The sequence below is a fragment of the Haemaphysalis longicornis genome, unplaced genomic scaffold (genome assembly GCF_048455015.1).
Source record: "Haemaphysalis longicornis isolate Haplotype H1 unplaced genomic scaffold, Haemaphysalis longicornis Haplotype H1 scaffold_8, whole genome shotgun sequence".
Classification (NCBI taxonomy): domain Eukaryota; kingdom Metazoa; phylum Arthropoda; class Arachnida; order Ixodida; family Ixodidae; genus Haemaphysalis; species Haemaphysalis longicornis.
The window spans coordinates 110,193,856-110,325,274 of record NW_027526445.1 but is presented as its reverse complement, the minus strand read 5'-3'; the positions used below and the strand labels follow the sequence as shown (position 1 = coordinate 110,325,274).

The following is a 131,419-nucleotide window of genomic DNA, read 5'->3' as shown; positions in this document are numbered from 1 at the left end:
GTTATTGGGGTAATAAATTTGGGTGAGCTTGTCCTACTTATTCAAACAGCTTTGGTTTCTAGTGTTTTGCGCTCCAAATTTCCGTATTCGAATCTTCGTGTGCTGCTAGCTAGCAAGTAACAAAAGAGCAAGTTGGCGCGCCGATGGAGACAGAGCTCTTCATTCGCCCAACGTATTCCGCTAACCCTGCAAGTACTATATAAGCCGAAGCATCAATAATATTTCACTTTGGTACCCGTTTCTCTTCCGTTTCTACAGCATATTTTATGGCAACGGTCTGATTAGCTTTGCACCATGTCCCCCATGTGAGCAGTCATAGTGGCTTTTACCCATCCGCCAGCCGCTTCTGGCTACTGATGAACCAGAGTCACTGTTATTAATTTGTACTCCCTCCTTCTAGTCACTGAACAGAAACCGTTCGGCAATTCGGTAAAATCAAGACACAGTGATCACTTGTCGATGGGGAACGCCCCCAGGGAGTAGTAATCTACAGGATGGGAGCAGTCTGTCTTCATTTTCGCCCAAACGGTCAAACCGCTTGCGCACACTGACTGGCACGAATCACTATCAATGAGTAACAGTGACTAGGGGTATTTATTCAGTTGGCGAAAGCAGGTTTGCGGGTTGGGCCATGATGCAACACTGAGACTGTTTCCGTATTTACTGGGACAATCCCAACCTTTAACGCTTACATGCAATATATATGTATATATTTATAAATACATACACAGCGACTTTCAATAAATAGAACAATCTTAATTAAATTTTACGTGTAATTGCATGTGTTGTGCTGGTTCAGGCAATGCTACATGCAATTTTTTGAAAAAAACTGCTGCAAATTTGACGCTGACTGCCATATTTTTAGGTGACCAAAGGACATTTCTATCAACAATTGTTGTTGAAGCCAAAACTTTTCATCGCTGAAGTTACAATATTGATTGTGCTAAGGTATATGTCCAAAATCATTTCTTCATTAGTTCATGCATGAATGAAATGAGTAATGTGTGCGGTAGACAAAGGGGTGAACGAAATGTCACAATTTTTGATAAATGGAGAGTTCCAACTTTGCAGCGTCGGTGAGGGATACGGTGGCAGCGGAAAGGCAGTTCCACTCTGCTTGTTATGGGGATGAAGGAATCATTGTAGTCGTTCGTTCGGCAAACTGGAACATCTACTGTAAATAGCTGATTCAAACAAGGGTGAAATGTAGCAGGGCGAAGAGAGAAGCTCTTCTTTGAAAGATAAATTACAATGATAAATTTTATGAAAAAATGTTTGTAATCCACCCTGTGAAAGTGGTTGAAAAGCGAAGCTGTTAACTACACCCACAACTATTATCCGTGCGACGTCACTGGAATTCAGACACGTGGCTGTACAAAGATTGAAGCCAGAGATAAGTGAAATGCACTGAACCACATCCTTTATTAATTCAAAGATCAATTCTTAGCTAAGGTGAAATTGACTGATTGATTGATATTGATTGATTGATTTGTTAGATTGATAGATTGATTGATTGATTGATTGATTGATTGATGGATGGATGGATGGATGGATGGATGGATGGATGGATTGATTGCAGGGTTAACGCGCCGACACAACGCAAGCGATGAGGGGCGCCGTTACGAAGGGCTCTGGATTAACTATTACCACCCGGGGATGTTTAACGTACGTGAAAATCCCGTGCACACACGCGTTTTTGCTTTTTCCCTCCATCATAAAAGCGGCCGCCGCGGCCAGGAATCGAACCTGCGTCCTTGCCAAGGTTAACTGAATGCAATATTCATTTACGGTGGTTGGTTGAGTTGTATTGGTGAAGCAAATGAGTGCAAACTCTTTTTTATAAAATAAAGGAAGCTCAAACCCGGCGTTAAAAAATTCGACTTTTCCTCTCAACTTCCGCCGCCGAAGGAGGCGACAAGATCGGCGGAAGAGACGGAGAAAATTGAGAAGCCATGCGTTGGCGTGAGCTTCCTTTAATTTTTATAACTTTTCGCGCATGTGCAAAGCGCGAACGTGACCGCTACACGTGCCGTGGGGGGAGCGCACAGGAGCGCCAGAGGTCGCGCGACGCTATCACGTGGAATTCAGCGAGAACGCATGGAGTAAACCCGCAGATGTGCACGGTGAGTGCCCCGCTTGTCCCCCCCGTCCTCGGGTGGGCTCGTAGCTCAATCGGTAAGACGAAGGCCTCTCGCTCCGTTTCTCTATTTGTTCCAAGTTCTATTCCTAGCGGTGCCAGTAACTTCTTGTATTTGTTCGCGAGAGTTTTCTCCTCACACCAACGATCGCCACAGAACGCTTGGGGGACTAGAGGTTAAAAGCTTCGCTTTATAAGAGAAAAGTGAGAGTATTTTCGACGGAACGATAAGTCGGTTAGGTTCAGGGTTCTTTTCATGGCCGTGACGCTGGAATAGCGCGAATAATTACAAAAAATGAAGCGGGTTGCGTAATTTCGAACAGCTTCAAGAGTGACAAAAAGCGTTACTCGACCGGGGTCCATGATGCCACATGCGTAGTCCACTTTAGAGCGTACGAACGTTTTGTAAAGGTTTAGGTTTATTGACAGGGGTACAGAAGAAAACTTCCGTCGCAAATAGCCGAGCATGCGGTTGGCATTATTAGTAACGTGTTCGACGTGTTTCAGCCAAGACAGGTGGTTATTAATGTTAAACCCAAGGTGCATATATTAGTGCACTGAGAATAAACCGGTGTCACTAAGAAGATACATGCCAGTGTTCGAATCTTAAGGATTTCTAGATACACGCATGCTTTTACATTTTGTGAATTTGAGTTTAATTGGTAAGTCATGACTCATGACACCAAATAGACACGTTGCCTAAGGTTATTCTGAAGTCCGATAAAATCAGTTGAGTATGTGATTTTAGAATACAGCACACAATCGTCAGCAAAGAATTAATGGTTGAAAAATTAATGGCAGAGGTACCGGAAGAAGCATTGTTCGCAGAGACATATTGCGACCTGTTAGAAAGAAAGGATTTAATCCAACCAAGAACATCAAGGGCAAGTTTCAACTGATTTATTTTAAGAAGTTCATGAGAAGCGGTATCGCACGACTAATTAAAATCCAGAAAAATGCATTCAGTGTCGTAACTTCCATCAGATTTGGCAAACACGTCGTTAGTGAAATATACTAGTTGGGTTTCAGATGAAAATGTTATCCTAGAGCCATGTTGGAAAGAATGCAACGAGAAATTTGTTTCAAGAAAGCCCATCACATGAGAGAAAATGTTGTGTTCCAGTAGCATACAGAAAATGCTTGTGAGGGATATGGGTCCATAATTATTTGCAAGGTGCCGGTTATCTCACTTATAGACGGGAACCACCGTTCCAGAATTCCAATTAGCGGGTAGCAATCAGCACTGTAATGACTTATGAAAAAGTAGAGCGAGGACTACGGATGTGCACACTTCTGTTAATTTCAGCATCTTAGAGGAAATTCCATCAGGGCCTGCCGAAGAAGGGATTTAGAAACTCTGATTTGCCTTGGTTAAGACCACTCAGTCTACAAAATTTGGTTCCAACCGGCATTGGGTACATGGGGATAAAATGAAGGGGTTGTTTTTTGAAATACTGAAAAAAAAATATATATATTGAACGGTGCGGCATTGATCCGGTAGTACAAGCAGGTCAGTACTTGTTAATTGAATAATCGATTTCAATTCGCTTTTGTTATGCTGCAAATTTGCGGAGATTTGTCTGAAGAAGTGCATGCAGTGTGAAATTTAAAAAATGTTGCTTTTGCGTTGCAAAAGCGCGGTTACATCTCTCGTTCATACTATAGTACGTGAACGAACGGCAGGGAAGGTTATAACATTTAGCGCTCCAGAACAGATGCTTTTTGTTTTGTTGCGGAGTCGGCGTAAGTGAAACTAAACCAAGGAGAGTGGGGATTAGTGCAAATTCTTCTGAGACCTCGAGCGTGGGCGTGCTTGCACGGTAAAATGTAGCAAGATGTGATCACTTAGTCCATTGAGATATGTGATCGAAGAAGCGAGATTAGGTGATGTCAGTACGATATCTAGAGTGTTAGAATAGGTTGAAGTTGACCGTGTGGGCTGAATAAAAAGCTGGGTGAGGTTGAAGTCGGTACACAAATTCAAAAGTTCTACAGTTTCTGGTAAGTTTTGGTTCATGCTAACAGAGTCAACATTCCATACAATACTTGTATAAGTGCAATCACCCTTAAGGATCAAGGGGGAGTGGGATTAGCGTACAATGAGCAGATTAAGAACATCATGGAGCTCAGAACAAAATGAGTGGAAGGAGCTGGGATCGATAACCTGCGCAAGAAATATAGTCGCGACCGGTAAATATTATTTTTACGCAAACAATTTCCAGGGATGACCTGAACGGCACGGCAGAGGAATTAAACGCTTCATTGACAGCAACGAGCCCGGCCTCCACCGGCAGAGACGTCGCGGTCTGAACGATATTTGTGTATGCCTTATATCAGTCAAATATTTCTCTAGTTTTTATTTTTGCCGAGAGCCACGTTATTGTTAAAACGATGATAACGGCAGAGCATGAACTGATGGCTGAAGGAAGTGTGGAAAGCTTATTCATGTCGTTTGGAATGTTGGTAAACAGAAACGATACATTACTTAGATGCGATTTGGGAAGAGGTTGCTGGGATGATTCCGGGGAGGGATTGCTAGCGGAAGCACGGTAACTATCAGAAGCCTGCGCACCATGAGGAGCGCGTGTCGACGGGAATCGTCAAGGGCGTGAACACTGTCGGTTGTTGGGCAGTATCCATACTGTTTCCTATTAATCACGACTTTTGTGTAGCACAGTGAAAAAGCTTGCCAACGGGCTTTTTCGAATTCAATATGCTTTTTTCTACAATGCCGAGTAGGTGGGTAGAAGTCCTCACATAAAGAAATATCTGCATTTGCAAGCTTGCGTTTAGTGCCACAATGTGCTACTTCGTCGTAAAGGACAAGAATTTAGATTCGGTGTTAGATTTATATGTAGCGATCACTGCATATAAAGGTGAGTGTCCTATTTCAACAAGTGATTCGTTTGTTTACTCGTCCCTACCGCCCATATAAAATAAATGAGCAGAGTAAAACAACTTTCAATGCATAACTGTATGAACCATACAACATTCCAATGTAAATGCAGGGATGCTGGATAAAACTCAGTGTGTGGCCTGTCGCGTGAAGCAAAATCCAGGAGTATTTTGACTACGCAGCTACAATAAAGCGAATAGCAATCTATGCCAGTGACAAATGGCCCACGTACTTCACTATGCCGATGCGGTGTGTGCCAATTCTGATAGCAGCCGAACATAACAAAAGGTACAAAAGTTAAAGGATCGGGACAGTAATTCGAGGACATGTGCGCGCTCTGCCATCAGACAAATATGATTTTGTAATCTCTAACTACAACGTAAGGTGGGATTAGGTGGCCCCGTGATGTGATTATTTTTTGATGCTAGTAGGTCAAATTGGCCGAACACCATCGTGTAAAAAATAGCCGGGGCAATCGCAAATTGGCGGTTATATTTAGTAGAAATGGTTAGTGTATATGATGATTTACATAAACCTTATGAATAAAAAGAAAAAAAGCGCATATTTAATGTGTTGTGATGACTGTGTGCACAATGGGGGTACTTGGAGGGGCTTTCTTCAGGGCAAGAAACATTTGTCAGCACGCTGCAAAGAACCGCATAGGCGACCTGACCGTGGTTGAAGTCCTTGTTAAAGTGGTTTTCATTTTTTCCATCGTATTGATAAGTTTATTCGGTATAGTATATAATTAAAGCACTGCCTAAACTAAGCCATATAAATAGAAAACAAACCTATAATTACACCCATATAACGAAACTTCTTCAATCTAAAGTAAATGTTGTGTACACACCTCGAGTAACACTCCTCTTTCTGATACGGGTGATGATGATGATGATGATGCCCTCAAAGATTTTTGCACGTACCCAGAAGAGGGGATTGGCCAGGGAGAAATCTGTTGAAATAAGTGAGGACCTGAAAATACTAATTTATTTTTGGAAAGAGGCCGTAAAAGGAAACTTCTTTATGACTAAAACCCGAATAACCCATTAATTAGCACCCTTCAGCACTTCAAACGACCTGAAGCAGAAAGAAAGTCTTGAATGCAATTCTATATATCCCTTTTTCCATACCCCAAATTTGTTGCGCCAGTAGACAACCAATAGACAATATATGTGGAATCGATAAAGTCAACCCCAAACGCTCAAATTGGTCCTTCAAAAGCAGTTGTTTAGCTGCTGAGAAACGGCCACCGTCGAGAAAAAAATCATTGATGCGTACGACAGGTTTTCTTTTTCTTTACTGTCAAAATGGCTCAGTTGTATTGAGTTTCGCGCTTTGGACCGCCCCAGCCAGCTCTCCTTAGTAGCGGTGCTGCTTAAGCGTAAGCTTCATCCATGCGTGGCGCCGCTCAAAACTCAGCGCAGCAAAGTGCAGAGGAGAAAATGGTTGGGCCAAGAAGTGTGAAAGGAAGTTGCGAATTGAGAAGGAGCCGACGAGCAGGTGCAGGGAGTGCGCGCCTCACGAAAAAAATTCACCCATCTTCATGAAGTGAACCATGACAAGTGGGCGAAGCACTGCGGATCTTTCTTATCGTAAATCACCCGTGAGAGTGCTTACTGCTGCTAAAACGATTCCCCATCCAATCCAATCCAATTCAGTTTAATCCAACCCAATCCAATTCATTTCAATCCAATGCAATGCTCGTGGCGCATGCGCAGCATGGCTCTCCAGGAACTCTCTCTCTCTCTCTAACCTTTTGTGAACCTTTTGTTTTGTTTTTGTTAACCTTTTGTGAACTTTTTATTCAGAGATGCTTCGATTTACACGGTGCTGTTCGTCTCTCTCTCTCTCTCTCTCTCTCTCTCTAACCTCTTGTGAACCATTTATTTTGTTCTTGTTAACCTTTTTTAACAATTTGTTCACAGATGTTTCGATTTACACGGTGCTATGCCGTGAGCAGCAATGAGCTTGAGTTTACAGGTACAGCAATGAGCTTGAGTTTACAGACCACGTGAGCGGTGGCGAAAATATCCCCTGCACCGTGTGGTTGCGCGGTGCCTGCTGTGAAGACCTGCTGTGAAGACCCGCGGTTAATTAGTATTGCATGCATGTCCCTATCAATCGCTTCTTCGCTACAGCCTCTTGCTTCGACCCATAATCGCCAAAAGAACCACGCCGGTGGGGGGGGGGGGGGCATGTGTGCCTTCCACCGTCCTATCTCTGCAAGCGATTTTTGTCTCCATCAATATATGTTGCGGACAAGGTAACAAAAAACTGTAAGCGCAAGACAAGCCCTATCGCGCTCTGTCCGACACCTTGCCTCCGATTACGCGAACATGCTGTTTCCACAGAGGGAGTGTTGACCAGCAGCCTGAAAATTTAGGTCATCGAGGTTCACCTGGCGCCTATTCATCGGAGCGTGAGGTATGGGAGATATACACATGGGCTACGCCTGCCGTGTACGCGGTCTCGGCAGCAGGAACCGCGGCAAGAATACGGCGCAGCTTTTAGTTTTGGTCCCTGCTCCCATGGCCCGGAAACGTAAGCACATAACTGTGCATCTTAGGCTCAGGGCTGCATGATAATCACTTGCGTCATGTGAACGCACCTCTAAGCGGTGCTGGTACAGTGACAACAACAAGCTCCGTTATATGAAAGAAATGCAGTGTTTGGCTTCTTCAGGAAACCCCTGGGCACATATAGAATCCTTTGAAAGGAAGGACGATGCTCTCTTCCTGTTTGAATATCACGAACACAGTAATCTGTGAAAACTTATAGGAAATAAAACAAGTTCTGCTTTTTACTATTTGGTGAAGGGGGCTGCGTCAACCCCGTCCTGCCTCCAGTTTTTCAGTCTTGCCACGTCCACCAGTCATGCTCCCAAGCAAGCCGTGGTCACAGACACATCGAAAGTGAAAATGACGAATTTGCCTAGGATCTGCCTTCTCTGAGCCACCAGCCGAGCAAAAACCTCTTCGTGTGCCCCTCCGACATGCGACAAGACATGAGTGTCATCCACTGTCGAGTGTCGACTGTTGAGTGTCGAGACTGTCCGAACTCACACTAGTGCCGAAGTATTTTGGCGCCACAACGCTTGATGCCCTCCAGCTTTGCGGTAGCCAAAATCTTACAAGTGCCTCTATATGTTGTGCGTGATCTACAGGTGCGGATATTCCTGGAATCCGTAAAAATCCCACTTGTCGTCTTCGGCCTTAAGACAACTTTCCGTATTTTACATTAGTGAAATGTACGGGAAAGCGTCCCATGTTTTCGCGGTGGAACTGCCTGGTATTTCGTATTGGTACTGCCTGGGAAGGAACTCATCCAACGCTTCAAGATTTCTCACGGGATGTCGTCTACCGCAGCAGAACTGGTCGGTTTACGCGAAGCACACCGCACCATTTTTTGTGAAAGGCCACAGCAGAGCAGTTGACTATCTTTTGCGATTCAAACCAGTGCTGGAGGTACTAAGGCCTAAAAGTAGTCATGCCGTATATGATCAGCGGACCCCTAATTCCGCCATTCTGTTTGGTGAGTTCAGTGAAAAGGGCCACACGGTGTTGCTTCAGTGGATGCCAAGTCCCTATGGCAGCGCTAGAAATTAATTTGGCCGATGCAGCACCACAGCAGGCACACGCGCATGGAACTCTTCTTGGCTGCTTCCATCACAAAGAAAGATACTGGCGCGATACTCTAGCGAGCACGTAAACAAGCTGCAGCCCTGCATTCGTCTGACACACAGAATTGACATGAACGGGTTAAAAAGCTCGATCTGGCTCATTTATGCTCCTCGGCTTTCCAGATGTCGACACCTTGCTACACAGGCTGCGCCTTGGAGTAGCATTTACCTGAAAGCGTCTCCACACAATCGGACGCGAGGACAGCCGGGACATCCCTCTATGCGGTTGTCCTGAGACTATCGAACATTTGCTTAGCGCTTGTTCAAAGTACTCGAGTGAGCGAAATAACCTTGAGGTAGCATTACAACGCTTGGGCACTCGCCCTCTGTCCGAACCAAGATTTTTGGCACGTGGACTGACTACAGGAAACAAAGCCCAGCCGTTAGAGCCCTGCTTATATTTTTGGTGACTCCTCCATGGGTTCTCGGCTCTAGGTTGCGACAAACTTTAACAGGCTGTGGAATAACACCGCAAAATTTTTTATGGACGATAATCATGAGATGAAAACTTGACCGTAATAATCTTATTCAGCGGTTCGTTGTATGTGACACGTTTATTGGTTTTACTACTTGTACACAGTTCAGATGATTATTTCATTGTCATTTCTCATACATTCCATATTCATTCTTTTTTCTTTTTGTCCCCAGTTGCCTCCCTCCAGTGCGAAGTAGCAGGCCCAAGATCAGTTTATCAGGGCGACCTGTTCTACTTTTCAACAAACATTTACTCTCCCTCTCTGGCTATATTTTTTCGTATCCGCGTTCTGAGCGAATGAGCGCTTTTACCCCGCAAGTGATGGTGTCGCAGCACAGAGAGCGCAGGACTTTATGTGCCATTGACAATGTTGACGTGGAGCGCTGGGTGAGTTTGCCCAATGGTGTGCGTGCACCCAAATGACAAGATCCCACCCTTATCCTTGACAATGTCCACAAAAGAGAACTTTATAGGTCGGACAACTGCAAGGCAAAGCGAGCTAACCTGTTTTGAAAGCCGCCTTGTCAGCAGCCCGCGACAAAAAGGCAGTGAGTCAGGAGTGCAATTGTAATCAGCGCGACATGTCAGTGTGCAGGCCGCCAAGCAAACTCAACTTCTTTCCGTGGCTTGAAATACTCGTCATTTCGAAGAGCGTCAGAAAACATTTCGGTTCGCTGAACTACTGAACAAAAACTGAGGCAGCCTTTATTTCCAAGCAACCATCGACACGCCGCCAACAAGGTCGTAAACACTGTTTTCTGCAATAGCGAAAATACAATCTTGGTTTAACGAGCAAAGTATCACCCACACAGGCAACGTGAAAAATGAGCAAGGTGGACAAATACAAAACTGTACAGAAGGCCGGATGCATGGACGAAAAATGCTCGCCTGTCTTTTGCGCTTAAGTCCAGGACAAGCTTGCTCCACGCAGGTGACACTACAACGCACACTGCACGGCGACAAGGAAAAGCCCTAAAATGACGCTCAAGATTAATATTTCTGGCAGCCTTTCTCCAAGTCCCACCATCCACATTCCCTCGACAAAGCCAATGCTTACAGGAAGCGAGCGTTGAGTTATGAATACGAGCCAATCCTTCTGTCCTGGTATCTCATCGGTTGTTTTGTTAAGATTCACCGACTTGCCTTTCTTCCAAAAGAATGCAGCAGCAACAAATCCTTCTTAACCACGTCTACAGAAATACGATGCTATGTGCTTTGACCCCAGGGCTCGATTTTAAGATGCTGGCCTCACTGTGGGCAACGAAGAAATTTGGGGTAATTGGTGATAGAACTTCGACGTGGTAAAATGAGGGAAAAGACGACGATACAAAAAGAACACTCACACTAGATAGGCGCTAGACATTAAGTGGGGCTTTATTGACGAAAAAAGAGAAACATTCTGATAATTGCGCGCAAACATGGGCGGATGGCGCACTTTTAGTTGCAATTTGATATTTATGTATGCTATTATATGTATTTTGCTCCTTTTCCAGAAATAAAGCCCCGGTTGACGTCTAGCACCCGTCCTGTGTAGGTGTTAGTTCTGGCATCTCTGTCTTTTTGGGCTGTTTACCACGTCAACGTCCATCTCTGGAGCTCATCTCCGGATTGTCGTCCTGGACTATTCGTACCTACGATGTCTTTGGTCAGCTTCTAGACCTACTCCAACTGTCCAGCATACAACATTGGCTGCTCCCAGACAAATGTGTTGGTATAGGAGTCACCAAACAGGCAGTTCATGGACTTTCAGGTTTCCATGCCATGGTTTATTGCCCAAGGTTTATGGTTCATAGCCTTTCTCGGCGTAGATGGGTGTTGAGCGGTTGGTAAAGGCACCGGCTTGGTATAAAACTGCTGCTGTCTGAGATTTGGATCTTTCGTGGCATTCGGAAGGCATTGGGAAAGGTAGTGCTTGCCCTTCCTGACCTGTGATTAAGAAATGATATGTAACATTGATCTAAACATAGAGCGCACGAGCTACAGCTGGAAACTTTTCCTGCTTTGTTTTTCTGGAAGCGCTGCGGGTGTAGAACACTAATCATGGGATACCAAGACGAACTCTGGCAACGGCCAGATGTCACTTTTTTTACTTCATTTCTTGGCGTCACGCAACAGTGTGAAAGTGATCTGGCATGAAGAGAGGGGGAGTAAATTAAAAAAATCTCATGAATGTATTTAGTTGTTTTTTTTACTGATACATGGTGTAATCTTAGCCAAAATCATCTTATTTATGCCAGAGGGTTTTGACAAGGGCCCTGGTCCCTTACGACGGTGAAATCTAATACGCTCATGGCTTTTAGATTGATGAACCTAGAATTTCTTACCTCCAAATTCTAATGTGTGGAATTCATTGTATTTTTATGGGGCCAAATGAAACAAGCAGTATCTCCCGCTACGGTGACACCATGGCTAAAATGTTGTAGTTGTCAGCTCAAGGACAGGGGTTCGATTTCGATCCCTGCCTAGGTGGCCGCTTTTCAGGCGGAAACGAACGCCAGAAACACCCCATGTCGATGTTCTGGCGCACATTAAGGATCTTCAGTTCAGCATAACAAATTGTGATCTTTCCAATACAGTGTGCTTCATGCAGTAGCGAAGTTCTTGCTTCGGTGTGTTAAACTCGCAAAAAAAAACAAAAAAAGAGAAACATGTAGTGGATCTTCTTGACACTGATGCCGTGGTTGGCGCTCTGGTGCTGAACTCCAAGCCAACAAGGGAGCAAAATATGCGGACAGCGAAGCAACCTGGACACCTGTGATGTCTAGCCATATGACAGCTGAGCGACGCACAAGCCCAACATGGTGGGTGGTATGAGCAGCGCTCCAAGTTTGCCCTCAGCTCGCCCAGGCATTATGCCAAGTTTGTCAGCAAGATGGTAGCGATGGTGAGCATGCAGGCCGGTACAGCTGTCCCAGCGCCACCTGAAAAGAAAGTTGTGGCATGAGCGGAAAGAAAGAAATATCTCAGGTTTTTCGTGAAAAAGATAGCAAGTTATAATGATTTCTTCCATGACAGCCTCTTTTCATGTTAAAGGTGCTGTTTCTTGCACATTTAGATTATATGCTTGTGTTTTCTCGCAGCAGCCAGACGAGAGACCACATTGAAGCCAGCAGCGTACCCGAGAATTAGGGACCGGGGCTAAGGAACAAAGAAATACGCTATTGCCATTTCTCTGGAAAACAGTGTGTAGACAACTGCAATGCCTTTCATACCAAAGTATTGTCCCGTCGCAGAAGCCGTTCACTCAATATATATGCTCTATGTATTTTCCCACAGGTGGCGGTGAAGCAAGGACGCATAGAACAAATTGTTCTTGTGATGTGCACACCAACGTTTAGGTTTGTAAGTGAAAGTATGGCGTGTTTTCATAGGATAAAGAGTACCCCTGTCGAGCACTCAGGATTGAATACCCTCCCCATGTTTGGAGTGCCGTCTGGTCAGCTACAGAACAACATGTTGGACACGTGTTACTCATAAGCACAAAGAAACACCAGATGGTGATGATGATGATGAATATAGGCCCTTCCTTTGTATCGGGACGTCATCGTCAACCACCGACTTGCCTGTTTTATTCCACTTATTTACCCTACCCTTAACTAACCGAGTGAAATCGCCTCCTCCTATTTTCCCTTGCCCTTTCTCCCCGGTTTTAGACTACCATCTCTCCCTCCCCACTATTCCTGCCCATGCACACCTGTTTTTCCCTTCCCCGCTGCTCTAAATTATCATTCGTTTGATTCGCGTACGTCCTTCTCTCTTTCCTAGTTATCTACCGCCATCCCTACTTCCGCCTCTTCACCACATCTATGGCAGTGATATTGATGATTGCCCTCACATCAAACCCCAAAGCCTCCGTCAACGTCGTTTCCCCATCGTCCCGCGGCGATCGTATGTCTTCTGTACAGTGTATTACGATAGGATTTATAGTTAGGCTGTATGAATATGCGCGAAGGCGAGCGCTGTCTGGTGGTGATTTAGGAAATCCAGCGCATGCGGTCAATACCACAGCAGTGGCTGCAAATTCGGAACGAGAAGCAAAGAAAGTGTTGCATTAAGAGAGACGCAAACACGATGTAGCAGTAAAGAAGTCTTTGATAAGTACCCCTAAAGGGACACGTTTGCTTTCAAAGAGAGTTGAGAGATCTAAGTGCATTGAGAAATATTTCGCTATAGCAAACACGTGCGTCTTCAGGTGCATTTCGCACAAGTTTGTATCAAAACTTCTGCAATATACGGCAGCGCAATTGCAAGCACTTTGGTTTTCATATATCAGCCGTTTCTGTTTGATTATGAGGTCTAACATGTCGACGCCAAAGGCAATGAGGCACGTCGAAGTGGTGGGCTCCGGATTATATTTGACCCCCTGGAAGTATTTAACGTGGGCTGAAATCTAGAATAGACCGGCGGTGTCACCTATCGCCTTCATCAGGAAAACGGACGCCCCGTCCAGGAATCGAGCGCTCGTCCTTGGGCTCAGCAGCACAACGCCACTGAGCTACCGCGGCGGATTCAGCCCATCTCAGCGTCCTCACGGCTGCCCCTATTTGCGTCAATACGTTTTAGCCATCAATGCGTTCTACGAAAGGAAGCACTTCCTTTGTACTATATAAAAGGCAAATGTAAAGTCAGTAACCAATCATTATCAACATCATGCCGTAACCCCTAGTTAATCCGTACAGGAGTAAAACGCAATTGCTAAATTAAATTAGCCAGTTACATGAAATGGCAACATATACGCAATTAAATTGCACTCAAACAACAGCTCTGTATAGGCAGGAATAAATCATCGTGTCGCGTTTCGATGCAAAATTTCCTGTATCCTGTACAAGCATAGTTGCACGCATTCAATTTCAAATGCTTATTCAGTAGACTTGAAGATACAGTCAAGCGCAAATGTCAATGTGGTGGGATTAAAGCAAGGAGCAAGAATAAGACAGCAGGAGAAACTAGGCTTCCTAGCGCGGCCTGATAATGCCACCAGCGCTCGTCGTACGTTACGCTAGCGGCATCTGCCGCGGATGAACAAACTGCGCGGCTACAGCGAACGGCAATTCACTGCGCAGGCCCGGGACAAATTGAGGCCGCTATCATTTAGTGCATAAGGGGCCGCTACCCTCTCCTTCACCATCGCAGCTACGAAGCTTTGCAGTCTGCCTTGGTTTTCATTGCGACATTATCTGGTCGCTCGCCCACGCTTAAGCCGCAATGGGCCGTTTCACCTCCTATTATTCTTGCTCTGTGGATTAAAGTAAGCCATTACTTATACGCATTACGTATTACGTAAGGCCATACGTATATGCGCGCGATCACAAAGAGAGACCTTCATAAAGCTCCCTGTTTGAGCAACCGGTTTAAGCTTGAGGTGAAGAGCAGTTTCTCCAGAACCAAAGCAGTGACTGTAAACATCTGCATCGGAGGCGCACATTTGAAATACAGAAGAAAAAATATAAGCTTACCATCCAAATACGTGCACAGGCATTGCTTGTCGCTCCGACAGTTTGTCGAGAGCATTTGTTTCCCAGGGTACGTCTTCTCACAGACAGATTTGCAATGGGCTTCGCTCGTACATTCTGGGTAAAAAAGGAACCAGAAAAAAACTTAAAATAGCCTCCGAGCTGAATGTCTGTGCCATGGAGGCAGAGGTTTATAAAGACACCGATACTGCGAATACCAATGGCGTTTGATCAACGCAGTATGTTCAATTGTAACCATAAAACTTTAGGAACAAGCAAAAGCGCAGCGAAGGCAAATGACGGCGAACGGATAGGACGGGCGCTAACTCACAACTGGATTATATTGGAAGAACGGCATGCATATATGCTTTCAGTGTAACCGCAAATGTTTACAAAAATTCAAACAGGCTTCAAGTGAAAGCACATATTAACACCTTAAGGAAAATTATCAAAACAGGCACACTTCTTTGTGTACATTGAGAGCGATGGCACACTCACGCAATCATCTCCTGTTTCTCCCTCTCCACACACACACCCATCCTTAAGTGATGCACAGCCGTCTTTTAGCCCGCGCGAATACCTCGAGTCTTTTCGCGCGCAGCGCAAGGTACATCCCTCCCCCCATCGTACACTCACAAGGCGGCAGTCCGTCCTCCTCCGACAGATTCAGACAAACACATTACCCACTGAACATCTCACACATCGCTTTCGAAATTTACCCGGCACTCCTACTTGCTCGTTCTGCGGAGGTTACCCAAACATATTCCACACAATATGGGCCTGTGATCGACATCCAAAGTTGACCCCCATCCCGAATCTAACTCTAGCATCCTGGGAGACAGGTCTGGCTGACCCCAGCGCTGCGAGACAGCTCCTGCTGAGGTCCAGAACCATGGCCACGGCTTCCCAAGACGGCGCCCTGGACTAACGGTGCTCAGGAAAATAAAGTTTACTTCCTTCCTTCCTTCTCTCTTTTCAACATGTTATTTCCGTAATATGAACCAACTCGCTCAAAGACATGTCTTGCCTTCGGAACAAGATTAACAATAATGCACATAAAAGTTCCGTACGCTGCCAAAACATGTTTTTCCGTCGTTCAAGATATGACGTGCACAACCCATTGATAGTAGCCGCAGCTATGCATCACAGCATAGCGCAAAAATACTTTCGAAATATTCTAGTAATATTGCAAGAATTACTGTCTTAAATATATTTGCACCCACCACGGTGGTTCAGTGGCCCAGGCGTTGCGCTGCTGAGTATGAGGTCGCGGGTTCGATTCCAGGCCGCGGCGGCCGCTTTTCCGATGGAGGCGAAAAACAGAAACACCCGTGTGTACGAGATTTCGGCGCACGTTAAAAATCCCCAGGGGGTCAAATTTAATCTGTAGCCCTCCACTACGGCCCCCTCATTACCTTAGTTTCGTGGGCGCGTTAAACCCTACAATCAATCAATCAATCAATCAATCAATCAATCAATCAATCAATCAATCAATCAATCTATCAATCAATCAATCAATCAATCAATCAATCAATCAATCAATCAATCAATCAATCAATCAATCAATCAATCAATCAATCCATCAATCAATCAATCAACTATATTTGCATATAATGACTAAGGAACAGTACTGGAAGGTCAGGGTAACCAGGGTACTGTCCAGTAGGCACCCTACACATGGGGATGGGGCATACAAGACTTGAAAGAGAAGGGAAGGGCAGCAGTGAATAATAAAAGAGGAGAATAGGGAGAAAATTAAAACAACACAAGGCGCGGTCACGGTAACTAGAAATACAGTACAAATCACGCACACGTGAATTGATTATGCACAGAAATAAGGCGATACACAGACAAAATTGGCAATCTTAGGACGGTTCACGGTAGTAATGTCCCTACAATCGTTGAGATATGCCTGTGTCCTTCAAAAAGCGAAGTAATGTTTTCATACGCTGTGCAAATATTAGAAGCTTAGAATACTGCTCGAATAGTGTTTGCCATTTGTGTCGATTTTCAGCGCACTTTCTCCACGATAAAATGTCGAATTGTTCAAATATTCAATATGTGCGGTACATACATTACGGCTTGCAAATTTACCAGGGAAGCTATTTTTGTATAATTTACATGCAGAAAAGAAGTGTATTGTCAATATTGTCACGGGAAAATATTAAAATACACTGCTTCTCTGCTTATCACGTAATAATTTATAATGGCATGAGTGTATAATAAGGAGTGATTGCTTGTTGGCACTGCTTGCGGTAAGGTACCGCTCATGTTACCCAGTGCCATACCTGCAACAGTGAATGAATGGCTGGAGGGATCTACACTCAGTCAAAAAATTGCGCGTATCTGGTCTTTTCGGTGCAAATGTTGACGAAGGACGATAGTGAACTGGTGCCCCTGGCAAGTAAATGCGTCCCTTCTGTTTCCTGATGACTTCTCATGCTGTTCTTCTATCGTCTCGTTCCTCCCAAGATAGCACGCTAGACATTTGCTCAAGTCACTTTAAATTTACCGCGTTCCACTGCTCCAAGTCGTGTACCGCAATGTCAGCGCTGCCGCACGGTGGAGACGAGTGTTAATCGAGGCACCGTACTACAACGGTTATAAAACCACGTTGGTCTACTCCACGAGTGTTCAAAGCGGAACGTGGAACCTATCCACTGTAGTGGATAGGTCCCACTATAGGTTCTACTACAGTGGAACCTTTCATTGCTATTACCGTTTTTTTTAATGCCGCCAGGTAGCGCGGGCAGCAGCAGGCGATGGTTTTCTGCAGTTGATGTAGTATTTCATTTGCTACCGCAAAAACCAAGCATCCGCGAATTTTTTAATAAAGGATCACTGCAAATATCAGTCATGTATTTATAGCCTGCCTTACATTTGCGTAATGCCCTGTTCTTGCTCAATAATATTGACAAGTATTAACATTTCACCAGACTTAGACGTTTAGATTTGGCTGTGGCTATATAAGACTATTGCGCAGTATCTGTTCCGCTTTGGCTGGGTGGCTGAATCGAGCCACAGACCGACAGACAGACAGACAGATAGACAGACAGACACACATACCAAAAATTCCGTGTTTAAGTAGCCTCAGAAAGGCTATCGCCTTTAATATATGTCCTGTATTCACAGCATGTCTAAGAACGTCCATTGCCGAGTGGCGATGCATGTCAAATTTTGTTGCAGTGCTCCGACATCTTGTCTTAACCTTTATTTATATTTATTTGGAACCTTTCCTTATCAAGCACATGTGCATGAACTATTTAATGCGTTTTTAACTCCACACTACTCAAGTTATTGGTTTAGGTATGTGTCGAAGGTGTATAGACACTCCATAAAAGGTACTGTTTAGGTTGACTTTTAATGTTTGGAGATATTGTTTAAATAGGAGCGTTAAGATTGACAAGGTAATGATGTGGTTATTGCATGCATTCATTTGGAAGTTCATTACATACAAGTTCATGACCCCGCCAGGTGCAGGTGTGACAGATGCATTGATTTGAAGCCCAACAAAAACACACGGACAAAGAACAGAGTAGACGAGACAGGTGCTAACTCGTCTACTCGGTAACTCCTGTCTCGTATACTCTGTTTTTAGTCAGTGTGTTTTTGTTGTGCTTCAGATCATGGCATCTATTCCCCAACTAGCCCAGCAAGAAGTTCTTCTCAGAAAGTGGGACAGCCATTGCATAGAAGTGAGGCATAAGATATGCCCCATAAAAAAAGGCTAAGCTCCACTTCTTATACAAAGCGCTTTCTGGAGAGTACAACACATAGGTGTGAACATCTATGTCAAAAGGTGAAATTGAAGCGTAGGGCAAAGAATGGAAACAGAGACTTACCTTCTCCATACTCGCAGAGACATTTGTGGTCGCTCCCACACTGCGTCGCCGAAAAGTTTTTTCCTGGATACCTCTGCTCACATAAAGATCTGCAGTCGGCTTCCCCTGTGCATGCTGAGACAATTGAAAGGAAGACGAAGCAACAAGATGTAGACTCCGAGGTGGATGTCTATGGCATGAAGCGAGGAGGTTACGCATACACAGATACTCCCACAGCCACTGGTGCACCGTCAAGGTAGTATCCATTAGGAGAGTGTTCAGTCATAAGTATAAAACCTTTAAGAAGCAATAAATATAAAATACAGCTTTATTTTGTTTAAAGCTGCATTCTAGCCGTGAAAGGCGTTTCTTGGGTGAAAAAATGCAAGATTTATTGTAAAACGTTGAAATGTCGCACAATGCCGTCGTGTCGTACTGTGGAGCAGCACTGAACATATCCTATAAATGTGTTAGCTTCACGCTGGCATCGCACCTATAGGGTAAAACGTAAGTAGAGGTCCTAATGTAACCGCCAAGTCATATTTCTAGGCGGTGGTTTATGTCCGAAGCCCCCAATCACACAGAGAAAATTCTGTAACGTCATAGAAGATTACTAGAAAGTGGCTGGAAATTCGGCGCTTCTTCATATGATTTTTTTTAAATATATCGGTTATTTGTCTGAGGTTTGCAATGAACTAGGTACTACTGTTATAGGGATGCAGTTGTCTTTGTTTTCAAACAAACTTGTATTTTGTTTCTGTCGCTTTTTAAAGAACAAGAAAACACAAAAATGGGGGTTGCCGTTTCGCACTCGACCAAAACGTGTCCAGTGTTGTCGTCCTACGCATGATGCGTAGAACGTATTAGTACTGACCACTATATGAGCTCTATGCGTCGTAACTGGCACGCAATCTTGTGGCCATCGGAAAAAGCGGGAACCAAGAAAAAGTTGCCACCGCCAATATGCATGTTTCGACACTGTATTTCATCGCTAATATTATTTTATTGTCATAATGAATCGCTGCATGGTCACAGTACTAGTAGGCAGTATATGCTATGCCCTCCCCGGCGAGACATTTCAGTTTTTCGTTTCACCCGTGCATTGTTGGGCAGTGGTAACAGTGGATCAGGATCGTGCGACAGAAAAAATTACACCATCTTCCCGTGGGGAACCCTGATGAGGATGCGAAGCATCGTGGCGGTTCCGTGTGGTTCCATTGTGTTGCCGTTATGTTGAGTGATCTGGTTTTTACTAGCGCCAGAGGGAATTCCGCGTCCGGGTCCACACCGGTGGCAAAGGCACGCAAGTGCTGTTGTGTGGTTCTCGAGGCGCCGAAACTCGTCCATCATGTTCTTGTCAATGTTGTCTCTGTGGTAGAATCGGTAGTCTCCATCAGCTTTCGTGAGGTAAAGGTTGTTGACATTGGTGCACCGGCTGAGAGCAATGTACACGCCCTTCTCTTCGCAGCTTTGTCTTCTCGTTCTGCTTCTTCTTCAGCGGTTCCCCTACGGGAAGATGACGACGGTGGTTGAACGCGAACCTATCTCGTGATGGATTCTTTGGTTGGCCAATCCCTAGGGGCATCCTGCCACAGTCAGCATCAGAGGCGCTGCGGACGGGGCTGGTTGAGCTGCAAGGCGCGTGGCGCTTCCCGCCACAGCTTTCCCACGGGAAATTCAGCATCCCCCTCTAAAGTTTTCAGTTCGTCGTTTCCGTTGACGTTCAGCTTTGCGTGCCTTCGTTGTATCAGTAGCTTCTTGACGTAGTTTGAATGAGTCAAGGACATCAGGCGCGTTCGTAGCACTTGCTCCTGTCCCGGATTTGTAGCGTAGTGGGAAGAGCACCGCGTACCTCCCGTTGCTGCTAGAGAGTCGTGGGATCGAACCCGGGCGCCGCTAACTATTTCTTTTTTTTATAGTGTAGTATCGCGGAGCTGTGGGTGTAAGGAGGAGAGTTGCGCATGCGCAGTGAGCGTGTGGACGGCGCCGCAATCAACGACGGAGAACCAGGCGAGCCTACGAAATGCTCCGCATTTAAAAAGAATTATGTCGGACCGCAGTCAAGTCTCCCAAGATACCCCCATTGACAGTGGATGTGTATTTTGTAGTTCTGTCTTCTGCGTTAAAATGTCGGTTTATTTAAAAGGAATGGGAATGTTTTAAGGGGCCATGAAGACAAAATACAAGTTTCGTTCATTAAAGAACTACTTTGCCTGGATAACTAAACTGTAAATTTTACCGCAGACTTCAAAGAAATATTGAAGAGATTTAAAAAAAAAACCTATCAAACATATCAGTGGCGACCCGAAAGCCGCTTTCCGGCGGAATCTTCATGATGCCACAAAAACAGATGTGTGCTATTGGCGGCCGCCGGCATAAATCACACGCAAGAAGCATGACTGGGTGATTTAAGTGGGAACCATAGTTAGTTCTGGTTGTATCTTTGGAATGCTAACGTGCAGTTAAGGTCCTGATAACTGCAGGACAGAGTTTTAGGCGTCAGTAAAGCACGTATGTAGGCGCCGAAAATAGGAAATCAAGAACAACATTTTAGGCCTCCATGACCATAATTTGCGGCAACATAAATTTTTACATTAATGGAAGTGATCTAAAGTAAAGCGTTGCGCGACCTGCATCTAGGACACGAGAATCACAAATGTTATTGTTTATGATGGCTCGAAGGCGACAGATGTTGAACATAGGCGTTTAGCTATCCCATAAAACTGCTGGGCTAATGACGGGTTCATTTTCACAATTCCACAAGCGCATTGCTAAAATTCATGTTCAAGATCTACTATCGCTTGACAGATGGACGCATATAATGGAACAGTGGTGACAAAGAACGCTTGCATTCTGGGAATGATGATTACAGAAGTACGAATTTATTGCTGCTTGACACAATTAAATCGTGACACAAAAAAACATAACACAAATAATAAACGCTTCAGACACGAGGACCTGTTCAGGAAGTAGTTTAATATTCCAGGGATAATGTATGTACAACAGTTACAATTTTCTCATATACAATTATGTTACCCGTATTGCACAGGCAAGATGCCGTAACACTGTCAAATACATTTCCAGACACTTGAGAATTTTGCAGAAAATGTTTACCAGCCAAACAGGTGTTGTATAGAAAAGTGTATGTTAAAGCTCGTGGACCATGTCAGCTTTAAGGCGTAAGAAGATGCATCTTCGCAGTGATATTCCGTCATTGGCTCAATGATATAGTCATGATCTGTCACTAAAGACGATTTCTATGCTTAACAGTTGGGTTGAAAATAGAGTTGGAATTACGTTGCCTCGCGGAACGAGGGATGCGACTGCACATGTTTGGATAAACCTATTTGGAGAGCACGCGGAACGTAGATTAAGCATTTCTGTAAAAATTGTGGAAACAGTAGCAAGCTACACTATTTTGGAAATACTGTTACCAAATTGTGCCCCATATCACCGAGAATAAGCACCCCATTTCATTCCTGCTGGCTATTGCTTTCCGGGAGTTGGATGAACTAAAGGACTAGGTTTACCTTTACGTCCTTTAATCAGAACAGTCAATGTTGTCCGGTGACATGAATAGCGATCTCAATCTGCACTCGAAAGCGAAACTTGAGGCTGAAATAGTGTGCATATAGGCGCCGATCTTGAAGATAGGCATTTAAAGGCGTTATGGACGAACTCCAAAATAGGCATTTATAGGCACTATAAAATCACCGTAAAAGACCTTTTTAACCTTTATTTGTGCTCATATATCAAAGTGGGGTGATAGGAGCGGAAGAAAAAGAAAATGGTGTTTGCATATTGCCTCGAACAATGCACTGTTTGTTTGTTTATGTTTTGTTTTTACTGCCCAGCCGCGCCCGGCTGTGTTATCTGCGTCCCAAGCGAAGCGCGTGTTCCATTCTTTATTTTTATGCCACATGGGTTATCTCATTCCGATACGGAGAGCGTTTCGCCCTAACGTCACTAGCCTAGAATAATATTTGATCTACAATGTTCTGGATGTAAATCGACAGTTCGACAAACACTCGCGCCGAAAGATAAAACCTTGCACAGTAGACGTCGTGGTATTCGACTCGCCGACACTCGCCTGCGCAAGTCACTTTGTTGACTGCTGCTTCGCCGCCTGTGTATTCTTTGAGTGGTTAGGGGAGCACAAGTTCGCTCCAATAAACTTGTTTTCCTTGAAGAGAACTGCATTGTCTTTGGCTGCGTGACAATATAATCCCGTTTCGACTGATCACTATATTTTTATTTTGGGTAATTATAAATTACTCGTGTACATATTACGTCGCTGTAGCAGAAAATATAAACGTCTCGCTATGTTTAGTGAGTTTTCTTGGTTAAAAAACATCTGTCGTTGCTGGAGTGTTGCTGAGTGAGCAACCACAACCAAATCTGCCAAACTAAACAGAGGTGCATATTCTGTTCATGGCTTTTTTATAGTCTATAATTTCCTGTAAAGAAACGTCCGTATAACTGGCAGAAAAAAATATACCACTGGTCATACTTTCGCTCCAAATTACGTCCGATACAAACGTATAAAATCTATTTAAATTAAGGAATAAATCCTCTTTTGTTGACGATGCCGCTAAGCGTAAGGCTGCGCGCACTTAGATTCTCTGAGGTGTAAATATTGTCATGCAGGCAATATGTGGACCCCAAAGAAAGGAAGGATCTAGTGGAACTGAAATTTATTGAAGCGAATTTGAACAAAAGAAAGAGAATGAAACATTTATTTCGCTTTGAACCCAGATAAGATGGCTGCCCAAGCGGCAGTGGCCGATTGTTAATGTTTGGAAGCCCCACCGGTTCATATTGGCTTCCAAGCTATCAGCCACCCATCGGTACATCAGCTGAAAGATTAATTGGGCGTGAAGTAAACGGTGACCGGTGTAGCATCACACAGAAATCTCATCGGAGGCCAAGCTTTGGCGAAGCGATAAAAGCGGTCAGAGTCAGAGGGTATTCCGTGAGCCTGACGTATATAAACACGTCGCTTGACGGGCGAGCAGGCAAAGCGAAGCAAAAAGTAATTACTAGAAGACCGCAGCACGGCGTAACAAAACAGGACCTGTTCAAACTAAAGTGCAGCGTAATAAAATAGCGTGGGAGATTGCGTTACGCGTTATGTAGGCATCGGTAATATGTGTGTGCTAATGCAACGGTGTTCGGCGGACGTTTTGCGATGTGCGCTTCCGCGCATCCTTCGTATGCGAATCTTCGGTGTGGATGGACGGCCGGACGGACGGACGGCCGGACGGTGTGGACGGACGGTTGCGTCTGTTTCTTGCCATTTAAACCGCCGTAATGGTCCTTTAGGCGCCTGTGTGTTTTGGCGTCGGTGACTCTATTTCAAGTATATCTGCCTGGTGGAATAGAATAGCGCCGTTTGCCTACTGCTGCCAACGGTTGAAACGTGTTTTCCGTTTCCTCTTTCAGAGCGCGGTACGTGATAGCTTGCACTCGTTTTCGCTTAAACTTGAACTTTGTTTAAGAGACAAAGCCGCTTTGGGGCTCCGGCTGTCAGCGTCTCTTGTTGTCATCGTCTGATGTAGTCACGGTACTAAAACACCGGGACACCTAGAACGTAACACACATTAAAAAAGGTGTACAATGAATAAAAAGGGTTCACTATAAACTAATATTATTTAGAGATTTATGAAACGCTCCCTGTCCGCTTCAGCACTCTTGAAGCACAAGGCGAAGCTGTTTGTAGGTGGGTTATAATCTGTGTTACATTCAAATACCCACCGGCTCTTGACGCTAGGCCTGATCGGGTCGGGTGTTCAGTCGAAGAATAAAACGGCATACTTCCCTGGTGCGGGACCTCGCTAATCACCGAAGACGAACCCCCAGGGAGATGCGCGGGCATTTTACTGCGCTCGCGTTGACCCCGGCCACTACACCGAACGGGCAGATGGGGCATCCAAATTGCTTAAACCAGTTTAAACGTAAACGAGGGCGTTACCGCCTCAGCAAGAGCGCGATTACTCCTCTCACCGGCGCTTCTCAAGCGCCCAATCAGCGCACACCGTGTGAAAAGTTAAATACTTACAATCTTTGAATACACTTCTACCCTGCATGCTTCGTACCTCCCCAGGTTTCACGTTAGTGGGGATGGACCGGGATTTTTTCAACAGTTGGTCCGCTTGAGTGCTGCACAGTGTTGTTGGTTCTTGTGAAGAATTAAGCTGTTAGATACACGTGCTTTTATTCGAGTGAGGCCAGTTCTAGATATTCTCTTTCCGCCTTTGTTTTTCCAAGCAAGCTGCCGTTCTCCCGCTGCAGGTTTAGAACGTGCAGCATGCGTTGAAGCAAGACTCGTGCGCACTGCGAGACGTATGGATGTATTAGGCTGGCGTCATTAACCGCTACCTACAAATGAAGCTTTCATTTCATTATTTTAGTTAGCTACGTAGGGGTATTGCCGAGCAACAAAGAAATAATGCTGCCGTTGGGCTTCGTCGGCTTCGTTCGCTTCTGGGGCTTCATACGAGGCCGAAAGGAGCTACCGCTACAGCAACACGGTAACCAGTTTAATATTCAACCCACTGAAGTAAGTTAGTAGCGTCGCTCATAACTGACACTTTATTTAGTTACCCATTAAAAATATAATGCATTAAAAGGTCATACAGGTCTCTCATCTACCTCCAGGCTGCCAGATGTCTTGCAAAAAAAACGTGTTAAAGTTCGCGCGTTTTCAATGCATTGTGCAGTGTGTTGCCTAGTAGTTCCTGGTTCCGTGTTGTTAGAAAACAAAACTTCCGCTAATACAACGTTGAAGGCACGACATTCCTGTTTGTTGCAATTACTTCCTTGTATGACTACAGTAGGCACAAGAAAATTACGCGGAACTGCTGGCGTATTGCTTTGTCTCTTGCACCTTTTTTAGAAGGATTGCAAGTTGGGCTAGTTGGAAAGACATTCGTGGATAAAACCAGCACAAACTTAAGCGAAGGCAAAGGAAGTGAAACACAAGGAAACCGCTTTTCTAGCAACTAAGGTTTGTTACCAAAAAAGGGAATATAAAGATTTAACACAAAACAATAGAAAACACAGAGCATAATCGACTTATGACTCCCCCGCTTCATCTTTCTGCCAAGCCTGTCATATACAGAACGCAACTTGTTGCGAGCTGTGATAGGCATTTGTATTTTATATTGCTGGCCCACTTTTTTTAGGCGGTGCGTGATGACGGCAACGGGATGACGGCAACGTTTTAAAGACGATAGTCTTTCCTGGGGTACTTAAGCGAAGAAATTTTGGTCTGTGTGTATGTCTGCCTGTCTGTCTGTCTGTCTGTCTGTGACTCGATTCAGGCAGCGGCCAAAGTAAAACCGAAACTGCGCACAGTTTTATATACCCACAACCAGATGTAAAGTCTAAGTCCGGTTTTAATGTTCATACCTGTCAACGTTGTTAAACCATATAAAAGGCAGAAAATCAATATATATAGGCAGAAAATCAAGTAATTTTATAAGTAATATTTGCACAGTTCCTTTATTAGAAAATTCACGGATGCTTGGTTTTTTAGTGCTACATCAACTGCAGAAAACTGTCGCCTGCTGTTGCCCGCGCGACCAGGCAGTTTTAAAAAAATCAAAGGGCAACAGCGACGGAAGATTCCACTAAGCAAATGCAATGTTCCGCTTGGAACGCTCGTGGAGTAGGGCAATGTGTTTCTATAAACGTTCGAGTCGGGTGCCTCGATTCACGTGAGAGAGAAAGAGAGAGAGAGAGAAAAATTTTAATGATACTGACGAGGTTTGTCCAGCAAAGAGCCTGACGTGCTAGGTCAGGTGAAAAATAAAGCGAGTGCGAAAAGATAAATAAAGAAAAGAAAAGAAAAGCAAGAAGGGAAGATAGAAAGAAGAAAAAATCATAAAAAGAAAAAAAGTACGGTGAGAATTAGAGTCGTAGGCAAGTTCAGTAGTTCGGTATAAAAGGAAGTGTTGAAGTATACTCGAGGAAATGTTCGCTTCAAGTTGAACACAGTTCTGAGACCCCGGAGTAGCCTCACGGGACGCGGCACATTCAGTTTTACTATAGCAGCCCTGCTGAAGACATACAAACGCGAAATGTTCACTTTGACATTTCGCAGAGGTTAAGAATGTAAAGATGAGAAACGCGGTTCTATATCACACGTATCACCAATGTTCACCACTGTTAAAGAGTGTTGACTAGACCCAAACTACGGAGGAAGCTGAGAAAGGCATTCGTCCCACGTGGGACCATTTTAGCACATGACCAGGCGCCAAACACATCATGCAGCGTAAGACGCTATGTGGGTAGTTTGCCCAAAGTCACTGCAAAGGAGAGTTTGGGTGTATCGTATCGTCTACACACACAGATGACATGGTGAACGTCTTCTGGACAGTGGCAGTCTTCACACAATGGTGAGCTGGACTGCTGAAGCTTAAAACGGAAAAGGCGTGTGTAGGCGACGTTCAAACGTATGCGGTGTATTACAGATGCGTCGTGCTTGTTGAGACAAGGCGGTAACTTGAAAGTACATTCTCGGTCAACGGAGTAGAGTGGTCCATAGCGCCGTAATGGAGCAGCCCATATGGAAAGCTGTACTTGCCGCGCAACACAAGACTTCAGTGCGGCCGCATCTTTCCTGGACAACGGTACAGCCGCAATAGGAACCTCGTGACTGTGAGCTTGGGAAGCCGTAGCTCTGCTGTTGAATTGCCTGATTCATCGCAACGAGCCGGAATCCACTGGAGTTCCATGAGGTGGTGAGCACTGACGGTTTGGTAGTCTGAAACGCGAATGTCTCAGTGTAGCTGTTGAATAGGAAAAGACTGAAGGCATTGAAGGGGCGCGCGGGAATCTGTAAAAATTGCCCGTTGACTGGCTGGCTGGGTGGTGATGCATTGAAGGGCCGCACGCATTGCGGCGAGCTCAGTCGCTGTAGATAATCTCCTGTGGCTGAGTTTTTTGGTGATCGTGGTTTGCAACGCCGGGATATAAACAGCAATCGTTGAGGAACCTTCGGTGACTGAGCCATCAGTATATATGTGGGTATGGCAGTTGTATTTGCTGTGTAGCAGTTGCAGAGTAAAAAACGTAAGAGCTGGAGCGGAAAAATCTGCTCTTCACCTGATTCCTGGAACGGTTGTGTGAATACTCATGGGTGGGAGCAACCATAGCGGGTACGAAGAGAGAGATGGGGCCTGGTATTGTTGCGGCAAGAGGTCGCCCAGATCTGGAGCATAGGACTCAGCCAATGGGTGGTTTGGTTGTCTTGTCACAAAACGTAAACCTGCATGAAGCAGTTCCTGTTTACGCAACGCCATCGGAATCAAACGTCGACATTCAATGATAGTCCACACAGTGGCTGTCGTTTTTGGGACGCCAATACACACACGCAGTATGCGCGCCTGCATGCTTTCTAAGGCCTTTAGATTTCCTGCTGAAAGGGGAAACAAGGCAGGAAGGCTGTAGCGTAGTAGACCTTCGCAGAGAGCGTCGTATAGACGAAGAAGCGAGTATACTGTGCAGCCGCCAGAGTTGCTAGAAAGCATTCGGAAGATGTTGAAAAATGATGTGAACTTTTCTTTCAAACTTCGAATGTGTGGTGTCCATATCAATAATCTGTCAAATGTAATGCCCAGAAATTTGTGATTTGCGACGTACGGTAATGGGATTCCCATTAAAGTGAGCTCATACCGTGTAACGCCTCGCTTAGTGAAGGCGATTGCCGCTGATTTTATAGCGAAGATTTCGAGTCCGCGCGCCGCAAGAAACGCTGAGATGGAATCTATTCCCCGCTGAAGCCTCACACGGAGTACACGCCGATTGCGCCCGGCGCACAATATGCAAATATCTGCGTATAGGGAAATCGCGACAGGCCGTGGCAAACACTTTTCGATTCCAATGAGGAAGATATTAAAAAAATCACGCCATATCCACGGAATGAATGATGATAAGTGGGGCGAAGCTCGAGAGGGGGAGATCATTGGTAACCGTAACTCTCCCGTGAAAGGTCGCCCATTACATCATTAAGAAAGACGTAAGACTGTGTGCGTACATTGTACAAATCAACTTTTATTTTCGGAGTCAATGCTCCCAGGCCCAGACCTGGTGAAAGACCCCGCGCCATCGAGGACTACCCCGCACCTCCACCACAATTTGTCACGTAGGATGGGACACAACGGTAAAGAAAGAACTTTTATTTAGGGCGAACTTGTGCCCGAACAAGACGAGAGGAAACGAGCAAAGGTCCTTGCGTCTCGTTCGATCTCCGAGAACGACTGCCTGCGTTCGTGGCGTGATCTCTTGCGTGATCTCCCCCTCGCAGTGCACGTGCGCTCGCGCCTCCGTTGGCGAACACAGACAAGCTCGCGCTCCCGGTGCCGAGTTTGCGCTGCCGGTTGCAGCCGGTTCTTGCGCGTGCAACGCGGCCCACTTTGCGACATCTCCGAAAGCATGCGGCGGTCACGTACCACGAGACACAAGGGATGGACATACCCATGGCTTTAGGAGCTTCGCCCCTAAAAGTGAAAAGTTCTGTACTCAATACTCCACCTTGCGGAATGCCACGAGTTACGCTGTGCTTCTGTGTGTCGCCGTCAGAGTTGGTCATAAACATGGCTCTGTCGCTGAGATAATTCGACAGCCAGTCATACATACGGCCTCAAATACCTAACAAATTCATTTGAAAGCGGATAGCGTCATCCATGACCGAGTCATACGCAGCCTTGACGTCCAAAAACACCGCTATGACGGTGTTACGCTGTGCTTTCTCGCGCTTGACACAATTTCAGGGGCGAGAACATTATAAATACTGCTCCTGCCGCTTCGGAACCCGGACATCTGTGGCGGGTAAACATTTGTGTTGGTGAGGTCCCAATTCCAATCAAACCAGCACCATAGGTCGGTACGACTTAAGGTCTGTTGGATCTTGGCCTGGTTTTAATATTGGCACAATGCAAGCAGTCTTCCAGGTGGGCTGAAGACGACCAGTCATCCAGGATTGGTTGAAAATGTCCAGGAGAAATCTCTTCTCGGCATCCCGTAGATGAGAGAGTGCACGTAGGTTATGCCATCTTAGCCAGGGGAAGAAGTCTTGTTAACCGATGATAAAGCCATGACGAGTTCCGACAGTGTGAATGGGTCATCAGTAAAGGGCTTTTTATCGGATGGGCGTCCAATATCCGGAGCGGAAGTATCGTAGGCGACGTTGATGCAGCCGCAATTTTTCTACAGAACATCTCTGCGACGCCTAAGATTGCGAACGTATGGCGGAATGAAATCGAAATAATGGGTGGAGACACGTCGGTGGTGAGCGAAGAGTTTTGACAAGGCTCCATATTCTGGTAAGCGGCTTCCTGGGGTCCAACTTTGAGCAGAGGGATGTCCACTCAAGCTTGGCCAATTTGCACATGTGGCGCTGGATACGCTTCTGCAGGCTTCTGGATGCTCGAATGTCCAAAGGTGCCTAAGTTTTGCGCGCTCTTCTTTCTGCTCGCCGGCGTATGGGCCGAAGCCTTTCAAACTCTGCGTCGGCGACATTGTATGACTTGGGTAATATTGAAGTCTTCGTGCTCGTTTTGCGCGTTCTAGCCATCGTGCTTACGAAGTCATCGTAGCACAACACTGAACCCAGGCCCTCTTGGATTGCTGTGGCGAAAACATCCCAGTTGGAGAATCGGACCTGATGTTTTAGATAACCTCCTCGAACACCATGGAGTGTTATCTAAGTAGAAAGGTGGTCGCTACCATGGGATTCAATGTCCACAAAACCAGCGTATTCTGGAAAGCAGCACGGAGGAAACTATAGTGATGTCGAAAACCCTTGAAACACCTTTGTCGAAAAACGTTGGTTCCCCGCTATTAAGTACAGCCATACCGTGCTAGAAAGCAATATCTAATAAGCGCTGTGCTTTGATCGCCGTTTTACGACTACCCTACGACGGGTTATGCTCATTGAAATCACCAGTGAATATATGCGGAGGTGGCGTAGCACGAAGGATACCCTCCAAACGGTCGCTATCTAATGCCTTTCGGGGTGGTATATAGGCGGCAATGACGGTGAAAGAGAGGCCTTCGATTTGCACAGTGGCTTCTACGTATTCGTTTGCCGCACTGGGCGTCACATTATGGTGTATCATGGTAAGGTCACTTCTCAGAGCTAGGAGTGCTCTGGTTGATGGCAAATCAGTTTTGGAGCCAAACACTGTGTACCCTGAAAGTCGTACGTCTTGAGATAGACGTGATTCCGAGATTGCTATAATAGGGAAGCGATGCTTGTCTACAAATCTGCGGAAATCTGGTAGACGTGAATGCAGGGCACCCGCGTTCTATTGAAAAAAACTCCCACCTCCCCTCGCGGGAACCCTTGTGTAGATGCGACGCATAGGGGGTTCACGTTGCAGCGTTGGACAGCGGAGGAACGGCGCTGGAACGATGGAGCGGAGCGGCGCAGGCACCGTGTTTTATAGCGCGCATAACGGTGAGGGGACGCGCCAGCGCCAGTGCGTCTGCCGCGGCTATGACGCAACACAATCCAACACAATCCACTTTAATCCAATCCAATCCAAATCCAATCCAACCCAATCCAAGCCAAGCCAAGCCAAGCCAATCGAATCCAATCCAATGCCCCTCGCGAGAGAGTGTTCGCTATCGGAGAGGAGAGGGGGTGAGCGGCGGAGAGCGCAGCTGGCGTGGCCAGGAGAATGGGGGAGGGGCGGACGCCGACGACGCCGGATGCAGGGACAAGGCGGTTGAATGAGATGCGGTCGCATCTAAAATTGTGGCTGTATTGCGAATTTGTTGCATTTTAAGAATACTTGCTGGAGTCGTAACCCCTACAGCCATTGACTGAGGAAGCGAACTGCAGATTCGATGAGTGTCATAAGTGCGGCAGCTTCTGGCGAAGAAAATGAAGCCAGGAATGTACGCATGGCCTCCGCAATAAATAGAATTATGGAGCTTAGTTTCCCAACAACTTGTTGATTGAAGGTTTCTGTGTGACTTTTAAGACTCGTACGAGCGGGCGATTTTGACGATTCACGTGCGTCTCCGCCGTACGGCAGGGCTGTCATCAAGGCACACGACTTGGATAAGTGGAAGTCGGTAAATGTAAATTAAGTTGAGCAAACCTCTAGCGTGTCGGAGGGCAAGACGGGAAAGGAACAGCATGAGAGGTTAGCGGGAAAGAGAAGGAAGGCATTTACGTGAAAGGGGCGCCAGTGGACTATCGCATTTCGACGACATTTGCAACGAAAAGAGAAGACACGCGGCCATTTTTTTAGCTTTTGTGTGTACTGTGTAACATCCCTACAGCCGGATTTTGTTTTTAAAAATTTCTAAAAAAAGTTCTTCCCATCTCCATGACAAGCGGTCCTGTGGAAATCCTGCCTGCCTTAACTTTTTACTGTTTATCTGTTTTACTGTTTTACTGTATTGAATCTGTTTATCACCAAGTATGAATTACGAAAATTGCGCAGAATAAACAAACAGAGGAAGAAAGACAGACAATGCGCAACTCACAACTATTTATTTGCAGGGAAAGAAGTAGCCTTATATAGGCTTCTACATGACATAAAAACACAAAAGCAGATAGTAAAATCGATGACAACACCACAATCCTCAGAGCCCGCCTACCGCTTGCTGTCTAAAAAACGAAATTCATTGCTAAAAACTGATAAGGACGGTTCACTGATGCACCCCTCGCGATTTTTTGAATGGAGTACGCTTCTGAAAGCTCACGCGCCACAGTGTCCCGGCTTCTGTTCATGATAATACTTTCTTTTGAGGCGCGGCGTACAACCACAATCACGGCAATGAATGGGCAAGTGTGATCCAGTGCCGTTCTTGATAGATAAATCGTGTTCCCTGAGGCGATAATTTATGCAACGTCCACTTTGCCCAATATATACCTTGTCACATGTGAGCGGTATCTGGTACACAGTGCCAACTTTCCATCCCACGTACTTCATGTCGTGCTTCTTACCGCATGGATCAGGCTTCTTTTTTCCGCTGATACGACTGCACAACCCACCCAGCTTGCATGGTGCAGAAAACACAATGGGCACCCGATATTTCGTAGCAACCCGCTTAAGGTTGTGAGCCACTTTATGGGAATATGGCACCACGTCAGGCCTTGTTTTATTTTCGACTATCACCTGAGGTTTGACCCGCTTACGCTTAAGTTTTTGAAGCAGCGCCTCCGATAGAGCCGACAGTAGCGAACGAGGGTACCCGGCATCCAATAGTCGAGAGACCTGGGCGGCAAAACTGGTTTGCATACGATGAGTACAAGACTATTGAATAGAGGACTCCAAGCACATGAAGGCAATCGCATGTTTTACAGTTTTTGAGTGAGCTGATTCAAATGGCAGGAGCCCTTTGGTCGCGCGGGGACAAAACATCCAACACACATGTTTTCTGCTACGCAGAAGTCAATGTCTAAAAACCTAAGCTTGTGTCCTTTTTGCATTTCGTGCGTAAACCTCAAGCTGCCGCCCAATGAATTAGCAATGAATTTAGTTTTTTAGACAGCAAGCGGTAGGCGGGCGCTGAGTATTGTGGTGTTGTCATCGATTTTACTATCTGCTTTTGTGTTTTTATGTCATGTATAAGCTTATATAAGGCTACTTCTTTCCCTGCAAATAAATAGTTGTGAGTTGGGCATTGTCTGTCTTTCTTCCTCTGTTTTTCTATTCAGCGCAATCTTCGTAATTCATAATGCACCAACTAGCCCAACAGCACATTTTACTGAAGTTGTCACGAAGTGTTGGCGTGACTTCGAAACCGCTGAACGAAAACACGATAAGGCAATGGCCTTCTTAATATGCTTAGTATAGACCGATGAGAAGGTCATCAAAGGCTTGACAGATGGTTGCGCATACGTCCAGAAAGCCTGCTCCTTTTCAAACCGACGATACAAATTCAGATAGATGTTGTCCTGTTTCATTGCCGTTCTGTTTCGTTCTGTTTCGTTGTTAACCTTCTGCGATTGTCACTGTGTGAAGCACATTTTCGGTGAAATTCTGGCATGTTTTCTCAAGAACGGGCCAAATAACTGCGGTCGTAAAAGGTTGTGTAGAAAAATAAATAACAGTAAGTGCAGCACGTTTCATGTTTGAGAGCGATTGTTAACAGGCTAAAAGTTTGCGCTGAATATTTTCACAGGTACATGTGTTCACGAGGGTGCTAGGTATTGTATTTAGCAATCAGCGTGCATTTAGCATTGCAATTAAGATTTGTACGTTTTACAGGCGCTGCAACGTAAACGTCTTTCCCCTGGACAAGTGGAGGATGCAGCAGATAGACTGTTCTACAATAGTGCTGTTGAACTACATACGGTGCTCATGGCAGGCTGGCATATTACCGAGCAGACGGGTCTTGTTTACATTTCCATTATGATCGGCGTTCGTGAACATATATTTTAACATTGATTGGTGGTTAATGGAACGTTTTCTATTTTTTGTACTATGTTGCTTGGTTTTTGCGTTGATTAAAGTTGTTATTCTCTGTTTCTTACTTTCTCTTATGTTGCAGTTTCTACTGAACAAAATTGTTTTCGATTCATAACATTTTCAGCTGTGCACCTGTGGTGAATAAATCTGTGATATGTTCATAATAAACGTGTAAGGAAAGTGAACTGGTGTGTTATCGTGCTCCTTCAACGCCTTCACCTCAAATCATTGAATTTTTTGTTGAGGAACTTGTTGGTCCATACAAAATCATGATGGTCAGCGCCTATTCGATGAGCTGCCTTGCAGCCTGAAATATGTTTTACGCATGTCATTGACAGAAAATATTTAATACGTACACATCAAATAATTTTATTTATAAAGGCATGTATAAAACTTAAGCCCGGCTACGAGGAAACACATAGAATAAGCATTGGCCATGAGAACTGGGCAGACAGCCAGAAATATGCACGAAAATAGCATTTTATCCATGCATGGCCATTACCATGCCAACATGCTTTGACAAGCATTGTCCAATATTGGCGTTCCAGAGTTTGGGCCCTTGTTGGCTTGTCACCTTTGCCAAACACCAGCCAATAATGGCGGCTCAGGCATTGCCAAGCACGGACACATTGGCCACTGTTGATTTTTTATGCTTGGGCTTAGCAATTTTTACTGCTTGGTAGGGCGCGTACAAGTGTTGGTTACGGAAAAAATAAGTACAAGCGAAATGGAATGCATGGTTTTGCGGAAATGTAATGTTCGTAACCGACGCCCGCAGAAAACCTCCCGTCAAAGCAAGCAATCCCCTAACAACTGACCGCTCATGGGACGTGGGGCAGCTTCCAAAGGCCTTTCGCAATTACTGCCAACCCCTTGGTCACAGTGGCATGCGTAGAGCAAAGAAAAAAAGCAAAAGAAGTATGTACTTACGATTGGAATAAAAGCAGATGCACGTGTTGTTCGGCATACATTCCCACGATTCAATACTGTTTCCTTGGTTCTCCATCCCACACCTCGCTTGGCAGTTCGACTGCGTACATACTGAGTAAATTGAAAGAAGCAGAAAATAAGAAATGTCCCACTCTGCCCTAGCAGAACTAAACAGCAATAGACCACAGCTTACGTCAACACCCATTGTGTGACAACCACGGGTGTGACAGTTTAACACAAACTGTAAAGCTGTTCAGCAAAACGCCCAAATCCTTAAAGGGACACTGAAGTGAATTTGTCAAGCTCCCGTTTCTGCTTGCGTTGCGTAGACTGGCTCAAATTGACACACTTTTCATCATTTATCCGGTTGATAAGTCGGTAATTATTTTATATAGCGCGAAAGAAGAAAAACTACCATGCGCGGTCTGAGGCGGCCTCAGCAACTAAAGGCTGCGACGACGGGAGGAGATGCACCGTGATTGGACAATGTCCAAGATTAGCATTCAAACAAGTTTCGGTTTCACTTCTGTAAAACAACACGCTTGACATCCCATTGCATTGTTTGATGGCAATTCTCTCAATATCTCAGTAATCGTCGTACCACGGTTATGCCGTGTTGTCGGCTGTAAAATGCCTAAGATAAGCCTCCCATGACGGCTTGGAATCCTAGCTATCACTAGCCGAGGCCTACGCAGTGGATGAACGCCCTCCGCCTCACCGCAGACGCTCAAATATAATGCGCTTTCCCCCCATATTTGAAGCTTGCCTCACTCATGCCTGTATCGTAAAAAGCGTGTTCGCACCAGGCCAAGAGTCTGTTGATTCTGGCCTTTGTCCACTGCCCGCAAGCAGTCGGTGCGTATGGCAACAGCACGCCAACGAGAACTGGCTAGCGCGTTAGTGTCAGCCTGCGCGCGTTCTGCGAACTAATTCGTGGATCAGCGAACGTTACGGCCCAAAAATGGTGAACTCAGTATAGAAAACATCGGTCGAAAACGAAAAAGTTAACTTACAAAAACAAAAATGTACCCCCGGGGATTCCAACTTCTGACTTGAAAAATAACATGCCTAGCAATCCACAATACTCGGCCACGGGCGAGCACTGACGCTGTTGGTTATATAGGATATATATTCTATAACCAGTTTACACTTTTATTTAGTTTTAGCATTTCAAGCAGCTTAGGTGACTATTTCTTGTATAGCGCTCGTGCAGTAAGCATCCCCCAAACTTCCACAATATCTCACGTCTAGCAATTGCATTTCTTAGACGGAAAAGCGTTCGCAGATGTGTGGTCGTGCTGCTGACCGCTGTGCTTGCTCACCCAGCGCAAAAAAAGGACTTCCTGCTCCCTAGTATTGCGCTGTACGGTAAAAGTTTCAGTTCATTTTATTTCCTTGGTACCTACTTCACTGACTTCTGCCTTCAAGTGGCCTTAGATTTTCCTACTAGCGTACCAGTCAGCGAAGTGTCGCATGTGCGCTTGTGTGAAGCGACCCGGACTCGGAGCTTGATACAATGTACAAACTAACATAGTAAACAAAGGCACATTCTTCCATTCACAAACGTGTGGTGGCTCAGTTTCAACTGAGCGAACGAATTGCGACGACTCGTCGGCGGCCGGCGGAGTCAGAGTGAGGCGGCCGCTGGGCCGACTGACTCTGTCGGAAGGTCGGCGAGCCGTGCAGTAGCGCAGTCAAGCCAAGTCATTTCCTCCTGACGTCACACGAAAACGCCAAAGAAATGGGCGAGGATGCAGAGAGGAGGACAGGACTTTTAATTGATTTTTCTACTAAACAAATCCGCGTAAACGCACTCAGAGTGGTCTAAACATGGTCTATGGATACCGGACAACAATTTGCGCTAGTAAACCCGCAATCTTTACTAATCCCTTCAGTGTCCCTTTAACTAAAGAAAATGAAAGACGTGGGAAACACCCGTCCTCCCTCATCCCGAGCGCATTAGTACTGTCGTGCTTAGAATGGCGTACCGAACGCGTGAAAACTAACTCCATTACATAAGTAGTGTATGAGTGAAGCCTGAAGATTATAGTGATTATTATGTATGTACAGTTAAACCTGAATATAACGAAGTCGACAAAAATTCGTATTTTTTTCTTACACGCAGGTTTTTGTTACATGCAGGTCTCGAGTTAGGGCTCGCGTGAATGAAACAGGTACGAAACCAAAATGCTAGGAATAAGTGATTTCACACGGATTTATTTCACAATAAAAAAATTGCGTGATTTAAAGTCTGCTGCTATCGCAGGAACTTGGCTCTACACGGCGCTCCACAGAAGCAAGAGAACTTACTCCCGTATTTACAAATGTAACTTTGTTATACGTTTTGCCTTTCGACACCTTTGGTGCCAAATACGTTTCAAGAACCAACCCTATGCTGAAAGCGCGCCTTTTCGCGAACGTGATGCTCTTTTTGTACTCAAAATTGTCGAGAGGGTACTTGCTCGGATACTGTACTTGGCAGCCATGTTCTTCGTCGTCGCCAGCGGAGACGACGTTGAAAATTTTTAAAAATTGCGAGCTTGTCTTGAAAAGCAAAACTTTCCATTTTCTTGCATGAGAACTTGTAACTGACGAACTAACTGCACAGATAGGAGTGGAGAAGCGCGACTACACCCCGAAGGCTGGCCTATCACCTAACCGACCTCGTACTCACACGAGGAAAAGCATCATACTTACCGGTGCGCGCGAAATTAGCTGTATTAATTAATTCCTCGAGCCGATTTTTGAGAAAAGGGGAAAGAAGCAATGACTGATCAGCGTAGCGAATGCTTTACATCCGCGATAACCGTCGCAACGCCTTCGTTCCACAAAGGTCGCGAACACATGTTTCAATCGGGCTGGCGATGGGAATTTGAAAATTTCGTTAAATCCCGAACTTCGTTACAAAGAGGTTTGCTACATACACGTTTAACTGTATATCATCGGCCTCTTTAGGGCCACCTTAGGACGAAGAGCTCTCCCGGACAGTTCTCACTGCTCCTATTCTGCAGGGTCCGGGTAGATTCTTTTCCGCAAAATTTTCTGATTTCACCCCTCCGTGCAGTCACTGCTCCAACATTTAGTTCCACACCTCGGTAGCATTTGGCCACTACCCTGATCGTCCACCCAATTCTCCGCATTTCCACCCCCATGTCCACCCAGTTCCTCCCTTTCCCCTATCTCTTGTCTTGCTCTTCTTTCTCCTTTTCCGATTCTCCATCCCACCCGCTATGGTACTTTCTCCTCCCCCTAACTTCTGTTTCCCGATCGTATGTTAGTCATCACGCATAAATAACTTCACTCTCCCATCAGTTGATTGACACCCACCCGACTGTTATTTATGGGGTGCATACTTTGTCGCAGTGCATCACTCTGCAGTAACGGCGACCGGTAAGCCATCGATGGTGAATTATCACACACGTATCACCCTGATGAGTGTAAAACTGATTGGTCATTGCCGATGGGTAACAGGTGACCACCAGCTGCTATTGAGACGTGAGTTCATGACCAAGTTTTTGAAAGGGGCCATGAAGAGAAAATACAACCTGGTTCAGTTCGAAAGAACTAGCCTTTGGTAACTTACTCAGCTCAACGCCATCCACGAACTCTTTCAGGCGAAAAATGGCCGGAAATATCGAGAAATTCAAACTTCGCGCTACATTGACAGAATATAGGCATCAGTGACGTAGTAAAGACCAGCACTGGAAGCAATCAGTGTGTTATATTGCATGTTTCCGTACAACTGACGCAATCAAACGAACCAAAGGGCTCCACTACAATTGCCAGTCAAGTTTCATAGCAGCGGCTTTAGTCGGCGGCTGGCGATCGCACAAACGGGATTCTGAGACAACATAAAGATGTACCTTGAAAGACACTAGGGACTCGCCATTGCTCAGTCTTTTTCATTTAATATCTTAATATCTCCTTTCTTCCACTGAAGTTTGCGATAAAATTAGCGTCATTGTTATCGGTACAAAGGAGCGTTTTTGATCAACCAAACTTTTATTTTTACCTGACGGCCGCTTGATGATGGAGGAGAAGAAAATTGTACAATTGTAATCTGGGAAGAGCAGTCTTTTAATGAACCATACTTGTATGTTGTCTTCATGGGCACTTGCAGAACGCGGAGGAGATGACATGAGGGTAGCGGCAGTACACAATGCTACAAGTTTTTACGTAGGCTCAGTTTGCCCTACACCTGTGCTTGTAGCCAGGCGTACAGTAATATGAGCGCGTGAAGTTCAGACTTACGATCGGACACCCCGCAGTGACAGGAGCTGCTGACACATTGTGGCTGGACGAAGATGTCTGTGTTGGCCCAGGGGCGACACGCGTCTTCACAATCTGCCGCGTTACTGCACGTTGCTGCACAGCGAGGGAGGCGAAAAATAGAGGATCAGCATTAGGAATTCGAATTTGGGCACAGAATTATCGATAGAAGAAGATAAATAAAATTCGTCGGGGCCCGTTATTCTGCTTGGATGCTTTGATGGCCAAATCCTGGAGATAGGTATTAACAGCTCTTTACTGCTACAATCTACTGGCATCTATTACTTCGCTTTCCTTTCTTTGTCTTTTTGGCGTAAATTACTTCGAACTGGATTTTCTGCTGCACTGTGTACGCGTCTCTTTCATCGCTTTTGTTTCTTCGTCTTAAGGCGAGAATGGCGTCAGAAAGGCCTCTGCAGCACAGAACAGGTAAAATCAGAATTCTCCGCTGCTAGTGTGCACCTGTTCTGCTCATGTGAAGTAACGTTCACGTATGATGCCTCGCGCACTAACTTACAACGTTCCCAAATCAAAATGTTGTGAATTTTGTGGAGCCGGAGCATTGCCCCTTAAGGGTCCAGATTGCTGGCCAATCCTTCAATTGTGTATAGCGCCAAAAAAGGGAACAACAAATTTTGTTCTATGCTGGAACCACGTATACAGGGTGGTGCGACGATAACTGGAACGCTTTAAAAATTGTTCGTTAACAAACCGCCGCTCTATTCGCGCGCAAAATATACACGAAGGTCGCATTTTGAGGTTTATTTTGTACGACACCAGGAACAACGACGGTACTTACCTGGCTATTGCGAAAGTAAATAAAAACGATTTTCGCCTGCAGGAAAATGGCGGCCGATTTGGACGTGGGATCAAGCGCAAATTTATCTTGGAATGACGGTGCCACCTGGGGTATTCGGAGCAAAACGCACGTTTGGGATTTACGGTAGGAAGGAGCCAAATGGTGTAGCAGACGATCAGAAAATGTGAAAGCGGGTTTTCTGATCGTCTGCTAACTCGCTTGGCTCCTTCCTATGTGCATTTTCTAATCGTCTGCTGCACCATTTGGCTCCTTCCCACCGTGAATCCCAAACGTGCGTTTCCGCTCTGAATACCGCAGGTGGTGCCGTCGTTTCAAGATCAACTTGCGCTGGCTGGCGCGTCCAAAACAGCTGCCATTTTCCCAAAGGCGAAAATCGTTATTTATTTATTTATTTTCAGGATGAACAGGGAAGTACCGTCATTGTTCCCGGTGCGAAACAAAAAAAAACACAAAATGCGACCTTCGTGTGAAGTTTTAGCGCGAAAACAGCGGCGTTTCGCTCAGGAAAAAGTTTTAAAGTGTTCCAATTATCGTCGCACCACCCTGTATATACGACACTTGGTAGAGGGCCAGGCTGGTACTCCGCAAAATAGAGTTGGAATTCTTTTTGGACCCCACATGTCATTTTAAGTATTCTTTACAGCGCCGGAAACTCTCTGGACGGGACAGCTGCAACAAGTACACCAATGCTGATTTTTTGCAGATTCGGTTTCTTGTAATATTTTCGCATTAGTAAAGTTGCAGACCAGAATTTGCTGATCTTAGGAACCCATTACAGCTATCAACTCTCGGGAAATGCTAAAACAGTTCATGTCCCTGACATGTTTCAAATAAACTCAATTTCGGGAAGAATATCCCCTTAAATGTAGACTTTAAATTCCCTAAGGCTAACACTTACATAATTTATTTTAAACTTTCTTCCACCACGGTGTGAGATAAACACCCTAAGTCGGCCTTGTCACCGACTGCCCATGGTGCAGTACAGCTCTGCCTGTTCTACAAAGGCAGTTATTCCTTGCATTTATTTTATTTGTTTCTCAAGGGGCAGTAGGCTTTATTTAAGGTGGAGTGCAAATAATTTGTGGAAACAATGAATGAGCACAAGAGAAATGCAACTGTGCGTCAAGAAAATAACAATGGCTCACATGCATCGGTGAACACAATTAAAAAAAAGGGAAATAAGAGAACAGAAATACCGCATACACAGGTAAACAGAAACAAAGGAGCTGGAAAAACGAGTGATAGATAAGACCAATTACAGAGGTTCAAACTAGCACGCCCATGAATCAGCATTGATGTCAGTTGTTGTGATAATTGGCGTTCAGTTTTTTATCTCGAAAAGATGTGCGGTCAGTGAATGATACTATATTATCGGTTAGCGAATTCAAAGGGGCTATATTGCATCGGGGGAAAATGCACTTGAAAATGCTGATGTTCGACCGGGAATGGTTGCTATTGGGTGGGTGTGATTTAGTCACTCTGATGTACGGCGGGGTCGTTTTAATAATTTTTTGCTTGACTTCGGGTGATGAAAGAGATATAAACGGGCGATATGACGGCACGATTCGACGGAAGGGAAAGTAAGAGTTTTTGATCTGGGAATCGGGTACCGGAGGAGTATTGGTAGGTGAGAAAGGCCGCCGCACGCTTTTGTATGGCTTCCAAGTTAGTGGTCAAATATTCTTTTGATGAATGCAAGATTGATGAAACGTATTTAGGTTTTTGTAAGAATAATTTTGGAGAAGCAAATTGTATTTTTCTGTGGCCGTATATTTCAGGTTGAGCCGGAGGTACCAACAAGACCTCGGTGTTTCGGAACAGGTAGTGTCAATATGTAGTACCCGTGAGAATAATGGTTTCATATGTGAACGCCTAAGTGTTCATACGGTGTCACGCGGCTTCTGGGAACATAATTATTAATGTACGTGTGGTGGGTGATGGTGCGTTTACGAGAAAATGCGATTAGTTTGCATTTCAATAAGGTAAGGGGCATAAGGCATTTATTCCACCATATTGCGATTGTGTAAAGTTAATTTTGTAGGGTGCTGCTATCGTAGGAGTATACTTATATAAGTGTACTTACTGGAGGTCATGTGGCACACAACTGCACCATCTTCACATTCCGCTTTCCGATTTCTTGAGCTTTTGATGTACTTGCAGTACTCATTTGCAACGTCGGATGTGCAGGAGAGGGCACTCCTAAGCCAGTTAGGGGTAAACGGAGGAATACCTTAAAAGCCGCCAAAGTTAAACAACGTGAGGTAACGTATATTGTGCGATATTCCCGTGGTACTCTTTTGTGTGCTTAATGCGTACAAGGAAGAGTGTGGGCTTAATGCGTACAGTGAGAGTGTATGTATCTAAATCACTGGTGCAGTGGCCCAAAAACTGCGGATTTCCGAATCAAGGGGTTCCATCAGATCATACAAGGACATGGAAGTAGCTTTGTGTCGTTGGAGGACGCGGGAGGTGATGTTTTTAACTCCAATGGTGCAAGCTCGGGTCTCAGTTAGGCAGCCTAAAGGAAAAGCTGAACCATATAGTAAACCAGATTACGCAGCGCTTCAAACTATCTAGGCAACTAAAGGCGCCTTTCGTTCAGTAAGGTTCCAAGTTTCAGCTCCAAATGTCATCGCCGGTAGTATGCACTGGTTGTATATTTTTTTTTGGAGCGATTAAGAGATAGATGTGGGTTACTTTGCATTCTTTGGAAGAGGTTGCGGATTTTTCCCCAGCCCATACCTATTCTGCTCCGGATTTCTCTCTCGTTGCTAGGGTCAGCACTAACCATCTGTCCGTGGTAGTAATATAACGTTTCGTTTTCTAAGCTGAATAGTGCGCTTTCGGCATACATATTTGTTATTACTTTAGTTTTATTTATATTTATTTTTACCCCACGGCCGTACTTTTTGATTGTAGTTCGTCAAGCATTTTTGCAGGTGTTCTGCAGTCTTACTCAGCAAGACTATATCATCTGCAAACCTCGAATGACTCAAGTATTGTACGTTTATTCTTAATCCTGTGTTCGCCCTCTCGAGCTTTCTCAACACCCCCTTCAGACATGCTGTGTGCAGTTTTGTCGAACTGATATCTCCCTGTCGTACTCCCTTTCAGATTGGGAACTTATCGCTTTGCTTATGAAGTGTTATCTTTCCAGTGCATACCTTATATACGCCGCCCAGATTGTTTATGTTGATCTCTTTTATTCCCTGGTTTTTAAAATATTTTAGCACGGATGTGGCGTGTAAATGCCATGTAAATGGGTTCAGTTTATTCTGCGTATTTTTTTATCCCTTAATTGACGACATGGTGTGATCCATGGTTAAGTGCCCTTTCCTAAACCCAGCCCGCTCTCTTGGTGGTTGGGAATCCAGGCTGTCACCTATGTGGCAAACTATAACTTTTGTAAACAGCTTGTGAACAACTGAGAGTAGGCTGATGGATTTGTAATTATTAAGGTCCTTGCTTCCTCCCTTTTTATGAATGAGCATTATGTTGGCGTTTTTCCGGGGCTAAGAAAAATTTTGAGTATTTATGCTTTCCGAAAATAGCACAACAAGCTTTTAAAGTACAATATACACTCCCTCGTCCGGAAGATACACGGTTACGCCGTCGTCACCAGCTGCTTTTCCTCTTTTAATTCTCTTGAAATCCTTTTCTACTTCCTCTTTATTTACTAGTCGGACTCCGCGAGTTAACCTTGTACTTTCAGTAGTTTCTTCTAGTCTGACGTCGCTGGCATACGGTCTGGTGTAGAATGGTTGCGCTGCAATTATTATATTGTCCATGTTGCGCGTAATGTTGCCCTGATCGTCTCTGAGTGCGTACATTCTGCTTTTGGCAATCGCTAGCTTCCTCTTAGTTGTTTTCAAGCTTGCTTCTCTCGATCACTGCCTTTTTGTATGCACGAATGTCGTTTGTTAACATAGATGAGCTCAACTGACAATGGAAAAAATAATGATACGAGTTACACTTACAGAGAGGAAGCGAGCTTCCTGGATCAGGGAAAAAACTCGAGTAGAAAATAGAATAGTGCAAGTAAAGAAAAAACAAAGGGCTAGGACTCGCCATGTAGTGAGAAAAACCGACAATCGGTGGTCAATTAGAGCAACAGAGTGGATGCCAAGAGAGGGGACTAGAAGAAGGGTAAGGCCCATAACACGATGGAGGGAAGAAATATGAAAATACTGTGGCCAACACTGTACTAGAGCGGCGCTACGCAATAACGGATGGCTGTCAGTGGCAGAGGCCTTCACCCTGCTGTGGGCATAAGCAGGCAGTTGATGGTGATAATGATGAAAGGGCTCCAATGTAAACTCTGCAGCAAAGCTGGCCGGAATTGAAAGGAAGTTTCCGAGTGGCGTACAAATTGTGGGCGCTTCGATGTCAACACCAAAGGCGCTCCTAACTCCGAATAGGGAACGGAACAGAGGGCACATCAGTGCTGTTGCATAGTGAAAAGAATAAAAAATGGTTAGAAGAAAACCAAGTATTAGAGAGATTGCCGGCAAAGTCAGCATGTGAAACCTGGTCGCTAAAATACCTCGACATCAAAATGTCTAGTGTGTAACTCCAACGTGCACACAGCCAAAGCAGTGTTGCTAGAGAAAGTGGGTGCAATGTAGTGAATTGAAGTTAACAGAGTGCTTCTGACAATAGTGGGGTACCATGATGGGGAGCCCAGCGACCGGTGCGGCACACCACGAAGCAGAGAAGCCTGTATTACGATACTAGGACTACATAACGTTCTGAAAGGACACAGGAGCATTACCAAAGGACATATGAGCGGACAGTGTTAACCTACTATTTCCCCACGGGCTGAATTTTCACCTCGGAAAGGATGGCTTTTATTTTGGTAAATATACTACAGTATGAAGAAAAAAGCCATGAACCCTTGTGTATAGGCGAGAAAGTTTTTGCATGCCGATTTTGGGAATAACAAATGGCTGGAAAGATCAGTTGTTCAATAACGGGTTACTGTTCTCCCGGCTCACTTTGACCCGGAAGAGGTGAGGAAAGCCTCCAGGGAAGTAATCCCGGCCGTTTACCTCAGATGCACGCGTAAGTATAAAAATGCTTACCGTTTAACTTCAGTGCAGTGGGCCGTCAAAGTGAGGTAGACCAAGCCAAAAATAGAGATGGTGAGTACATGAAGCATGGTTGTCTCCAGTTGCCGTCGTCGTTTCTTTCTTCAACTGGACAGTTGGGAGAAATTCAAACATTTTTGAGCAAAACTCTTACTGCAGATTTTTCTCAGTTGCCTGGCCTAGTTTAAATGTGTCTTACAGCATACTTGGAGGGAGAAAAGCGGACACTGCCGCAAAAACACGAGTGTGCATATGGTTTGTCTTGCTGTTATAGTAATGTTTACTCGGGAACGCAGCTCTCAACCTACGTTATGGACAGTAACCTGACCATAAAGCCAGAGCCTACAGAAGTCAGCACGCCAAAAATTCAGGACATGCACAGCACGTGGTCAGGTAGCACTGAATTAAATCCCAAAATTAATCACCATCGCTTTGCTCGCGGTGCGATCTGCGACTGCTGGCATACAACATGCCGGCCATACCAAAACGTAACGACGGTTACCCGCCAGTTTCTATGTTATTGATTAGTCCGCAATCGGCTTTACCTATGCGTCAACGCAAGGTCGGTAAAACACTTGCCTATAATACAGGTTTCGTACATTGGGCCTCATCCTGCCTGGCCCGAGTGGGATTTCGCATAATACTCAGGGTTCCCCTACAGGAAGATGGTGTATTTTTTTTCTTCACCCACTCGTACTCACTCGTTGTCACGCTTACCCCTCGCCGTCACCACTCGCATTCTCTCGCACGCACCAGTATCGTCACCATTCACACACGAGTGTGCGCAGCCGTCCCTGCATGAGTCATGGCACGGAAAAGTATTAGTGCGTTACGGCGTCAGAAGTGCATCCAAGCCTGCCGGGAAAATCCCCTTCGCTCAGCGTTGGCGAGAGCCACAGTTCGTTCTTTGCTCACTTTGTGTTTCTTCGTTGTGAAGTGAAGTGAAATTTATCGCTGCTGAGACGTAGCGCGCAAAGACCGCAGTGCTGTACGACCCCAAACAATGCTCCCGTGGTCTGCGTTCGCCATCCCACGAGCCTGTTGCTATGATGACGACAAACGCTACTTTGCCAGGCTTAAGAGCTGAAAAATCGTCCTTCTATCTCAAAAACGAAGGCCGTTTTTCGATTGAAACTTGGGTGAGGGTTAGAATGGGAAAATTGAAGGCGAAATCACCAGCTTAGAACATGACATCGCACCGAGGAATTAGCGACGAAGCTGTTTTTGCTTCGAAGCGGAAGGGCAGGGTGACGCCATGTTAGTCAAATCAAACCGGATACAGCAAAGGATGATGGGAGAGAGTGCTGGGCTCAGTGGGCTCAAGTCATGGCGGGACTCGGCTTCACAAATTTGACGTCAGGGCCTCTCGTAACCTTTCCTTTCCTCCACGGGTACAGGCATTGCCGCCAACTGCGCCCCTATTTAATTGACCGAATGCTAGCGACACTACAGCACAGCCCGAAAGCAATTCAAACGCATTTCTCTGCACCACAAAGGTACCGTTAGCCAACCCGAGCGCATAAAATATTATCGGCCAACGCTACTCCAAGCCTCCACGCGTTACCTAATATATACGCTTGGGCCATCATAACTCATCCAGAAATCACCACGCTTTATCCAATATCGTAGCGCCCGCACTAGTTGTTCCTTTCTAGAAAAGGTGCTGTGTTCGATGCGGCATCCCATCTGTGCGGCACCGGGTGCACGCACTGGGGAAGGCCTCCGAAAACACCTCTACCCGGCCTCATCACACGAAAACACTCACCCCTGGAGTTTTGCTGTCGCTCGTCCCTGGTCGCTTCGCAGCCGTTATCGTCTACTCCAGGTCTCCGGCCAAAACACGAGAAACAATTGTCGCTGGTAGCGCTAGTAGCCGACAGCAGCGTTATCCGGCTACGGCTCGACCGCGCTTCCCGAACAAACAGTGCACCACTATTCAGGACGTTATTTCCGCAACGGAGACCGAAATGACGGCCGTCGGCGGCAGCAGCAGCACATCGTCGTCGCGGCGGCACCAACGCGCACATAAATTCCGTATTCCATGCACATACAACAACCACGAGGCGCGGTTGTCGTCCGAAGCCTTCGCAGGCAGCAACAAGCCCGGGGGGCTCTTTTCTGGCCTCCCAACCTTCGACACCGCCGCCAGCTTCCGTATGCAAGGTCACGGCCGCTGGATGAAAGCGCACGTGAGTGCGCCTTTCATTTACCCATGGAGGAAAGAAAAGTTTAGGAGGGAGCATCACGTGACTATCGCGAAACCTAATCGTAAATAATAAAAAGGAAAAACTGATGGGAGATGCCCCACCTCACGTGATAGGCAAGCGGTAGTTCTCTGCGCCTCACGCGGCCGCCCGCCTGCCCGCGCTATGCTGCGTCGTTCCGTTTGGTTGCCGGGCCGTCCGGGTATTCGGGTTTCGGCGACGAGTCCCCGTCCGGGCGTTGCGCGCAGCGCTGCCTGCAACCCTAACCGCGCAGCGGGCTAATCGTGCAGGCAAAGTGTTCGGACGGGAGAGCCAGACAACATCTTTATTTATTGAGCTCTGGGATCCCTCGAAGTGCGCCGCAGTCAAAAGTGTTCCGCCGCAAGTGTTCCACTGCGTGTTCCGCCGCAGTGCAAACGTGGAAATGTCAGAGTACGACATCAGTGCCTCACATTTTATTTCACAAAACACACCTCACTTCCTTGGTTCTGGTCATTTTATCTTTTCACCGCCCAAGCGTAACTTACGTTCGTTACACATATACCTATCGCACGGATTGAGCAGTACTCGGACAACCAGCCCGCGTTCTGCGTGTGACGCCAGGCGGAAAATGATTTTTAAATGCGAATGCATTTCTTAGTCGGGGGCTGTCGTGCTCCGTTGGCCAGCGTCCGCGCGCAGGTGTTATCTCTCCGCGCCCTAGCAACAACTGTGGCTCGCCTAGCAACCAGAGCAGGTGGTAGCTCGGGCGGGAGTAGCGGAGGGCAAGGGGAGAGGAGGAGCGCGCTCGGCGTGTGAGGGCGCTCGCATCACGGAGCTCGGGCGGAGAGAGAGAGAGCTCGCGCGCGGGCTGGCGTGTTTATATAAATGCAGTGGAGCGCGCGCGTCTTTCCGTGACTGACTGGCGCCTTGATAGCGATGGAAGTCGGTGAAGTCGAATCCCTCGCGGCAACGAGCGCACTCATCGGTGCACCCAATGCATTCGCATTTCCGCACGATCCCTTTCGGGGAGGTGGGGGGATTTTTTTCTTCCCGCGCCCGCACCCAACATCAGTGGTTCTGCACCTTTTGTTTTCTAATGCACTTAAGGAGACAGCAACGCAAAACAGACGTCGTAACGACAATTGTGGCACGTACAACGTGCCACCATGCCGGAGCAGCGATAAGGCGAATGTATGCAAATGCGCACGCGAGCGAAACCAAACCTTTTCGCACCACGTCTCAGCTGATGGGACACTCGTTAAAGCGCTATGATGTAAAGGCAAGGTGGCGCGATAACTCCCAGCAAAATTCGCAACGCATTCGTCAAAGCACACCTGGCAAACACCACGCACCCGTAGGCCACTCCGTGCTTCTGAATGTTTACAGAGGCGCATTCCAGCAAATCCGGTCGTGGTTCCAGCGGTAAGCGTCAAATTCGGCTCGCAGCTCGTGAAGGTGCTCCCTGAGCGTGGGATCTACGTATCGTGTCGCTTTGAATAGCGACAGTACTTCCACGATACGAGGGTGGGAGCGCAACGCTGGCGAAAAATCTCGTACGGCGCCTTCGGCAACGCCACTCGCCTCCACCTCTACCAGCAGCCAGCCGGAGACACTAAATGCTACCGCGGGCCTGAGAGTGGTGCATCTTCCATAATGAATTGCGCGGGAGGAGCCCGAGGAAACGAGAATGCGGCGTCAGAGGAGGTTGGCTTGCCAAAGCTGGGCCGCCTGACGTCATGCTCCCTCCTAACATTTATCTTCCTCCATGCATTTACCGGCCATACACAAAACTTCGCTGCACAGAGCACCCACGTGACATGTGTGATGTCACTGCACGCGTTATTTTTTTGAGCGCCTGCTAAAACGCGCTTACCGTTCGGGCTCTGTGGCCTCAATTTAGAGTACTGAACACTATCGGTGACAGTTTGGGTTCGAGCCTTAGCAGGTCTATCTACCAGTATTTTTTTCTTTCATTACCTAATTTTTTAGAAACTTAATTTTCTTTTCTAAACTGTGGCAAGATGTTCGTATTCGCATGCTCTATGCTAGCAATTTCTTTTTTAGTTGCCACGCCGAGTGCCAAATAATATTTGTTCGTGCGCACACAACTTGTAAACAATATTTTGTTCTAGTTCGCACGCGCAGTACGTTAGAAATGTTACCGCTTTCGGCACTCATCCAGCTGTTTTGCCCGTGGAGACAATGTTTAATGGGTGTTGCTTCAAAGTGAAAACTATTTGTAGTTTAATCTCTGGGCCGTGACGATGCGTAAAACTTGCTGTGTGTGTGAGTGTGTGCGTGTGCGCATTAAATATACTGATAACGAAGGTGGCCCATTGGCGATACAGGAGCGGAGAGCGTAATTTAGAGTACATACATACGTTCAAGACAGTGCTGGGGATGCTTTGTGGGGTGTGATTAGTCTGGATTTTATGCGTTACCAATTTTCGCCTCGGTTTCGGTCTATCAGAGGCCTCCTTTAGTCTATGGGCGCTAACATTGTAGAAGAAGTATATATTAGAAAAAACGTTTATTAAAATGACCAGCGTATTTAGCACTTCGTATTGATCATGTCCTGAGGTCTGGCCGACCTTTAGTGTAAAAGCGAAACCTGTAGGTGCCCCATATCCAACGCAAAATGCAACCGTAGTCGTAGACGTTAGTAGACGTTAGCGGGAGCAGGATGGTATCAAAATGACCGCCGCTGTAAAGAAAAAATAAATTATGTTCGTGCGGCATTTTACCCCGGTAGCCACAGCAGCAGCCAAGTGTTGTAATGACAGCAAGAAACAGCTTTTTTATTACTTTATTTACATAAAGACAAGTCACGTCAATGGCATATACAACAGGGTCGTCCCAGCTACGGCAGACGGAAAAACATAAAGTAAACATGAAACGTACATAGGCCTTCTACCACTGGTAACCTTTTCCAATCAGGTTTTTACAATTTATAGACTTCAGAGAGCAAGCTGATACGCTGTCCGAAGTATTCGCTCAGAGTAAGGGCATCAGGGTGAGCGTGGCGCACCGGTATCCTCGACCTGCAAATAGAATGTAGTCCTAGAGCCCCGATTAGAACATAGAGAACACTGCCGCCGCTAGGTACAAAAACATATCACATGATTTGCTGTGAAACGGGCAGATCTTCCGAAAAGGTCCTCTGAAACACATGCCCCCAAAAAGATGGCCTCCCAATACTCCTTGAAAGCATGCACAAGAGTATCCGGTTTTTGGCAAAAGCTGCACGTTGTAGGAACCGCGAGAAACAGCCATTTCTCCGGCATGCACGCCTTAACAGGCCGTGTACCGGAGTGTAGTTTTTAAAAAATTGGCGCAGCTTCTACTAGTAGTGCAAGGCTACTGAAAGAGCAGAGTTGACGGCAATTCTCCTTTCATTGGAGACCCGGATGTCGAATCATCAACCGTAGCAGCAGCCCACTAGGTCCCCTGCAGGACGAAGACATCTCCCGTCGACCTCCAACCACTCCTGCATGAGCCGCTTGAGTCCATTCTTTGCCTAAGAGTTTCCTTATTTTGTCCTTCCATGTAATAATTGGCATCCTCCTTTATGGGTGAAGCACCTTAGGGGCTCAGACGGTCGGCGTCTCATGTCGTCGTTGTTGCTCGTCGTCGTATTCTCATGCGCTCACGGAACCAAAACACGGGACAGATGCTTTACAACGCCTCACGCTAGAACGTTTCCTCTGCATGGAAAACAATGCGTACTAAAAGAAGTCACCGGAACTCTGGTTTTTCCTCGCGGTTGCTTGCTTCTATTTCACTCCGTAATTGCTTTAACTTTAAATTTGCCTATCTCCGTTTCGAATTTCACTTCTCCTCCGTGTTCGTAATTGTGGGGTAGCGGAAGTAAGCGGGCGCCATGTGGCAAGAGAGACACTTACGACCTTCGAACACACTTTTACACTGTATGCTTCGCCCCTTTCCAGTTTTTCACGTTAGTGGAGATGGCTCAGGATTTTTATATTTAGTTTGCATGGGGCGTGCGAACCATTTTCTTTATAGTTCCTACGGACCCGGTTAAAACCCCACTCGCCGCTTTCTGCACTTAACCAGCGTTTATTGACAAATTTTTGCCCATGGTCACTTCGGTTAATATTGGTGTGTGTAGTAAAGTTTTCGCTGTTCTTGCGATAACAGTGTTTGATTACAGAGTGTGAACTCCAGGTCCTGACGTTTCACAAGACATGGTGTTGGGCGTGTGTATGATTAAAGTGAATAATGTTTATTCTGGAGATAGCCCATGTCCTAAGCGGAGGAGAAGGGACCATAATTTAAAGTGGAAACAATGTTCCAACAGTGCTCGGAATACTTCGGGCGATCTGTTAAATCATCTGCCTCTGCTTTGTATGCGCAACCTTCGGTTAGAGCACTAGACTTTCGTCTACCAGGAGGCCTAGTTTATTCTAAGTGAGCTGAGAGGGTAGAAAAGGGTTTGGAAAGGCGAGGCGGTAAAATTTTCTTTAAATGGCCAATGTATGCAGTGCTTCTCGTGTTGAGTTTGCCGCAATCCCTGGCCAGGCTCTATCTTCTACTCTAGTTTATTCTCTGGTCCCCGAAGCTCGTTGCCTGTCTGCAAGTGTCACTGCGGTCATTATTCGTTCCATGGCCCCCTAAGCCGAACTAATTTTGGTTTTAAATAGTTCAGTAAGGCACCAAGATTCCGCTTCATATGTCATCACCCCACATTTATTTCTGAACATGCCACTGAAAGTTCTCCATGACTGGCAAGTCCGGATCGTTTCGTCCGCAGGCTTTCACATTTTTTCGAAAGCGGACGGCATTACCCCACTCCAGAATCCGCGGACAAGTCTGAAGCCAACGCCCGCTCTACGATCCCAAAGGTGGTGCTGTGCGCCCGGAATACGATGATAGCTCAATCGGGTCGATTCTACTTCCGGCCACCACAGTGAAAGAATTTAGGATCATGAGATCCCTAGGGGGCGGCAGTTCTGGCGCAGCCTAGCCAGGGAAACAGGATGGAAGTTAGCGATAAAAAGAGTGCCAGAATTATTTTGCCCTCTCTTCCAACCAGACGGATCGTTTCGAATACAGTATTTCCACATGAGAACGTGCGTGCTCAATTTTTCGAGTCGAAGATTTGCGAGATACGATGACCACGTCTGGTATACTTTCCGAGGAAGTTGTCGTGGGGGCAAATCAGATAAACCGCAGTTGGGCTATTATGTTTAAGAGGCCCGAAGCGACGACAAAGATGCTTGCGACCGGAGAAGTGCAAGAGAAGGGGCGAAGCTGCCTGTTCATTGATCCGCAGGACCAAGAGGTGAAAGTGAAACTTCACGATCTGTTGTACGGTGTTGCGGAGGAAGGCATTCGGGCGGCAGCGTAACTCCGCGCCAGCGTAACTCCGGAACGCTGGCGCGTACAAGGTGTGCACGACAAGGGTTCCTCCCCCTGCAGGGTGCTAATCAAGCAAAATCACGGCTGAACGTTGACGACCTTCAAGAAATTTCCTACTCCAGAACAAAATGTTTGTCTGAAATCAGATATATTAAGAAATTGTCTGGCAACCGTTGCATTGCTAATTTTTTAGCCAAGGCAATCCGAAGACGCTGTGCTCGTTTTTTCCACAACTGTGCTTTGGAGTCGAACTGAAAAAAATGCTTTATTTGACTTTGCGCTGTTCTTTCATTCAATGACTGTAGCATCCAACGAGCCAACATTTTGAAATCACTTGAATTGAACCCTGGGTGCAACACCACCAAGAAGGGGCTAAAGACGGTTGATCATAAGCCAAGATAATTTGCCGACAGAGCTGCACTGCAGCTCACACGAGAGGCAAGGCAAGAGGAACGACAGGCGGAAAATAAAAAAAATGGCATCGATGGTGATGGCAAGGCTGGTGCTTACTAAATAAATGATTCGGATTGTGTTTGTGGCAAAAAAAGTATCGTTTTCCACTTTACTTTTGACTGAGTTACTTTAAACTCAATCACCTTCATTTTTTTGTAACATAGGTGCCATTATTTACTATATCTTTCAGAATAACTAGGTAGATTTTTTCCTGTCGTCTACATACGTTGTCAGAATACTGTGCCAGGATTGAAAATATGCACGTAACGGTTTTTGTTACCTAATTTTAATGCGCGAATAAAACCAAAATAAATACTGGCGGAAAAAAATCAATAAAAAGGTAAGTTTAGTCGGATTTTAACGGTTCCGGTGCAGTTAGAAGAGAGCAATAATTTCAGGAAAGCGGTGTATTCATCATGCTGATATTTCTGTTAGATTCCAAGGAATAGACACCAAAAAATGGCTAAAATTGCATGGGAAATTTAGGGCTTACCCTGTGCCCTAAAAAAACCGCTCCAGCGGCTCCACTCGCAAATTACTTCCCTTCCACGCCCTACATGCATTTTCAGCAACACTCATACGCCTCGTCTTTCTGCTCCTACAGGACACGCATAGCTTGCTAATAAAAACGTCTGCGCAGCTCAATCTAATACGTTAGCTGGCGGGCTGCGGCAGCGCGCTTGGCGCCATCGCGGAGTCTGCGGCGGTGTAGCGGAGGGCACGCCGGCAGTCCGCAACAATGCGGCACTTCCGCTTACGTAGCCCGGAGGAAGAACTTGGAAGGGAAGGTTGGCGCTACCAGAGTCCCTCAATACTGGGCCTCCTCGACTTACACGCCCAGGACGGACCGCGGGCAGTCGGAGGACTGCTTTCGGACCGGAAGTCCCATAGAAATGCATTAGAAAATCAAGTTCCGGATCGCCCCTCAACTTCCGGATCCGAGGAGGCCTAGTGTAACTTCTGCGTCACTCTATGTAGAGCTTATACTGCCATAAATGCCTGCTACGTGGTGCAGCCTGTCGTAAGGGGCCTATTGCTGCCGGTTGGTCCACCGCAGCCGCCACGTCTGCGGCGTTAGCCCGTAGACTGTGTGTGGTGCGCCTGGCATTACCCGCTTCAAAGTGTCTGTCCTCCGCGTCACCCGAATTTCATGTGCCAGTGCACCGTGTACGAGGTCGACGACATGGAACTTGGGATCAACAATGCCTAGGCCGTGCTGTGTGACGGGCAGCCGCTCCACATACACAAACAAAAAGGTGTCCCTCTTTTTTAGCGACCAGCGCCGAGCTTCGAGAGAAGGGAAAATGGGCCTTCCCGAAGTTGGAAGCAGGTGGTTTGAGTCCTAACTGCAAGAATGTGCGTGTTTGTCAAAAGCATTTCGATGCCGTCCGACCCTATCGCAACTGATGAGCACGTCGTGAGCGGGGGTATCTTGTCGCTTCAGCGAGACAAAGTGAAGCTCCACCACGGTGCCGTTCCGAGTATTTTGGAAGCCGCCCTGGAGTACATGAAAAATAATTATGTATTTGTTAATATTCCGACCGCTAAACACTGGGAAAGGTGTGGCGAGACTGGTGCCCCGTGGAAATAATGAGACAAAAATGTGATGGATCCAATGCTGGGCACGTGAATTTCGTGTTTACTTGAAAAGCTCCCTTATATCAAAGCGTGCGGGCGATATAGCGCTCGGCTGCGTAAACACATCACCTGCGCATCCGAGCCCCCCCCCCCCCCCCCCCTCCCGTTAAAGAAGCCAGGGGCGCGCACAAGCGTGAATCCGCTACAACTGCCTATCTGGGTAATCATTCAGTCCTAATGTTTGGAATGAAACTTTCTTATCCACTGTTCACTTGACTTGAATACTTGGGTTGCAGATGACGATCTACGAGAAGAATAGAACCAATGTGGCCGGCCTTTTCATGTATACGAGTGATGTATCCCGTTGAGGCATCTCGCCTTATTTTTCACTCTACAAGAATAGAAAGCTTACCTATCACCAGAGTCCTTTAATGGTTCTATCTCATAAGCATACTCGTTCTTTGGCCCGGGGCAAATACAAACAAGTTCTCGAGTCTGTCTGGCAGACGTTGCCCGCATGGGTGAGCCAGGAAGCATGGAGCGTGATGACCATCGTCTTCCAACACCTGCGAGCTACCACTTACACGCCCTCGTAAGGATGCATGTGATTCGGCTGTGAGGTAGCTAACGACGGAATGTGTTAGCGCGAGCTGTGAGAACATTTTAAACGTGCTTCCGTTTATCAGGTATGCTCTCACTCTTAAGTAAACATTATGCTTACGCTCCTAAGTAAACAGCTCTCAAGCTCATTCATCGTCGACCCCGATCCCCTTTGGACTTATTTTACTTGGTGGCATTGATACGTTCTATGACGATTGAGACAGGTACAGGAAGAACCGCGCACATAATAGCGTCAAAACTTGAACAGCGGTGGGCATATAATTCTGTGGCTGGTGGCCCCGTTACGGATGGTGTCCCCCCTGGGGGAAGCTTTTGTTCCTATATCAACCTGCTACCGGAGTTTCGTGGCTACTAAAGCTATAATAGACTCTGGCGCTACTTATCCTTGGCGGCGGACGTGAAAAGAATGGAGTTGCTTGAAGAGGTCTAAGCTCCTGTTTGGAGAACAGGAAGAATGGGGCATCACTCCTCCCCCCCCCCTCCCCGACACCCCCTCTCCGGAGCACCTGAGGGTGCGTCTCATCAAAGCATGACAAGACTGAAATTGAAAGAAATATTCTGAAGGTAGCTACCTCGAACAGTAGCTGGAATTATTTAAAAACCTATTGGTATTCAGCTGATAAAATTAACGTAAGAATCATTGGCTTAGTTCATTTCCCTGAATGGATGTCTAACTGTTTGTGCTGCGCTTATGCATGGTCCCTGTGTGCATCGTCGCATGCGAATAAGCAGCGAGTAAACATAAACAAAAACCAACTATCCCCCATCTTAGCGTTCCTCAGTTAGGATTACTTGAGACAATACGATAATTTTCTAAGCCTTCGTGAGACGTCAAGGTCGACTAAGCCACCATCTTTCTATGCGTGCCAATAGCGGAGTCGCTGTTTTCACAGCGTTCTTTTAAATTCCAATCATTGGAAGATTTTTCTGTATGTAAAACCTGTCCTTAACTAGATTTGCGCTTATAGTGCTGGCGCAGTTTACAGTTGCGTGAGTGATTGTTTATGTGTCCTTCTATATAAACAGGCTGAAGGTGGTCCCTGCCTTACACAAGTTTCGCAAAATTTTTTACCATACCCATTGTGTTTCAGAATAATAGGTGACTTCTGCACTTCTTTCAAACATACTTAATGATTCAGTAAATTAAAGGCAAAACGTTGCTAGCGTATATGTGTACTAGCAAGACGTCTTCACATTCGTGAAATCTTCCGCTATCTGCTAATTTCTGCTGGCTCCGGTAATTGCGTCAACATACTGAAAGACACTTGCTATCCCAAATACAAAGTAACTTCCGGGTTTCCAAAAACTTGTCAGTACACGTGCGCCATCATTTGGTACAAAAATACCAAACGACTGAAGACCCTGCTTGCGAAAACGCCACCCGGATCGCTTTTTCGCAGTGAGCCTTTTTATTCCTGTACCTAAACATATTTTCATGCCGCGTTTTTCTACTTCGCTTTTAGAATGAAGGATATTTTTGTCCCAGTATTCATTTTATGGCACGTGCACAGTTCGGATAAATGTTTTCGTGCAGTTCTTTCCTCTTTCGAGCGGATGCTAGTGTTTTATAAATGGAACGGCTGCGCTTCCTGTTGCAAGTAATAGCAAATGGCGCAAATGCGCAGGTAGTACTTATAGAACTTCTCGCAAAAGCGACGTGACACAAAGACGGTAATTCTGGTCGCCTAGAGATGGCTCTTTTTTGGACATTCGGACTGGCAATAATCATCCCCTTAGGTGAGATATATTTTCATTGAAATGAAGTTGCTCATGTTGAAAATTATCTAAGCATGTTCATACTACCACCGCAAACCGAGTGGACAAGGAAAAAAAGCAACAATAGCCCAAAGAGACAGCATCACTTTTTTGGTTGTTAGTGCTGAAATTATGACCGCCTTAATCCACGTAAAAGGTGATCATGCCTTGCTTATTTCTTCGTCAACTTCGGGGGGTATAAGCACGCCGAAGGGGGTTTGGACTGTGAGGAGTACCGTTGGGGAAGGCGCCGGTTAATTTTGACCACCGTGGATCTTTGACTTGCGCCGAAATCGCGACACACGGGCGTTTTTGCTTCTCGCCACCATCTGAAAAACAGGTTCCGCGGCTGGGATCGAACGCCCGATATTGGGCGGAAGGTCGCTACGTCCTAGCCACTGCACCTGAGGCGTGAAAGCTTAATTGACCTTTTCTCTGCTGCTTCGGCTTTGCTGGGCAAAGCACCCAACCGCAGTCTGTTCACAGCTGAAGGCGCCTTACTACTTGACGTGACCTTTGAAGAAGAAGCGAACGCCGTTTTGTGATGCGACCGTTTTGGTGGTGTTGCTGTATGTGCCCGGCTACCGCACTCTTTCGTGCAGACCACGTGCGCTGTTAGAGGCGTCCCCAAGTAGCGCACGGTAGAGGAGCCCCTAACCTACCTAAGGCCGCAGGCGCATTGTGCATTGTGAGGCGCATCTTGCCTCGAGACCATTCTTTTCCCGATAAGTGGAAAGTTTTCCTGACCAACGAGGTTGTGCTGAGTCCGAACTCCGAAAGTACGGAGATCAACCTTGTCTTCACGAGGCACGAAGTTGCCGAATATGCGGAGTCGCCTCCGCGCTGCTGTAAGTGCCAACGCTACGGTCACATTGTCTAATTCTGCGGAGGTGAAGAGTGCTGCAAGCGTGGCGGGGGTACACAAGATTTTGTAAACTGCAAAGAAAAGGTTTCGTGTGCAAATTGCAGTTGTGACCATGCGGCAAACTATAGTGGATGCCCGTTTAGAGTGAGGGCATTACATCGACAGAAGGCATTCATCTCTGAGCTGGAACCCCCTCCAGAAGCTCAGAAGCCGTTGGATGAACAATTCCCAGCGTTGCCACCTTTAGAACCTGCAAATGCAAGGTACCGTGCACGAGATTCAACATGCTTAGGATTACCGACGCCGTTAGTTCCGCCCAGTGAGTCTGAATCTGCCAAAGAGCTACCTCAAAATGTAGAAACAAGGCAGCGTAGAAGAGCTCAGTACTCTGAAGCCTTGAAGGAGCGCCATAATACACAGAAAGAGGCAAAAACCTCAAACATAGTTGAATATACACGCTCCATTTTTGCAGCCTTGCGGTCGTATCTTGCGTCCATGCCCCCGGCACGACCAAAATCAGCCTTGAGACAGCACTCGGCCTACAGGCAGTCATTGTAGGATCGTTGGTTCCGTTCCTGGCACAACAGTAAGGCCTCCTTAAGCCGTAGGTGAAGAAAAACTACGACGAAAAGTGCCAATAATCATTAGTGGAACTGTGCTGGTATAGCATGTCATCTGGCCGAAATTAATGTATTTGTTAAGGACACCCTGATGCCTATCATGGCTTTGCCAGAGGCTGGATTACAGGGTAGAAGATGAATACCTGGCAATGTTGGTCATAACAACCCCAGTCTCCAAACATTTCCGCGTGGCAGTGTCGCACTGTACATCCGGCTCGAATTCACTCATGTATTTGGCCGGTTAGGGATATTTGGTCGGACGTAGCGGAAGTGGTTGCTGTGAGATTTCAAATGGGAAAGCACAGGCTTAATGTTGCATCAGTTTATGTGTCCACAGGAAGACAAATCGACTACATAATTCTCTTGGAACAGCTGTGTAATCGCTCACCCGCCCCTAGGATCATAACTGGGGATTTTAATGCCCATCACTGTCTGTGGGGCGTCAGAAAAGACGGATGTAAGGGAAAACATGTTGACGTCATTGACTGTTTGAACCTCTGTGTTGCGAATTTGCGAATGATTGGCCTCCTACATTTTTCCGACCGCCTGCGTTGGCAAGCACTGTTGATACCCCTCTCCATACCAGTGATACACAAATACAGTGTTGCACAGTGCCCCACCGTATGGACAGCGACCCCTTTCCTATCTTCGTTAACGCTGCTCGCTTTCACCTCAGCGAAGTGAAAATTGCCCGTGTTGTCAATTGGGACCGGTATACAGAAGAGCTGCGTGTCCTATGAGACGACCTGTTCAAGGATATGTCAGAGAGTAAAGGGAAGGCAACAACAATATTTGGGCTGCTATTCCACTTTCCAGCGCTAGATTTAAAGTTGAAGAACATGTTCGCCGCGAGCGAAAAGCCGACCGGCAGCTTAACCAAAGACAGAATTATACAACAGTGAAGACCACCTTCAAGAGAGTAAACTCCGCTATGTGGCGTTATACGATCATATTAAGGCATTACCGATGGGCTGCGCTTTGCTCTTCATTAAGCGTATTTAAACCAGTGCCTCGAATTTGGAGCATCGTGAATTTGTTGTCTGGAAAGTCACGTGTCATAAGGTCATTTGCTGCATTGCAATACGGAAGAATGCGACAATCTCCCAGTTGGCGGGAGAATTTGCGAACGCATGCACTTCTACCAGGTATGGGAGACTCTTTTCGACGTTACCCTCTTTGTCTTCCTCAGCGTCAGATGTCCCTTTCACGCTCCGCACATTCGAGAGCGCGTTAAGTACCCTACGGAGACAATGCGCAGAAGGTTCTGGCTGCTATCAGGTCCTGACAACCAGTTCCTGACAAACAACTACGATCCTGCGTAACTGGTTTTCGGCGACGCTTAAGCACCCAGGATGGCATTCTGGACTTTATCAACCATGGGGAACACACCCAAGCGCTTGGACTGTCGATATAGCTGTTTTAATACGTTTCGAAGGCTTCTGCTTGCGTCCTGAGACCAGGGATAGTAGACAGGCTGCATGCAATGGGGGTGTCAGGAAACCTCCTTCGCTCCGTTCACGGCTTTCGCACTGACAAGTAAATGCAAGTACCGTTGGGGAATGCGCTAAGGGAAAAAAGAAGCGTATCACGTGGTGTACCCATGGTAGTGTTCTGTTCTGTGGTCATGGCTGGGCTACCTGAGGCACTAGAACAAGTTAGACAACGAGCTAATGTGTCTGTGTACGCTGACGATTCTTGCATCGGTTTGTCCGGATATCGACATAAGCGACTGGTAGTGCTGGCTCAACAGAGTGTTCACACCATTCAGAAATACCGGTCATAGGTCGGACTGATGCTCTCGGCAGAGAAGTCCTGTTACGTCCTTTTACCTGTCTGTTGGGCAGCCTGTCGACTCTTCAAGCTACTCATGTGCGGTTCCTTGGTGTCACCTTAGAGAGCATATTTTATCGGTGACGGGCGGTGGAAATGAATATTACGGCTCTGCTTCCCCGTGCCAAGATTTTGAGGAGGTTTGGTGGAGCTAAGGGGGGAATCACTGGGCGTACAAGATTAGGCTACACTCAGCACTGATTTTCAGTGATATTCTATACCAGTTGCCACTGACCTCCCCTTCAGAATCACAGTATGAGCGCCACCAAACGTTTCACAGGAAAGGGCTGAGGACAGGAATTAGAGTTCCTCGGGGAGCGGCGAACGAGAAGGCCATACGGGAGATACAGCCTGCTAGACTCCGCTTAATAGCGTCGCAGAGGTTATTGAAGCAAATAATGTGTCTAAAATAAACCAGTGCTGGACGGCCTCTCCTGCGCACACTGCTCCTAACACTCTGAGTATACTGCGTTATCAGTGGCCGGGGAAAATTCACACCTTAATGCCGCCATGGTGTTATTAGACCCTTCAGTGTCAGCTATAGGTTCCTCACATGAGAGTGAAGAGAAGCGCGACATGAGAGTGAAGAGAAGCGCGGCCACTCTACCGTACCGCATCCAAACGGGCTAACGAAGACCACAGCATGGCTATTGAAGGCGAGATTCGTGCGATCGCCTCTATGTTTGTCACGTGCAGTGAAAGGGAATGCACAGCACTATGCAATGGGTTGCTCCAAGCATGATGTCGAACGGACCGCAATGATCTCAGGAATTCAAAAGTTTCCAGCCCCACACAACTTTCTTGACTACATCGTCTTCCTAGAGACGTGTCGCGCTTCCTACTCAACTTTCTACGGGAGACGGAACTGGCAGAACCGTGGTGAAAGAACCCTAACATAAGGGTGAGCTCGGGCGGGTGAATTGCTGGCTTGTCCAGCCAGGCTAACCCCGGCTGATCACTCACGACAACAACCACCACCACAACTACCACCACCCCATTTAACAATAAACGCATATCGCATTGTCGCACTTGAAGATTGAAGCTCTGCCGTAGGATTTTTTGTTAGTGGTAGCGCGTTGGTCTGGTTTTAAGTACACAAAATCCTGGAACAGCTGGCGATTTCGAAGTAATCTTGTTCAGAGAGAGGGCCCAGTATTGCCAGAAGCGACAGTGGCCCACTATGCAGGGTAGTAAGCCCGGTAGTTCAAGAGACAGCTGAATGTGAATTGATTTTCAGTTGGCATGAAGGGGCTTGATCTTATTCTTCTGTCAAATTGATCGCTGTTTCTGTCGTGGTGGACACCGTCACCTTTTAAAAGAATTCCACTTGAACTAGGCTTTCCATAGGAAGCCTAGGCTTTCCATAGGAAACAAAGTTTTCATGCAAATAGAGTTATCCCTTCATAATGTTGGTTATTTGAAGTGGCAAATATTGGCGGTGGGAGAGAGAGAGAGGGGAGATTTTATTTAGTGGCCCGATAATTTCTCAGGCTGTTGGTAGCCAAGTCCAGCTTGTACCCGACGACGGCGTCTGTGGCTGGGCCGTTTATGAATGAAGTGAATGCGGTATCGTGTCTCGCTGAAACACCGGAGGACCCGCACGGACCCCCAGAGCCACGAGAGCCATCTGGATGTCTTTGTTGGGGCTGAGCAGCGTGGCCTCCCAGCCTGATTCGTCGCGAATAAAGTTGTTGGCCTGCATAGTGGGCCACCGCCATAGCATGTGTTGCATGTCGGCCCAGTCTCCGCAGCAAGGACAGAGCGGGCTGTATAAGGTGGGGTACATTCTGCTGTAGAGTGCTGGGGAAGGGAGGGTGTTCGTCTGAATTAGCCGTGATACGGTCGCTTGGTGTCGAGTCAGTGAGACGTGCGGGCGTAGATAAGTGCGTCTAGTGTCCTTGTAGTGAGTCAGGATATCTTGATAACTAAGGAGGGGCACTAAGGAGCTTGATAACTAAGGAGGCGCCCCGGAGCTTGTAGTGCTTGATACCGGAGACGGGACCTGGCCTCGAACGGAGCGGCTCCGTTGGCGAGCGGAAGAGGTGCTGTGATGGCGACGCTTAGACCGGCTTTGCCGCCATTCTGAAGTGGGGCTGCCTTGGCATCCAGTAGGCTTAGGCGTCGGAGAGCGGCCGAGCGATCGGAGGCTGTTCTTGCTTGCTGATCGTCATTTGGAGCGGGAGCGGTGCTGAGTTTCTTGGGATGTGGCGGTGCCCGTGAGACGCGGGAAGGAGGTGAAACAGTTCTGTGGGTTGCAGAATGCCAAGCGTATCCCCATCCGTGCGGTGAAAGGGTCGTCCGGGGTTGTGTTGTCATTGTCGTTCTTGATCCCAGCGGCGTCGCTGCAGTAGGTATGGGGTGCGCTACCGCTGCTTGCATGTTTCGTCGCCTGTCTTGTGGTCCAGCCCACAGATGGCGCAGCGTGGGGTGAAAGGGTGGAAAGGAGTCGGATTGCGAAGACCATAGACCGGGCAGAATTGGAGAGTATAGTTGTCGGGTTTGGGGCAGACTTCGACCCGGTATGAGTCGTGTTAAGATATTCTACGTGTCTCTCCGTAGTCGACACAACCATCCTGAGGAGTCTGTTTCAACGTCATCACGTGGGGACGTTTCCAATTTGAATCAAGGTCATGTGAGCAAAAAGAAAATAACAGGAAACGTAACGGACAGATACGAACAAAATAAAATTTACTGGAATCGTTTTAAGCCATCCAAAGACTGGCTATGATAAAGCAAATATTCATGCGGGAATTGCTGCGGACATAGGAACCAACAAGAAGTATTTCAAAGAAGGCACCGGGCTTCAGTAAGGAATTTAAAATGGCAGTGTCAATTCTTGCTACGAAACAGAAAGCTGCTTCTCCGGAAGCATTATTGGATAGGAAAACCCCGCAGAAGAGCCATAAAAAATTCATCATTACACTAGCTGTTTGCTTTATTATAGAGGGAGATTCAAGAGGGGAACGTTTGGAGTTTTGCGCGCGGCCTCATGCTGCTCTGTGCAAAATGGTTTCCTAAGTGTTTCCCAGATAATACTAAAATCGCTACAAGTTTTGCGTTGTGGAGGTCCAGTTGCACGTTAAATCAACGTGAAAAATAGTAGCAAATGTCGCTGCTATTTCTTGTGTTCGCTAAGAATTTTTCTCGTGTTTTACATCCAGCCTACAACCATGGGTCGTTCGGCCAAAGTGGACCTCAGCTCTGCTCGAAGGTAAGTGTTTAAAACTGAAGTAGGTAAATAGGGCATCAAGAGAAAGGGTGGCTTGTTGGTGCTGCATCGCTGATGTGTGATGCGGTTAAACTTGGGACGGTAGTAATAGGGGCCAGGAACACAACAAGACAGGATGGAGCGCGACGTCCTGTTTCGTTGTCTTCCAGGTCCCTGTTGCGATTTTCCGAAGTTTAAGCGCTTCACACATCACCTATGTAGTGAATAGATGTGTGAATAAATATCAAGCGTAATAAAAGCATATGAATATTATAAAGCAGCACGGGTTTTGAGAGTAAACGAACCACTGTTTATGTTATAAGGCATTATAATTGCATCTCTGATATTGTTGTCGGTATAGTGTTCGCGTCTACTACAGTAACTGTTACGGCGGCATAGCCTATGGTAGAGGGTACCAGGCTGAAGACAGTGAGCACAGAGGGAAGGGTGTTGGGTGGAGAAGATGTGGTGGAGGCGGGTGGGATGTGGGTAGGTATTCGTTTGGAGCCACCGCCAAGTTGTAGCGTCCTCTCTGGAGAGGCGCCAGTGTAGTGGTGGGAGACGACGGCGAGTTTGCCTGTAACGCGCGAGAATCTCGGTGTAGCCAGTCAGTGGGTGTAGCCACGCAGAAATGAAACATATGGTAGGTAGTTCTGCCCATACGCGGTGGTAGGAAGTACCACTTTATTTTAACATTGAGTTTATTGTTTGTGTCTCTGTGTGTGTTTTTTAATAGCATGCGGTCACTGCCAAAGTCGCAAGCCGTTATAAACATGATTGGGGAGACATTCAAACCAGTAGGCGTTTCTGTGTGTGCGTTTTTTTGGGGGGTTTCCTTGTTTGTTCAAGTCCATGCTTTGACTTCCGGCTCTGCGCTTACCTAAACCAGACAAATAGGCGCTCTGCCTTATTAAATTGACCACTCTGCTTTCGTCGTAATGGGGATCAGCATGCCTACCTAGAGGGATGATGAGAACGCAGACTTGAGTTTAATCGGCGGCGGCGGGCGGCAGAAACCACCGGCGAAGACCGTGCCGAATATATGTGTCTGCCTGTCATAGCGATGTCCGTCATCAATGCTCAAAAGAAGTATAAGTTTTACCCCTGTGGTTCGCTTGTGAAGACCGGAACATGAGCGGGCGCTCTACCGGGGACGGCACCGTCGTCGGCTCGCAAATTGCACCGTTCGTGCTAATGAATCGGCATCTCAACGTCAGCGGTGGAAGGCTCCCTTGCTCTCCCTCCTCGAGCGGGAGGGAGAGGAACCCACCAAAGATTTTGTTATTGATGATGATGATGATTTATTGGTCATGCCGTTTGCCACAGGTTGGAATTGTGAGTGCTCTGGCGAAATAAAACAAAACAAAGCAGTTAAGGACAAACACATATAAGTGGATACGCTTACAAGTGTTCACAGTTATCGCGCAACGCAGTTGAACACTCACGCAAGAGTGTCACACAGGAGGCTGCCACTGCACAATGACCACAGACCACGCTCACTGGAGTGTACTGCTAGGCTGACGCCTTGACGCATTTGGGCAGAACAGTGCCCAATTTCGCTGACACAGCTTGGTCCCTGAGACACTTGCTTCCGTCTCTGAGGGGTGGTGGATGGGCTGTTCGTCACGTTCGCTCTGGTAGAAGAACCCAGAGCCATCGACAGAGCGGCGATATCACCACTGCGCGTTCTATTGGGGGGTCTTGGAACCGGTTTCTTTAAGGCCACCAGCATGTCTGGGAACCTGCTCCTGTACCTCTGCGCGACACACGATAATGAGGTGACTTACGAAAAGGGTCGACGTGCCACAGCTCCGCTGTTAAAATTTGCTGTCTTGCACCCAACCACTATCACCCGCAAGATGTGTACAAAACAAATTACACCATCTTCCCGTAGGGGAACCCTGAGTAGTATGCGAAGCAGCCATGGGGTCGACTGAAGTTCCCATTAGTTTTCAGTTCGTCGTTTCCGTTGATGTTCAGCTTCGCGTGCCTTCATTGTATCAGTAGCTTCTTGATGTAGTTTGAATGTGTGAAGGAGATCCGGCGCATTCGTAGCACATGCTGCCGTCTCGGTTTGTAGCGCAGTGGGAAGAACGCCACGTACCTCCCGTTGCAGCTAGAGAGTCGTGGGGTCGGAACCGGGCCCCGCCTAACTATTTCTTTTTATAGTGGACTGCCCTGACGTTAGCCCAAACCTTGACGGGGCTGAAGAGACGCGCATGCGCAGTAGTGTGCTGATGGCGGACAACGACAACGAGGTAGGGAGGGACACAGCCCCGAACATGAGATGCTTTGCATCTAAAAGCTTCGCTGGTAATGCATTTTTACAGAGTCGAATGGATCATGATTTTTTAGAGCGCATTTTGCAGAAAGTACAGAACTGGACACACCCACCGTCTCAGCGTGACCTGGACGGGAAAACATTTGCGCAATCAGAAGACGGTGAATCGATGCTAGATAGTTTAAATGCTTGAATAGTGCCCCCAATCCGGTTTTGTTACATACACGTCTTGTTCTTTTAATAGTAAGCGACACTAAGGATTCTGTTGTGGATAAGTTCAATTTGTTTGAGTTACTCCTTCGTGAAATTCCGCAAAAACTTTGACACCATCCTTCCGTGCAGGACGCGGACTGCTCGAATGGACAACGCTGCGTGGCCCATTACAACCTGTCATCAATCGTCAACTGTGATGGAGGAAAAAAATACTGTGAGCTTAGATAAACCCTTGTGCACGTAGACACTACCGCACGCATCGCGACGAGAAGTCAACAACGTTACGGGCATTGCGACTGAATACTTCGTTTGAAAGGGCGTTCACACAAAGCTGCACGAGTTTCTTGTTAGCTGTTTGTGTACGGGGCTGTAGTAGACAGAGTGCGCCAAGATACAGTTTTGGCGTGCTTCAGTGCGCCGCGTTTTGAAGTGGGTTTGTGTAGCAAAAACACAAAAATTGTTTGTTTGACCAAATGAATCCACAAAAATTCAAATTTTAAGGTTTAATACGGCGAAGCAACACTTAGGCAATAGGGCGTGCCGTAGTCGAGGGTTCCTGATTGAAGTTTGGCTGCCTGGGGTTCACCGAACTGTGCGCCCAACCTCGACACGGGCATTTTCGCCCCTTGTCGCGGTCAGCGTACAGTAAACGCGTACTTCGACGTCCAGGGGGAGTGGCTAAATATGCAAGAGCGGACACTAATATTCTCCGGATAAGCCGATCAACATGGTTGCTATGTGGCTGTGATTGACTGGTCATGCGGCGCCTTTGTAGGCTTGGAGCAACACGAAAAGTAAGTGTGCGACCAACTTGAGAGTGGATGGGGCGCATTCGCGGGGTTTCCATGTGGCGACGCAATCATTTCACATTAACAATGGCGGCCTGATGAGAATGAGGCATTTCTGCTAGAAGCGTTTATGCGGTGAAAGTGCAATAAACACCTTTTATGTGCAGTGTTGACACGCGATTCATAGAGTTATTGCCTTTACGGTTTCCGTCCAAGGTACTAATGTAAGCCGACGTAGGACTATCTGAGCGAAAACCTATTCCATACAGCTAAGCTCAATCACAGCGCATGGGCGCATAAAACAACTGAGTGCTGTAGATTGAGTACGAGCTGACTTATATTAAGCGCACATGCGTATACGTTTCTGCGGTCTTTTGTGTACATGTGGTTTGAGTTCACGGGTATTTTACACAGCTTCCTATTACACATCAGTTTCGAAGATTCTCATTTGCGGTTAATGGAAGTTAAAAGCAAATTCGCATGTAGATGTCATAACGGCAACGTAACTGCCTGAGACGTAACTATGCAGCCCCGAGAACGGTTGGTTGGGCGGGAATTATTCCTCTTTTTATCCATCCAGAATGTATTCTGTGGCGGCGTTTGTCATAAGACGATGTCGTTCATTTTATGAAGGCTTTACAATTTCAGCTTCCCAAAAAGAAATCAGTCCAGGTGGAGAAATTTCAACTGCAGGAAGATGTTTTTCTCAGGATTATTAAAGATAAAAAAGAGATAAATTGAAAATAAAACGTCGAAAGATATATATGCTTTAGATACGTACTATACTCTTCAACATTTATTGTCCTTTTTTTTAATTGTTTTAGGGTTACTTGGCAACTTTTATTTCTGCTGGATGGGTAGAGGGAGCAGCCTACAGCCCCATTTTAAAGAACGCTCTTGCGCGAGATCGAAACGAGCATAGCGAGTGACTTGAAAAACACAGTTGGGGCGAGTCACTGCTGGCCGCTACGTCTAAGGAGTGCCAGGTTGTGCTTACGAAAGATTTGGCCTATTTATTAGTTTTACATTTTGTAATGTGGGTTGGTTTTGATGGTGTTCACCTCGGGGCAAATTCCTCAGTTCTAACGCCAACGTTTTCCTAAAGGAATTGTTCGCTGTGTATAATAATAGTAAACATGAAGGTTCTTCTGAAAGGTTGAGCTGCCCATCTTTCCTCGGCGTAACACGTAGAAAAAATGAAACATGAGCAAAAGAAGTAGACGCTTTCACTGACAAGGAACCAAGCAACAGTGTGAAATTTATCCAAGTCTGTTTAGAAACCGCCACCCCTTTCTTATGCAAATTATTTTTCTATCGCGAAGTTATGGGGGCCATGGGTTGCTATTAAGTGTAAAAAATTAATAGTAGTTGTTAATCACTTTTCAATTGTTGCTGTTAGCCGAGTGATGTTATGTGACAATTGTATAGGATAATCAGTCAAACCGATATAAAGCGTTGGATTTGCCAAAATGTTATTGCCCTGAAAACTATGGGCTGAGAATTTCAGTCCTCCGGAAGCGTGCATCTGCAGCTCGTCGGCTACATTGCCATCGTTAATAAAAGCCAAATTGAAAATTTACAACATATATGAACTAAGTACGTGACTTATAGCTTCAAAGCAGCTGTTAGTATTCATATGCCTGATTTAAAAATTTTGTTACTCTGGGAGTTAAAAAATAAAACTTTTCAAACTGCATATACTACGTACTGTGCAGAGGCATTATGGCCAGAAAGATGTGTCATGATTGCCCATTATCTGTTCTGCCTACGGCAGATTTCGGACAGACTGCTACGGAAGATCATTCTAAAAATTACGAGGGAGTGGAATCAACTACTGCAACACAGCTTCTCACTAACTGCACATGGCGCCTTTAGCGTAGAAATATGAATGTAGGAATTGGACAGTGTAGGGCTACAGTATTCGCACATGATTCTTCGAGATCGGTCCATCCGACGCATTTGCCTCCAGCGAAACTATAATACAACTCTGGAGCCGTGGGTAAAAGAGGAACTTGAGTAACCTGAATGGATCACAATTATTGGGCTTTTCAAGTATGTTGCCTAGAACAAAGATGTGTCTAGAGTGCCGTCCGACGGTGCTATTAGCACTCATCTATATCGGCGTAAACCGGGGTTTTGTTAAAACATAATACGTCTGGCACTACGTTGCTCTACCTAGCGTATAGTAGGCTCCCCTAAACTAACTTAACCTAACATAACATGAGCTAACAGCACAAATAAATCATTTAACACAGCAAAAATTAACCTAAGGCATCGAAATTGTAATACACTACAGGTGACAAATATAATCGCGGAAAGAGCCCCCTCAAACCACTGTCCTTGGCATTATTAAGGTACGCCTACACCATAACGGCAGACGGTCCGGGCGGTGCTGGCTAGTGTTAATTATTCGCGTGTCATCGGACGGCATTCTAGTCTTACGTGAAGTGCTGAGCCAGAGCGCAGTCGGCGGCGCTATAGAAATTGCGTTAGAAGACATTCGGCAGGAGAAAGAGGCTGTTTTAGGTTAAGATTATAATAGAAAAAAAATACGCTAGTTAGAATACGAGGATAATAAAAGCACTGTTCTTGTTGGGGTTGCTTACGCTGCTTCTTACACCCAAAAAGATTGACCCTGTACTTCTGTGTTGGCATCATGATGTAACTAACTGCATTACTGCATCTAATCATGCTGAAATTCACCGTTTCCTTTTGGTATGATCGGTTTTCAGGCATTTCAGTGATGGAAGACTCGTGCTCGGTAAGTGGCATCCAAACGTTTTCGATTTATTATTACCGTTTGTGGATTAAAATGTATTTAGTCTTTTCTTATGAAAATATATCATGCAACCTTAAAGCGACCGTGAAGACAAAATACAAACTTTTCTTAATTTCGATAGAACTGGCCCTTGGTAACTCGCTCACTCCAGTTCAGCCCCGAAGATGTTCCTTTAACCAAAAAGAATTCGAGAAATATTGAAAAAATGTCAAACTTCGCGCTGCAGTGATGTAATATAAACTACAGTGACGTCAAATTATGAGCTCTAAAAATACAGTTATCAGTGTGTCTATGGTCCGTTAGTTTCTAATAAAACGGTCAAATTGAACTAGAGGCCTCACTACAATAGCCCAGTCAAGTTTCTAGGCTTGTGTTCTGGGATTGCGTTCCTGTGTGTGGTCGGTAGCCGCCGACCGCGCAAACAAGATTGTGTAATATCATAGAAAAATCGGGGAAAGTGGCTAGGGAGTAGGCACTGCTACGCAAGTTTCGTTTAATATCTCAATTATTTTTTTCGAATTTGCTGTAAAATTTCGGTCATGATTATTTCTATAACGCAGTCTTTTGAATTAAAGAAAGTTGTATTTTGCCTTCATGGCCATTTTAATTTCTGAGGCACCATTCGGCCTTCCCGAGCTTATGTCAACTTACAGAAAATTTTGCACGCGTGGAAGTATTTCTGCGTTTGTGGGGAAGATCTAAATCGAACAAGGTGTACGTGCAGTTCAGAGTTAAAGTTTCTATAAACGATCTATTGAGTCGTAATTTCTCGCAAAAAGGGTTTTGGATGTCAGCAATGGTGGAGTGCTGACGCATGCTGACGCGCCAAGCGCATGCTGACGCGCCAAGTCACAACATTTGTTTTCACCTTTTGTGGTTCACACAGACTTCAGGATGAGAACCCCCTTGCAGAAACACGGGGCTTCACCGGCAGCTCGTTGACTGTGGGCCACTTTGAGATGTACTTCACTCGCGATAGCATCTGGGATCTAACTTAGTTTACATGACAGTTGTATTTGCGGTGCACATCTGTGTTTTTAATCAGTCCGAAATGAATGTAGTTGTCTCTAAACAAGCAGAATTGCTGGCCAGTGTAGCAACATTTAAGCCGTTCCACTCAAAGTGAAGGCTGTCGGAAGTGCAGAGCCGTAATTCGCCATAATGGGCTGTACCACCGTTATCCGCTCACTGCTACCACCCCATAGATGCAATTCGAATTTCCCGCCTCCGCAGTGCTCGCGCGCCCCCTGCCTGAAACTGCGCCAGCGCGAGTTCTGTTCCTTTTGTGCTTGCTTTATTTGGTATGCTGGAGCTGTTTCGCGTCATTTCGAACGCCTAATGTTTTTCTTGCGCTGCTGGAGCATCTCTAATCCATTTCGAACGCGTCATTTTTTTCTTGCGTGGTTCGAGCCTTTCTATGGCATTACGAACGCGACATTTTCTTTTTGCCCGTTGAGCTTCACTGCGTAATTTCGAACGCGCCATTTTGTTCTTGCAGGGCCGCTTTTTTTTTGTTCACTATCGTAAAAACGAAGCAAACGAGCGCTCCTACCTAAATGAACAATGGGTGCTTCCGGTTAATTATGCATATTTTGCATAAAATGTACCTATGGTTTTCTTTCCGGTAATTAACGGGGAGATGTAAGATAAGCGCCAGCGGTTCACGAGTTTCGAATGCTCATGACGCCGCGTCGGCAGCGCTGCAACGGAACGCCTTGTTGCTCTACTTGGTTCCAGCGAGCCATCTGCGACAACAAGGCGAACGCCTAAAGTTCTCTGCACTTAAAATAAGTTAAAGTACATAGCCAACAGATGGAGCTATTCATGCCGTTATCGTTTAATGCCTTCTTATACGAACTCTTTAACACCTAGAATGCCGTCCAAGCAAGAGGTGTGTACATGGTCGCTTGACAGGTAAAGCCACCCGCTAACAACTTGGTTTAGGAGAATACAAGTTACGCAACCCTGTTGCGCTGATTCAGTTTAATGTAAAAAAAAATTGTAGGTACAAAACATACAAACCTAATGGTATTGGAATCAACATAAGCTATGGGGCATGCACTCGCGGAGGGCTGAAACATAATTCAAACGAACCGGCTTGCTTTAGACCTTGCCGATGTTTTGGTACTTCTACGCGGCAGTACATTCTTACTATTTTTGAAATACAAGACGCTACACTCTAAACGTAATTCTCACAACGTCATACGCAACAACAATAACACTCAGCCTATAAGCAAGGGCAATACGCTCATCTTGATTTTATTAAAAGTCGGAGTTTCATTTTCTCGATTTGACGTTAACTACGATTTGTTTCATGAAAAAGGGGTTTAATATTGTGTACAATAAATGTTTCTGAATTTATCATCTGTAAAAAAATAGCTATTTTTTTTATGTGTACACCACCATTGTACCAACACTCTGATGGCCTTGTATCTTCGCTGGTATTTGCTCCCACAGTGCCGGCAAAACCTCACATGCCGCCCGAAGGATTGCCCGGCGTCGCCTTTTGAATGTAAGTTATAGCTCTTATAAAAGTTCGTTTTTGTATTCTTAACAGAACTACGTTATGTACGAGCACCAAAGAGATGTTAGATTGCCAAATACCAAACAACTCCAAAGCGATATCAGATACATACAGCGCGAGAGAAAACACAAAATTTATGCTTGAATTTTTAAGCATTTGGGGTGCTTCGAAGTGTGAATAAAACTTAGGCAAGATTCCCGGGAAGGTGGTCTTTCAATATTGAATTGCATTATTTAGCGGTAGTCCTGATTGAAGTAGGCAGTACAAGGACCTTTGGTTTATAGAGCTTTTTTCGCGGTTCTGTTCCCTCTTTATAGCAAATAATGACTTAAAATTTATTTCTCCCTTCTCAAAGAAAGACTCTCATAGGCCTGACTTCACTTCGGGTAATTTTAGAAATAGTCGATAGCTTTGTTCTCTATATAACTGATTTATTAATGCCGTAAGTATCACAAGTGTTTTTCTGACACCCGAATTCCCATTCCCGCGTTGCTACGTCTAGCATGTAGGTTATTTGCGAAAAATGGCGTGTACCGTTGCCCTTGCGAGAAAGTACCGCATATCCACAGAGGTGATCGGCGACGCTTTGATTAAACAGCGGATCAAATTTGTAACGCCTTCACTAATATGATATAAATGACTCAATCGATAATAAGAAATAAAAATGAAACTACCAATTAAAATACCTATGCCCACGTTGTAATTAGCAGGGTCCTGTGGTGGCTCCCTTCAGACTAGCCACATTCCTAAAAAGGGGGATTGCCCAAAATTATTTACAACGTTTATCAAAGCATTCAGTCAACTAAACCAAACAATTAAAAGCATACTTCGGCAAACAAATTACACTTTAGATTATATTAGTTACAAAGTACTGCTTTCCAGAATTAGGAACAAATTGAACTGGGGAGTTGGTTGAAATAGCTTTATTTAAAAGAAAAAAAAAACGTAGGAAAGGAGGTGTCTATCCTAATTCCCAGATTCAAATGGCCTCCAACAGCGTTCGGAAAACGGTACAATGCAGACAGTGCAGACAATATTATGCAATCTACATTCTCGGAGACGAAACTGGAACAGAAAAAGTAGCTCAAACTTAAGTGTGACAAAAACATAAGCAGGCGAAGAAAAAAAAAATAAAACAGGTTAGCCTCAGAAAAAAGTTTTTCCCAGCTGCTGGCACGGTACGACCCCCTTAGTGGTCGTACCGTGCCACCCCAAAATCCGTGGATACAAGTCATCAAATCGCGGCAGCGGCCATCCTTGACTCACAACGAGGTACTTCCTTCCAATGCCACGAAGCGCCCTGCATCTGCCCGCCCAATACCCCCTACGCGGTTCCCCCAAACCTACCACGTCACGGTTTTCCGCCCCCATGGTGGTCTCCGAGTCAGTGACTGGCCCACCTCAGAATTGGCTCGCAGCCTGGCAACCGCCAGCCACATGTCAGACCTGCAATTCCGCAAGGAAGTCACTCTCCAAGCCCAGCCGGGGCCCAACCTCATTGTCGCCGGCACTCCGGATCCTTACCTGGCCGATCGACTATCCCAACTCGCCACTATAACCCTTCGGGGAACCGACTACGCCGTTTCCGCCTACATGAAGCCACCACCCGGTAACTCCAGGGGCGTTATTCATGGCATCCCGGAGAACACCACGAATGAGCAGCTGCTCGAACTCACGGCTACCAACCGCCCATATTTGATTCACGCCCGGATGATGGGTAACACAAGATCTGCACTGCTCACCTTCAACGGGCCACGCGTACCATACTACATTAAATTTGACTGTGAACTAGTGCGTTGCCGCCCCTATCGTCGTGCCGTCCGAACTTGCAAGTGTTGTGGCGACATCGGCCACCGTCATGACGTGTGCCCCCAACCCGACCAGCCACGCTGCCCGGCTTGCGGCATCTCCAACCCCCCTCCGGATCACCCCTGCGTTCCACGCTGCAAGTTGTGTGAAGGCCCTCACCTCACGGCCCACAAGGACTGTCCCAAGCGCCTGCTTCCCACCCCAGCTCCACGCAAGCCTCGCAGCCAGCCCAGCCACCAAGCTCTTCCGGCCTACTGTACTGAAGATTTCCCGGAGCTACATACCCCACCGACGGACGCCCGCTCCAAGTCCCATCATAATCTTCAAACACAGGTGAGCTGGTCAGCCGCACTTCGCAACACTCCCACTGCTCCAAACCCAATCCCCTCCCACCCCTCACAACCTCTCCCCCCTGTCCCCCCTACTTACGAATCAGTGCTAAAGGAACTCAAAGAACAACAACAACGTTTTCAAACACAACTTGACACTCTCACCAAGAAGATTGAGGCCCTCGTTGCGTCCCCTCTCCCCACACCTGTCGCACCAGTCGTGCCCACATCTGACCAGATAAACGCCACCATCGACAGCAAGCTAGTCGATGTCTTAAAGCAACTCATGGACGCCCAAAGAGAGAGTCTGGCCCCCTTATGCTCTGGCATTCAGGCGCTCACTGACCGACAGAACAAGTTGGAACAGGCTATCCAGGGCATACATGACACCCTGGCGTCCTCCCACCCGACCAAGAAGCTCAAGCATCACCCCTATCATGACTAGCGCACCGGAGGCCTTCCTCGTCGTATATCAATGGAATTGTCGATCTCTCAGTAGTAAGCGACACCAGCTAGCCCTCCTTACCCAACAGGACCCGCCAGATGTCATCGCTCTTCAAGAAGCAAATACTCCTGCCCCTCGCTTGCCACAATACAACGCCTTCACCCAGGACCCGCAAAACCGCACAGACATCCTTGTACTGAATTCCCACCCAGCCCAAGCACACCAGCTCAGCCAGACCATTCCTAATACCTTCGTTGAAGTCATCTCCACCCACCCATCGCAACCCAGCATGTATGTACTAAATATCTACAGCCCTCCCACCAGCAGTCTTCACACCATCGAGGCGCTCTTGCATGAAGCTACACTCAAGGCCAATGACAGCCCGCTGCTTCTCCTTGGTGATTTTAATGCCCCGCATACGGCTTGGGGATATATGCGCGCTTCGAAGAAGGGTACGGCTCTGTTACACGCCACCCAAAATCATCAGTTAGTCCTGCAAAATGACCTTACAGTCGCCACCCGGACCGGTAACAGTGTCACGCGTGACACCACACCCGATTTAACATTTACAAAAAACATTCGAAATATCACGTGGTCATGCTTGGATGAAACTCTCGGCAGCGACCATCAGATCATCTCCATCCGAATTCCGACCTCGAAGAAGTCTCCTCGGAAGGGCACTGCCCGCCTAACCAATTGGTCCGCGTTTCGAGATGACGTCACTCCTCTACCACCCATAGATCAAAATCTTGACGAATGGACACTGGAGCTTGAAAAGCGGGTCAATAAGCACACCCAAGAAATCGCACTCACTGACAGTACGCCAGCCGCGGACCCCCACCTTATGCACATCTGGGAAGCTCGACGAAGCCTGTCAAAACGTTGGAAACGCCAGAAACACAATCGTTCCTTGAAAAAACGCATAGCCCTTCTAACACAGCTAGCACAGACCTACGCTGCTGATCTTCAACGACAGAATTGGCACTCTTTTTGCGACAAGCTCCAAGGCACTCTGCACACGAAGAAAACCTGGCATCTGCTTCGGTCCCTCCTCAACGACACCACTACCAGGCGACAAACAAACCATAAAATACACCAGTTGATTCGGAACAGCTCGCTGTCTTCTCAAGACCTCCTGAGGTCTATCCAACTCCACCTTTTTGGAGACCCAGCCTCTTATCCGACCTACCCGGAAACACATTACACCGGCCAGGCAAATGATGAGTTGGACGCACCTTTTATCCTCGCCGAGCTCCATGCTGTACTTGCCCGCTTGAAACGCAATACTGCACCAGGCAAAGATCAGATAACATATCGCATTCTCCGAAACCTGGACGAAGACACCCTGCAGGCGCTCCTGGACCTGTACAACCGCCACTGGGTTGAAGGCACCTTACCTGAACAATGGAAACATTCGGACATCACTCTAATCCCAAAGCCAAACAAGCCCGTCTCCCCCACGACCCTTCGGCCCATCTCCCTGACGTCCTGCCTCGGGAAACTTTTCGAACACCTGGTCCATCAACGTTTATCTACGTACTTGGAAGATCACAATCTGTATCCATTAACAATGTTCGGGTTTCGACAGCATCTCTCTACGCAAGACGTACTAATTCAGCTCAAGGAACAGGTCCTAGATCATCTGAGCAGAGCCACTCCTAGGGCCATCTTAACACTTGACGTCAAGGGAGCGTTCGATAACGTTACACATCAAGCCATTTTGGAAAACCTCAACACGACCAATTGCGGCATCAAGACTTTCCACTTCGTAAAAGCTTTTCTCCGAAACCGGACCGCAACACTGCGACTTGGGCCCCTTCGATCCCCCATCTTCCACACTCCGCCCAAGGGCACCCCACAAGGCTCCGTTATTTCGCCATTGTTATTTAATATTGCCCTCCTTCACCTTCCGAGTCGCCTACAAGCTATCCCCGGTCTCCAGCACGCTCTTTACGCGGACGATTTGACCATTTGGACAACGCAGGGCTCCAGCGGCGCACAACAAGACGCTCTCCAACAAGCGATCGACACAACTATCGACTATCTCTCGCCCAGAGGTTTGACATGCGAACCTAACAAATCGGCTCTCCTAGTCCTTCGCGCCCGCACGCGAGGTCGGCCTCCTGTGGCTACTCCCGATCCGCAAGTTACCATCCAGGGCTCACCTATTCCCCAAGTCCCCACTCTCCGTATATTGGGTGTGCCTATCCACTACGATGGTTCCGGCGCCACCCTCCTGCCGCAGCTACAGAAAACGGTCACACAGCTCACTCACCTAATACGACGAATAAGAGGATCCACTCACGGCCTCAAAGAACAAGACACCTGCCGCTTGGTCCAAGCACTGCTGGTCAGCCGTATAACCTACGGAACTCCTTTTGTCAACCTAAAACCACAGGAAATCAACAAGCTGGATGCTCTAATACGGAAAACGTACAAAGCTGCCCTTGGACTCCCAACTTATACTTCCAATGCGCGTCTGCTTCATCTCGGCCTGCACAACACGCTCAGCGAACTACTAGAAGCACAGCGGACGTCCCACCTCCATCGCCTCGCCCTCACTCCCTCAGGTAGACGCGTTCTCCAAAACATTGGCCGGCCCTCCCCTTCCCCTCAACACGAACTCCAACGCATCCCCCTGTCCATTCGTCAACGCCTGAAGGTTAGCCCGGTACCCAAACACATGCACTCATCTTTCAATCGAGGACGTCGCGAAGCCAGAGTGAAGATGCTTGATAAACGGTACGGCGCCGACTCTCAAACCCGATATACGGATATTGCTACAACTCCCGACCGCACGCGCACCACCCTAGTTACTGTGGACTCGAACGGACATCTGGCCACAGCCGTCACCTATCGAAATCTGCCGGTCACCTCAGCCGAAGCGCTTGCCATCGCCCATGCAACTACCACACACCAGCATCAACCATACTTGACCATCATTACGGACTCCCAACAAGCCTGTCGGCTGTATCAAGCTGGCCTTGCACCACCCCAGGCCCTCCCTGTGCTCCAACACCTTCCCGAGGACATTGAAATTTCTATCGTCTGGACCCCAGGCCATGCTGGCCTTGCCGGGAATGAGGCGGCTCATGCCGCAGCCCGCGATCTCCTTACCCGGGCACTCCCAACCGCAAGGACCGACACCGCCGGGCGCCTCATCTCTGACCATGAAATCCTAACTCCGCTGGACTCTACCTACAGCTCCCTCCTCGCGCACTACACACACATCAGAAGAACATACCCTCCTCCACACCACAGTCTCTCCAACCACCAAGCTCACATATATCGGCGTCTACAAACAGAAACCTTCTACAACCACACTATCCTCTCCCACATATCTCCGTCCATTTTCCCTCACAACTGCCCACAATGTGACATCCCTCTCACAACCTACCACCTTGTGTATTCATGTCCCCACCACCCCCACCCCATTCACTCCCCCTCCCTTGAGCAGTGGGAGTCTGCGCTGACCAGCTCGGCGCCGGAGCATCAAATCGCCCTGGTGCAACGAGCCCTGGATTCGGCGCAGGCTCGCGGCCTCCTGGACGTAGGAGGCTGACCACGTCCCTTTCCAGCTCCCTTGGCTGCTCAATAAAAAATGTTTTTTACCACCACCACCAGCTGCCTGAAAATTCTGTCGAAAGTGAAACATTCTCTCTATACTATATGATTGGATCTCACTGGCGTCTTGTCTTTTTTTGCTGTCATGTTTTCCACCTGTCCATCTCTACTTGTTATTGTCATATCCTGCCGATCAAGAGCCGACGAAGAGTGCTTCGTTATTGTCATATCCTGCTTACGTCCTTTTGCGACATCATCCTTTTAGACTCTACATTCCGTGATCCCAAAATAATGCACAGCTAAGCTAAGAACGTTCCACGTTAAATGACGATTAATCGACGGTGAGAAGTTGTGCTATGTAATGCGCCGGCAGGGAGATTGTTCCAGTCGGGTAGGGTGTGACGGTAGAACGAATGTTGTGTAATGTGCACGCGAGTGTAGAATGAGGTAAATTGAAATGTCTGTTTGCATCGACAATCGATATGATGGAAGTTTAACCTACGTGCTTGACGTTAGCAGGGTTTCGACACCCTGAATGCCTGTATCAGTTCTGGGCTGATTTGATCTTACTGCGGCGCCCTTGATGCTTTGTCCATCTTTGTTAACTTGCGTTGAAGCTCATCAGGGGTTTTAGCATGCACTGGAGGACATTCGGCAGATGCGAGAACTTCCTCAGTATGCATGCGCAAGCGTACGTAAGACGTCTGTAAAATTGCTTTAATAAGTCGTTTGCCGTCGAGACGGGAGAGGGAACCGAACGTCGGAGAGGAAGGATGCTTTGAGACAGAGAGGAAAACCGCACGCCCAGGAAGTTACGCAAAAGCAATCGCGAAGCGGTGCTGGAGGTAGGAGGCGTCTATACACAAAACAAGGAGAAACGAGGCCCTCAAGGTCGCTATGGACGTACCTTAGAAATAAAGCAGAAAAAATCCGACCAGTTCGCGCTTTTTCTACTTTTCTGGAGAACTCCATGTGAAATGTGTGAGCTAGGCATGCCAAGAAAGCTTGCGCGTACTCACCGTTCTAAAATATTAGCGACTGCGTACTTATACACGTTTGAAACTCAGCAACGTACTCGGACCATGGCACTCGGCTTCCGCTGCTACATCGGTATACACTGGACTTGCTGACCTATCTTTTTGACTGCCGCTTCCATTATATCCTATGGGAGTTTTGTTGTAACATATTTCCGTTCGTGCGTAGTGTGTGCGTTCCTACGCCTTTTAGTGGCATTGCTCATGTGGCACTGAGTGTCCCTGCGCGTTCTTGAGCGATTACGTGTCTTCACTTAACTTCATTCTTCATCCTTCCCAAACCAAGGTCGCTGGCATGTTGGCTTCTCTGGGATGGCTTCTCTGCAGCAATAAGGCTTTCTATGTCTGACCTAAAAATGATACACATCTTTTCTGGCCGGCTATTTCAAAAGAATACAAACAAAGAAAACACGCCTTCACATGACTCGCAAGTTTATCGTTTCATAGACGGTAACTCTGGAAAACGCAGCAGACGGTGATGACGGTTCCTTCGAATATTGGAGCGCATCATTTCCACTTTATACTTATATGTTGGGTGGGTCATCTTAGTGGTTAGTTGATTCTGGGCCACCTCAACTCTACACGATGGTCTCACCAAGCGAAAAAAGTTGTCGCCGCCGAATGCTACGTATCCATGCCCCCGGGGCCCATTAAAGGAACGTAGGACGAGATACAAACATTTAATTGAGCAGGAGGGCCGGAAGTTAAAATGGAGAAGGGTTGTAGGAGGTAGACTGTGTTTTGATTCGTGTGAATCTTAAGGTTTGTTGGAAAATTGGGATCAGTTTGGGGTTGTCGTGCTGAGGGTGGGGTAACCCCTGGGTGAGGTGACAGGAGCATACCCACGACCAGGTATTACACTCGATCATCATCGATGATTAAAACGTCATTGGCTTATTTGCCTAACAGTAAGAACAAAGCTCAAACGACATATTTCTCGTTTAACTCTTGTTTGAGAGTTACGTTACTGTTGTAACAGAAACCATCATTGTCTAGTCAACAAAACAAAGCTTTCCTGCATTTCGGGGTAGTGAATGAGTAGTGCATGCATGAGACGAGCTTCAGGCGCTGATGGCTAGGCGCCTGCCGGGTGGGAATAAAGTATTCATTCTATTCGGAGGGGTGAGGTCTCAGGCGAAATTGGGAAACCCTCCCCTCGTTAATACCAGCGCTGTTTCATAGGCTGCGTCTTCGGGATTTGGGTAAATATTTGTCAACGACTGCATTCCGGCTTACCCGCCATATGCTCATTTTCAGGCATTCCACCGGCTGTTGCTTCGGCCATTTGTGGAGGAGATAAGGTAAATAACTACGAATCTGCGATGACTGAACACGCGCTTCCGTTGCTAACCCGCGTTTTTCAATTGAAGCTCTTTTTGTCGCACTTGCCGTTTAGGCAAATAAAAAATTGTGTTGTTCAGATTTGTTTGAAACAAAGATACTGATTACAGTAAAGCTGTACGGAACTTGACCATTCGGGTCTCACCCCAATGCATCGCTCATTAGTGTAAACCTATTGATGATAGTGGCACTGTGGCACTCCACCAAAAACTCTCAGGGCAATTCTAGTTTGCTTGTCTATGAGTGAAGCTTCGTCGATTCCTAAATGCTGTGAAATTGTTCACATGATTCTATGAATAACCAGCTATAATAGAGAGATCGATACTAATTTTTATGATCTACAGGAAATTTAACTTCTCCAACCGAGTCTCGTCTCATTAAAAGGCTGAAGCAAAACAATGTGTGCAAGATATTTAGGAATGTTCTAAGGATCACTAAATGGCCTGAGAGACTTTAGACATTTTCCTGCCCGTTACATTGGTAATCGGTTATCTAAACTATACTGAAGAAATTTTCGATTAGATTTTTGATGCAGACAAGCAGCGAGAGTTGCATGCATTCCGTATCTCATGCGTACCAGTGGACGCTGCCGCACACGATCCCATAGAAGTTCTGTAATAACACCGTCAGGCGGGCTATTCAGCATGAATAGAAATTCAGCATCAATAGAAGTTCTGATTAAATTCGAATGCATTAGTTCACCATTTTGGTCGAAATTTTAATGTCCGTGACACCCAAGATTGCGGGCTGTGGAAAATATAAAAGTCAAGTAAATAAATCCTTGCAATGATGTGACGTACTCGTATGAACAATGCAACCAAACGAGATAAAAAGAAAATTGCATAACGCTTGCGTCGCGTATGTTTCGAACCAGGCCTCTCCGAAGCGGTAGATGAGTACGGGACCGTTGATAACTCTAGCTGACTAAAACTGAACCTGGTAAACTGTCTGAGGCGTTCAGCATTTCGAAGTTTTCATGTCGAAAGGCTTAAGTGCCCCAGATTGCGAGAACGTTCCGTTGTAGTTGTCTGGTGAAAAAAATGTCGGAAGCTGTAAAGAGTAGATGAACACACATGCGCGATCTAATTGGGTGTAAACCCTGGTCCGTAAAATTCACAGCCCAGTGCCCTACCAACTGTGCTACATCCGTACGTGGCGATTGTAGAACAAAACTTGTCCTCATTCTTGTTCCTTTCTTCTTACACATCCCCACTTCGGGGATTGGCGAGGAATATAAGTTTTGAGGGGCACTGTGCCCACTTCAGAAAAATCACAAAAGTGTGTATTGCAAGCTTAAAATATTTATTATAGAGCGTACCGCAGGACACATGAACGTAATTGCACGTGATTGTAACAGGTGCACACCAACGTCAAGCTAGCGGGAAAGCAAGATATGTCTAGGTTCGTATTCAATCTGAGGGATTGAGATGAACCAGTAGATAAACAATATTTATTTCTTTTATTTCGGGTAAATGTATTCCCTGACTTCGAAGCAATTCTCCTGCTCGAACGGGTTTTTCTTCAGCCACCCCTGATGTTATACTCACTGCTGGTACCAATTAAGAAAATAAAACGGTGCTGAACTCAATTGAACGTAGTTTACAAAATGCTACATAAACCTGCCTTATTCTTTATTTCCCAATGGGTGTGCATGACCACAACTATAGAAAAAAGTTGTTCGAGCCATATATCGATTGAACTTTACGCCTTAGACCCTCCAATCTTTAGAATACTGTCATAATGCATAATAACCAGAAAACGTTATAAAAAGGAGTGAGAAAGAAGCGTGCGGACTGGTTTCAAAGCGGTAGTAAACCTCGCGCGTTATTGTTTTAAACTAGCCGCATCTACGCACACTGAAGTAGGCCTTACAGGTCTTACGCAGTTTCGGCCATCTCCGGCAGCAACACTTCCACTTCTACTCTCACTCTGCTGACTACCTTCCTGGCGGCAGCGGAAGAGGCGGCTGTAGCCCCTGCACAAACTCTGACGACATCCCCGTTATATTGCATGTAGCATTCGGAAACGGCTGTTTGAAATTTCTCCATAGGATTCATATCCCCTTGAAACATCGAAATGATCCCAGAAAATTCTGTTACGTCTCCCTGAGTTGATCTGGACCGCAGTATATACAAGCGGGGGGGGGGGGGGGCAACAAAGTCGCGCACCGCTCCACTCGAAAGCTCACTGGTTGATTCAGTGTGGACCTCGGTCCTCACCACGGGGCCATCATCTTGTGTGAGACACCTTTATCTTGAAGCGATTACATCCCACTACCGCTCTTCCGCCGCCTGCTTTTCCCCTGCCGTATCTCTCTGCTATGGGGCTGAGGAACGCCTAGGGCGTCTCGTTTACACCAACACTGTTCCATGCAGCCACAGTGTCCTCCTTGTGTATCCCTCTTCATATTCGCCCACCTCGCCCATGCCTATGGTGTCCTAGACACCCAGGAGCATTGCAGGGGGTAATGTTCGTTCAACCTACATCCCATCTTAACTGGCGAAGTGCATTCAGGGAGAGTATTGGGCAGGTCTGACCGCAATTAAGTCCGGGAAACCACCGTTAAGAGAGCTGCTCTGGTAATCGGCAGGCCGCGACCTCCGGTCTCCCCCCTCCCGAACTAGTTACTAGCCTTGGTGGCTACAAATGAAGCTTTGTACTACTACCACTTAATTCTTTTTAAGGGCCCAAACTGCACCACAGACGAAGTTTGCGGCTACAAGCAAACGGGACTGGTATGCGTGCAATGTCCATGCCCAAGCTTTCGCCCCGCATGTAAGTGTATCCCTGTTTGAGGGGTGTATACCACAATGTTTATTATTTGTACCGCTCGATTCAGCTAGTGGGGGCTACCCATGAATGTGAGTGTTTGCATGAACACATATCGAAGCAATTGAACCAAAAGGGGATGCTGTTTTTGTTTTGGAAGTTCTTGGCATACCTAACCCAATGTAAACTACTGTATCTGTGGCAGGCATCTCAAACAGTCAGCCATAATTTTTTGCTTTTAAGGTAGTTTGATAGGATAGTTTGAGGATAATAAGGTAGAATAGTTCGACCAGGGAGTTACGTACATATTCTTCAAACGAAAGAGCGCGAAGCACGGGTCAAAGTGAAAGAAATGCGTACACAAGCGTCGTATTCTCACTTTTCCCCGTGCTTCGCGCTGCTTCATTCGAAGATGTACCAACCTGCCCACCAAGAAGCCTGGCTAAGTACATAAGTTTGTGGCTTTTTATATGCGGGCTACCGCGCAGAATAAAACTTCACCATGACTTGTTGACTTAAACAAAGCTTTAAACTTGGACGACGAAGAAAAAACGCATTGCTTCTTTAGATCTATGCTTGCCACACGCACACATCCCACACACTACTGAGGAGGGCGGTGAAGAGTCATTGGGACTGTGCCCGTGTTCGTCACCTTCTCCATTAACATAATTTTTATGCGCTGTTTGTTTGCCAATATCATAAATGTAACTTGGCAGCGACACGTTCCACATTGCACGCGTCAAAAAAATAAATAAAAGTAACGTGTAATGGTCGCCAAGGTGGATATCAGAAGGTCTGTCATGCCATGCTTCGTGTGGCCGCGAACGCGACACCGGGAAAATTAGCGTTGCGTAAAATTGGGCGCACAGCGGCGTGTTATCCGCCGACCTGACGTTCGGTTTAACGCACGACCGGATTCATGGTCGCGGTTTAACGTTATGCCAGGAGAGCCAACGTCGTCAACCTGAATTAGCACTTGACAAACAATGAGTTTTACGCTGCATGAAACGCCGCTAGGCTTAGCGTTAGGGCTAACAAATGTTAAAGGGGCGATAACTACAAAATGCAGCGTTCTTCATTGTCAAAGAAATAGCCTCTGGTAACTCACCAAGCTCAACTAGACCAACTGAAGACGTAGTGTTATCAAAAAACGCAAGAAATATAGAAATACATTCCAATGCCAGGCCATAATGACATCACATTGCAGGAGTGACATAATACCGGCTAGCACTGAAAGAACCATAAAGGCCCCACTCATGAGAATTTCCCACTCGTCTTTCTGGGCGGTGGCTTAGGTCACCACAATTTGATATGTTTTCTTTAATAACTCATATTTATTAAAGCGAAGCTTTCGGTTCTTCATGGGTGGCGTTCGATGTCGCATTAAAACAATCTGCAAGAAAACCAACATTACACAAATGATACTACAATACATTGATGATGATAAGGGAAGGCACATTAAGCGCATCAAGAAATAAAGGTTGCCTGTTGTCGGGATCAAACATGGGTCCTTAGCATTATAAATCCTACATCTTTCCGATTGGGACATTTTAACACGCTCAAAGCAACTTAGCATTTCAACCATATTTCTCTCAAGAAAGAGGCTTTGACTTTGTCGTAGTTTACCATAAAATTGGCATTGTGCAATTGAGATAAACCGTTTTTCTAATGAGCCCGTCTTGTATTTTTTCATGGCCATTTCACGTTGTTTGGCTTCTCTTCGCAACCCCCCACTTGCCGTGGTGGCTCAGTAGCTAAGGCGTTGCGCTGCTGAGGACGAGGACACGGGTTCGATTCCCGGCCGCGGTGGCCGCTTCTCTGATGGAGGCGAAAAGCAAAAACACCCGTGTGTTCGAGATTTCGGCACACGTTAAAGATCCCCAGGTGGTCAACATTACTCTGGCGCCCTCCACTACGGCGCGCCTCATCGTCTGCGTTTCATCGGAGCATTAAACCCGACAATCAATCAATCAATCAATCAATCAATCAATCAATCAATCAATCAATCAATCAATCAATCAATCAATCAATCAATCAATCAATCAATCAATCAATCTTCGCCCCTCCACCTCCCCCCCCTTTTGTTTTGCTGGCGGTCGAATTCAAGTGTTGCGTGAAGCCACAGATTCTGCTCTCATTTGACTGTGTACGAGCACCGTAATATATAAAATTTCTATACCTGGGGTTGCTTTCTACAGGTGTCATCAGAAACCCGAATGTCGAATGTGGACCCAACAGCGTCATTCGGATCATATCGAACTCCAATTACACGTGCCACGGATGTGCTTCCATTGTTGACCTCTTTTCATGAAACCTATTGAAAAGTCGAAAATGGCTACAAACCACCGAATAAAATTTTTTATTGCCTGAACTACCTCTCTCGATCAATCCGTGCACCGCGGCGCTAGTGTGACCTCACGCCTTCCCGTTGGCGATAATAACGTTAAAGGGGTCCTGAAATACCTTCCGCCGATGCGTGGATGTACATGTAACCAAATAAAGCAATGTATTAGCAATCTCCTCCCGCAAGAATTTTGTTCAAGCGATGAATATTAGCTGAGAAATCGTAAATCAAAAACCGCGCATTATCGTCGCGCCGCGATTCCTCCTCCTTTCAACTTACTCTCCGCTGTTGACGGCGAGCGAGCCTTCCCTCCCATGATGCTGCGCTCCTCGGCGGTGATGTACTTCCGCTATTGCGCTGCTCACACTGCCGTCTGCTACGGGCAAGCTTTGTTGACACCATGAATCCCGCACTCTGCTCAAGGCTGGAAAAGCGAACGAAAAGTCTGGCCGTATGTGTGCGGCGGCCTGGCCTTGCCCTTTCGCGGTGTACGTTGCGGCAGAACTTTGCTATCGGCGGCACGTGACTTTTTATCGCCGGCGAACTCGCAGCCGCACGGGGAGGATCGCGCGCTCGCTCCCTTGGATGCACAGCGCACTGTTTATCCAAAAAGTGCCGTATCAGATGTGGCCCCGCTGGTGCCGGGTCTTATTTTGTTATTCCTGCCGGCGGCATGTGAAAAAGTCATTTTAAACCGATGAAGAACCCGTGCACAAAATGCCAGTTCAGCTTGGGGCGACGCGTGGTGGAGAGCGGCAACGTTGGCAAAACATGCTCCGCCGCGGCTCTGAGCTTTCTAGCGCTGGAGCGAGCACCATTTCTTTGACATTATCAAACATCGGTTGCCCTGCCAACAAGGCACAAACCGCTCTAGAAGTCAGTTACGGTTGCGTGATCCCGGTTCAGCTTGGGGCCCCACCTCGCGGCATATGGGCACTGCAGGCGTACTACTCAATTCCATTTGGAAGTGCGAGATGCGTTTGGCATTACAGGAGGCGATGGTGTGTGTGTTGTGGACGCCTTTGTTTCGCGATGAAATGCGACGTTGTGCTCTTGCGGGTGGATAGTGCTTCCCATGGTCTGGATTATCTTTCTGGAGCGGCGTACGACTCAACCTCGCATGGGGTATGTGCAGTGTGCGTGGCTAAAAGCCATCTCTGCTTGTGCGCCAGAGTTAAGTGACTTGCTGTTCGTCCCCGCAAACCGCGCGCGAGGTGAGTGCCGAATTTACGAGGGGCAGGAGGAGGCAACCCTTCGTCACCTTCGTCTGTCAATCGCGGTTCGGACTTGCAACGCATGTTGTGACGTTGTGTCACATTCGAAACGCATCTCTGGATTGTTTAGAAGTTGAATAAAATGTATGCGTCAAACCCGGGCATTCGGCTCAGGGCGTTCTCTGCGATTGCAAGAAAGAAGTGCTACGGGGCTTCAACGCTTTCTTTATGGAACGTACTCAAGTAAGAGAATATCCATGTGTGTTATGGCCCTGTTGCATTCAATACAAACGATTAAGCGTTTGTTTACACTTGTTTCGTTTGTCGTAAAATGTCCAAGCACTCCGGCACTCCGCTGGTAAATCAGCCGACGAGCCGACGCTGAGCAGACGACTCATCTCTTTGCCGGAAGTGCGTGAAAAAGCCGCCCAATAGCAGGATGTCTAGCTCATGACGAACATCTGGGAATCGATGACGTAGACATGTGAAGATGGCGGCGTCCAAAAACACGAAGGGAAGAAAAAAGCGACAAACTTTGCGACAAAATTGTGAGCTTTCCGCTGCGCGTAAAAGAGTAATACTTGGCACAGATGATGTTGACGACCCAATATAATGATTGCGCTAGTCAATTTAGTGTGCTCAAAACGCTTTTCAGGGCCCCTTTAAACGAGGCCTTATGCAGCTCTGATTAATCACAAACACCGCGTAGATTGACTTACCGATGGAGTGCCTCCAAACTTAAAGGCGAACTGTTTACCTCCCCAAATTCTATGTCAACGTGTGGTATACACCACTAAATCCTTTTGTGACCAAACTTTAACCTCCACACGCGCGCAGTATTTTGATTAGAACCGTTCGAAAGCAGACCACTTCAGCCGGCGTACCTCCTAGCAGGATCGCCACAACTGCTCTCCAATGAGGCGAATTTGCGGATGTGATCTTCCAGTCACGACTCCTGTGCGGCCGTCGCCTCTTCTTGGTACAGTTAAAGCTGGATGTAACAAATAACGAAACTCTGTGTAAGGAACCTCTTTGTGATGAATCCATGAATTTAACGAAGTTTTTCAATTCCCCATTGCCCGCCCCATTGAAACCCATGTGTTCCCGACCTACCGTAATTACCCGATTCTAACGCGCCCCGATTCTAACGCGCACCCTATTTTCCTGCCAAGAAAAAACCGAAAAAACTTGCACTTCCGATTGTAACACGCACGGAACTTTGTGGGCCAGAAAAACGAATGCGAGATAAACGGGCGATTTATTTCTTGAAGTAATCTCAGCCATCTCCCTCCTCGTCGCTCTCCGCTGACCACAACATCTCGTCCTTGGTGCGGTCAAGCGCGTTCGCGATGCCACACTTCATAACGAACGTTCAACCATGGTAGATGGGATCGTGGCCCACGCCTCGCACGCCCATCCTGAGAACTTCTCCAGAGGCGCACGCTTCAGCCGACCACTCGTTTTGAACGCGCGAGAGCCGCTGCTGCCATTGCTGTTATCAAGTGCGCAAGTGGAGCGATTTGACGATTTGTGTGAACGCCGATAGAAAAGCCTGGGCGCCTATGCTTCCTGCGTCTGAAAAATTGTTGCTAAAAGCTTTGGCGTCATCTTGAGATGGCGATAGGTGAGACGAAATTTCCGTTGTTTCGGCAGTTTCGGTTTCGTATTCGATTCTAACGCGCTTGTGACTTTTCGACCTATTTTTTCGGAAAAAAGGTGCGCGTTAGAATCGGGTAATTACGGTATATGTGGCGAAGTCGTTGCGACAGTTAACGTTGATGTAACGAATTCACTACACTGGTGAGCTGTTGTTTCTTGCAGATTTTCTAACAAATCTGTAAGTGAAATTGCACCATTTAGCGAACTTCACCCGCGCCGCGTTTCGTGTGTGAGTTCGGTGTCGGATAGGGGTTTCGCCTGCCTGGCGGTATATGTAGTCACACGACTTCACTGCCATCCGTGGAGTCAGTCGGTTTGTCGGTTATGAGGTCTGCTGACAGAAAACGAAAAGTTCTGTTTTTTGCAGGCAAGCTCACAATTTTGAATGCTATCTCCTCCTGGAAGAAATAAGAATGTCGCTGACCGGTACAGTATCCTCGCTATCACCCTCTCAACAATTTTAACTTCGGCGAAGAGCATCAAGTTGCCCTTCCAGCATAAGTGTGGTCCTTGACCGCGTTTCAGGCACCGAAAAAAGTAAAAAGCGAAAGTGATGCTTGAGTTACGTTTGTGAATACGAGTGTAAGTGACCTTGCTCCTTAGCAGTGCTGTGTAGTGACTAAGTTCGCGGGAAAGCAGCACGCTCAAGTAACGGAGCTTTTCACTGTGGAATAAATCTTTTAAGGGTCAGTTCACCATCACTGATGTCTACCATTTTGGTTTCGTTTCTGCTTCATTCCACCGAGTCTGAATTCGAAACCTGCATGTAACAAAAAATCGCGAACTTTCATGAACTTCGTTATATCCAGGTTTAACTGTAGGCCATTTACGTTTTAACTGTAGGCCATTGTAGGGTTTAACGCGCCGACGCAACGCAGGCGATCCGCGGACACTACTTGCTCGCTCACCATGCACTTCCGCTGCCTCGCCACCTATCTCAAACCGCTGTGCTCTCCCGAGGTCGATGAGGCGCGCCGTAGTGGAGGGCTCCGGATTAATTTTGACCACCTGGGGGTCTTTAACGTGCGCCTAAATCTCGTACACACGGGCGTTTTTGCTTTTCGCCTTCATCAGAAAAGCGACCGCCGCGGCCGGGAATCGAACCCGCGACCTCGTGCTCAGCAGCGCAACGCTTTAGCCACTGATCCACAGCGGCGGGCGGCTAAAACTCGGCATGTTGAATACTTTTTCCACCTCCATAAGCCAATCCGGTACACACGGCTGGACCTTCCACACTTCTACGATCCTTCTGGCGTTCTCGCAGAAGTACTGCCTCGCTAGCCTGGCATCGATATCACTTGCGGAAAGCCATGCGAGACCTCGATATCCCGTGCAAGACCAAAAGCATTAACAAATCGTAAGGTGCACCATTAGCGTCTTCTACACACAGGAACCGTATACCATGACAATCAAGAGGGAAATTCTTTTTCAGGGTACGCTGTAGCCCATCCCACTGAAAGACCGCGTGCCAACAATCAAAGAACACATGTTCGATTGTTTTGGGCTTCTTAAATAAGGTGCAGTCCACACCCTACGGAACAAAGAGGCCCTTCTCCTGCATCCACGTTTTCACAGGTAGAACACCGGCGTGCCATTTAAAGAAAAAGGATTTGACACCAGGTGGAACCACCATTACTTTGACCCGTTTCAGTACATCTTGCCCAGTTCCTGCATGATACAACGTTCTATACAGTGGAACTGGCATACCTGAATAACGGTGCGTAAGAAAGGATCTTGCACATCGCGCAGAAAGAAAATGTGGTTTACAACTTGACGCTGAAAATGGTGTGCCAATGACAGACCCCCCGAGCGGACGCATCGAAACAGGTTCGTGCGACTCGTCCGCATCCCAAGTAGACACCCACATAAATACGGCAAACACGCGGTGCAGCCTTTGCACATTTGCTCGCGCACAGTGGAGCACTTGCATTACGTACCACACTTGAGCCACGAAAAACAGATTACACGCTGTCGAGCGAGCGAAGATTGGCAGCATTTTCCCTTTCCCTTCCCACATTTCCGTCCTATCGCGCAGCTCTGTCACCTGCCTTCGCCAGTAAGGATCGCTATCGCGGTATTTTTCTAGTGGCACACCGAGATACTTCGGAGGCGTCAGTTGCTCGGCCACGGGCAAACGCTGCTGACCTTGGAAATATAAGGTATATAATGTATAATTAGTTTGCACTTTCTTTTAGTTTGAGCATTTCAAGGAGCTTAAGTGACTATTTTTTGTATTGCGCTCCTGCAGTAAGCGTCCAGAGTTTCCACAACTCACGTCTAGCAATTGAATTTCTTACTCGGAAAAGCGTTCGCTGATGTATAGTCGTGCTACTGACCGCTGTACTTGTTCGCCCAGCGCAAAAAAAGTGCTTCCTGCACCCTAGTTTTACGCTGTACGGTAAAAGTATCAGTTGATTTTATTTTCTTCGTACCTATATTGACTTCGCTGACTCTTCTCCTGTCTTCAAGTGCCCTTATATTTTCCTACTCTCGTACCAGTCAGCGAAACGTCGCGTGTGCGCTTGAGCAGCGCTTGCGTGAAGCGACCTTGACTTGGAGCTAGATACAGTGTACAGACTAACAAAGTAAAGAACGGCACATTCTTTCATTCACAAACGTGTCCTGGCTTCGTTTCAACTGAGCGAACGAATTGCGACGACCCATTGGCGGCCGGGGGACGAAACGCTGGGCCGACTGACGCTATCGGAAGTCCGGCGAGCCATGCAGTAGCGCAGCCAATTGCCAGCTCCTCTCCTCCTGACGTCACACGGAAACGCCACAAAAAATGGCCGAGGGTTCAGAAAGGAGGACAGCATTTGCGAATTGATTTTCTACTAAATAAATTCGCGTAAACGCGGTCAGAGTGGTCGAAACGGGGCCTAGGGACACCAGACTACAATTTGCGCTCGTAATCCCGCTATGTGTACAAATCACTTCAGTGTCCCTTTAAATGCAGCTGAAAGTGCTCGAACTTGCTGCCACTTATCCTTAAACAGGGTGAAAATTCAAACACCAAACAAAGCGGACGTGGCGTTGACACAAACGGAAATGTTGGGACGGGTGGGATGCACAAGCACAAAAAGAGCACAGCCACAAAAAAATGCCCGGTATTGGATTTGGATACGGCCGTATGAAAGTTGACAATCATACACACCACAGGTTGCCAGCCGACGACGCACATTCAGCTAAAGACCGTTACAAAAGACGAGTGGTGATTTAGTTTGATATTTTCATGAAAAAATTACCGCCTATATTCTGGTTTAAAGGGTGAATAAAAAATTTCGCTCCAGTCTACGCTGTGAAGGTGGTTAGACTGCCAAGCTGTAAACGACACCCCCGACAATTACCCATGCTGCGTCACTGGAGTTCAAACACGTGGCTCTACAAAATATGAAACCGCAAACTCTGCCAGCCATGACCTGGGTTTCGCCGGAACGGCGTCCCGAACGCAGCACCGTCGGCTGGAACAAAATGGAGAGGAGCGTCTTTCGAAGGGCCAGTAGGAGGGCGGCACGCACGACTACGGCGTCATGTCTCTCACTGCTTCCCCCTCAATCTTGCTTCCTGTGTCGCCTCCAAAAAACGGCCTCCGCGTCCCGAGACGCGTAATACATACCACCATCCCCATCTCCACGTGTGGGCCTAGTTTAGTCAGCAAGACGACGGGCTGTCACTCTGCTTTTCCAATGGAGCCCACGTTCGATCCCTGGTTGTGCCAGTAGTTTGTTTGTGTACCATGAGTGTAGCAAGTAGTAGCCTGGGAGTTTTCTGCTGACGCGGACACAGTAATACCCTTGGCTGGAAAGAGGTACACTGCTTCGCAGTAAAATTTCGCTCATAGATTAGAAAAAAAGGCCATACTTGGCAGAATGGATATTAACAAGGTTGGAAGCATTGAGTCTCGGGAAAGGTCACGCTTTCACGACGCCAGAAAAGCCAGTGCAGCGCTTTTGTCGCTGCATGCCTTTTTATATAGGTGGGCATCAGGATCTAAAGCTTCAACGCCGGCACCCTGCTAAAAGGAATAAAACTGCAAGTGTAAAAAAAAAATTTAGGATTGTAATATTGATAATGTCCGCTGAAACCGAATTCTTACACGGTAGTCGGCATGTTTGGGCGTTTTCCTCCAGGACGATAGCTTTGTCTTTTCTTCTCTATCAAACGGAGGGTGATTCGAGCAGCATAGCCGATATGCCCTGTGCTGGCGCCATCTAGCGCTCATCACTGCTTTTTGTGTCCCTATTTCCCAGTTCCCAGCTTCACTATCACCCTTCGCGATACCTGTGTTAACCTTTTACAGGACAACTATAGACGCGTATCAGCCGCTCACAGCGAAGCAATAATGGTTGCACGAACTTCTCAACTGCTTCCAGTGTTACCAAGCGCGGAATTCGCCCTCCCCCCCGAATGTTTTAGTGAAAACCTTCTATAAAGCAGTCGTATGCCAGCCGGATGGAACTGCAAAGCCGGATGCCGTCACTATTGGAGACACGAATACGTGCCATCCAAGCATCCCATTCTACAATTCACCTTTCGGCAAAACAAGTTTTCTTATCAGACAGACGCAAAGAATGTTTTCGGTATATTTTGGTGAATTGCAGCTTTCAGTTATTATATCGGACTAGAAATGGTGACATGAAAATAATTTTTTTCCAGCGTTATCGCCAAGTCACGTCTCGATGCCACTTTGCCTTCTTTTGTCTGAAGAGGCAGCCACATAAAAAAGGCTGAGGAGCCCTCTTTGGAACGCAAATCCTTCTTCTTGTTTTGCTTTTTGCAGCACTTCGCATTACTTTTAGTAATAATGCAAAAAGAAGTTTTTACACGCAGCCATTTGTACAAACGACGTACTTACCATTACTTAATTTTTCCAAAGAAACTCTATATTTGGTGTATTAGGGAGGTGACTGGATTTTAATAGCACTAGAATGTGGTATCTGATGGTTAACCGTGTGTGTGTGCTGACACTTATAAAGCCACACGCGCACACCCACACCCACACCACAACTGACTCCCCAAACCGCTGCGGTCCATACGAATTCATCGCAATGGATGATATCAGAGGTAATCTGAGCAACGATGCAACGAAGGCGCCGGCAACTCAAGGAGGCTGCATGCATGGATCGCACCTCTAAACAAAGTTATCGGTGATTTCCTAAAGTGGGTATGTAAGGATGTATCTGACAGATAACTTGGCGCGTGGGGATCGCGGTATTTTATTTTTAAGTTACTAGAGGCAGGGCAATTCCGGTGCGATGCACAAATTTAATTAAACATGGGGATAGGCTTATTATCCACGCCTAATCTGACATAAAATTTGCGCAATTTACGTAAAGTGGGTGGAAACTCATCTAAGGGAGCTCTTGCCGAAGGTACACGAAAAACGGACGGAAAATTGTACGGACGGAAAAAACGGAAAATTGTAGCTGCTAATTCCCAAACAAGGTGTGCGAAAGCGCACTGGGTAGCAATGAAGGCAGGCGGACATAAAAACGGCGGACTTTAATTTGCGAAAACGAGCCTGTAGTGACTCAATCATCTTAATTCCCTCCATAAAAAGTGGTTTGTAACGTCACTAAAAAAGAAGCAAAAATATTAAACCACATTTAAAATGTCGCGCTGCCGGACGCCAGCAGTGATGCAATAGAGGCAGCAGTAAAGATACCGCCACAAAAGACTATTTTTCAACTGGAATAAAAAAAAGTGCAATGAACAATTTCCCAATTTTGCTCAACACGACGAGCGACGTAATGGGTAAGATAAATACGTGGTTACCACTGTTAACTGCATGTTATGAGTGCAGCTACATGCATAGACCAGAAAAATAGTTGTGCGACTACAATCGCGCAGTGATGCTTCTGATTGGTGGCTTCGTTCAGCGGCAGTCGAATCCCCAAACAAGATCCTGTGACGTCAAAAAGAGCCCTGCAGGAAGTGCACGGTGGGTGGCCACTGCTTCATACGTTTCCCAATACCGGGATCATTTGGTTCAAGTTTGTAAAAAAGGTCTCATTCTCATTGATAGAAAGGATTGTAATTAGCGAAGAAAAGATATTTGGCTTTCAGGTTCCCTTTGAGGTAAGTGAGGTTAGGTAGGCAAGGTTCAGGGATCTTAGCCGCTTATGGTACGTTGAGAGCCAAGTTTTCAAGCTTTTGCGGAACTTCAAAGTATATCACTAGAAGAACCCCGCAGGGGTTGTCTATTTTTCGAGACACTATTCCAGACACTATCTCCCACACGGCGGAAGCAGTAATCTGCTTCCACCACTATTGTTGGGAGGCGGCAGGACAGATGACAAGAACCGTAATTGCGGGTGAAGTGATACTTCCGTAATAAAAAGAGTGATCTCTTCACAAAATGTCGGTCATCACAGCAGTAACCCAGTCCAGGCACCGCACACACAGCGTCCTTCTCTTCGCCTTCTTATCCTGACTATCATCAACGTCGCCAAGCCTCTCGCGGTGCTTGGGGCCCCGTGCTGCGAAGAAGAAGCAGCGCGTAGTGGTCACTGAGCAGCCCGCCATGAGCCTTGCCTCGAGCGTTTCGGACCGCAGGCCTTCGGACCCAGAAGACCAGCCCAGCCGGCAATGGTTTCCCAACAACTCAAGCTCTTCCTCTGCAAGCGCCAGGTACACGTCCAGCTCGGAGCAGGACTCGACAACCTCTGCAAGGTCCTTCCAGCAGCTCATGGTTACCGCGCCACCCACGCCGATCAGCGAAATTGAACGGTGCGTCTCCGTATATGGGCACACATTATCCTTACTCTAGTACTGTGCGAGTCACCCATAATCAGCGCATTTATTGGACGTCCTGGTATTCTATGTATCGCTGAATTCAGAATGAAGCCATGTGTAAATGCAGTAATATATTCGAGGCAAAAAATCACCAGAAAAGCGTACCGATGTGGACGAAAACGCGGAGAATTTTTACGTGTCTTGTCAGCGGGTACCACTAGCTCTCCCTTCACCGGCCACTGTAAAAGAGCTTTTTTACAATGACGTCTCCCGCCGAAGGAGAGCCCGTAATCGTTTGCAGTCGTACTCATTCGCCCACCTGTCTGCTACCACATTGAGACGTAGTCGTTTCTCTTGCTGCGTACGAAGTATGGGCATGGCTACGCGACCCATTGTGCACTATGTCCTGTGCATTTGGAGTATGGCGAGGCGTCTTGCAGGATACTTGTTACGCAAATTAACGGCTTTTTGATTTCCTGCTACATAACGGTGGCAGAACTGCAGGCACTAGCGGCGAGGTTAACCATGGGATCCCGAAAGCACATTATGACAAAGCCACATCAACAGTACCACAGGCTCAAAACTACACTTAGCCTGAGCAAAAGTGGTGGTCAATTTTATGTCGCAGCAAACGAAATTTGGGATTTCAAAGTTTTCAGGACGCATGTCCAGACTGCGCCTATGACTGAGGGAGCGTAAACATGAGAAAACGTTCGTCGAATTTTGTTATTTATGCTTACTGTGAAACTTAAAGTGAAGCAATTTCGAACTATTTTAAAGTGATTTATATCCGGCAAAAGTCGCCGACGTATAAGGGTTGCCTAAGAGAACGAAGACTACTCCGAAATCTCTTGCACTCGAACAGGCCACAAATTTGTCAAAACAACATAACAATTTTCTCATAGTTTTCATATACCAATACTTTTCTTGAAAACTAGATGAAATAGTTCCCAGGCTTTACTCCTCCAAGCTGATTAATAACCAGCAAAATATCTGTAGTTACGGTAAGGACGCGCAGGGAAAGATTCTCTGTTAAGCAAAATCGTTGTTTGAAATCGACCCTACGTACTCTGAGGACATTTGTAGGACGCTGCCAGTGAGTGCCAAAGAAGGTATCCATCGAAGGGATGAGAGGGGGATCGGCAATATTTGGTCGGTTCAACAGAGCTTTTGTTCTGTTGATGTATCAATACTACGTCGATTGGTTTCAGCTGGCGTTCTTTCATTTTCACTTCGGAACTTGTGCTCGCGATGGAGATATCATGTCTTTGTACTGGATGTCTGATGTCTTAGATCTCGCTGTTTATTGGGCTCCTTTGTTAGGGCCATGCTGAATATATCGTGTGCCGTAAGACTGCGTGTTGCGGCGTTCTCTTGTTCAGTTTCGGCGGCAGTTCGTATCATAGCGGGCTGATTGGTGCGGCGGCGGTCCAGTTCGGAAAGGAAAAATCGTATGTGTCTGTGCGTCTGTTCACCAGGAGTGGTTTGGATTAAATTCTTCAGATGGCTGGGCCGATATACGCTACCGTACGTCCCGTCGATATAGGGGGCTATAATTGATTCATTGTTGAATGGCGGGACGTGCATTAAGATATATTTTTTGCAGTGTGTCGAACCGAAAAAAATACCTGTTCGGCTACGGTTCGGGTTCAGACGAAATCATTTCGTTCCGGTTCAGTTCCGGTTCGACAAAGTCACGTACCGAACCGGTTCGCGAACCGGTTCGATGAGTTGAATTATCACTGAAATAAGAAAAAAACATTTGGTAGTTTAGAACGAGTCAAATCAAAATACAGACAAAAATTCAAAATGCTGCTGTTTCCCAAGGGCAGTGGCGCAATTGCAAAGCAACCTTTAAACAATTACGAGATATTTGAAAAAAAGATGAAGTGGCGACGATTTACCACCTAGTTTCTCGCCCAGACTTTATGTTGTCTTAGCGACTATTCGAAAAACCGCCGCCAAGAGATGTGACGGTGGGATAATTTTCTGCCCTTTCCTTTTTTTGTTGAAATCGCAATCGTCGCAATGGGATCGCCCATCACGTTAACCTTGAAGCCTTAAATTTAGCCCTGCGTACTGGCATGTTCAAATACCAGCGCTTAATACCAATGGCGCACCTTTTTTATATTTGCAACAAAACAGAAAAACCCTACAATGGGAACATAAATACTACAAATGAGTTAGATTATTTGGTCACGCTGAATAATTTGTTAGCTGTCACCTTATCGAATGTGTTAGCCACACTTTTGTTAAATGTAAGCTTTAGTTTACGCTCAGTCACTGCATTATTGCTCTGACCATTGCAATTGCTTACCCGATAACTACACCGGATGTGTGCAATACAATCAGTATGTCAACGTACCGCCTGACCCCCGGCCATCGTTCCGTGTGCTACATTGCGGAATCTTATAACAGATTATGCTGTTACAAAATGAAAGGGAAATTGGACGCGCGGAGCATGAGATGGGACTTTTTTGGCTAATTCGTCCACAGCAGTACTCCCCTCCGGAACGAGTAGCAGTAGAAGTAATGTAACGAGTTGGGCTATCAGTACAAGTGCACCTTCGAAAAAAAGCAGATCTGAAAGAGACCAACCTGCAGAACAAGCATAAAAAATTCCCCGCATTTCCCCGAGGGGAAGAATGTGAAAGTGCGAATGCACGAGTTGAATTTGCGCGGTTCGGTAATGTTCGCGAAAGAGAGATCACACACACACACACACAACTACAAAGAAAGAAAGATGCATTTATTCACAGACACCTATTTGTGTTGTCGTTGTACTTGATTGCTAGAGCGGATCTCAGCTTTGAAATTTCGTGTCAGTACTCCTTTAAGCGGGTGCATTAGCCCTTCTCACGCCCGATTCCTGACCAATCCCCCACGTGGGTATGTGCCATGTCAGCGGCCAGGCAGCGCGCGCCCATCTCCCCCCGTTGCCAAGGAAGACGAGGAGATTCCTGGCCAATCCCCCACGTGGGTATGCTATGCGGACATCGCCGGTGGACGCAGGTTCAGGGTCGCTTAAGAAGTGCATTCGCACTTAAAAGATGATCGCCCGGCGAATGGGGCAGTGTTAGGTACCAGCCTGCCTTTCTGCACGTGTAATCTGCTTTAATTACTGTTTCCGCTTTCAAGACAAGGACGAGGGCTCCAGTTTCTTGCCAAGGGATTAAGTGTGCACCTTACCAGTTTTCCCTAACATATGTGCTGTTATTTGTATCTGTACAAAACGGAACTTGTCCACTGTACTGCCCTGAAAAACCGACCACAGAACTCACTTCCTTCGCATTGATCACTTGTTTGGTTGTGAAAGGCAGGGCAAAGAAAAGTATTCAGCAATATCCACGTTTGGGTGCTTTTTTTGACTAATGCGGTTTTACTTACTTTTTGCGTAATATTTAAAACATCGTGATTCGCCTTTCCTTTTTTGTTGTTTTCCGTGTAAACATATTTAAAAAAAACTGCCGCATTTGATGCCCCGTGCTACATCTCTGCTCCGACGAGCAGCTTATGTTGCAGGCCGGCAGACTTATTTTAACTAGCTGCCGATATTAAACCTGGATCAAAATCTCGATACACGGGCGTTCTCGATTTCCATCTACTTCAGAAAAACGGTCGTGGGGAAGGGAGATCGAGGCCACTTGTGGTCAGCAGCAAACGGCTTAGCCACTGAGCAGCTCCCGTGGTCACACTTGTCAAGTGTTAACAATTTGCCGGGGTCGGATTTTTTAAACAATTTATCAAATCAAAACGTTTGCACACATCGGGTGTGGGCTTTCGCTGTTCAGCAGTGGAGCACTCCTGCAGCCTGATTGCTCCAATAAAGTCGCAGCTAGGGAAGGGCAAAGTCGTTTTATATCCCCTGCAAGCTGCCGAGAATGACATTTCGTTTGGTCAGCTTGCACTACGCTCTCGCTTCCAGCATCAACAGATCATTGCTACACTGGTGCCCATTAATTTCTCCTGTTGTTTCATAGAGCGTGATACTGTTCAATTCTCTGGAGGTGAAAGTGCGCGAGCGGGTACGAAGTTGATGGTACGTGAAAGAAAAAAAGGCCTAAATTGCATTGACTTGGCAATATCAACAATGGAGGGTTGAACCCTTTAGGCGTGAACCGGTAACCGTTATTTCTTTTTTCGGTTCAATTCCGTTTCGGGTTCAGTGTGCTAAAAAAATAACGGTTCGGGTTCGGGTTCAGTTCTGGCAAAAAGACCGGTTCAGTTACGGTTTTCGGTTCGATTCGTTTGCGGTTCGACACCCTGATTTTTTTCACCTGCGGCAGGAGATATACTCGTATAGTTGTCTGAGCTCTGAAGCCGCTCTCGCGTACTGGAGTAACTAAATGACCTGTCGCTCCCACATAACATGAAATACCTTTCACGGCCATGCTACTTGAACATTCGAAGCAATGCAGAACCAAAACGAGTTATTGGAATTTACACAGGACAGGTACAAGGAGTTCTAGGGCGTCGAAGAAAACCAATGCGGCCGCAGAACAATAATCGACGTACCTAAGCACGTTCGAAATATGTCCAAGCAAGCCTTAAAATTAATGGCCAAAGCTTCGTCTGCTCGTAACGGGAACCAGACACCGACTGTCCCAGCCGCCAAATTCGAAACAGTAGCGTAAATGGGTGTTACCCAAGCGAAGTTTCGCTCTCTCCCTCTCTCTGCAGCTACCTCCGCAGCGCGTTCGTAATGGCTCCCCACGTGGCCGGACCTTTGCTTCAGTTCCCCATCGACGTGTACCTGAGAATGCGCCAAGACGAGGAGAAGGGAAACGTTATTCTCTCCCCGTGGTACCTGGCCTGCGCACTGGTCATCATGTACCACGGCGCCTCCGGAGAAACAAGACGGCAGATTGCCAACGTCATCCACACGGACGATGACGGCTCCATCGTGCACATACTGGACAACCATGCCAGCCGCATGTTCTGCCGGGACTACCGCAAGACCCACCACACCCACTCGGGTAAGCTTAATTAATTAATTAAGTAATTAATTAATTAATAATTAATTATTATATCGATCGATCAATCACTCAATCTATCGATTGATCAATGAGTCAATCAGCCAATAAATAAATAAATAAATAGTCATTTTTCGCAGGCCATAACCACTAACTTAGATGATGTGGATTAGTACAATATCTTGCTCGTTTTGAGGGCCGATATAAGTCACCAGAAGGAAATGAGACGTAGGGTAACTACTTTATGAATTTCTAATAATAATTGTTAATAGAGCTTTATTTGTTCCATAAAATCAACATATGTCAGAAGGGCTTAGTAGTAGGTCTACGTCTGCAGTTTCTTCTCCCAGGGAGAGGGTGTTGAAACTTGCAAGAAGATTATGAAGCGCCGCCTGATAAGGGACCACGTGCCACCTGCTACACAGCTTTTCAACAACGGTAATTTAAAAGTGCTCTAAATATACCCGTGGGCAGAACGAAAGCAGCCGTGCTTTTGTAAACAAGGGCGGTTTCGGTTTCAGCAGAAAAGCTGGCCTTGTTACCAGTGCTTGGATCCCAGAAACGCACGTTGTAAGCTAAAAAAAGCGTTGCAAAGAGGGAAATCGAACGCAACTGCTTGTGATGATCGGCGCGTGAAGTTATCCGCTAGTATATGTACCGTGGATAAGCGGAACATGCGTTTTAAGGTACCAAAATAAAAGTGAACAAGTTGTGTCAAGGCGTAAACAAAAATCCTTCACCCTTCCGTTTAACAACGACGATGGTGCAACGCGAACTTCCTCGTTAGAGCTTTCTCGGCTGCCGTCTAAGCTTGGAATTTGATTGATTTTATTGATTGATTGTGGGGTTTAACGCGCCGACGCAACGCAGGCGATGAGGCGCGCCGTAGTCGAGGGCTCCGGATTAATTTTGACCACCTGGGGATCTTTAACGTGCGCCGAAATCTCGTACACACGGGCGTTTTTGCTTTTCGCCTCCATCAGAAAAGCGGCCGCCGCGGCCGGGAATCGAACCCGCGACCTCGTGCTCAGCAGCGCAACGCCTTAGCCACTGAGCCACCGCGGCGGGTAAGCTTGGAATTTGAATCGTTCGGTTCTGAAACTGAGTCGCAGGCAGTTTAGGATTTTCCTTTTGAAAGAAAGCTTTGCGTTCAACCATCTCCGTCGTAGAAGGAATGGGTGAAAGAGTTTTCATTCTAATTTTCCATGACCCTGCATCACTCTCGAAAACCAAACCGCTTATACCATGACGAAATGGCGCAATCGCATAGATGTCAGCTTAATAACGCAAGGTGCGCAACTTCGATTAATACCACGGGATGCGTGTTTTTTTGTTCACTTCACCCTCAATCATTGTCATGGTCAGAAAATTTTGGCTTTCCTGCAGTGCGGTTTGTCTGGTCTACTGATATCAGTGAGGGGCTGAAAGTTCGCTTTAAAAATTTCACATGTATCTTCTCCCTTCGCTGCAAATGTGGTTGGAAGATGATAGCCTTCTGCTGCCCATACTGCGTTACTTCCTGTCATCTCTCGCCCGCCCACCTCTCATGTCCTTGTCTTGCCATTGTGCTACTCCCACGACAAACACAATAGACGTTCACTCAAGTCAATTCAATTTCGCCGCGTTCATCTGCTCGCGCCATCTACTAGAACATTCTGTTACTCTTGAACCTTCCTAGAACATTGCCACGAGGAGTCGCCGCACGCGGCGTCTGCATTTTGAGGTCAAACTATTTCAAAGCAAAGCTTTTTACCTTTACAAGCAAACGGTTTCGTCGTGGCGTGCGCCACAAAAAACCCCAAACCCGGCTAAATAAATCTACAGGCACCGCCCGGATCGAACCTTTGCCTGAAGAGAAGCGGAGCGACAGCCCGTCGTCTTTGCGACTAAGCTACGCGCACACGGGAAGACGAGGAGATAGAAAACATTTTTACTTTCACGTACGTAAAGAGTTCACGTACGCAAATGTCAAAAGTATACGTAGCCCACGCGCATGTATTCTGAAACCCTTTTAGTTACACGCACGCGACGCACTATATATGCGCGTAGGACCTTTGGATGCACGGGCTTCAGTTTATATAAAGCCGCGCACTACTACTAGCGACATCTACTACCAGACACAGATGCTGCTCGTGATCTCGCGAGCCCGCTGCTATGACGATGAGAAACGCTACTTCGTCAGGCTTAACAGCTGAAAAATCGCCCTTCTATCTGAAAAACAAAATCTGTTCGATGATTTAAACTTTAGGGGAGGTTAAGAATGGGCAAATCGAAAGCGAAATCAACGGCTTAGAAAAAGATATCTCACTGAGGGATTAGCGACGATGCAGTTTTCGCTGGGAATCGGGAGGGCAGGGAGCCGCGATGTTGGTTAACTGTACATACGAAAAGAACTTGAACATCGCAAAGTGAAAATTCGTATCTTACGCACGTCCGTGAGACTCACGAAGGCCCTCTGAGTTCTGAGCCTGCGCACTGGTCACCCGTGAAGGTACATGGAGCTTCTACGTACGTGAAACTACCGGTCTAGATGCTGGTTTTGATTCAGCAGATGGGGAAGGAGAGGACACATTTTTGAGGCGAAACATGAAACAAGAGTGAGGGGGAGGCAGTGAGAGAGATGACGCCGCAGCCGCACGTACCCCCGTCCTCCTGAACCTTCGCAAGGCGCTCCTTGGAAAGGCACCGCTCGAGCTAGGCTGTGGCCGACGCTGCTGCGTTCGGGAATTCCGGCCCGCGAATTCCAGGTAACGGCAAGACGAATCTCTGGTTCCACTCTTCATAGAGCCACGTGTGTGAATCCAGGAGACGTCGCATGGGCAATTGTTGTGGGTGTTGTTTAAAGCTTTGTTGTACAACCACCTTCCCAGCGTGGATTGCAGCCAATTTTTTGTCATTGCCAATTTTTTATTTACCATTACTAGATTTCTGCCGCCAGGTGTTTTTAATTAAAACAACAATAAAAGTAATCATGTATTGCTTTTTTGCCTCCAATATGCCTAATGTTTGATTTAGCTCAACAATTCTGGGAAGTATGAACATAGCCACCGCAGATTCAGTAGTTTAGAAACGCTTTGCCTACATAATATTTCCGTTCAAGAATTCATTTGAATTTTTGGCGGGCGGAGGAATCAAGGGACAGAGACAGACAGACTTACATACACCCTACATTTTTTCGAACTTAGCTAGCCCAAGAAGACTACCCCTAATAATAAAATCCCGCTTCAACTACGTCCGCTTGCCTGGTTTGAAAGCGAAATATTTATGGCTTACGGTTTCGATGCTTTACAGCGACGTCGCGCGTATCCTGTGGGTTCCATCAAGCCACCATAACAGATCTGGAGCTTCTGTTGGAATGTTGGGCAGTCTGGCAACCGTTGAATGCGAAGAAAGAAAAGCAAAGAAGGACAGTCGCACATGCTGCAGCAGTAAAGAACTATTTGATAAGTATTCCTAAGAAAACACTCTCTTATTTAGCGTAGAGCACTTTCTAGGGCGTATACTATACTTTTTCGTAGAATTTTCGCCTCGTGAGGTGTTTTTTTAATCATATTCCGGTTGGAAAGGCGGGATCAAAGATTGGAAGCCGCGTACGCCCATAGTTTACGTTACACAAAACAGCGGCGCTTTACGAGACCAAATAAAGCTGGACACGTTTGCGCACATCTTGTGGCGTTGACAGCTACGCTTGCACGTGTGAGGTAAAGTAAACGGTGCAAACGCCACAGAATAAGAAATATATAGCGCCAGCTTGACCTTCCGAATTCCGCCTACGACCCGTCTGTACAAAAAAGGTTGTATACCTACTAATGTTGCGTGTTGTTTGCGACTAAAACATGGTTTTGACGCCTTTTCATGTGGTAAATGTTTGCGACCAGGCACGGCAGCCCGCGGAACCAGGTAAGGCTTTGCAGGGCAACAGCTCTAGTCAGTTTCAAGTTAATCGAAAGCAGTGAGATTGCCTAGTAAAAATTTATGTTAAGTGTCGAAATATGTTTGAAGCTATCTCCGGCCGGCAGCGAACCCATATGCGAGCGCTCAGTTTTCTCGGTGTATAAAGAGTGTATCTTTGACATACATGCAAAAAAATCTTCGTCTTACTCGAATTGCAAAAGAATCGATGAAGACGGCGTTGCAACAAGAACAGTTGCCGTTAAGCTGTCCGCCAATCTTGTCGGTTCCACGAATGCGGCAGTGAGGTTCAGGTATGGATGTGCCACAAAGTTTGCGGAAGAATAGTTCAATAAAAAATTGGATTCCGTCAAGCCGGTGATCCTTAGCACGTGATCACCCCAGGAGCGGTCATAATGACCAGATAAGTGTTAGACAGGGCTCGACAATCCGCTCCTGATAAGTTTAGAAACAAGGAGCACGCAATAATGTAGGTCAAGCTTCTAACATACTGGGTGATTAAGAAGAAAATTGCGTCTTACTTTCCGTGATGTACGGATGAAGATCAGAATGACACCGAGCTAAGCGCTGTTACAAATATGCGTTAGACACAGGCGCCTCTCTAGAAATCCCGAAGGGAACCCGTTTTTCACTATCTATTGGTGACCGACTTTAAAGCTTCCGTTCAGAACAAAAGAAGGCTTTTTTAACAGCGACGCTATTTAGCAAATCGTAATTTCGCCTGCCCGCAGTTAGAAATACCAAGAAATTGCCGAGCATGGGGACGCTAGCGCGGGCCTCGCTGAGACCGCCCGGAAAATGGCTAGCGCTCGTGTCCGTGCCTCGCGCAAACCGCCCCGTGTCATCTGCGCACGCTTGTCAAGCCAAGCATACCACCTCAGTGAGATATTTAATAGAGTGGCAAAAAAAAACAAAAAAACTTCAGCGTTCGCCGTAATCATGGCCCTCGCGACTCGTAACTAAGCCCCTCGAAGTTGATGTCCCTTGATTATCACTTCCAAAAAAAAAAATGAAAGCTCATAGTAATAGCAACAATTATGGAGTGAAGGTCGTTGCGGCTGGGAAGAAGAAGCAAATCGGCTGCAATCATGGACTCAAACCTTCGTGATGGCCGTGAAGGTTGCGTACAGCTTCGCAACCTTCACGTCTTACGCGTTACTGTGAGCTTCCTTCATTTTTTATTTGAAAATTTGATTCATTTTGATATTTTCGGTCTAACTTGTTAACACCAGGGATACAGTAAAACACGAGTTGCCGACTCCTGACATTCTGAGGCAATCTTTATATTAATTCTCTCCCACAGGCCTGACCGTGACTGCCCACTCCGGCCTGTATTACGACTCGCGGGTGAAACTGTCCGGCTACTTCCTGGAACCGCTGTCGAGTATCGACGTTTCGGTTCAAAAGCGGGACTTCGCTCGCAGCCCTTCTCAGTGCCGCCTTGCACTCAACGGTCTTCTGCGGGCCTTGAGCGGCTTCACTTTCGACGAAGACGTCTTCGGCGGAGACTGCGTCGACGCCGATGCGATGCTCGTCCTCGCCAGTGTTTTCGCTTTCGGATCCCGGTGGTTCTCTGTAGGCAACGCTCACAGATCGACGGGCCCCTTCCACGACGAATCTGCCGAGGCCACTGCTGTCGAAGAGATCGTGCCCACGGTGTGCCTGACGGGCAACTTTCGCGTCGGCGAGTTCGCGGATTTCGAGGGATTTAATGCGACTGTCCTGGAAATCCCGTACCAGGACCCTCGTCGTTCCCTCGCCATCTTCCTGCCGGCGCCGACGTCGAGCCTGGCAGCCCTGGAGAAGAAGCTGACGGCGGCCAAGATACTCACCTGCCTCAGGAGGCTGGAGCACAACAAGCTCGTGGAGGTGATCCTTCCCAGGGTGACCGTGCATTGCGTCACTGACCTCAAGCGTCACTTGCAGCGGCTTGGCGCTGTGAGCGTATTCAGCAATACGTCCGACCTCAGCAGCGTGGGTCCACTCAGGGGATTGAGGGTGTCGGCGGCCAAGCACGTAGCCGTTTTTCGAGTAGGACACAGGGGCGCGAAAACTGCAGAAGCACAAGAGGCCGCTGAGAACGTCGTTAAAGCTTTTGCCGGGGCACCCGTGAAGACGGTCACGGTGGATAGACCATTCCTCTTTCTCGTCGTCAGCCGCAATCCGGACACCGTCCTCCTCCTCGGTTCGATCACGCATGTTCACTAACGCGCAGCGAAGACCTCTGTTGCGATTTAGCGGTTAAGAACAATGTAGGGTGAATATTCTGACATAAAATTAAGTTGCTACGTTTAGATAACATGCGGGGATACACACCGCATTCATGACATTTTCATCCCCGTTATTGGAAAAAATGTCTTCCTTCCAGCTTGCTATGTATGCCAGCCGGAATAGGAGGGAATAAAAACAATTTCTGAGATTGTCTCTGAAAGCTCTAATCGGGAAAAATTATTTTTCTGGTATATACAGTGGGTATACAGTCATAGAACAGTCGAACAATTGAAACAAATTTTTCAGATTAACTGCGGCATGCGTTGCAGTCGCAAAATGTGTGTGCTCTGAAAAATTATTTCTGTGTGGATGGCGCAGCCGTAGCAACTTCTGCAGAATGCTATTAGTACGAATACCCTCTTGATACCCTGCAGCGTTGCCTTTTTCAGCATTGGCTCTTATAGTACACGTCCTTCCATGAGCCACGTGTTAATGGCTAACCACCGAGAGTTCCTCGTGTACTATACTCCAAAGCAAGTAATCAAAAGAGGTTGTAGAAACTACTAGAGATTTGACTGATGCTGGAGGCAAGAGGAAACACTTGCCGAACTTTCTGTTCCAAGTTACACATGAGAGTGCCTAGGTATTTTAGCCAGTCTCAAAGAACCCGAGAAGTGGGGGCCGACACCATCAAGCCCATCGGCGGCTGCCCGGACCAAGGCGACTGATTCATACCCACCATATCTGTTTAACAAAATACTTTATCATATGATTTCATCTGAAAAATTCGCGAGAGGAAAATTCTGTACGCCTAAAAGTTGCAGCACTTTCAACGAGGCGATCTCTGCACCGGTTTGCATTCTCAAAAGTGCTTTGAAGCCGAAGCCTGCTCGTGTACGTGCGATGCCCGAAATCAACATGCTGCTGCTACGCGCTCCAATGGGGAGGTGATTTTTGCCCCTGCTCTACGGATGGGACAAGAAAGTGCGCTGTGTTCTGATGCTTGAAATTATCGGTGCACAATAGTGCTTAGTTTTTAGCACTCCGTCAAATCGCACTGGAAAAGAAGCGAAGGGAGACCGCTGTGTTTCCGTAGACTGTCAGGCAAATAACGGTCAGCTTCCAAAACCTGTGCCTATATCTTCGCCTGTACAGGACAGTTATTTATAGCTCAGAGTATTGTACTCTACTCTATTGTACTCTATTTGTACTTTACTTAGAGTACTTGTATGCGACCGTACTTCAATGCAGCAGCGTATACAATATCCATAAGGTAGGTACTGAAAATAAAGCATTGGTACATGTTGGTGAAGTAGGGATTCTCTCAAGCTAAGTACTCGCTACGCTGTTTCGTACATTGTCGAGTGAATTCGCTTTCTGTCTGTGGAAACGATCTGTTTTTGAAGCCCTCTTGCTCCATGATGAGATCACAAGCACTTAGAGAGGTCGGAATATAATACTCCCGTGTACCCATAAAGCATATTGGCTGACACCGAACACGCATAGGAATAGCGGCCTTTATTGGCATTTGCACTGAGGTCCTTTTTCATGATTCTCACGCCCTGAGGCACATAGCATTTTATTAATTGGTGGGATTATGCCATACCTCGTGTTTTCGGTAACAAAAGCATAATCGGGGTGATGGAAATGTATTGCAGTTTGAGTGGTCAGGCTCGGGGACAATAATAAACACAAGAAACCAAGGGAATGCGACCATGTTTCTGTAGCCCGAAACCTAAATCAAAATTACTCAAACGGCAGAGACCAAGTAAAGGAAAATGGGGAGCTGCGACAATGCGACATATAAAACGGCAATTAGTTCAAACGGGCGGAAAAGTCACAGTCGGAGAACGAAGGAATAGGACACTACGTGGTGGTTGCGGGCACAGATCCGAAGTAGCGCTGGAATGTTTAGGTGAAGTGTCGGGGCCGCGGTGGTAGAGCGCGCTCCGAGCTGCCGTCGGATAGTGGCGGATGCAGCTCTCTGGGGGCGTCGCGGTCTTCTACTGATGTCTCACAACCCGCCTCGCTTGTGGCGAAGAGGTCCCGAGAATTTCGGCTGTGGAGGATCTCTTTGTGCACAGCACGGGTCTGGCTGCTCGACCACCGTGCATCCCGTTCACACTCCACATTCCGACTTCCTTTGTGTTCTTCACAGACTCGCCTGTGCCACCTGCCGCTGTCGCTGGCTGCTTCCGAGTAGCCGGCGCGCGCTCGTGCCGTGGTCTCGATCACTCGGCGCGGCAGCCAGGTGAAAAACCTTGGCGCTGCATGCCTTGCGTATTCTTCGTTGGCGTTGTCTTCTACCGGCGTGTCTTTTAAATGCAGAGCATTTCAGTAACTCACGATGTCACCCGCGTTGGCGTGCGTAGTCCACACCACACCCCTCCCTACTATATAAAAAAAACAAATACTGCCCGGCGCCAGGTTTTGATCTCTCGACCCTGCGGGCGCAACGCTATGTACCTGTTGCTCTAACCACTGCGCCACAAAGCCGACATAGAATGAGAGGCTACGGACGCGCCTTATATCCTTGACTCATTCAAATTACTGCTGACGAGCGCTCTCTCGTCAGCAGTTGCCACAAGTGCAACAACATTAACGTAACGCAAACTACTTAACGTCGTGCGCCCCCGGAAATGCTCTGCATTTGATCGTGGCCCTCGCGAGGGGGATGTTTCAATGCGTCTTCCTACTGGCCAGTACACTCGTCGCCATCTGTCGGATGTTGTGCGAACCCTTTTTGCTGATGGCGCGCGATTTGAAACGACATTTGCATATGATCAAACTGAAAGGCTCTCCAAGAAAAACAAATACCAGGGCCAGAGTTTTTCATGGTGGTCCTTTTCCTGACGCGATTTCTTCGCATCACATATCCCCACGCTTAGGCATTTTTCGACTGAAAAATGTCTCCTCACGGTACACCACACCATGCACCCAGTCCGTGAGCTGAACAGTCACAGAATAGCTAGTACTCATAAAAGCACTTGAACTGTCCTCAAGAGAGAACACGAGTCCGCAAAAAAACTGATCAAACTACATAATGAGTCAAGAGATCAAGTATATTTACACACGACATTCAATTGAAATCACGGACGAGGAATCGACTAAAAAGGCAATCAGGCAGATGATTTCTCCCTGTTCCGACACCTGGTGCGGTGCCACTATCTTCCTCTTGCGTACAAACGTCCAGCAGAATATTCAGTATGCTTTTTCCTTACATCACACGCTTCGCGTGGATATGCAAACTCTCTGCCAGACTGTGACCATGGTACATGTCGAGAAAAAGTTATTTTAGTAGTTTTTCAATTTTGCGACCAACCGCGGAGTGGTGGCCTAGCGCTTTTTGCGATACTAATGCGATTTTGCTTGGACTTTGAAATTCGCCCCTTTGTCCGAATAGAGTAGTGCATTCTAAGAGTACCTGGTCTCCTCGTTCTGAATTATGGAGGCATGCAATCTCTTTTCCTCCAATTGGGGTCTTTTTTCTGGGAACAGTCAAGTGCGATGCCAATACTTGTATTTTAGGTGAGGTTTCTTGATCGTCCTCAAATTGAAGGGCCGCCTGATGTTCCCGGCTTGAGTCATGCATTGCTGACACGGTTCGTCGGCATCTCGAGACTCTTCAAAAGGGGTCAGAGGTGGGCTTGCGCTGAAGTTCGACAGTGAGAAAACTTGTTCTTGATCAGAGCTTTCCCCACTATCTAAGATTGACTTGCCGCCTTTCGCGTCGTCTCAATTTCAGCAAGGTGTAGACAAAGCACCGATGTTCGGTTTTCAATTTCTGCTCGCACCTCTTCTATTGCGGCACGTTCCTTTATATGTCACTAGCTCTTTGGCCGCCTCGAATACTATAGCTGTTTCCTCGCGCCAGAGATGTTGCTCCTCCAATACTCCTCTGTAAGCTCGTCGCCACTTAAACCTAAGCGTTTCCCCAATTCAATTAGCTCTGCTGTGTCAATGTCGGATTTAAGGGTATGCACAACCAAATAGTCTCGTCTTGCCGTGGACGCCAATTATTCCAAGTTCTTAGCAATAATACCTACAAGAAAGAAACTCTGTGAACGAGACCACCTTTATACAACCCGCAATTTTCTTTTTTTTTGTTTGTTTTTTCGAAATTGCGTTCAACCAATTATCTCCATTTATCCTGTTATAACGATTACATCCTCACACAAGACAGAGAGAAACTGAAGAACAATTGGGAGCTAAGGTACAGTGGTACAGAGGGAACAAATCACACTGGTGAAGAGTCTAAGATGTAGAGAAAAAGAAAACGCAGTGCGTGCTTGGTAATACTGTAACAGGGTTGTCAAACCTCGCGTCCCAGAGGCACAGTTGTGGCACGGCCGCTCGATGGAAACTACGTCCGGCCTGCCGAATCGCGCGGCGTCAATGGGCGGGCGCGTGAAAGCGGAGTTTCCAGTTAGGGCCGCCACTTTCGGTGGTGGCGCCCCGCATCGGTGACGGCTAGAGTTCCTGTATATAGCTCAATAGCTCCCCTAGGGGAGAAGAGTTGCACGTCCATCCGCCATCTTGAGTTCCAGGTCGTGCGGGAAAGCCACCCGTCTCGCATGTAGGAGCTGCCGCCGGGCCGCCGCGCCAGCGCCAGCGGCGAGGACGAGTTGCAAGGAGGGGCGTGGATGAAACCTGGCGCACTATAGTCGGCTGCATGGATGGTCAGCTGCTTAACAGCTGAGCGGCCGCTGCTGCCGCCGCTTCCGCAACCACCGATGCTCAGTTCAGCAGAACTGACTGAGTACGGGGTCTTCTGCGCAGCACTGAAAGCGGGCTTGCCTGTGGAACTGGAACCCGCGGCATGTGGCAATCAGACGCGCAACTTTTGCGCTACGCGATATACAGGAATTCTAGTGACGGGTCCCGCTTCGGAGCGCCTTCGTAGTTGCGGGGATCATCGCGCATGAAAGCGGCTTCAACTAACGCCCCATTTCACCTATATGGAAACTTATACTACAGCAAGAAACAGGAGAGATGACTGTGCAATCTCTAAAAATTTGGCCTCATGGAATTCAGTCAGTAATAAGTAATGGTGGTTTAAAACGGGTGTGATGACGCCGCCGCTTCAGCAGCCGTTCAGCGGCCACGCGGTGCTCGCGAAAGCGACTATGTATGTAGCCAGTCGCAATGCGAATTTTGTTTTAAAATTTCGCTGGCTCGGTGCTTTAAAGAAAACTGTTTGCTTGCACGTAACGCTAAATTATTCGAAGCTATCCTGAAGTGCAATTTAAAACCTGCGTATTTTAAATTTGACCAACGTAGGTTCAGCTACCAAGCTTTCTCGCTGTGCGAGCTACTATGGCTCAGAAATTCAAAATTATGCCTTGACAATTGTAAACCCAAAAGCAAAACGCTGCCAAAACGGCTTTCATTACATGGCTGGGGGGAAAACCGGACAGTGTTTTGTTTCAAGTCACGACAAGATAGTTGCGTGGTTCGAGGTTGACTGCTTCACGTAAATTGAAGACATGAAACATAAGAACCAGTGCTCTGACGGAGGCTCACACCGAAAAGATCCACGAAACAATCGTCCATTGGTATATTTCAGGTTGGTTTAAAGGTGGGGCGCCATATCAGCAAGTTTAATTGATGTTTTGCACCGCACCGGAAGTGCGCCCATTGTACTTATCTTGAAACGAAATATCGCCACCTACGAGCACGACAATTCGTCGCTGAAGTGCCTATTCCATACGTTTTTGCCTATCACATGACCCTGTATTCGTTACACACAGCATTGAAGAACGCGTACAAGCGGTGACGACACAAGTCCAGTCGCTCTTACGGGTGCGTAGAGCAGAGCGAAAGGGGGGTGGATCTGGCACGCTTTGACTTGACTTTATTTAGAAACTCTGCGCCGACAGCGGTGCGAATGTGGCAACACAGTGTGCGCCGCCACCTGCTCGGCTGTCTTGTCCCCTTTTAGACTAAATCTTCTTTCCTACCTGTTCTTCTGTTGCTCTCCATGGATTGAAAGCCGTACTTTTTGCTGACATGCACGGTGTATTGCTCACGCAACTGAAACGATTTATCCCAGCTGTGCTGCTTCTTCTGCCACCGAGGCCGTAGCTGTCTGTTATACGGTGAGCCTCAAATGGCGTGTTTTATTGACAATTTTTTGTTGGTGTATATATTGCTTATCAAATTTCCTATAAGGCTTCACTATAAATCTTCGATTGTAAAAAGATACCCCAAAATAACTCATTGAAGAAGCACGATTACTGGATAGACAAACCTCTCAGGTGCGGAGCAGCGTATTAAAGGGGCCCTGAAAGGCATTTTGAGCACACTAAATGAACTTGCGCAATCGCTAGATTGGGTCGCCAACGTCACCTGTGCCAAGTATTACTCTTTTACGCGCAGCGGAAAGCTCACACTTTTGTTGCAAAGTTTGTCGCTTTTTTCTCACCCTTTCCTTCGTGTTTTTGGACGCCGCCATCTTCACATGTCTACATCATCGATTCCCAGATGTTCGTCATGAGCTAGACATCCTGCTATTGGGCGGCTTTTTCACGCACTTCCGGCAAAGAGATGAGTCGTCTGCTCAGTGTCGGCTCGCCGGCTGATCTGCCAGCGGAGTGCCGGAGTGCTTTGACATTTTACGACAAACGAAACAAGTGTAAACAAACGCTTAACCGTTTGTATTGAATGCAACACGGCCATAACACGACGTGGATTTTATCTTACGTGAGTACGTACCTTAAAGAAAGTCCCGTGGCACTTCTTTGGTGCAATCGCAGAGAACGCCCTGAGCCGAATGCCCGGGTTTGACGCGTACATTTTATTCAACTTAAAAACAATCCAGAGATGCGTTTCGAACGAACGCAACGTCACAACATGCGTTGCAAGTCTGAACCGCGATTGACAGACGATGAGTTGCCTCCTCCTGCCCGTCGTAAATACGGCACTCACCTCACACCCGGTTTGCGGGGACGAGCAGCAAGTCACAACTCTGGCGCGCCAGCGAGAAGGCTTCTAGTCAGGCACACTGCACATACCCCATGCGAGGTTGAGTGGTACGTCGTTCGAGAAAGATAATCCAGACCATGGGAAGCACTATCCACCCGCAGAAGTACAATGTCGCATTTCATCGCGAAACGAACGCGTCCACAACACACCGGAGGCGATGCACACACACACACACACAGCTTTGGTCGCTGCATTGGCTTAGCTGCAAGCTTCGTTCGGACAATCAGCGATGCTACGACGATACAGAGCTGCGTGAGGACGACGTGCTAACCACTTCACGTATTTAAAAACACAGGGGCAAAGAACTAGGTTCATCGGAAGCAAAAAATCTTTCCTCCATTATAGTGCCTGAAATATACTGGCTAGTGTGCCGAGGGCGGGCTCCAGGCGGGCGCCGGGAGCGATGTACGCGGCCGTCTGCCGCTTGGGGCGCTGCCGTGCGGGAGTGTGCGCGTTCATCCGGCCCGAGCAGATCGCGCGGTTACCTCCGAGCTGCGTAGCAGACGGCAGCGGCAGAACTTTCCATTCCCGCTTGCGACGAAAGCGAGCGAAAGCGACGGGAATTCTGTCGCGCAACCAAAATTTGTCCCGACCATTCGACAAAAACGATCGTCGCGCGACAAAGCGACGGAATTCCTGCCGCTCTCACTCGCTTTCGTCGCAAGTGCGAACGGGCCTTTATGCGCAATCTCCGCCCCACATAAAACAAGCTCTTGCTTGTCGCCTGAGCATACGGTTGATATCTGACTACGTTACACTGTGCTTGCCAGTGTATTTAAACGATGTCACTAGGTTTGAAACGTACGCGCTCGGCGTGCAGCTTTGTAAACGCAAGCGGTTTCACATACGCACGCTATTTTGCTGCTAATAGAGTTTTAGTACAGCGTTTGTGGCCTTTGCATACGCTAAACGCTAAATTTTTGCGTCCCGCTACGTGACACCGCGATGGGAGTTTTAGTAGAGCGTCTCATCAGTTTTGCGTAGCGACACACTAATGCATACGGCGCCATCTGTCAAATGTTTTCCGAAATGTCTCGCCGGCTGATCTGCTAGCGGAGTGCCGGAGTGTTTGGACATTTTACGACTATCCAAACAAGTGCAAACAAACGCTTTCCCGTCAGTGTTGAATGCAACACATGGGTGCAGCTTGTCAGAACACGGGTTCTCGCTGATCGAGTGCAGCGTTGGTTTGCTCTTCGCCTTCACGTTCATCGCCGCTGATAAAGCGATCCGATCCGGCGCGTTTTGTGCACGGGTTCTGTGTCGGTTGAAAATGTCTTTTTTCACATGCCGCCGGTAGTAGGAATTACAACCACCGCAAAATAACACCCGGCACCAGCGGGGCCACATCTGAGACCGCGCTTTTTGGATAAACAGTGCGCGGTGCACCAAAGGGAACGAGCGCACGATTCTCCCCACGCGGCTGCGAGTTCGCCGCCGGTACCAACTGCAGCCCTGCAGCTACGTACACCGCGAAAGGGCAAGGCCAGGCCGCACACATGCGGCCAGGTCATTCGTTCGCTTTTCCAGCCTGTGTCCATGGTGTCTACAGAGATGAAAAAGCCGAAAGAGCTGGCCCGTAGCAGACAGCAGTCTGTGGGAGCCCAATAGCGGAAGTACGTCACCGCTGAGGAGCGGAGCATCATGGGAGGGGAGGCCAACAGCGAAGAAACAGTTGAAAGGAGGAGGAAATACGGCGCGACGATAATTCGCGGTTTTTGATTTACGATTTCTCAGCTAATACTCATCGCTTTAACAAAATTCTTGCAGGAGGAGATTGCTAATACATTGCTTTATTTGGTTACATGTACATCCATGCATCGGCGGAAGGCATTTCAGGACCCCTTTAACGGTGTACTTGTAGTCGCTCAGTTTTCAAGCAACGTTTATTTGTCAGGTAAGTGACATTCAAGTGAACGCCTATGCTGGCGCTGAAACCGCGCAACAAGCGCACGCTCCTTTGCTATAAGCACTCTCTCCACCGCACTGCCTCTTGCAGTTATGGACCAGTGAGAACGGTTGTTGCCGATTGGCAGCCGTTGCAGGTGACGACGCCGGTGGAGCTCACGATCGGGATCGTGTCCAGGCCGCAGGCAAAATAGGCGTCAGGATTGAACACACCTGCGTAAAAAATTCGAGACGTTCCTTATTTCTCAATGAAGAAGCTTGACTGTGTTACCTAAATGTATGGATTTACTAAAATTATCAATCGCGAAACAGTTTTCGTCTACGTGTGCCACTTTTCACACAACACCGACACAACACCAACAACACCAACAAACACCGAAAACAGCACCGACAACAACATGGACGTCGTTGGCTCGTTGGAGAACACTGGCATCAAAATGCAACGATAGATACATTTTACTTGTACACGGGCCATAGAAAAGCGAGCAGCCTCCACTGTTGCGACCCCCTCTATATTTTATATTTTCATTGTTTTTAATCTTGCTTGGGTCCTCAACCCTGGGCACAATTCGCAGAGAGCCGCCTGAATGAAAGACGGATTCATTTTTGGTAAACAGTTGCGGTTTTTATTAAATATTCTAATATTTTGTGTCCAATTCTTCTGTTGAGAGGAGAAGGCGCCCGCGAAATATCGCAGACCCCAAAGAAAATACGCAAGCCGTGCCTGTAGCCCCTTTTTTTTCGACCAGTAGCGCCATGTCATCGCTGTCAATGCTATTCTATTATGTTTAGCCGTCTGTTCGCCATGCACTATATCTTACAACGCCACGGCATCCTAGCGGTGACGCGACTCAGAGACAAGCCTGACGACGGGCGCTAACAAAAGGGGCCGTGGTACGAGCACAGCGCCGCGGCACACAATGTTGCTGCCGACTCGAGGCTCGGCTTGAATTCCCCCTATGTGCTGGGGCAGTGTCGTTCTCGGTTTTCTCGCTTTATGTCCATGCCTCTACTGCGGATATTTTTCCGACATGACCCTATGCCCTTAATAAAATCTTCTTCCCGTAGTTCAAAAACTTTTGGGAAAAAACACTGGCGCTTCGTATCTTTCTCCGCTTTGGTCACTGTAATGACTACATCGCATCTACCTTCCAACACTGCCGATATCATTAGCGGTGCTGGACGTCTACTCCTTGCGCGTGTCGTTTCCTTTTAAATGCAGAGCATATCAGTAACTCACGATGTCACCCGCGTTGACGTCCGTAGTCGTAGTTCGCACCCCTCCCCCTACACTATATAAAAAAAATACTATCCGGCGCCAGGTTTCGATCCCTCGACCCTGCGGGCGGAACTCAATGTACATGGTGCTCTACCCACTGCGCCACAAAGCCGACACAGAATGGGAGGCTACGAACGCGCCTTATATTTAGGTGAAGAGAACTTTAGGGGCTCGCCTTGTCGTCGCAGCTCGCTCGCTGTAACGCTTCGATGTTAGGCGACTGCAGGAAGTAGGCGGTGCAGTGAGATAACGGACCGAAGTAGAGCCGTACGGCGTACGGCAACGGCGTCCCACACAGGCTTCGAAAACCAAGCGCTTTATATTATCGTATCCGTTCGAAACTCCTGAACCGCTGGCGTTTATGCTACGTCTCCCCGTTGTTTAGCGAAAAGAAAATTGCAGGTACATTTAAGCAAATATATTAACTAACCGGCAGGCTCTTGTGCGCTTAATTAGTAACGGTCGTTGGGTTAGGTTTTAACTATATTAAGCGGAAAAAGTGCCCGCAAGAAACGGTGCGTTCCAAACTGTGCAGTAAGGCGCGACGACTCATGCGATATGAAAGTAAGCAAAAAAAGAGCAGAACTCCCGCTCGCACTGTTTCAGGCAGGGGTCGCGCGAGCACTGCGAAGGCGGGAAATTTGAATTCCATTGGAAGGGCCTCCATTACATTTATCAAGAGAGGGGTGAGACAGCGCGGCGAACATTGTGATTGATGGTAGCTGTGAGCGGATAACGGCGCCACAGCCCATTATGGCGAATCACTGCTCTGCACTTCAGACAGCTTTGAAATGGAGTGGAACGGCTTTAATTTTATGCAACACCATCGATGAGGCACATAGTTCCGAAAAGCTGGTGCTTACTACAGCACCATTTCCCAGAACACCACCGTGAGGGTCACATATGAGTACTCACACTTCCTGCGGTATCTTCCGTAGCAGGGACAGGTCCCAATAGCGCAGTTGGTGCCAGTTGCCTCGTAGGCGCACACATTCAAGAAGGGGCACGTCTGTGAAAAAAGAACGCGAACGAGAACGCGCGGATAATGCTCCACCAGAGACCTTTGCATTATTTACTCTACTATTAATTCCAATGAAGACCAACTTCTCGGTGTAATGGATTTTAAGCTTATTAGAACTTGTGAAATAAATCCCATATGACTCTCAGCTCGTAAAAAATGCAAGGTATTTTCTTTCAGTGGTAAGCGCAACAACTGGAAACTCGCCCAAATCTCGCGCTAGGTATATAAATACTTTGGTGTTTAAATCGCACGCAAGGTCTCCTATCCGCATGTCACTGCTGTATGTGCAAAATCGCTGAAAATACGGGGGCACCTGCATTCCCCAGCTGCTATCTGCGCATCCAGGCCCGGTTAATCGGTAGGGCTTTGGAGATGGTCGGGGAGTATGGTATGCCGCCGGCTACAAGCGCAACCTGAATGGCATTGACCCGATTAAAGTTCTCTCTCACTTTCTCTCTCGCTCGCTCGATCACTCACTCTCGCTCTCTTTATACCTCTTTCACTCGCTGTCCCTCTTTAAACAGATGTTTATCTAACGCTGGCTATAATGTTCACACAATTTGTTGTGCGCACGACAAAGTTAAACCGATGTCACCGTTCGCGAGTCGCGGGTATCCGTGCCTATCTAACGATGGAATTTGGATGGATTTTTAACGTAATCAAAAAGGAAAGCACGCTATGCCCACGAATTAGATTGAATTGTGGTACTGTACTTCGCTATACCGCCACCTGCTACGGCTGCAGCAAATCGTTGCACCATTCACAACTGGAGCCGACGCTTCCAGTTTCTGAAAACGGCCGCGCGCATGCATATAGGGAACGAGAGCGGCCGCCAGGTATCAAGCAGGTAAGTGTTAGTACTTGTAAACCTGGCAGCGTTATTCCGTCCATTTGCATTCATAGGGACGCACATTCTCAAAGCCGATGGAAGCCGGCAGCCGGTTAAATAAAAAAAACCTGCTGGGCACTGTGTACAACCCTGCACAATACCTTTCCACTAGGTGTGTGCATGTGGTTGCGCCAAGATTCACGATGGAATGTTTTTAAAAAGATAAACATGAAGGACCAGCGGCATTCACTAACAAAATGTGTCGTCGTCAGCGAAGAGCAGACGATGCATGAGTGTGCTAGATTGTGAGAAAATGTCGTTCACGATCACTTCAATGACCTATCTTATGAGAGCGCGGGTAGAACATTGTTATGCATAGCGCAGTAATGGTTGCAGCGCAAAATGGCGACAACGATCGACTCAACCAAGCAAAGAAGGCTCGCTAAAGGCGGAAGTCAGCTTTGGAGAGGAGATCGACGATAAAGCAATCGTGGTTTAGGGGCTGTATATCCAGCCAAACTCCCACAGTATCCCCCTCACTGGCTCAGGGAGGCCGCATAAGTACATGTCATGTGCATAGCGATGGAAGGCACTGAAGTGATAACTCGAGTATTTCAAACATAAAGCCCTATGTTGTAAGACTTTTTCACTCTTGAGCGGTGAACAAAATTGTCGCCAAGAAATGTCGTATAGCTGGACGTTTAGCAAAGCCATTTGGATACTTCGTTGTAACGACAGGCCATCGACGCGAAATGAAATAAACCTTTTCATTGAAACCAAACGTAGCGGTTGGTTTATTACCTTTCTCTGCATTAAGGAGGACCCATAACTGAATCTGTGTTCTGCAGGTACACTTGTCAACTTAACGAGCCCTGGTTTTTAAGTTCTACATTTCGAATCCCTTGCGGGAGCTTCGGCTGCCACACGTCCTTTTAGAACAAGCTTTAGCTTCAATGGAGGATACAAAACATGCCACAGAAATTGTTTAGGAACTTACGAACAAGCCACATCTTGTGGCGGTATTTTCCAGGAGCAGGCCTGCAATAGTAAAAGCAAGACACGGGTTTAACGGGGCTGGATGAAAAATGATTTGGCGTTCCGGTATATTTACCGTAATAAAAAAAACAGCATCCCGAGATGCATTTGTCCACATTGTTTGAAGTTTTTATGTCGTTAGATGTTATCGTCCTTGTTATCGGCAGGACTAGTAATTTATCGTGATGTATGTTGCGATATATCAACAGCACCGAAACTCGGTGCTTTGAAGCACTGTGCACTGCATGAACTCTGAACTTGACCTATCGAGCCGCTATAAGTAGAGCTGTATTTTACACACTATTTCACCACTTTTCAGAAACGTTCAGGAGTGTTCGTTTAATGGGAACTTAGATGCAAGTTATCTTATCGAATACATTTCGTTTGGTACTTTCAACATTGCATTTAAAAATACATTTAGAACTTTCGCGCTTATAATAGAGAAACGATTAAACTGACCACAAAATTAGTAATCTAAAACATTTGTGCACCCCTTGGGAGCCTTTGTCAGGGAAATTTAAGACGCTTGTGAAGAAGCCCAAACGCAAATATTCACAAAATTTGTAGAACGCATCATGAATGTTTATTACGAACAGACATCCCTACCAAACGGGCCTGAAGTTGTAGTAGAAAGACGAGTAGGCTTGTTGGCTTGAAGTCGCACTCGTTACTTCAAACCTTTAGCCGTTATCGCTGGTGGGGCTCGCCTTTGAAAGGTAACGAGTTTAAATAATAAATTTGTTTCCTATAGAGATAAGACATTGAGTTATCGCTGCGGATGCCGCGATCATTGTCAGTTGCCGTATGGGCCATTGGCAACTGACAATGTTTGGCGTAGGTATTTTGTCCCTAAACAAGTAGTAATGGACTTATAGGGGCCATTGATAACGTCACAGATCAGGCCCTCCGCAAGAAACAAAAAACACAAACCGCCTCCTGCGATTGCATGTCTACTTCTGAAATTCATCCAAACCTGCACCTCCAATTAGACCTCAGCATCCCCGACCCTTGACTTTTCCTGTTCCCTTCAAGGAGGACAACGCATGATAAGTATAATCTCATCTACTGTTTAACTTATCCAAGCAAAACTTACTGCCGTTACTAAACGTCTTCCTCTTGCCCTAACGTGCCGTATATACGGACGACCTCACACTGTTGATTGGTCAGGGCTCCACTTGTCCACAGCAGGATTCACCCCAGACTGTCATCTAGATCATCCACAGGTACGTACAGGCTCAGGGCCCCGATGCATTACAAACAAATGTGTGCTCATTACACCATGTGCTCCTGACTACTAGAAACGCATTGATGCAATTCGAGGTCCTGAGCTCCTCTTCAACAACCACCCAAAACCCATTGTACATTCACTAAGTATACTCGGACTACGCATACCCGAAAACGGTAGTGGCTTTAGCACCGTCACCCAACTCTCTCAACTAGTCTGCAGTGTTTCCCATCGCTGGTTTGGTGTGGTGGTGGCGAGCATTTTGGAGCCCGAAAGCTTTCGCAGCAACGTCACCTTCAACGTACCTGCATGGGGCTGCGGTGGCAAACGCTTAGGTTAGGACACTCCACCACCACACGACTTTGGGGTCGACATATTGCCTTACATCAAGCAGCACATCACCGTAGCTTTTATGCCCCGTCATGTGCTTAAAGGATAGAACATCGCCCGCCAAGCCACTCGTCCAGGCGTGTTGCAGACGACCCTTACTTCACCCCTGGCTGCACGGACGCCTGCCACTGCTGTACCAACTGAGCATTCGCTATCGAAATAGTTGATCACAGCTGGCTACCGCTCCCGACGGCCTCTGTGAGCACTACCACGTACAGAAGGACTACCGAAGCAGGCACAAAGAAGCCCTACATTGCGTCACTCTACTCACACTCTAAAGAAGCCTGCCACGGATATTTACACGACCACATTACACTCACAGCCCCCGGTTTCCTTCAGGCTCAGCCCAACCTGCTCGACATCCTCCTCATTTGGGCACCCAGCCACGCTGACCACCCTGGAAACGATGCCGCCCAGGCCGCTGCACAGCAGGCCCAAACCAGCGCTACCGCCCCTGTGCCTACGTCAGGCCGTCTTCTACTGGCAGCCTCCTCTCCAAGGCACCCATATAGGCTTCTTTATTCTTCTCACCCACAACCACTTCAGCCAACGCAGTCATCCTTCCTAACACCCGAACCTCTCTCAGCATGACAGCACTACCCTCTGAAGCCTAAAAACTCAAGCCCTGTCCTTATACTACATAAAAAAATCTACCGTCCCCAATACCACAGTATCTTCGCGTACTAATACTCCCTGGCACCCTATACCACTTGGTACGCATGTGCCAGAAATTCTCTACGTCATCATCCACACCAAACTTCAGCTGCAAACTAGGGATGTATCTGCTGACCAGCTAGGAGCTTGTGGCGCAACTAACCGTCGTCGCTACAGCCCGGTGGACGAACCACGACCACTGGCTGCCGGACGACTGAGGATGCCCCTTCAGAGTTGGTGCCCTGGTCATCTACAACCAAGTTCTCGCTTTAATTAAATGCCTACGCGCTCACTCTGCACCCTTCCCTACTCACTCTGCACCCTTCACTCATCCTTCCCTAAGACGGAATGCGATATTGTGAGACAGAGGTAATGTACTTAGGGGAAGGAATTATAAACATCGGAAATAAATAAACGCAGTGTCCACTGTGCCGTCCTCAGCGTTGCAGCCAAGGCGAATGTGCTGTCTAACGACGTTCGAATATTTAAAATTACGCTGCCACAGGGCGCAGCGCTTGGCATTGTGGCGTAAAGTTTCCGTCTAAGCTTCCAGATACCCAGCCGGGTAGTGCGGGTCCCGTGTGGGCCAGTTTTGGTTTTTGCTATGAAATAAATTTTAATCGGAATGGCCTGGGCTAGTTCTTGGTCTTTTAAATTATTGGTTTTTGTTCCTTAGGTTTTGTTTTGTTAGGTTACGTTTGATTACGTGACCTTACGTTAGGGAGAGCAAAAAGGTGGAATACGAGGCAGTTCTTTTTTTACGAAACGCCGGTGAACGTCGCTTCAGTACTGTGCTTGTACTTCCTTGGGACGTCACTTTAGACACTAGACACAGCCATACCGCAATATCAAGTTGCTTGCACGGACTTGAATATATTGTCACTTACATTCGAAGGGGTCCGAAGGACACTTCTTCGCTCGGCACTGGTATCCGCCGGTACACTGGAGAAATAAAGCGGCGAGGCGAAAACAGAGCGGTTGATTTGAATTAAACTGCACTGGATGTTGCTTCCAGCAACAACCCTGTGCACAGTTGTATAAGGAGTGGGGAAAAAAGGGCAGGTCAAGGGTCAAATTTGACCAGTGTAAATATGTAACCAAAATAACAGTAGCATGAAGTGATGTAATGAGTGACAGAATAATATCTACGCGATGCATTCGCGTTCATGGCGATTCTGGCCACCGCAGTGACGTCCGGTTCTGCAGAGCGCGCGCCGTTCATGCCGTCGCCATTTATTACGTGCGAGATAGGTAGCGGGTTCGACCCCGGCTGCAGTTGCTGCATTTCTGAAGGGGGCGTGACGTGAAAACGCCTGTGTGTGAAGATTAGCGCACGTTAAAGATCTCCAGGTGGTCGGAATTAACCGGCACCAGTCCACCACGGAGCGCCTCAAAGACAAGGAGTACCTTCGCAGTGTTAACTCCCATAATCAATCAATCTTGAGTAAGATATTCTAATAAAAATTGTTTTGGTCATAATTTTCATGAAAAAGTGTGTGTTCAGGTTGAGATAAATACATTTCCCATAGACCTAAAACTGCTCCTATTCTGCGACCGAGGCAGGTCCTCTCCAGGAAACTGCTCCTAAGACTCAGGAAAGCAATCCAGTTACACGAATCATTGACTCTGCCAATCAATAATTACAAGTAACCCCTCTGGTCAGGCTGTAAATATTTTTCTAAAATGGCGTCTTCTTCTCCGAAACCCTTTCTCATAGAGCACTTCTTCCCCCTCCTATGAGGACTGTTGCTGCCGCAAATGTGCAGTGAATGTTATTAAGAAGACGCTCGCCAATACTGCACCCATCATCCGCACCATATCTAAACTGTTGCACCAAAGGGGGGGGGGGACTTGCCCGCGCCGTTGCCAACAGAGTTCAGCATACTCTACAATTGAATGGCATAACTGCACTTGCGTTGTGGCCCATTCGCAGAACACTGTTTTGCCCTCACAGATGCAGTTCCTCAAGGTTCTCTAGAATAGCTCCAGGAATATCCAGTGCAATCGAACCCACCCTTTTCTGATGATCTATACTGCCGGGCGGTGGCCTCGTCAGGAGACCACATGCATGTATTTATTTCCGAAATAAATTGAAAAATTTAAAATCAGATCTTCACACTCCATCACCCCATTATGGGCTAGGCAAGGTTTTCCTTCAGAGCCGTCTTACGTGTGCGGCGTGAGCAGTGTGTGCATGCACCTTGGAAGAGCGAACGGGACATCCGCCCTTTGTAGCTTGTACTCCGGTTTCCCCTTAACTCCTACGGCCTTCTCTTTGCGAGTACTAGTCGCGCTATTATTACTACAACTAGTGCTCTTGAAAGCTCTAGATAAGGTTCCTCAATGCCTTCGTCTCAATGTTTTCATTACGGCAGCTGTTAACCATACACTTTTTCATAATCGATAGATGTCCCGTGAAGCGGTTATTATGCTCAGTGGGTCTCGGTTGCCTCGTTGAAAGGGGAGGTTAGTTCAAGAACTGCCGCCCCGAAGTCCAACCTGTTTTCTAGGGTGGTGGAAGTACAGGATGTCCCCTATGCGGTTTGTAATACCTAGATAAACAACTTGTATACAACGAAGGTTAGGGGGTTTGGACTACTGATTGCGAACTACTGTACCCTGATATCTAAAACACACCAGCGCCGCCATCGACATTATCGTGAAGTTCCAATTCCGGCGGGGCGGTAATAAATAAAACAGTCATGTTTACATTGCATTGTCGATCGTTTGACCTACGAGTTTACTATAATCAATTTGACGAAATTAAGGCAGTCTTTCGAAGGACCGCACAAGTATCAGACAATACGAAGAGCGTTCGCTGCAAGCGCTCTTGTTAAGGGCTTCAGCTTTCAGGCTAACACCGCATTCCACAAAAACATCGTGCCTACGACTCCTCCTTGTAGTACTACGAAGCTCATAAATAATATGTCGCCCCGAAGGATAAATTTCCCTGTTCCAGTAAGATATCGCACATCAGTTTGTCACCAGGCAATATGACAGCTATGTCACAGGTGACCACAAACAGGACTCCAGCATTCTGCGTATTACGTTTGTCCCTTGGAGGGGAGGGAAGATTGGGTTTTTATGTCGTGATAGTGCTGCTGCTGCTTTGGCAAGGAGTATGGGGTTACGTGAATTCTCGTACAGATTCAGACAGAGATTCTTGGGAATACTAACAACCTTCACAAGGTCATTGTGAAGTGTGAACATGAATTGTTGTTCACCAGCAGAGTCGTCTAAGTCTCGGTTCTGGTTCTACGAGGACTGTGAAAATAAACGTATTGATGCATAGGATCTCTTTTGCATCTAGTCCTGCAGGAGGACTCCACAATTATTTTTTTTGCGCTTCTGTTTCCCCTCTTGGTAGCTATATGTGGTAAAAAATACTGCATAATGACAGCCAAACCACACTGCGAATGCTGGGGTGGGGGGGGGGGGGGGGCAACGCAGCTTAGGGAAGTCCTTCCCACTCAGGATGGGCCCATAATATGTTCGCCCAACTGTGTAGTGTGTCATTCCTGTCTCCCGTCCTCTCCATGCTGTATGGTATGCAGTGAATTATTCCCTCAAAGAGGCGCCGTTGATTCGCTTCGAATTGAACATAGCTGAATACGGCCACAGCACTCTTTGTCGGTATGCCATGCGAACTTCTCGCATGAAGGCTACGGTGGTAATTAGAGTGCCTCATTAGTTAACTGGCCAATTATCTGAACCGTAAAAGACGACGACGCGGTGGGCATGATTGCTTTGTGTCCTTAATGCCCAATCTTCGGCGAAGAGAACGGCGATTAGAACTAACAGAATATGCGGATCAAAGAGATGCATCCAGAGACCAGGAGGTTCGGTGAGAAGTGTGGTATACTTTGCATTACCTCCTGATAGTTGTGACGTTCCCTGTTTTGGACAGCGGCAATTAAGGAAGTTAGGGTCTAGCTTTTCGGCGAATGACAGTCATACGAATTACGGCAGAAACAATGAATACTTTGTGCCTGTTACCCAACTAAGCCTTCAAACGATCTGCGTGATCCCCTGCCAACGTTGAGCATAGCTACGCTGGGATGTTTCACACAATAGGATACTTACAGAGCAAACGGGACCGAGCGTTCCGGTACCTGCACAGTAAATGCGAAATTGTATACATCTGCGGCAAAGTAAAATTAGCTTTCGTAACCAAAGCGTGGTAAAGTACTGTAATTTAACACAGTTCCTAACAGGAACTCACCTGTTAACATTCCTATGGCATTTACTACTTCCCTAACCACGTACTTAAACACCATCGTGCACCAATACAAAAAGCTTTATAAATATATATCAATGCTCACAACGGCCTAGTTTGCTCATTTTAGCGATATATCACTTCAGTACTAAAATAAAAAATAAACATCTTGCCTGCTAGACAGCTAGCGCAATCTACTAAAAGCTGGATAAAACAAAATGCGAAACAAAATGCGATAAAACAAAATGCCCACGCGGACGTTAGCGACACCGCCCGCTTTCCCGTCCTAGGGGCCATTTTTAACCTTGCACTGAACAACAATGGACAGCATGTTTTGGCCGCTGCCAATGCTACATCAGGTAGCATTGCTTTCAGGCGCCAGAAAACCTTTTTCGAGTTCCGCAGTTCAGCCTCTGTAGCCGTGTGCAATTTCCCTCTGAGCAGCATCAATACCGCTACGCCTTGTAAGTCAAGTAGAACACGTCAAGTAGAACACGTGGGGCTATTTCATACAAAATAGAACTCAATTATTTCTCGGGAACCAAATTAGCTCACTGCGTTTTATGCCATCCGGGACACATGGGTGCACCTGACTGTGATAGGTAAAACTAGTGCAAGCAAAACACTGCAAAGCACCGCAAGACTGTTAGCACCTCGCGGCGTTTTGTTCTTTTTATTCGTTTGGTGGTGGTGGGGGGGGGGGGGGGGGGGTAGAGAGAATTGGTGGTAACGAAGACAAGGTTATTAAGCCATCCACTGGCTGCTTCGTCACGTGAGCTGCCGTTGTACCCAAGCATAGGGCGACATAACTAGGATAGCGTGGCGCGCGTCAGTTTGCAAGCGAAATTTATTGGTGTGTCTATCTAGCACAACGCGTATCTAACACCTTTTGGAGACGGATATGAATGCACAGACTGATTTTTAGAGATGTAAAGGGTAACGAATGTTTACAGAATACCTGCTCATTCAGTCATTGAATCATGGGAAGTTAATCGGCATGAAGGAACGCAGCTGACCTTCCCCACCAATACATTTTTAATAGGGGTGCACTGCACGTTTTTTTTTCAAATCAGGCGCCACATTTGCCCCCACCATTTTCTTGCTGCCTTCGCTATCTCGGGTACGACGCCATCACCGCAGCCAAACCTCAGTAGCGGCCGCCAGAATGCTCGCGCACTGAAAGAATAGTTGAGAGCTAGGAATACCGATTTAAAAAAGTGCTATACCCCGGTACAAGCTAGGAACGGCATTTGCTGAGAAGAACAGTATGAGAGGTGAGCGGGAAAGGGAAGGGAGGCATTTACTTGGCAGGGGCGCCAGTCGACTATACGCCTTGCGTTGACATTTGCAACTAAAGGAGCACATACGCGGCAATTTTTGTTCCCCGCGCACTCGCGTTTTCCGCATGGGAAATTAATTAGCTGGTGGCGGCATACAGTAACAGCACGAGGCGTCGAGGCGTCATTGATAGCGCTTTTTGCGGGATACTAGAAAAAAGAGGCTCATCTATTCAGTGGGTTCTCTCTTCCTGGATATTGCGAAGCTGCCTCATTTTTCCTGAGAACTACCGAAGTTCTTCACGTACGCCGGCCGGAGTGTCGCAGGCGTTTGCGCACTGTGTGTCTCGAATTGCACTACACAGCGGCGCGGAGCGGTTTCGGCAAGGTTTATCCCAACGGAAAACCGGATCCAAAGACCGACATGTCTTTGTCACTTAACGCGTGCTTCGCGTCACGCGAGGAGCAGCCGGCGGAGGGGCAACTTCCGTTGAGTTTCCTAAGTTGTACCCAAGCATAGTCAATATCTGCCTTGCGTAATTTAATCACGACGCCCGAGAAACAGACAGAAATATTAGTCGCAACAGCGAGTACGATTTACCTAGAAAAAAAATGACGCCGTTACATGAGAACTGTTGGGTACAACTTTAGCAATTTCCTCATATACAGTGATATGCTCATTGAAATTTCAAGATGTCCCGACACTGGAAAATACGCTTCCACACTTGAACAGCGTTTTTTCAAAAGGTATCTAGCAGCCAAACAGATTTTTGATGGAAGAGAGAGTTTTATGGCCCATCGGCAGTGTCATATTTAAGGTGTAAGGAACCCAGCAGCACAATGATGTTTCCCCCTTTGTCTCTTCACTATGGGAGTGATCTTCTAACAAAGGCGTGTTTTTTATGCCCAACCGTTGCGTTGAAAATACAGCTGTATATGACTATGCTTCTAAAACGAGGATGCCACTGCTCATGTTTGAAGAAATCTGTTTCGAGAGCACGCGGTATGTGGCCTAAAAATGACTGTCAAAATTATGGAAACAATAATAAACCACCATCCTCTCCAGATTTTCTTATTTTAAATTGTGCTCTTATCACCGAAAATAAGCGTTCCAATCTTTTGGTGCTACAGGGCAAGGATTAATTCTGTAGAGTTCTGTGCAGTCAATGCTGCGCTGTAACGCGAATAACGATCTCAAACTGAACCGAAAGCGAATCGTGAGGCGGAATTCCCGTCATATAGGCGGATATATTGAAAATAGGAAATTAAAATAGGGATGTATAGGCTTTTGAAGGCATTGAGGCATGAAAGCCAAAATAGGCATTTACAGGCGCGATAAAAACACCGTAAAAATCTGTCTTAACCTCGAATTCGTGCTAATATATCATAATGGCGGGATAGGACCGCAAGGAACACTCTAGGAATTTGCCTGAATTCCGTTCTCTAGTTGTCACCTTCAGGGTGCATTCGTTGTGTATTCTTCCTTTCAGTGATACTGGCAGCTTACATTTAAATATTTGGTGGTGCTTGGCGAGTGCACCCAACATAGTAAAAATTATCACTCAATCAAGCAATCAAAAAATCCCCAGTCTACAAAACACACATTCTACAAATCAAGTAATCTATCGCGCCCACAAGAAATCAAAGAATCAGTGAGTCACTCCTTTAGTCAAGCAAGAACTTACATTTCTTGGACGTGGCACACTTTTGCCCTTTTGCGTAGTTGTAGTACGTGATGCATAGTTCCCCAAAGCCAGTGCACTGCGAGTTCTGCATACGTGAACAGAAAGCGGGTTTACAACAAGTTTAGCTCTTCGCATTTGTGAGACAATAACTGCACGGTGGCTTTACCTGGCTGCTGACAAAGAATGTCTTCTATTTCGGCGAAGATGCAATGTGTTTGACCATCAGTTTTGGCGCTCTGACAAACGGGTTGTTTACACCAACACCATATCCACGTTGACTTTTGCTGCTTATTATCGTTGATTCAAAGCTTATTACTTTGGGCTTTTGCAGCTTTAAGGAAACTCATTTCACGCGGATGTTGTCAGAGGATACAGCCTACGTACTAATTCGAGTGAGATTATTCTGCCAGGCTCTAAAGGCAGAACATATCAGTCATAAGTGTACGGCAAGTAATGATTGTCCAGGAGTAACCCGAAACTTCTCGATCGTTTTGCAGACTATGTGTTTTGGGTTGATATTTTTAAGGGCCCACCTTTCTGTAAGCTTGTTGTGGCTTTTATGCAATTGTTTATCTAGTTCCTAAACTGTTTTTTTTGTATTTATATGTTCGGCATTCTGTGTTCCCTCGGCACCATTGGCTCTACTTTTTTACTCAGCTTTGTCATTGAGTTTTCTTTGTTAAATTTTATTTCCTGTCTTTTTTTACATTTAAGTTTTGTGTGCTCTTTCATTGTTTCCATAACCTCCAATATTTACTCCATTTTATTGCAACCATCCCCATCTGGCGTATCAAGCGCTGCCGTTAGTACAATGGACATTTCCAGTTAACATAAAAAGGTCGTTCCCTCTCGGCTCTACAACGTTCGTATATTGAGCGATATTGCAGGGGTATCAGGGGGGTGATCTTCCCTGATAGCCGCCTGCACACATGCTTAAAAAGACAAAACTATTGTCATTTAGACAATCTTAGGCGATGGCATGAATGCTTTTATGACTGTTTTCTCATCGCCCCGCTTCACTCTTCTAATTTTCTTGGTAGTCTACATACAGCACACATACATGGTAATCTACTTACGTGCGCTGAATGGGAAGGCATTGTGGCTTTCCCTGATGACACTTAAGAGGTATAAATCATGATTACGTCATGCGAGTTTCATGGAGCTACCAGAATACAGTTTCGTCTTCTCAGGTCAGAGTTCTGAATGGCCCCTTAACCTGGTCACATGCCAACATAGGAGATTACCATTGGCAATGACGGCTGCCTGCAGAACTTGACGGCCGATTCGCCAAATTTACGTATGCCTGTGACATCAACATACCTTTTCAGGTTCCCACATACCCACTGAGAAGAAGATCGAGCCGTGAAGCTTAAAGGTGCCATGGCAGGATCACGACCGAATGACAAGTTCTCGTGGGTATATTTTTCTTGCATCCAAACCACGTAGGCATACCTAGTAAGTGTCTCAGTAATAAGTATTCCCCGCATATTTCGGTAGTTGACATAAGGTATGCGAATGTACTGTACTTGTCAATACCGCCTATACTCCGCTCATCATCAACAAGGGGATCTCTCCTCACCCCCTTCAGATGTTCATCCTTACATCTATTATCCGAGCAGACTTCAAACATAACTTCAGGGACTCTCTTCATTTCTCGAAGTATCGCTCAGAACTTAAAAGGTCCCCCCATGTGTCACCAATTAAATGCGATTATACGCATCAATTGACAAACCGTTACTGCATAATTAACGACTTTTTTGTACTAAGTATAGCCTGGCAACGGGTCGTTTACTTCGCCTGACCCGTCCCTTACAGAACGACTGGCTCCATTTTTTCCTGAATTACTTTCGTTGCATACGTCTTTGACTTTTCCTTCAAAGTTAGGTCTACTACCTATTTGCTGAAGGCGAGATGTTTCGAAAACTAACTCCTCGTGTCTCTTCGTTTTTCTGGTGCACAGCTTCGATGTTGCTTATTATTTTCAATTGGCGACCTCCTTTTCGGAACGATCGTTTAGGGCACAGCCCTTCATCGTTCATCGGCCGTCCCTGGGCTGAGCCGCGTTGTCGGAGTAACCGAGCGAACGATGGCAAGACCGACCAGCGAAAGAAAAAGCGAACGATGAAAGACAGCAAAGGAGGGGAGTGTCGCGAAATGGGGAGGGGAGGGCGGTTTGCCGTAACGGCGCAAGTCAGCGCTCTCCGAAAGTGTGCGGGGGGGGATGGGAGAGGGCAGCATGCTGTGCACGCACGAAGCGCTCGACGACGCGACGCTTGGCGAAAACGTGAGGGGGGCGTGCGCGTGACTATGATGTGCGTTCGCTTAAGACGCAGTTCGCGATCCCTTCCTGAGACGCACTTCGCGCCGCCGACACTGAGGCTCATCATCGTTCCCGTCGAGAGAACCCACGAGGGAGTTTTGCTTCAGCGCACTGCTGCTGCGCCCAAATATCGCAATAGGAAGTATCGTAATCTCCAGCAATCTTTTTATCTTTAT

At 46.9% G+C, this 131,419-nt stretch overlaps 4 protein-coding genes across 7 annotated transcripts in view; 2 read left to right on the top strand and 2 right to left on the bottom strand.

The window, feature by feature from the left end:
- Nucleotides 1–9,867: 9,867 nt before the first annotated feature.
- LOC144150147 (uncharacterized) lies at nucleotides 9,868–47,150 on the bottom strand. 4 transcript variants are annotated; one of them, XM_077681983.1, is made up of 9 exons: nucleotides 46,767–47,150; nucleotides 45,703–45,795; nucleotides 44,996–45,109; nucleotides 41,998–42,113; nucleotides 39,077–39,190; nucleotides 34,826–34,936; nucleotides 18,483–18,596; nucleotides 14,644–14,757; nucleotides 9,868–12,108 (listed from the first exon to the last, which is right to left on the bottom strand). In XM_077681983.1, the coding sequence occupies exons 3-9, from the start codon at nucleotides 45,070–45,072 to the stop codon at nucleotides 12,038–12,040; spliced, it is 717 nt and encodes a 238-aa protein (XP_077538109.1). In that variant the 5' UTR covers nucleotides 45,073–45,109; nucleotides 45,703–45,795; nucleotides 46,767–47,150; the 3' UTR covers nucleotides 9,868–12,037. The 4 variants fall into 4 exon arrangements, with proteins under 4 accessions (XP_077538109.1, XP_077538110.1, XP_077538111.1 ...); XM_077681984.1 differs by having other exon boundaries at nucleotides 45,719–45,795; XM_077681985.1 differs by having other exon boundaries at nucleotides 45,755–45,795.
- Nucleotides 47,151–56,810: 9,660 nt separating this feature from the next.
- Nucleotides 56,811–85,746, top strand: LOC144149146 (uncharacterized). The gene is made up of 8 exons (XM_077680686.1): nucleotides 56,811–56,955; nucleotides 63,450–63,499; nucleotides 66,120–66,204; nucleotides 69,511–69,539; nucleotides 72,015–72,069; nucleotides 80,520–80,563; nucleotides 83,288–83,378; nucleotides 85,571–85,746. Exons 1-8 carry the CDS (start codon nucleotides 56,910–56,912, stop codon nucleotides 85,681–85,683), a joined length of 513 nt encoding a protein of 170 aa, XP_077536812.1. The 5' UTR covers nucleotides 56,811–56,909; the 3' UTR covers nucleotides 85,684–85,746.
- Nucleotides 85,747–100,026: 14,280 nt separating this feature from the next.
- On the top strand, nucleotides 100,027–106,417 carry LOC144148432 (iris-like). The gene is made up of 2 exons (XM_077679966.1): nucleotides 100,027–100,300; nucleotides 105,513–106,417. The coding sequence occupies exons 1-2, from the start codon at nucleotides 100,027–100,029 to the stop codon at nucleotides 106,415–106,417; spliced, it is 1,179 nt and encodes a 392-aa protein (XP_077536092.1).
- Nucleotides 106,418–114,997: 8,580 nt separating this feature from the next.
- LOC144148431 (uncharacterized) overlaps nucleotides 114,998–131,419 on the bottom strand; it is an 18,460-nt gene continuing 2,038 nt past the window's right edge. The window contains exons 3-8 of the mRNA XM_077679964.1: nucleotides 128,924–129,008; nucleotides 125,829–125,857; nucleotides 122,633–122,687; nucleotides 119,439–119,479; nucleotides 117,507–117,600; nucleotides 114,998–115,525 (exon numbers count right to left, since the gene is read on the bottom strand). Of these exons, the coding sequence (XP_077536090.1) occupies nucleotides 115,404–115,525; nucleotides 117,507–117,600; nucleotides 119,439–119,479; nucleotides 122,633–122,687; nucleotides 125,829–125,857; nucleotides 128,924–129,008 (426 nt within the window). The 3' untranslated portion in view covers nucleotides 114,998–115,403. The remainder of the gene's footprint in view (nucleotides 115,526–117,506; nucleotides 117,601–119,438; nucleotides 119,480–122,632; nucleotides 122,688–125,828; nucleotides 125,858–128,923; nucleotides 129,009–131,419) is intronic.

Bases quoted from the DNA above. Each gene is read 5' to 3' on its own strand.
- LOC144150147 (XM_077681983.1), bottom strand. From the start codon at position 45,072: ATGCTTCATGTACTCACCATCTCTATTTTTGGCTTGGTCTACCTCACT. The intron at 39,191-41,997 runs GTAAGTACACTT...CTCGCTGTGCAG, and splicing joins TGTGTGCCACATGACCTCCA to CAACGTGCAGTAACGCGGCA. The intron at 14,758-18,482 runs GTAAGTCTCTGT...TTTTTTACCCAG, and splicing joins TCTCTGCGAGTATGGAGAAG to AATGTACGAGCGAAGCCCAT.
- LOC144149146 (XM_077680686.1), top strand. From the start codon at position 56,910: ATGGCTCTTTTTTGGACATTCGGACTGGCAATAATCATCCCCTTAG. The intron at 56,956-63,449 runs GTGAGATATATT...TTTTACATCCAG, and splicing joins GGCAATAATCATCCCCTTAG to CCTACAACCATGGGTCGTTC. The intron at 66,205-69,510 runs GTGAGCTTAGAT...ATCGGTTTTCAG, and splicing joins TGATGGAGGAAAAAAATACT to GCATTTCAGTGATGGAAGAC.
- LOC144148432 (XM_077679966.1), top strand. From the start codon at position 100,027: ATGGCTCCCCACGTGGCCGGACCTTTGCTTCAGTTCCCCATCGACGTG. The intron at 100,301-105,512 runs GTAAGCTTAATT...TCTCTCCCACAG, and splicing joins GACCCACCACACCCACTCGG to GCCTGACCGTGACTGCCCAC.